The sequence below is a fragment of the Cuculus canorus genome, chromosome 1 (genome assembly GCF_017976375.1).
Source record: "Cuculus canorus isolate bCucCan1 chromosome 1, bCucCan1.pri, whole genome shotgun sequence".
In the NCBI taxonomy this organism is placed as follows: Eukaryota; Metazoa; Chordata; class Aves; order Cuculiformes; family Cuculidae; genus Cuculus; species Cuculus canorus.
Genome location: NC_071401.1, coordinates 27,707,966 through 27,829,861, shown reverse-complemented (window position 1 = coordinate 27,829,861; position 121,896 = coordinate 27,707,966). Strand labels below are relative to the sequence as shown.

The 121,896-nt window shown below is 41.9% G+C and overlaps 1 protein-coding gene across 1 annotated transcript; it reads left to right on the top strand.

Moving 5' to 3' along the window:
• The first annotated feature begins 604 nt into the window (after window positions 1-604).
• On the top strand, window positions 605-62,898 carry FOXO1 (forkhead box O1). Its single transcript, XM_009568739.2, has 3 exons — window positions 605-1,308; window positions 56,761-58,117; window positions 58,494-62,898. The coding sequence occupies exons 1-2, from the start codon at window positions 739-741 to the stop codon at window positions 58,102-58,104; spliced, it is 1,914 nt and encodes a 637-aa protein (XP_009567034.2). The 5' UTR covers window positions 605-738; the 3' UTR covers window positions 58,105-58,117; window positions 58,494-62,898.
• Window positions 62,899-121,896: the final 58,998 nt, after the last annotated feature.

The following is a 121,896-nucleotide window of genomic DNA, read 5'->3' as shown; positions in this document are numbered from 1 at the left end:
ATGCTCCGAGGCTCCCGTTTGTCCCGCGGGGTGGCAGGCGGGAGGCAGCAGCGCCCCGCACAGAGCCAGCCCCGCACGGGCTGCGGGTGGAGGCGGAGAGCTTCCCGCATCCCACTGCAGCGGAGGATGTTCCGAGGCTCCCGCTTGTCCCCGGGGCGGTGCGGGAGGCAGCAGCGCCCCGCACGGAGCCAGACCCGCACGGGCTGCGGGTGGGAGCGAGGAGCCTCCCGCACCGCTGCTGCCGGGGAGGCTCCGGGGCTCCCGCTTGTCCCCGGGGGCTGCGGCAGCGACCGAGGCAGAACCGCCCACGGGGCGATGTCCCCGCGTCTCGCAGAGCCGTTCTTCCCTCCACACCCCGGGGCGAAGGGCGCTCGCTCCGCGGCGGGGCAAGGGAGCTCCGGCACCGCCCAGCGCCGGGCTCGCGGGGGGCTCCGCCGCAGGAAACAACACCCAGCGCTGCCCAGCACGGGGGCACCGGCACCCTCCTGCCGAAGCGGCCCCGCGGCGGGAGGCGGGCGGCGCTGCCATTGGCCGCCGGGAGGAGGAGGAGGAGGAGGAAGGCTGGAGGCGGGTCCGCGCGGGGCGGTCGCTGCAGTCGCTGCGCGCCGGGCGGCCGGGTCGCTGCTGTCGCTGCAGCCGAGAGGGGAGCGGGCGGCCGCGCCGTCGGGGCCGCGGCCGGAGCGCTGCATGGGGCGGCGGCGCTGAGCCCAGCCTCCGCGCTCCCGCACCCACCCCGCCATGGCCGAGGCGCCGCAGCTAGTGGACATCGACCCCGACTTCGAGCCGCTGCCGCGGCCCCGGTCGTGCACCTGGCCCCTGCCGCGCCCGGAGTTCAACCCCCCCAGCTCGGCCACCTCCAGCCCGGCGCCGTCCTGCGGGGGGCAGCCCGAGGGGGCGGCCGGCGCCGCCGCTTCGGGAGGGCTCGGCGCCGACTTCATCAGCAACCTCAGCCTCCTCGAGGAGAGCGAGGACTTCGCGGCGCTGCCCCCCGCCGCCCCCGAGCCGCCCGCCTGCCGCTGCGGGGACTTCGCGGCGCCCGAGCCCGGCTGCCGCCTGCACCCGCCGGGGCCGCCAGTGCCGCCGCCCGTGGCCGGGCTGTCGCCGGGGCCCGCGGCCGGGCAGCCCCGCAAGAGCAGCTCGTCCCGCCGCAACGCTTGGGGCAACCTGTCCTACGCCGACCTCATCACCAAAGCCATCGAGAGTTCCCCCGAGAAGCGGCTCACCCTCTCCCAGATCTACGAGTGGATGGTCAAGAGCGTCCCCTACTTCAAGGATAAAGGCGACAGCAACAGCTCTGCCGGATGGAAGGTGAGGGGCGGGGACGGAGCCCCCCGTCGGGGCAGGAGGCGCTGGAGTTCGCAGCGCTCCCCGCTCCGCTTTTTTATTTTTTTCCCTTAACATTTTTTTACTTTTTTCATCCTTTCTAAAGATAAAAAAAAAAAAAAAAAGCAGCGGTTTTCGCCCCCGGAGAGGCGCGGGAGGGGCCCCGCTCGCCTCTCCCCGCCTCCCCCTCTCGTCCTGCCCCGCCGAAAGCAAAAGTTCAGGCGGTGTCACGGCGCCGTCCCCGGGCAAACCCTGAGGGGCCGGGGGGGGTTCGTGCCCGCAGCCGCCCCGGGGCTTGCCGAGGGGGCAAGGAGCAAACAGCGATGGGGAAAGAGCGGGGGCAGGACAAGGGTTGCAAAAAATAACCGCGTGTTTAATGAGTAAGCTGCTGGGTTTGCCTCGATGGCTTCGTTAAAGGCGGCTCGCTGCTGTGGAAGGAGCGGGACGGCTTCCTGCTGCGGCGCAATCTCTGCCCGGAGCAGGAACCTGTCGGCGGGGCTTTGCGCTCAGCCCTGGAGCCGGCGATGCTGGAAGCGCTGCCTCCCGCCCAGCTCCCGGGGGGACCCGCGGTGGCACGTCCCGACCAGGCGTCGCTTCGCCTGTGGCCACACGGGTCCTCCGAGGCTCACCGCGGGACCTGCGGCCGGGCATCCCGTCCGTGACGGGCGCTTCACCCTCCTGTCAACAAATCCCCCTCCTCCGAGGCCCCTCTTGAGAAAGTGTCACCCCCGTATGCTCCTGCTCGCGTCCCTCCTTGGCGCGGTCGCGGGTCAGGATAAGCTTCGTCCCTCTGCGCGAAGGCAGAGCCTCCTGCGCCCTGCGAGGGAGTAAGTGATGGCAATAAGTGTGTGAGGTACCTGCTGGTGGCTTCGATCCAGTCGGCGCCAGCCAAACTCTTCCTTTCACTTTCCAGTATCTGCATTTTTTGCCTTTTTTTTTTTAAAAAAAAAAAAAAAAAGTGTCAACTCTAACCCTTTATTGATGTATTTTTAATTGCATGCTAGGAATGCTTGCTACATTTTTGTAACGTTTGCTAGAATTTTGTATATTTACTTTTTTTTCAAGAGGTAAGCGGCATCCTGATAGGGAAATACAGATTACTCTTAAACTCATTTTTAGCTGAAAGCTTTTAAGGCTTTTAAAAGTAATGTATTAGTTTCTACTGATGTGTTTGACTAAAAAATTTAAAGGATAATTGTCTGAAGATATCTTTCATGAAAACCTTCAATAGGAGTGAAATGACTGATAGCTGACAACCTTTAAATAAAATATCCATACTCTTGAAAATGTTAAATTTTTTTCCAGTGGTATTTTGGTCTCCGGGAAAAAAGCAAGATACATCAAGTGCTTTTTCAGAATGAGCAGATGAGAACTAAAAATGAAATAATCCAAAATAAAATAAAATCAAAGCAAAGAACTCCTGAATTCAAGAAAGCAAATAAGAAGCTCTGCTAGCTGTGGAACTTATTAGATGTTTCCTTATTTTATTGCTGCTCTTCCTGTGGTCTGTCAGCAAATAAGTCTTGCACTCCTCTTTCTGACAGATCAAGCTCCTCCCGTGGCTCTATACCTCTGCTATGCCACGGAGAGCTGTTACCAGTGTAGTTTTATGGCTGTGGTACCATCTGGTAGGGTGCAGTAGGTACCCTGCCACTGCTGGCGTGTAAATGCATCTGTACTCTCCTACCATAATTAATTACTGTGTTCTGCACTGAATGCATGTTGCCCTAATCTCTTCCGCGGTGTCACTGCCAGACTGCTCAGAAAGTTACGTGCTTGCAGGTTTTAGCACTTCAGCCAGATAAGTGCGATGTTTCTTAAACACCTTTCCAAGTTACTGGCAGCCACTGGGTGTCAATGCTATGACTGATCTGATTGAGGCGTGCAGCCCGTTTGCCTCCTTTATCGCCATTTATCCACGGTGCCCGTCCATGGAGGATTTTTTTTGTCCAGTTTGGGAGCTCTTCGTTTGCTCCTGCTCTGGGGGCCAGGATCCTGCTGTAGGTGCAGGGCTGGGAGCGACGTCCGAGTCAGCCGAGGGCCAGGCAGAGGAGCAGCATCGCTCCAGCAGTGAGCACGGATTAGTGGCAGACTTCTCTGGTGACAAAGGGAGCACGGGTTCGCGTTAGAGCCTGGCACTGACTTGGGGCAAGGAGTACATTGTGCGCGGGTGTTTTGTAGTCTGAGAAAGAGGGTGGTTTTTTTTTTCCTTTTTTTTTCCTTTTCCCCGTAAATAAAGCTGCGAGATGCTTCACCTTGTTGGTGTTAGCATATTTGTGTGTGCAACAAGGCACCTTTCAAATTATACATGAAATCTACAAAATACACCAGAAATTAAAAAGAACATTCACTTTCTGCATGGTGGCAAGGTGGTATTTCTCACCCAGAAGACAAAGCCTCGCTGCTGTAATGGTTGTGAATGTGTACTGCCCTGATTTAATGTCTGATGCCAAGCTGCTTTTTCATTTTTCACTGAAAAAAAAGTTCAGTGGTGTCAACATTATCTATTAGGAGCTCAAAATAGCATCCAAGTTCTTCTGAATAAAAACATTCAAATAAATAATGGTTTTAAAATGAGAGCAGAAGCTAAAGTTAAATAATTAATAAAAATATTAATGGTAGCTTATTAAAGTAGGTAAAGTTGTTCTCAGTTGTACATACAAAGTACTTTATTCCAGATTTTCTTAGCACGAACTCTGCTTTATAAACAAAATAACCCCTTGAAGTCTTAGGGGAGAAAGTCCGCACGACCCTGCTGTGCAGTGGCTGCCTTGGATGAAGCACTTGAGGTGGGCTCTGCCAGAGCTGCTGTATTGCTGAATGTGAATGAGTGCCAGCAGCAACCGACATTGCTCAGAGAGAGCTGAAGCAAGAGCAAGATCTGTTTCAGAGATAAGAAAGAAATTGTTGTGAAAGTTGCATGGAAGAATGAAACTTTTCTCCTAGGAGCAGTCAAGTGAAAGCAACGTTCGATTTTACCTGTACTAGTGGGAGACACAGGGCTTAAGACGGTTTGTAGTTCTCCAAGAGCTGTGAACTCTCTTTACACAAATAGGATATCTTTTTTTTGGAAATCATCATATATAAAATATGAAACATCTCTGTGATATGCTTATTTCCTGATGTCTGTGCTTTATGGCAAGATTGTTGAGATTTATTGTAAAGGAGCTTTCACAGTTAAGCTTCCTTGAATGGTCCCATCCTTTTAGCCTGCTTTTGAAAATGGGTTCAAATAAAAAACTGTGATTTTTGTTAAACAGAAACCAGAGTTTTGGTGGCTAATCTTGAAGTGGCAGGATTATGTATTTTTCACAGTGGCATGGGTATTTACACCTCCTCCGCTTATAGTCCTAAGGAAACCTGATCACCTAAATTTATTTGTTGCTGCTGCTGAAGGAATGAGAATAGATGATATCTAGCTGTAGAAGGCTGAATGGATGTAAGCCTGAAAGCCTGAGGACAAAACAGGCATGGGACAGGTGCTTTGGGTGGCCTTACTGTAGGAATATACTCTGTGGTCATGACTCTATTCTATAGCACATCAGTCTCCATGCAACATAAATTCTAGATTGTGGCATGTTTGATTCAAAAGCCACATGTAGTATGAAGTGTTTGAAAGACCTTCAGAAATCAAGAATAATCTATGTTTTGAAGAATTAGTGAGTATTCCCTCAATGTTGGTTACATACCTGTATGCATTTACCTCTGTCCTTTTAGACGCTTCCCTAGGGGATTTGTGGACCCTCAAGCATCATGCATTGTTTTATAAATTCATACATACAGTACACACATGTGCATATGCATATGCATATGTAAGTATTTATGTTTGTTTTTCTGTTTCTGGATTCTGCCGTGTTAAATGTGATTGCAGTCATACCTTTTCACATATGGCACTAGTAATAATATCAACAGCTGGAAGCTCTGCTGTGACATCTGATCTCAGCACAGGTACACTTGTAGGGCATACCAGTTCCAGCCTCTGCCCACTCTGTTGTGAGTTTTGCTATTTAGCGGCTTGTGTACCTGCTCACTGCCCCTAAAAAGTCCTCCGTAGCAGCCTTCCTTGTCTGTCTGTGAGTCACCAGCTTGCATTTCGCTTAGTAAGTGAGAAGCTTTCAGGTATGAAAGTTCAGCTTAATCTTTGCAGGTGCGTAAATAACTCATGGCAAAGCTGTATCACAATGCTGGCCCTTAACTGTTTGTTCCTTTTAAACTTAATTTTGTTCCTCCTTTTATGTTTGTCCTTTTGACCTCAGGCCTTACTTGACCTCAAATCTCTATGCTGCTGCCCTATTTTTTGGGCAATGTGTGGGCTTCCCTGGCCCCATCCTGCCAGCAGATTGCGGTCAGGAGGGATTGAGTCGCCTCTCAGCCCCGTGGATGCTCTAGATGTGCCTGCTGTCAGCAGCTTGTGCTGTCTGGTGCGAGATGTCCCAGTACTCATCAGTGGTTTTGAGCTTCCATCAGGGCCTTGAATTATGTGCTTGGGAAAACCTTTCGTTTTCTTTGTCCATTTTCTGTTTGCTGTGCTGTCTGTTCAGTTACTTTTATGATTTATAGGTAAGATTAAACAGAAAACCAGACCTCCCGAGTGGCTTTGTATAGTCACATAATGAACTAAATTTTCCTGAAGTGCCTGACTTTAAAGAACTTTGATGCAAAAGTGAGGTAACTGCTCTCTTTGCCACCATATTCCTTAAGACATGCTCAGCTGCTTCCTTAGTATCATCATTTTTGTATCACTCACGGTTTCACAAGTTGTCAGTGAAATTGGTGGCTTAGGGAACTGGGGCTTTTGCTGCCTGGGATGGAAAGGGGAAGCAGTGTGGTGCAAGGGGATAAAGATATTTAAGTAAGGTATGTAAGGTTTTTTTTTTTTAAATAAAAATCAACAATAAAATAGGCAATATTTTTGATGTTTTAGTTTTTTTTTTTAAGAGTCCAGAAATGATGTACTTTTGAGATATCTGTTCAGATTTTTCAGTTTCCAAAGCATAATACTACCTAAATATATACTTCTCTGTTTACACAACTGGTGAATATTTTGTAAAATGAATGCTTGGCTTTTGGAACAAAAATGCTGATACATTTTGCTGCCACAGATTTGTGAAATATGTTGGGCTGTGGCTACACAGATTCAACCTTCAGCCCTTTCTGTCCTGAGAGAAAGTTTTATACAAAACAAGGATTTCTAATGGAAATGATTTTATAACCTTGAGTGGCGAATGGTGAAGCAAGACATAGTGAAGATACCTGGTAAATAGTTTATTGCTTTCCTCTTTCAGAAATATGTAAAAGATGGAGATATTTATTTACAACTCCTATGAAGAAGGAACTAGGAACTTCAGATTCGTCGATGCTGGCTGCAGCTAGTCACAGTTAAGCATCTGGTAGTGCATACTAATACTTCAATGAATTTCTTAGACTTTTGTTTTTAGATCTTGTTGCCAAAATGGGTTTTAAATATTGGGGGGACGTGGCTCTTCATGGCGATAGGCTGCACTTGAAGTACACTGGGAAGAGTCACGTTTTGAAGAATAACATCTCTGCTGCTCCATAGAGAGCTTCAGCATGAATTACATTGATATCTAAGGACAAGTGTTATTCATATAAAGTATTATTTCTAAATATACTTACTGTTATGTATGTCTGTTCATTAATCAAAGCTGTTTCATTCCTGTACTGTAGTTTGTGATATGCAGATGTCTTAAGTTAGCTGTGCAGCAGCTGTATCATGAAGTTTCTTGGTAGGTGTCCATTCCTAACAGAGGATGCAGAGGAATAAAAAGAGTCAGCTGCTTTTACTGGATTGATGATTGTCTGCCGAAAACACCGTTAGGCCTCATGCTTATACTATCTTTCGATAGTGGCTACTGATCTTTACCAGATCACTTAAAATAATACCTGAATAGGCAAATGTATTTAGTTTTGAAGTACTTCTGCAGTTAATATTAAAGGTTTAGCAATGCTTTGCTTTGTGGTACATGGGACCAGAAGTGGCTGGGTTTAAAAAAAACAGTAGTCACTGAAAACCTCCTGGGACTCTGACAGCTGCTGCTTCAGACAGCGATTAGAAATTTGCTGGAGGAACAGAGGGTAGCACTCAATTTGCTTGGACAACTTACTGTTGTTAAAGTCATTTTGCATCACTGCACAGTATCAATGATGTTATAGTTCTGTTTGAAAATACGTCTTATTCTAGAGTTAATTAAACTTAAAGGTACAAGTCTTCTCTTGTTCTAGCCTTAGAAACCTAATTTTTGGGAATGCTAGGAATCCATGCAGCTGGAAGTGCTTTCAATCCCACTGCTGCTTCAAGCCAGCGTGCCAGGGATGGCTGTGGCAGCATTTCTAAGCAGCCCGTGTTTCCCTGAGTGCTTTGCTGGTGTGTTAACTGCAGCCCTGGCTCACATTGGTGTGAGCATGTGGGACTCCTTTTTAATTTTTTCAAGGCTGTATTTGTTGCCTGGATCTGGAGTGTAAATTCTGGAGCCTGGCATGTGCGTACTTGAGAGAACGTACTGTGTATGTGTGTGCGACATAGTCTCTGAAATAGTACATATTCAGATTTAAATTTGGATTGATTGCCAAAAAAGTGTTTTCAAACAGAGGTACACTTAACCCATAGTATTTGCCAGCTAAATTATGTCTCCTAGCTATGCTTTGTAATATGTAAGAACTCTTAGTTAATTAGCATCTTCTATTTTTTTTTTTTGAATATCTATCATTCAGAGGCCACTACGTGCCAGGTTTTTGTGCTTCTCTTGCTTCAGGATGTGAAAGGGTCAAGTGGGCTGCTCTCTGCTTCTTGGGTGTTGGTGTCTCCCTTGAAAAATGTTAAAGACACGCCTCCCCTTTTAATTTAGTTAGTACCGGGATGAAATTTCCATCGTGCGCAGAAATCAGGAGTTTAAAAACTTTTTAAAGTGAAGTGAGCAGTGTGCGTGCATGGAGACATGTAAGCAGCCTTTGTGCTCTCCATGGAAACTGTAGTTTTGGGGAAAGTTGAAGGTTCATAAAGGCAGGAGGTGCAGAGGGCAGCCTGTTGCTGGGGAGGCTGATCTACAGCTCAGTGGCTGAGCAGCCGGGGCACTGCTCTGCTGTTGATGTTGCAGAGGAGGAGGGTAGCAATGGGCAAAAGTGCGCGACCCAATGCTGCTACTGTTCACCTGGAGCTGGTCTTAAATCTCCGTGCTGGAGCTGTCTGTGGGTAGATGGGCAGCAGCCGCTGTGTGCAGACTGTGTCCCTGGCTGCCCTGCTGCCCTTTTTGCTGGCAGATCCAGCTTCTGGGGAATTCCTGCTCTCGCTGATGGTCTCTGCTTTAATGCTGCAGTGATGTGTGCCTCCTGGCATAGGCAGAACTTGTGACTGTTTTGTTTATATGTTGACCTATTTAAATGTACACAATTTCATTTATATTTTTTTCTTTTTGCCAGTTACTGCAAGCAGGCAGCAGAGGGTCTTTGATTTTTTTTTTTTTTTTTTTAGGAAGAGGAGCTCTGGAGCATTGGGATACAATATGGATGTTCATTTTGTGGCAGCAAATAGAAGTGCAAAGTGCATGTTTTTTTTCCCCTTCCTGAATAAGGGTTATACATGTAGTTCAGAATATGGACTCTTTAAGTGTCCAAATACTGTTGGCAGTCTCACTTGCAACGAGAAGGTAGCAACTTTTTCAGTTTTCTTATGCTTAGTGCCAGAAACTGTGACGTGGGTGGAGTTTCACTTACCCGTCACTGACTTTTCAAACTATGAAGCTAGATAAGACTGAAGCAACTTGCTATAAATGTGGTGACTTGTTAGACCGCATTTATTGTGCAAATGAGCTTACATCCTGCAAGATCAGCAGAAACACTTAATGTTTGCCTGGATGGAAATTAATTAAATTTTGGCGACTGAAATTAAAGTAATGGATTTGTTGCCTGTTGTGTTATATGAAGCTGCCTCTCAGTTCCCACAGTGGGAATTAGTGCAATTGCAAATATTTTTCTGGCATGTGTGAGTTTCAGGTCCAAGTTGGTGCTAAATTCTGGCATCTGTAGCCTTCATCAGGTTTGACAAAACTTGTTTCACTGTCTGCTGTGCTTTAATGTGTGTGAAATGTATCGGAAGCTGCTAACAGTAGTAAGGATACTAACGATTTAAAAATATATTGTTGTGGTGTTGGTGAAGGATGATTTACTTGTAGCTCATATTTGCTTAAAAATGATTAGAGTTAATCTCCTAATTTGAATGTAATTGTTAGAATAAAAAAAAAGTACCTGTTCCATACATGCCTTGGATATATATTCAGATTTAAATTTTGATTGCCAAAAGCATACTTATAAACTGAGAAAACTTCAGTGTTTGCCAACTAAGTTATATCTTACAGCGATGCTTTGCAATATATAGAAATTCCTAATTAGATATTAAAAAAAATGAAGATGCTATTATTCAGACATTCTTCATAGCAGGCCTCCGCAGTTCTCTGCTGTCAGGATGTAAATGGATCATGTGCTTTCTGCTCCTGCTCGCTGTTAACAGGTTGATTTCTCTTTCCAAAAATATTCCCTCCAAATGTGAATCTTCAAATTGAATGTAATTTTTTTCAAACCCCACCACTCCTTCTCCCAGAAAACCTGACTCTGAAGACATCCTGGTTGCATGTTGATGGAAGAGGAATTATTCCTGCTGTTCTCTCCCCTTTGGAAATGCATAATTAGCAAGTGCAGTTAGTAACGGGTTGGTTAGTCCCTCTCTTCTGTCCTTTCCCTCTTTGCCTCCTTTCTCTGCAACATCACACTGTGAGGTTCCAGCATCAGAGTGCTGCTGGGCTGGGTCCAAGGTCTTGCTTGTCCTCTCCGATGCAAGCATCCATTGTAAGGTGTGAAGAGGTGAAGAGGTGTGAGCAAAAGGCTTTGTTGAAAGCCTGGACCCTGGCTGATGCCCTGGTACTGGCAGGGTGCTGCTGTGCAGGTTTCTCTGGGTGCTGGAGCCATGACCTACCTGGTGGCTGTTCCATGCTGGGTCTTGAGCTCGCGAACGGAGTCCTGTAGCACTGCTGGCTGTAAAACTGCTGTCTGTTGGCTGTCGGTGAGTACTTCTCTCTTTGCTGCTTAGGTGTGAGGGGGAGATCAGGGAAAGGAATCACATTTCCTCTTAGCAGTTACAGGCAGAAGTTTGCAGTGATTCTCCACGTAGGTTCCTCACTACTTAAAGCAGTGAAGGTACATCCCTTGGTCTCTCTGGAGATATTGGGCCACTGATTTTATTCCTCCTTAAGGTCTTTACGTATCTCTGGAAGTTTGAGTGTGGAAAGCAATGCTTGTGGTAAAGTGAGAGATTCATGATGGAAGTGTTGTTCCAAGCTAAATGTTTAATGATTAAATTCATTTGTATTACTGCTAACTTTTTTTAATTAGCTTTGTGGTGATCTTAAGGCAGGTTAAGATCTGGTTTAGATGTTTACCATCGCTGTTTGCCTGTCACTGCTGCTGTGCTTGTCCTACTTCAGCCCTGCCTCTGAGCTGAGCTCTGCTCAGCTGATGGATCTGCAGCTCAAACCAGAAGCTATTTGAAATTCAGGGTGAGGATACAGCCTCACATGTGATCTGATCAAATCGTGTTATATAATTCAAACATAAATAAGTATGCACCACATATTTTTATCTAGCTAGGTATATTTAGATCTTGATTAATATCTAGAAATCTTTAGTGAAGGAAGCCACACCAAAAAAGTGTAGGTCTTTTTTTTTCAGATTTGAAAACCCATAGTGTGACTGCATATTTAACTCAGAGCAGCTTCTCTTCTTCATAGTTGTTACAGTATCTTGGCCCTTGCATCCTCAGGATGGCATTAAGGCAGTGCTGGAAGGCACTTCTGCATTCTAAACATAGGTGGGCACGATGCTCGGAAACCTTGGAGAATGATGGAGAGGGCTGAAACAGAAGTTTTCTCTTTCAGCTCAAGCTGGGTAGCCTGATCTAGTGGGACATGTCCTTGCCCATGGTAGGGGGATTGGAACTAGATGATCTTTAAGGTCCTTTCCAACCCAAACTATTCTATGATTCTATGATTAATTCTTTTATGTCTTATTTCTCATTCTTCATTGATGAATACACACAGCATCTTAGTAAAAATATGGTGTCAGACTTTTTTGGCTGAGGGTTTGCTTTTGCTGCAAGAGCTGAGCATCTCTCCTAATATTATGTGAGTGTATATTGTAGCCAGTGGAGTATTAATGCTGGTCTAGGTCTGGTCCCTGGTACTGTTGGTGCGTTATGTCCTTATCCACAAATGTAGTAAATCCAGTAAGTGCCATACTGAAATAAAAAAGAGGATATGAGTTTAAAGTAATATTTTAAAATGCAGACAGTTGCAACTGATTTTAGGAAAATAAAGAGATACTATCTTAATGAAGACTTTTCCATGCTTGTTAGGAAACTTGAGTTGCTCTTGAATAATCCAGTTTGTTCAGTCTATGGAAATCTGATACTGCACGCTTGCCTATTTCTTCTTTACAGTTCTGTGGCAATGACATAGTAATAAGACTTAAAAGGAGAAACCATAATCTTCTCTGCTTGCAATCCAAACCAACGCTAGTTGTTCTCTGATGCTATGAAGTCATCCTTTGCTTTGAGGTTTCTAAGTAAGACTTTGCTCCAAATGTCTGCTCAGGGTGAGCAGTAGTGACATTAATAGAGACTTGGCACCCTCCCACTGCCTCTGACCCCTCTTCAGACCATCCTCCTGTGGCCGAGGGACCAGTTCTGCAAAGTCCACTCCGTCCTTTGACAGTGATCCCTCCTTCCCTGTTCTGGAGCACTGGAAAAAAAATGAAGATGTAAATGAATTTGCAATGATTGCACAACCTGGTTATGCAACAAGGCTGACGTGGTAGTGTATACAGATGTAGAAAACGCCTTTTTGAAGAGATGACATTAAGCACAGTTTCACCACCTTCTCCCCAAAGATGAGGGCAACTGCATTAGTGACTTCACCCTCTGGTTGGTTAATCTGGGTATTAAAGCGCACCGAATATTCAGCTTCTGTTGACTGAGGATTATTGTTGACAGGAAAAAAAACCCAAAAATTTGGTTCTTGTGAACTGTTTATTTGGGAAGGAGTTTTTTAGCTTGGGGCCTAAAGTCCGGGCAATTAATGTTACAGTAGTCAGCCCTGAGGAAATGTCCTGTGCTGTAGCGAATTTTTGTACTGTCAAAATAATCTAAAATGTGGGTTATTTTTTCTTTTTTTTCCTTCACATGAGTGATAGAGTTTCAGTTGGAGGCATCATGTGCTAGTCCAGCAGGTCTGAGAGGGAGTGCTCAGTGTTCCTTTTAGCTGGGAAACTGATTTGTTACTTCCTATGGATTTTTTATTTCTTGCATGGCACTGCTGACTACTGTCTTTTATGTGAAGGTGGGGGATTGATGGCACTTGAACCGCATTTTTGGGGCAGGCTGATTGGTGAGGCTGCCTTGACAATGAATGTGATGAAGGCATTTTTTGTCACTGGTCTGGTAGCCCGTCATGGGACTGCAGCTGAGCAGAGGTGTGGTGCCCCTCCTCCCTGCTTTCACTCACCCCCATGGGGTGGCTGGTGGCTACCCGTGTTCTCCACGGACCTGTGAGTGAGCTTGGAAGGCCGGGCGTAGCTCTCTAGGTGAATGGTTTTAGTAGGCAGCTTCTTGCAGATGTGTTGGACATAACTGCTGATGCCTTGGGGCAAGGGATAGACTCCATGAGGCCTCTACCAACTGTATGTAAATCAACTGAAAAGATTTACATTCACCTGCTGGGCCTTTGGAAAATTGTTGTCCCAGCTAAGATGTGCATTCTCTAGAAACTGAATCTATCCCACCTTGCCTGAAATGGCGGGTGCCGTCATTAACGTAATCTGCTGTGGCTCTTGGCCTGACTTTTGCTGGTACTTTTTTACTGATGTGTGGGAAAATAAGTCCTTTTGTTCCCGAGTTGCTTCCCTTCTTGTCTCTATATTAATTTCTGGTAGGTAGAATGAATAAATGATGATATCTTCATTCACAATGCTTATTGCTGATTGAAAGAAAAATTCTGCAAACTAAGCAAGTAGACTGACCTGAAGACTCCTCGTGACAACTGTCTAGTTTAAGTTAGCAGTCAGAATATTTTTATCCTAGTTTACTCCTTGGAGGCTAATAGAGAGAGTGCTGCTAGAGTAATTTTCAGATGAATCATGCCATCTGCCATGCCTGCTTTGCTGTTTCAGCAGTAGGGGAGGCGAGGGAATATATATGTACAGTGGTCTGAAGCAGTATGCTTGCATTCACTGTAGAATTAATTTAAGTTTCAGAGGCTTTTTTTGTTTGTTTGTTCGTTTTCCATTTCTTGCTTTGGTTATCAGTTTAACACAGAGCTTCAGCACTGATACTGCTCTGTTGGGTGGTCAGTGACGAGCTTTGCAGAGACTCAAAAGTCCCAGAATGTGCTTGATCTGGCCCGCTATTGAGTCAAAGTGAAACGCTGGAAAGTCATTTTTTGAAAACACAGTTCAAATGTTGACTCTTGGGACTGCCAAACTGAGCCAACTGTAATTTGCACTCCCCTAAAAATAAAAATTAATAATAAAGAAGTTACAGACAAATTAAATGGGAGTAGAGAGCCTGCCTGTGTAGAGTGAAAGATCACTTGTGGAGTGAGTTCTGTAGGGCTGATGTTTAAGACTTGTTCTTCCAGGAGCTCTCCTGGGCTGGGGGAGAAGCATCCCCGGCATGCAACCATTTTACCTGTGGGAAAGAGCAAGCTGGCATTTGAAATCAAAAACTCATAACCACGGTGGAGCATCGAATCTATTTTGTCCAGAAGCAATTATTTGGGAAAGTAGCCAATCTATTAGTAAGGTTCACGGGTTTGGATTTGGAGAGGGCTGAAATCATAATCTTGAGGAGTTCATACTTCAACCCTATGCCAGCTTTGAGAACAGGCTATGATGTTAGATAATGCTTTAATTATTACCAGGCAGTAAATTCTTCTGTTCCAATATGTTAAAAATCCTCCCTTGCTGCCTGTCCCAAAGATCTAATTTTCTCATAAACTGATTTCTTACAAACTGTTGCACCAAAAGGTACTAATAGATTTTGTGCTTTGTTCATGTCTTTAAACTTTTTACAAGAATTTTATCTCATCTGCTTGGTTTTAGTGCCCTGACAAACCATATTTGAAGAAACTGAGAGCAGCATATTGAAGTGCAGAGCATTTAAATTTTTTTCCTCCCTTTCATGCATTTTACCCCATTCCCTTAAGGGAGTTATATATCTGGTAAACTCCAGAATTAATTATGTGAGGTCAATTGAAGGCCTAAACAATAGCATGCTCTCTTTTTCAGGCAAAAAAGACAGTTCTTAAATGCCAGGAATTAAAAGCAAAGATTGCTTGCCGATGGAGAGGAGTTGTTGCACCAGATATTGAGCTGACATGCAGGCAGATCTCTGCTACCCTTAGATGAGGATTAGTTTATGCCCTGAAGCAAATGGGTTATTAACTCTTGTAATTTTATTTTAACATGTTCAACAACAGATACTGTTGTTTATGAAACCCATTTAATCCCTTTTTAATCACTGCAAGTTATTTTCCAATAGTTATCCTGCAGCCATGGGTTCCAATGGTTAGTTCTTTACTGACCAAAACCCAGTGTTTGCCCGTGTATTTTTAAGTCATTTTTTAATGCCTTGAATTAGAGTTAAAAGTAATAATAATAATAAAAAAAAAAGTTGGGCCTCTACTTATGTTTCTTTATCCCTCTTCGTTCCCCAACATTTCAAATATCTGTAGCAGCCCTTTCATTTTGCTCTTTACTCTTTGGACTCTTTCAGCTGCATCCTCATTTCCCTTCACTTTTCCATGGCCATTGTGGTTGCTGATGTGAAACACCAACAGATAATCCTTACAGATTTTATGAGCTTGGGCTTTGCACCTCAAGGCATTTATTGATAAATAGGGGCCTTGTATTATGGGATGTATAAACAGGAGCATGTGACTGCCCTCTGCATTGGATTTGAGAGTGTAGAAAATCATGGTGGCAGTGGTGTCGTCATGATGCTCTTAAAGGAGGCAGTGCCTTTTCTTAGAGCCAAGGGTACCAAGTAGGGTAAAGGACTGGCAGGAGGTTCTTTGTGTGTCAGGTGAAAACTGTTGACTTCAAAACTGTATACAACTGAGAAGAAACATTTTTATTTTCAAAGATGATCACAGCAAGAGCATCGTTGGTAGGTGTAGAAGTAGGGCAGCAGGGGAGGTGGAGGGCTGAGCAGCTTTCCCAAGGAAGAGCGAGATGGAAGCTGTTGGAGCTTGAAGAGATTGATGGGAGGGCAGGAAAAGAATAACCCAGCGTAGTTATCGGCCTCATTGCTTGATATTTTCCCTATGTTTCCCACCGACTCCTGGGGCAAGAGCTGGTATTTGCTATGTTTTTTTCACTGCCAACGAGCTTGCCATACCATGCAGTGCAAGTACCCAGCAGTGGAACTGATGCGGCTGCCTGTCCTTTGGAAATCAGGCTAAAGTGAAAGTGCACCAAACAAGTTAGTTTTCAAGTTATAATGCAAGTTGAGACAGAGGTAAGAAATATTTACACCAAAAATAATTTACCAGGTTAGATGTCTTTAGATAGGCAGGTTGTGTAAAAGTAGCAGCAAATGATGTTTAAAATATGACTTCTGCTAGGGTCCTTGGGCCTTTTGTGTCATCCCGTCTGTGACAGGGCAGTGCCATGGCTGCAGAGATTTCTTCTGAGCCAGAAGCTTCCAAACTGATCCAGTTGTTCTAAACAATAGGGTTCAGTCACACACCAGCTGAATGTGCAGCTGTGTCCCGGGGCAGCATTTCATTTTTGTGAAACAGCTCTTAGGGTGGCATCCCTGTGGCTGATGTCCCTGCCTGATGGCAGTGTGCAAGGCTGGGGACCTGGGCGTGATGGGGGAGTTGGCTGTGCTGTTCTCTGTAAATGTTTTGTGTGGCTGACTTGAGTCCTATCTCCCTTTCTTGCTGGAGGTCAAGGAGAATTTTGCTCTTCTAGGATAAGTATCTTTGGATACACATGGGTGGCCCATCTGCTCATAAAGAGGTGTTTGTGGAGGGCCTCAAGCCTTTTCAGGTTTGCTGGTCACTGTGTCAGAATCTTTCAGCATCTTTCAAAAATCTGCATCCCAGTGGAAGCAGGGAGAGGAAAATGCAGCAATGCTGCCTTGCACGTGGGGATAATATCTGCAAAAAAATTCATATATATATATGTATACGTATATATATGCACCCTATAAGCTACTTGCAAATGCAATATGAAAGATGATGAATGAGAGTTAGAGTGTGATAACATTTATGTCTCTCTGGTTGTAGGAGCCTTGCCTCTTAGCTCTGGTTAAGCCAGTGTTTAGCCTGTTAATATATTTTTTTTCCTTAACATTGGAACATCTGCTAGTACAAGAGATTTTGCCATTGGGGCTGGCTGGCATAAAGTGAGTACCTGACTGACTTGAATTAATTTGATTAGTCTGTCTTTTGCTGGGAGAATCCCTTGCTCAGGCCTATCCCAGGGATAAATGAATCATGCAGAGGAGAAATTGGAATTGCTGACGGAGGCTTTGAGTTTGTTGCTGTTAAGTGACTGTTAAATGAACTTTGCTGTAGGAAATGTGCCTTTTCCTAGAAATGTCTTTAACGTGGTCTGAATTATACTGAAACGTGAAACTTCCTTCCAAATTTAAGAAAAAAAAATCAGAGGGCAAAATATGCTTTTATTGTCAGAAACTTCTGACCAGGTTCATTGCTTGTGCAGCTGATTTGCTTAAGTACCTCTTACACTGAATCTTATTACATGAGGAATAGGAATAGGAATAGGAATAGAGGAGCAAAATGTATCTGTACTGACCTGAATACTCTCCCCAACAACGTCTTTTTTCCCTGCCATGTAAATCTTGCATTAATGCTGACATAGGTAGCATCAATAAGAAAAGTAGATCTTGTTTACCATGTAAAATTTGACTTTTCATCTTGAACTGGCAACCTAAGGATTGTGTGTGGGAACTGTTTATGTGAGAGTCCAGTGAGGTTCTGAGGTTCCTCTGCAGCACTGAAGCTTCAGAGTAGGAAAGAGAGGTTTCTTCTTTGTCCCTGACTGGTTAGCTGATGCGTAGACCACAGTTGTCTTCCGAACTCAATGTGAGGTTGCCTGAGGTTAGAAAGCCTAATAGTTGCCTTTAGTTAAACCTAGTGGTTCCTTTCCATGTGTTGACTTCTGTGATTCAAAGTAGCTCTTGGTGTTGCAAGGAAAACCCTTGGCTAACTGGAGAAGGGAAAGAAGACAGATAGATATGAAGAGGGTTATATAGTCTTCTAGCTTAGTAGGCTGGTCTGTTTGGGATTGGTAGTTGGTAAACGAGAATAGGTTCCTGCTGTAACTGCTCACAGAGAAATTCCATCAGGCATGGTGAATAACTCCCTAGAAACAAGGCAGCCCTTGTCAACATTCCCAGAGATCCTTTTAGGCTCCAATTATGAGACACCATCAGTTTAGGGAAAAGACCAAGGGACAGTTTCAGATGTTGACAAAACAACTTCATCAAATTCAAGCCAGTAGTCTAGAGTGCATGGGACTGAGATGGTGTCTCAAACCATGTTCTTTCCAGTTCATGTGAGGACTTTGTATTTTGGCTACTTGAGGAATTGGCCCAGTTCGCTCTGTTGTGCAGACAGTTAGAGTTTAGGAACCTCTGGGTTTCTTTCTGTACAAGCTATATTTTGACAAACTGATTTGGAAACCAAGCTCTGGGCATCTTCTTGTCCATACCACAGGGGCCACTAAAGAACTGGGAAGAAGGTTCTCTAGGAAGGATGACAAAAGCAAGAATCTCCTAGTCTGTAGAGAAGTCATGGGTGTCACATGCAGTAGCAATAAACTGCTCCTACAAGGAGGTGGAAAGGTGGCAGTCTTACATGGGGTTTAACCAGCACCTGACTCCTTGCTTAGCAGCGCTGGGAAGTCTTAAATTTGGTCTCTGAAAAACAGAGCACAGCCACACAATTCACACATAGTCTAGGTGTGTTTTTTTCAGATCATTAGCATAACTTCTGTGCATATGCAGTCTCTTTTCCCGTTTGAAAGCAAAACCAGAGATACAGAGCAGTACGCTGTGCCTCCCAGTTGCATATAGAGAAATACACTTTTTGAGCCAGAGATGGCCATGATGTCTGTCAGTCTCAGGCTTGCCTGCTCCCAGGACAGACATATAGAAATATCTGAACTGTAGGTTGTTTTGTAAAATACTTTCTAGAAAGTCTGCAAACGCTGAATGATTTCAATAGGAGGACAAAGGCTGTAACGTGCCGGTAACGTCAGTGTCGTACAGAGAAATTTCCTCATATTTGGGAGTAGTAAAGTTTTGAAAATCAAAGCAAACAAATGTGTTTTGGTTGTGATGTTTATAAAAAAGGCAAGAGAGGAAATGAGAAGACTTTGAAATGTGAGTTAAATTGTGAGTGCCATAAGCGGTTGTCCTTTTCTTGTTTTTTGCTTTGTAAAATCCTGCTTTCTTTTGCTGAGGTTTAGTAAGGAAAGTTTTACTTTCTAAAGAGAAGACGATGTGTGTCACAAAGAAAAGGAATATCTTAAAAGATATGTAATTGGCTACGTAACGGAAGGATTTGTTATGGAGAAAAACTTCAACAGTAAGACCTTATAGGATTTCCTGTTAGTTCAAAAAACCAGTCTTTACCTGGAAGCATGAACTCTCCAATAACACCATAAGCACAGATAAAAATAAAAGAAAAAGACACAGAACTGAATGAGTGTTATAAACAAGCTGCAATTCATAAGGAAGGTAACTTCCTATGAACTGTGTTTAAGAAAATGGCTATTCCCATGCAGAAAAATTAAATAATACAAAGAGTCAAAGGAAGAGTTTGTGTAATTCAGAGCTTCTCTGCTTTTTCCAACTATGTTTTCCAGTACAAGGTATGTCTGTCTGCAGGTCTCGCCTTTAGACATATGTATTCATTTCCACGATCTTTGTGTCAGAAGGAATTTTTTTGCTCTTACTGGTGTAGGATATAAAAAAGCAAACTTTTGCTTTTAGAAGCAGTGCTGTATAATGTCATTGAAGGAATCTGTTCACATCAAAATCCAAGATGGAAATAAATTAAAAAAAATGATCCAGAATCTTAAAATCAACCATTCTTCCTGTATTTTTAAAGGTTGAAATGCAAGTGTGAAAGGGATTAAAAAAATTATAAATCTATCTGTAAGTGATGTAGAAAAACCTACGTTCTTGCCATTCCAAATGGTGGGTGCTTGTGCTTCCCTGTAGTGTGGTCATTGAGATTGTTTTGGTTTGTAAAGGTTTTTGAAGTGTAGCTCTGATGTGAAATGTGGCCCCAAAATTATGGAAACTTTACTCAGTTTAGAAAAAACCTCTAATGAGTCACAAGGCAGTAATGAATCCAGCTTCTGTGCTCATCCCTGTAATATTCATTATTCTGGCTAACTATCATTAAAAGAAAAACCAAAACGAAGGTTCTGTTCAATAGCGAAACAGCCTTGCTTGGGATCTCCTATTTCACTCCTGGTGGGCAGCAACTTGCTGGTCAGTCCAAGCTTTGTTGTGGACCTGGCAGGCCCCCCAGGGGACATTGTTTAGGATGGGCCAAAGGGTGCTGTGGAGATTAGGGGCTTTGTACTGTGGGCTTGCAGTATTTGTGGGCTGCAAAAGATAAAGGAGTGAAAGTAGCTAAGTTGGAAAGGTTGTGTAGATCATGGGACTGAGGTTACGCCCATGGGAAGCTGTGTGGTACATGGTGCAGGGAGGGGGAACAGATCTATAGGAAACCATGGCATGGCTCATGCTTGCATAGCTTTAGCGTATCAACCTTTCACATGCCGACATTTTCACTTATTTTGACATGTATTTGTATTGAGGGCAGCTAAGAGGAGCAGTTGCAAGCAAAGGCAACCCTGAACGCATCAGAAAAATCCACAAAATAGACTAAAGCACAGGGAGACCTAAGAGGAAGAGGGATTTCGGTGTCCTTGCTGGCAGTGGTGGGGCAGCTGAGGAGGAACACAGCTGAGGGGCAAGGGAGAGCGCTGGAGCTGTGTGGGGGCTGGTGGTGGAACCTGGAGCTGAATCTGGGACGGTGAGTCAAAGTCCCATGACTCCATTGCAAGACCATTAGTCCTTTTAAGTAGCTGCCTTAAGGGCTGCCAAGAACTAGGGCTGATGGGTTCATCAGCCTGTTCTGTTCTGAGAACAGAACTCAAATTATTTGGGGTTTTCAGCTAGAAAGCGGCATGGGGTGAAAACCAGCACCATAGCACGTCTCACGGAAACTCTGGCACAGTAAAACTTGCATGGGAAGACAAATCCTGACCTGCTGCAACTGTAGCTTTGAGTCCTGACTGCTATTACCCAAAGGATCTTGATGCTTAAAAGGTCACGATAAATTTGAGTTACCGAAGCATGCATAACAAGCTGCAGAAAGGATATAGAAGAAGTGGAAATTGTTCATTTATGCATCTAAACTGCACATTTAAAAAAATTGCAGTCAAGAGACACCACTTTAAGAGAAACCTTGTACTTCTACCTACATTTTTTGGTATATTATTAGAGTTTTGGTCATAAATGACTTAGTAGTTATTGATTAACAGTTCATTAGTGGTAGTACTTTAGGAATTAACATTTGATTTTCGTACTCCAATCTAACGCATTAGTTTACAATTTGTTATTCAACACCTAACATGGAAGAATATCCGATTTTTTTACCTTAAAATGTAGTATCAGAGTAATGTTACGTTCGCAGTACCTGTTATTTTAATTCAAATAATTTTGCATTCTTTGTATGTCTACTGAAAATGACTGTATATTTCAAATATATAGAGTCATCAAGCTTGCGATTCTTTGAGACAGACGTTTTCCCTGGAAACTATCAGGGCTGTCTTTGTGCTACTCATCCCATTTATTTTCCTTCTACTGTTTGTGAAAATGCTGGTCTATTTATATTTTCTACTATTTTAGGTATTTCTTTTCTAAAATTGGATGTTACCTAAGACTTCTATATATAATTTGCTTATAGATTTTTCTAGATTGTTCTACTCTATTATTTTCTATATTATTTTGTGGTTTTATGTGCCCTATGAATATAGGCCACTCTGTGTGTGTGTGTATAAATATACATGGGCTCCAAATTTGAGCTTGATACAACCATGTTAATATGGCTGTGCTTAAGTCCATAAAATAATCATGCTTATTTTCTTCTACTGGTTATAGTCCTTTTTGTTTGCAAATGGTGCTAAGGACTGATTGTACCTTGCTTGCAGTAGTCCTGCTATTATATATTTCTGTGCTAGTTAAAGGATGAGTATTTGTGGGATGCTGATGTTTCAACTGTCAATACTTTTCAACGGGACAATTTGTCTGGTTTCTAAGTAGTGCTTGGGGAGCTCTGTCATAAGTAGGCCACTATTTGCTTGCTGGCAATGCATGAAGCAAAAGATAGCACATTTCTTCTGAGGCTTACATCCAGAGGTCCTGAGTGTGCAAACGCATGACTGGGCAGTTGTGAGCATATTGTGAACACTGGAATCTGACGAAAGACAGCTTCTTGGGAGCAAAAGTGCAGGAGAAGTTAGAGCCTAGACCCCTACCTCAGCTCAGGCACTCTGTTATATACAGGAGCAAAGTGTCGAATCACATTGGCAAAAAGACTATTTGTCGTAAGTTTCACATTCTTTAGCTGTTTTTGTAGTGTTTTTTCTTCTGTATTTTTCCTAAGGTATTGTTTTTGTGGACCATATTGAAAACGTTCTTCTGTTTCTTTCCTAATTTGATTGTAATAAGGGCTTTGTTAATCAAAAATAAGTGCAATAAGGCAGAATGACTTGGTTATTTTTACATTTTCCTGTTTAAAAAAAAAAAGCCTCAGTAAGTGAGCCACAATGAGCTGTGATGTATTTCCTCCATCAGAATGGAAAATAAGCCATTTATTATTTCAGTTCTGACTCACAGTGAACCTGCTGACACTGAGACATTTTATAATCATAAGGAACAGGTTAGGGCAGTAACTTGGACGCCAGGCTGGGAATTACCTACTTATTACAGTGTTTTACAACCTGGGTGCTTTAGGTTTTCTGGCAGAATGTCCTAAACCTCACAGTAAACACCACGTTGTTATTGTACAATTACTGCTTGCAGGTCTTGCTGTAGGTGGTGCCAGCTAGACAGATGCCTTCATTATAATTTTCCTTTTTACTATATATAACGATTTCATCCCTTTAATCCGTGTAAATTTTACTGCTCTTGAAAGTGACACTAATAGTTATACTTCTTGCCCTTCCTCCTTGTCCTGTGTTGTTCCCAAATTGACTGGGGCTGGGCTTGCTCAATCTAGAATTGGTGATTTCCAAGGAGAACCCGAGTTCTGCAGGAAGCGGCGCTGGTGACTCAATAGACAGCACTAGTGGTCATTGCATAGTCCCCCGACACAGTCTGCAAGAACAGCAGCACTAACTCCAGTGTCCTGGCCGAACTCCAGCTGAATAATTACTTTCTGCCTGCCTCGAATTGCTCTGCAGCTTCAGCTGGAGAAGTTGAGCTTCATTTCCCTTTTTATAAACAATCACGTAGTGTTCAAGTGGAGTGGCTGCTTCATGGCACCTTGAGGGTAACAGTATTTTGATGTTGTGTCAGTGACTTTATCCTTGCATTTCGGTATAGCCTGAGAAGTGTTCTGGTTCATTTTTGGATGTTAAGTCCTGGGTTTCATTCTTTGCATTCATGAAAGCATCTGTTCCGTCATGTTTGGCGCTTGTACAAATAACTTGAAAATATATGGCCTGGGAATAAAAATAACCCAGGTTTGAGTGTTTGACTGGCCAAGCCAACTCCTAAAATGCTCTTTCTACTATCAAATGTATGACAGATCATCTTGTACTTCACTTTTTCAGTAACAGCCTTTGAATACTACTGCATTTACTGATAAATGAGGGCATCTATGAAATTCATGGCCTTTTGATAGCTAAATGTTGAAAGATGAGAGGGAAAGGGATATTGAGATCCTTGTTAGAAGATAGCTTGCTAAGAACACTCTTCTCTCATAACTATTTAAACATAGTAGGTGGTCTCTTCCTCTTTGATAAGCATTGCAGTGGGCAAGCTGGGACTGGTTGTCTCTAGTCTACTCAGACCCACAGCTCCAGGTATATAGTGAATCAGAGAAGTAGGAAGGTAGCTGAGAAAGTCATGTCTACTTTGAGAGTGTCTTCCAAAATAAGAGCATAGCCAGTGCTCTGCTCTGGGCCTCGGTGTTCAGCCAACTTCATTCAAGCACACTGGTAGGAAGGTCTGCTTGCTCAGGTCAGTGCTGTGCCCCCTTCCATATATAAGGGCTTTGCCAGTATTTCATTGCTCTTCCCTTTAACAGCATTGACTTGAGGTCGGGTGCTTATTGGGGATGAGGTGGCCGGCGATACAATAGATTGGGTTTTGACGGTTAGTTTGTTTAATCTGGTACCTGGCTAGTCTGTTTACTGGGTTGTGCAGCTGAAAGATTCTCACATTGACTTGATTTTTGTCAGTAGGTGACAAAAAGACTGTGATTCGGATGTGTCCATACCGGTAATCCATATGTGTCCATACAAGAAAGTTAGCCTGCAGGAAACAAACTGTAGGTAGAACTAGTTGACAGGGTTGAAGACTTTGGCTCCTTGAGTTTGTGTTGGAGCTTATGTGCACGGAAGCTTGAATGGGTTTCTTATGAGGAAGAAGGTGAAGTTAACCTCAAAGTTAATCTTATGCTGACATTTGCTGTTGATCTTACCTGACAAACATGTACTCAATACCTGGCAAGCAAAAGATTATACAGTTTGAGTAGAAATACAAAATGAGGATTCTGTGGGACTTACTATGCATATAAGAGCTACCTTTTTGCCATTAGTTCTCCCGAAGTAGTTAGACTTCACATGATCCACTCTTGAACTGCCCTTTAATTCCTTCATGCTATCTGTTCTCACTCATGTCCTCTTGAAGCCTGCTACTTAACAACATTCTGTAGTTAACCATTAAATCCTCTATTCAAGACACATTTTAAAATTTTATCTCTTCCCTCCCTGGGTGCTCACGGATTACACCAGTGTTGCAGCTTTTATGTCTTGCAATATTGGGTATATGCGATATCAGATGTTTGATGGGAGTCAAAATAATTGGTTGGTTAACCAGTGCAGGTTGTCCACTTCGTTGTGCAGTGCAATTTGAGTGAGGCATCATAAAGACTGTTTGGTAGGCTTCCAAAACAAATTCTGCGTGGCAGTGTGTTTTGAAATCATCTTTATGGAGTATGTGGTACTTAATGTGTTGCCAAAATCAGAGCAGAAGAAGGCATACGTATTAGAACTTAGCAGAGAGTCTGATACCTTCAGGCTCCTTAGAAATGGCAAAAGGGAAGGTACAAGCAGTTCATAGTGGCCTGGGAACTTTAACTAGCTGTGTTGAAGCTCTGCTGCATGTAAGAAAGTATAACAGCTGAAGGGATATATTTCCTGAGAAAAAAAATCTGCTGGTGAACATGCAGTTTTCTTAACAAGTGAATGTTAATGCCAGAGTTCATAGCTTACTGTATGAGAGAGAAGGCAAATAGTTATTGATCTCTTTGCTTGCTTTCTGTACCTCTTTTATGGAGGCAAGGCAGCTCTAGGAATGAAGTCTGCTTTTAAGCTCCTTCTTCATAAATGCACACTAAAGTATGCAACCAACGTATTTGTCCTTAAATTGTCCAAGAATCCAGAATTTTACCTGGTTTTCTGTAGGCTTGTCCGTTCCCAGTGCCATGGGCCTGTGTGGGTCTTTCAAGATAAAGAGGAAATACTAGATTCTTGGCTAAAATACTAGCACATCTAATCTGAAAAATCACTGTATAGGAAGAGGCTATACAAAATAGGCAGGTTGAAAGGTGATGTGGGCTCAAAGGGAGACTTTATATGATAACCTTTTTACTTATCACATGAAGGTCTTGGTAACCTGCAAGTTACTTTAATGATATTATTACTGTTACTGTTACTGTTACTGTTACTACTACTATTACTATTGCCTGGGCTTGTATTCAAGGGAAACCGGAAGGCACAGGTTTTCAGTGAAGGTTTGCGGAACGAGAGACCTTATCCCAGAATGGGATTAACATGCAAATGTCACTGGAGTTCCTGTGTAAGAGACAGGTAGCAGGTTTGGCCATCGAGTTGCAGTCAGTAGGTGCTTTCTTTGGGGTTGTGTGGATGTGTAAGTAGGAAAAGCCGTCTGATTTAATGAGATATCTAGAGTAAGAAATAACTCTTGTATGTGTATCAACAAAGGATGTATAAGTTGGTGTTCTTTGGCAGTTAGAAGGTGGTTTGTTTTAGGAAGATTGTTGTGTTGTCAAAATACTTTGTATTTTCTCTCCTGTTGTTACTTAGTCTGTCTGTAGCACCACAGTGCATGTTTGTTAGGAGTCCTTTTCCAGGCAAGTCAAATGTCCAGCTAGGGTGGAAAGGGAAGGTAGTAGAGGAAAAAATATAGGAAGTGTTCTTCTAGAAATGTGAATTAAAGACTGGAATAAATAAAGGTCTTTAACTTTGTCAGGGGTAAAAATGTCTGTAGAAGTAATTAAGAGAGTTTTCTGCTTGATAGTTCCCTTTAAACTTTGAAAGACAGATGCAAATAATTATTTATGAAATTGAAAGGATGTTATGGCACATATTTTGGGACAACTTAGAGTTGCAGGCCTAAATTCTAGGTACTTATATCCAAGTTAGTAAAGAAATGCACAGGGGTCATATCTTCCATTAGATGCACAGTGTTGGATGATTAGCAACTTCATAATCATAAATCAGCAGTGTACTGACGATTAACTCTACACCTGCCAAACATCTTTCTACTATAGTTTTTGATATGCTTAACTTAACAATTATTATGAAAGACTGATTTAAGGCTAAGAATGAATTAAATCCTACCAGCCCCATCTTCACGTCAATATACAAAGATAGATTTGTATTAAGCTCAAGTATGTGGATCTCTCTCAAGCCATTTCCTTTATTATAAGAGTTTTTGTTGAAAAAATGTAGCTGAATATATATATAGATTTTATTGTGTATTTCTGGGGAAAACTTGGGAGCACTCATTAATGAAAATTTTATTTTTTTCTGTAACACCAATCTCTAACACCTCTCCTGGATTTGTCCCACATAGAGACTGAAAAAAAATCTGTGAGCAGTGCTTTGCTAGAGCCTCTTTGTGGTAGTGAACCCAAATACGTAATAGGAAGGGTCTTTCTAGGGAGAATGTTATTTTGTTAAAAAGACTGCAGTGAGAGCACTGAACTCACAGTGCAGAAAAAAACCAGACTACAATGTGTCAGAAACCAAGGTGTGATCCTTATTGCCCTGGTCTCCACTCATCTGATTGATTTCTCTGTGCACCTACTGTGGTGCTTCCTTTCCTGCCATAGCACCCTGGAAGTTGCCTGGCTATGATTAGGGATTGCAGCGGGGCAAGGTGGAAGGTTTGATAGCCTTTTTTTAGAAGGAATGAGGCCTTTTTTAGAAGGTATGAGGCTTGGACAGATGTGGTTAGTTGAGTCTGGGTTTGAGAAGACAGAAGGTGGGCATGCTGTAGTGGGAATGTGTATGAGGTAGATGGAGGGTATCACGCTGCAGTGAATGGAAAACACTTTTGGCTGTTCTCAGCTTCCCACTTGCCAACATTGTAATGCCACCAGATTAGATTTTGCCTAAGTTATTGAGAAACCTTGAGCTGGTCCTAAGCAAGCATCAGTCACATGTATTTTGTCTGGGTGAGGGTTTGACGGCAGAATTGCTGATCAGCTGAGGAAGTCTGGGTATGCTTTTTTCTCCAGCACCGTGTGGGCAAAATGCTGTGCCTTCTGCTCCTGCAGGTGATTGAACTTGCTTGGTTTTATACCTTTGAGACTTTGGTCTCTGTCACATGTATCAGCGTGAAAGTGGTGCCAGGCTAGAGCTTCTCAAAGAGGAGTTTATGTCGTGAGTCCAAGTTCAAAACTGCCCTTGGAGTCACTGGCTGCAGTAACATGCTAGAGGGGCTGTAAAATACAAAGGAAGCTGTTACCAGAAGTGTGAGAATATGCACAGCCAAAGCCCAGCATTTCTGCATGTGAATGATCTCAGAAAACAGGAGTTTTGACTGAAATGGGATAGAAAAACACAAGTGAAAGCTGTATTTTTATTCCAGTATATATAGGTAAACAGATCAGAAATTCTGCTCTTGTCAGAATGGGCAGCTTTTAGAGGATTTAAAATTTATGTTTACATTGGAATTTCAAAACCTATAAATAAATGGCATGAAGTTAGAAATGTGCAAAACAGGATAGACACATGACCCAGTGTTTATGAACATCTATCCTGTCCCAGACCTGCAGCGCAGCATGTGATGTTGTTGTTTCTCCTCCAGCAGAAGGTGAGGAGAGAGAGCATGGTCACCAGAAAGGAGCAAACTTAACTTGGTTTAACTTAATCTGAATTTATTTTTGGGGATTTTTTTTTTTAATTTAGAGCACAGAGTACTCTGAATCGTCTAAATTAAATGTATGTATTTCTCAAAGTTCATACCTTATTGCACGATTTTTGTGGTAGCCAACATTTAATGGTGATGGAGACTGCAAGAACTCTCAGATTACCTCTAGTCCCTTGGAAGCTGCAAGTCTGTGTTTTCGTTTGGCAAGTGTTTTTCTTTAAAGGTCTAACTTGTTGCCGCAGTTGGAAGTTGTCTGGGGAGACAGAGAAGTCCTTCCTCCTACATCTCTTCATGCTGTACTTCTTTTTAACGAGTGAGAGAGATGCCGAAATTCCTCATGTGGAACTAAACCAACATGGAGCAGAACCTGCTGTGAGCTTTGCAGGAGCACAGAGCCAAGCAAAGTGGACTTTTCTAAGTATAGATCCTTGAGATCTTTCGTAAATGCAAATGTCGTGCAGCCTATGCTGTATGCCTATGCTCTTCACGCCGCTGTGTACTTTAATACCTTTAAAATGGTAAAGATTAAAATACGTTTTCTCCTCCTCTCCTTCCCCCTCGAACTTGTAGCCTGAGAGGCTGGTTGCTGGCCAGGGCAGGGACCTGGTCTCAGCATCGTTTCCTGCATGAACCTCTGCCCTCCCATCTCAGGGCACCATAACTCTGTGGCCAGGCTGTCACAAGCTCTCTTCCTGCCATTGTTATCCCGACATCTCCCCTCCAGTTTATTTTACAGCACAATGATAGCAAACGCAGGGAGGAAGGAGCAGGGAGGAACTCCAAAATGATTTCTCCTCCCTCGAGGAGTTCTAAAAGGATTTCTCCTCCCTCGTATTGCTGTGGAGTGATGTATGGGGAGGAGGGAAGCAGGCAGAATCCCATCGTCTGGCGGGGCCATGAGATGCTGCTAGTGAGAAATGAGATGGATTTGGTGGGAACTGGAGATGTTTGACCCATCAGACCTAATGTCAGGATTAAAAACAGTTAATCTGAGTGCATATAGCACTGTCTGCCTGCAGGCTGTTTGCTACCTGACAGCAGCCAAATGATGTTTTAAAAGTGAGTTTCAGAATACAAAAATGGCCTTCAGTGAACTACGTCTAAGATCCTTCTCCTCCAGTGTTTTCTCTACCTGGGATTTACTGTATTTAGAGTTCAAGATCAAAGCATGCATCTACCTAGTGAAACATCTTCACATTCAGGCAAGAGCTTTGAATTTATTTTGTGGAAAGCATGTAATTATAACTTGAAGTAGATAGCTGGAACACACTGATTTTTCAAGTTACACACGTATCTTCATAGAATCATAGAATAGTTTGGTTTGGAAGGAATTTAAAATTTAGATCATCCAGTTCCAACCCCTCTGCCATGGGCAGGGACATCTCCCACCAGACCAGGCTGCCCAAGGCCTCATCCAACCTGGCCTTGAACACCTCCAGGGATGGGGCATCAACAGCTTCCTTGGGAAACCTGTACCAGTGCCTCACCACCCTCATAAATATTATATTTTCGATTTAATTTGTCATGTTAGATTAAATGAGTAGCAAATAATGCTAATGGTGTCACATTGGGCTCCTAAAATACGATGCAGCATTACTGTCATTGGTGTGCATAAAATGCTTGTAAATTTTACAAGCTGAGAATCTTCATCAAGAAGATGTTTGCTGCTATTGGAGCTTTCAGTCATGTCTTAAGGGGAATAAATTACAAAAATATTATATAAAGTGAATCCCATTAGCTATCTTAAAAAAGTGCAGTAAGGGTTTCTGGTCTTTTGGAATAACTTTTACTAAAGCAATTATAACTTTCTTAGGGTTGATGTCTTGTGTATACTACCTCAAATACTAGAAGCAGGAAGACAGAATAAAGCTGACATGTGCAGACATGTCTGCAAATAGCAGTAACCGTTGAGTTCACTTGTCAGCTGTGAACGGGACTTGCGAAGGCAAATTAAAATACTATGGATTACTTAATATAAGCCTTTGGTTAAATATGAAGTTGGAGCAAATGTGATACATAAAAAGCATTCAAAAACACATGTCGGGCAAAAATAGTCTAGAATTTGTGTGTTGGTATGAACCTTAGATGAAAGTAAGTATCTGAGCCAGCCCTTGTGTTTTCCTTTGAGGGTTGAGAGGGGGAAAAGGTGGTGTTACCAGCTGTTGTGCAACGTAAGGCTGCAAGATGCCTCACCTAAGCATCTAAGGATATATACACACACACGTCTGGAGGTATATGTGTATAAATGTGTGTGTGTATAAAAATATTACTGTTTTGTTGCTAATTAGTGTATGATATTGTCTGTATTTAAAAAAAACTCCAAACCGTGTAGTATGGCCAGTACACAAATAATGGTGCTACTTCAAAGGTAGATGCATTAATTTCATGCAGCATTTAGAAGACGTAACATCTGTGTGCTAAAATCCTGTTTCTGCAGCAGTTATTCTCATATTGTGTGTGTAAAAGTGGAGCAAATGTGTTGTGTCATTGTCTAAAGATTAAGGTGAATCAGACTTGAGACGTTTCTACTGGTAATGAAGTATTTAATTTCTGTAGTCTTGCTGCTAAGTTTCCGTGTATATAGTTTCTTTTTTAATAGAAATTTATGTTGTTGTAATCTTTTTTCTGTACCATGGATCATCATTATTTTCAATTATCTGGCACATGGTTTAATAAAGCCCATTTTCATAGGAAATCACTGAGTAGGAAATACTGTTTGAAGGCTAAGACTTAAAACAGCTGTGTTATACAGGGAGTTGTTTTCTGTTCTTGCAGAGTTGCCATTGGATTTAACGCGCAGCCTAGGAAAACTATTTTCATCTCTATCTACATAAATAACTTGGCTTTAGCAGTGTGAATGGAACAAAGCTATCCCAAGACCCAATTTCATGCCTAATCCTTTTACTCTATTCACTTTTCACTTGGTCATTAAGGATAGAAGATATCCTAGGAACAAAAATTCATATTCATGGAATCGTAGGAAGCAAGACTATGCTATAAATTTTGCAGGTAGAATGATCTGCAGTGCCAGAGCACTGCTTACATGCAGTGTTTTAGAGGAAATTTTGTGGAAAACAAAGCTTCAGTGTGTAGTGCTGTTATGAAGCCACTAGCTGATATGTCCAAAAGATAGATGTCCACTTCGATTTTTGCCTTTGAAGTGTAATTTTCTGGTGCGTGAAGAAGAAAATGTCTTGAAGATGAACCAGTGCTCTCCCCCATTAATGTCATTGTAGTTTCTCAACACGGTGGGTGTTGATGCAGAGCGGATCCTTCCAATTTTTGTCTCCAGATCTTTGCCATTTGTAGAAGAAGCCTTAACGAGTAAGTGTAGGTGTATTTGGGAGGAAGACTTGTTTCCAGAGTAGTACATGTAGTACATACCCTTCTCAGTCTCTTTTTGTAGCCTGGTTATCCTGAGCTGTCAGCTTTTTGGGTCACTGACTCTGTAAGCCTCTGTGCCTGGCACAATGAAGCCCCTTTCTGCTCAGAGTCTCTGGGTGCTACTGCAGTACAAATATTTAATGATAAAACATGCTTATCTCCCGCCAAAAATCTGGCAACATCCTTATCAAGATATTATTAAATTGTCAGTTCAACCATATGCCGAGCATTTTAGGGAACAAATGTTCATGCTGGCTCTCGTGCAATACGTGAAGACTTGAGAGAGGGACAGGTGGCTGTGTTTACACCATTGACGACTGCCTGGTTCCTTACAAACAAAAAGTTGCATTAAGTGACTCTTGCATTATAGCAGCTTAAAAATTTATGGACTTGATGTGCTTGAGACAATGTTAATTTGATTACATTTAAAACATTATGTATAGGTTGGTGGAACCTACTTAGTTTGTCTTTTAAAGATGTCGCTGTATTGACCATGAGAAAAGAAACAGTAAAAGTAAAATTTTTTGACCCGACAAAAAATCCCACTGTTGGCAATGCAAGTATGATTTAGAGTTTAGTAGTATTTTTTTCAGAGTAATTAATAGAAAAATGCCTTCATCCATAAATTTCATTACTTTTTTTGCCATTAATAAATGCTCAGAAAAATCCTGGTGTTTTATAAGATACTCTGTTATGCCTTTTCATTTGCTTTCTCCGGATAACATCACTTACCACACCTTGGTTCTTGGAATACATGAGCTTTAAGATCCACCAAGTAATTGTCAGTTCTTTCATTTTATCTTCAGTTTGTCTCTTTTTTAGGAGTGAGAAGTGGGGATGTTGTTCTGTCACTGTATGAGCATTTTTTCCCACACTTTTATTCTTGGAAGGTAGCCTGTCTGGCAAAAAATCAAGATAGTCTCATTTTTGTGAACATGCTTGGAATTTTATTCAGAAGTCTCTAGTAATACTGCACAGTCTTAGCTGTGGTTAATCAAAATGATATTTTGATTCATTTCAGTGTTGAAGATTTTTTTTCTTTCCTGTAGTCTTGCTTTAAAAATAAATTAATAAATTAGTCCATTGTGAAAGCTATCTACTATGACAGCTATTTGCATTCCTTTCATTAAGAATTGTATTCTGTTTTTTTTTTTTTTCTTAAGGACAGACTTTGTACTAAACATCCCCAATAATAAATGAGAGAACAGGGAAATGTTATTTCTTCTTTCTTGTTGTTATTTGTTGATGGCATTTGAATGCATTGGGAGGTAATGAGCTGAAAATGAATTAGAATTTATACTGAACATTTCTTTCAGAAAAAGAAATACTTTCAGAATGCTGAATGCAAATGAATTTGAAAGCAGTTGTTGATCTGTCTTTATTGATGGGTACTACTTTGTGATATTTCTGCTTTTTCTGCCTGTGTAATTCCTCCAGGAGCGAGAAGTTTGCATGCCAAAAAAAAAAAAAATTCTTAAATATGAACATGGAGAACATTAATACTTGCAGTCTTTGATGCTGTTTTAGTTAAACTTTCTTTAGTCAAAGCACTGGTTGCATTGTCAGTGTCCTCATTATCTTTTTTGACCTGTGCGTTTCTTTCTCTGCAGTCTTTCTTGTACTGGAATGAGAGCCTGTGATTATAAAGTTGTCCTGTGGCTCCAAAGTACCAGGAACAATGTCACCCAGCCCCCAAATGCCTCCTAACACCTTCCCTGCAGGTTGAAGCTAGAAGAGTTCAACACCTCCATTGACAATGCATTCTCCCAGAGGAGCTTTGTGGCTGATGGTTGTCCCAGGGGGTGTAGAGAGAGTGAAAAGAGGCTTACTGCTTTTCTGAGCAGAGCTCTTCAGATGCATACTTGTAGCTGTCTGGGCCTATTAAGGGTGATGTAAACTTTATCCATGCAGTAATTGAAATACAGCTTGCAGTGACAGCATCTGAATGCGTTTTTTCCTAAGCAGGGAAATGATAACATTTCCTCAACTCATCTGCTCTTCAACCCATCCTGTGCTCTATGGAGAAGTCATTGTTTAGTGGCTATATTCTGTAGGGAAAGTCCATTGTCTCACCAAAACCTGCTCCAGAACAGCATAAACTAAAGCTATGCTGGGCCAGCTCTCTTTCAAGGTGTGGATAAAGCCACATTGAAGCCACAGTGACCTGGTTTTGGAAGGCTTGGACAATGATGAGTCAGTGGCCAAGGTGGTTTCGCAATGTGAGGCCCCTTATAATTTTCCGTTTAAGTGTTTAAAAGTCTTTAATGCTTTTTATAAAATACAGAGAGTGCAATTGCTTTGGAATTGCCATGGGCCAGTGTATTGAAAGAGCACAGAATTAGTGTGGATCAAAGTGCTGTTTAGGACCGAGTACAAGGCCATCCCTTCCAGGGGCGTGCTGGAGTCTCCAGGGTATGTAGGATGACCATCAGTGGAGGTAGGCTAAGGGAGACATTACGGAATCACAGGGTAGCTGAGGCAGGAAGGTACCTCTGGGAGTTGATCTAGTCCAGCCCCTTGCTCACAGCTAAATCTGCTAGGGTTGTGCTCAAGGTGAGGTCCAGCTGAGATTTGAGTGTATCCGAAGGTAGTGACTCCTCAGCCTCTTTAGGCAACTTTTGCTACTGTTGGACCACTGTCACAGTAAAGGTGTTTTTTCTTAAAACAGGGAAGTAGGTATCCCCTGTGGAAAAGGGCAGATAGTGTTGGGGACCTGATGAGGTGGTGTTATGGAACCAGATGACCACTTTTAATTTTGCTAAAGGATCTAAAGCACTTTTCAAACAAATTGGAGATCACTGCGGAGAAGCCAGAAGCTGCTGTCTGTTTGCACTATGTCTCTAACCATGGTGAAAGCACCTTTTCCATGCTTGTGTCCAATCCGAGTGTGGTTGTGAAGACAGCACCCCATATACCTTACTGGGCCATGCGGCATCCTGCCTAACCACCTCCTCTTCCCTCCTTTGTCTGTCGGATCAGATCTGGGTGTCTCATCTTTGCTTTCAGGGTCTCATTTAACCTACTGTTGTTTTCCCTTCCACTTCTACTCACTGCTGTGATGTTCACACCAGCCTCTACTTTTCCTGCAGTATTTGTCTCTATTGCCTACTTGATACATCTGTGGAAAACCTGTTTTGGTGGTCTCTTGTTGGAGAGAAACCTTCCACAAAATTGCTTTATAACCCTCATTCAAAAGCCCATTTCAAGTATTTGTTCTGTTTTAAAGACCTTGGTAACAAGCTGGATTGCTGGTGTGTTTCTACTATTCCCTTGCAGATGCGCAGTCCCTTGTTGATTCGATGTTATGCTGTTCCCATATCACTGGTTGTCTCTTGCTATATTCTCCTGTTTCAGATTGGAACACCCTGCCTGAGAGGCCACTGTTGTCTCCCTCTGCAGAAGGCCTACTAGAATGTGCTACAGTCCCTATGTTGAAGGGATAATCTATAACACAAGAAAATGATGGTAAATCTATGATGTAGAGACCCGATTAGTTATCTTGGTGAACTTGAATGAACAGCTCCCTTGTGGAGAGAGCCCTGTGGTCCAAAGGCTACAGCCAGGTTTAAAAATTAAAGTGAGAACATATAAAAGGGGGCAACAGAAAAATCAAGTAGTCCTGTAAGGTAACCTCTGTTAGATGAATGGGTCTGGACTTTTGAAAACGCTGCAGCCTGACTTTGGTTTGGGTGAGAGGGGAACAGTTGTGGGGTGATTTGACTTCTGCAAAGATGCTCTGCATCAGTTTGGGCAAGATTATTGAGGAAGATCAGCCAGATGAGGCCCTCAGAAAATAAAACAGAGCAAGGTTGTTTGCTGGAAATCTTGTCGTAACTCTGTGTGTCTGTGAACAAGTGTACTCCATCCCTGGTTTTTGGGGAATACACTGCCCAAATCATCCTTGTGCTGGCAAGAAGCTGCTTGTGGTTGGGATGGAGGCAGGAAAAGGTGGTGAAGTTGCTTATGGTGTCCCATTGACCTCGGCTTCATTACCAGCTGAATTTGGGGACCATTGGTATTACCGTGTCTTGTCTGTGGTTGTGTGTAATGCAAAGCCCTGACCAGTTGGCAAGATTATGTGGCTGTGAGTTCAGTGGCTGCTGTAAGTTTCTATGAGTTTCTTTTGGGAGGTATAATATAGCTAATATCACTACACAGAGAAAGTGAGTGGTCTTGTTGCATCAATATAAAAATGAATTTTTCTTTATTCCTTCTTATAGTGTGTTGTCTATTGGTGGCCTATAGCAGAAGGGTGTTTTTGCTGTGATTGAGTGGCTACAGAAGTAAATGACACTGAAATTAAATAATTCCATTAAAAAGTAAAGTTACCTTTATCATTGGATGCTGAAAGATATCCCATCACAGCTGTGTGTAATAGTTTTACTAGCAGTAAATCCAGCTTTGGGATATGTTAGTAGTCATACAGACGCAGTGACAGTTAAATATTGGCTTTGAATATTTAAGCTCTGTTTTAAGGATTACTCTCCATTATGAAATAACTTCTGACTGAACTGAGGGTGAGTAGTGCTTTATTATTTATTACTTTTATTATTTCCTTTTACATGGGGTCCAGTAGGAGTGCAGACTTGTCTTTTGACTTTGGTTTGTCACTCAGTGGCCCTTCCCATGCTTGTCTTCTAAAGAAAAAAAATGGCAGGTGGAGTTAGAGCTGTTTGTTTATCACTGGCTTTTGAATCCCTGCAGGTTGTTTTGTGCTCATTTAGGTAATTGCCTTATTCTTTATTTGAACTGTGCAAAGCTGCATGTTTTTTTTTTTCTCATTTGCCTAATATTTTACAGAGAGAAAAGAGAAGATGTTAGAAGAAAAAAGATTTTTTTTAACGTGTTAGTAAGTTTTGACTAGTTTCACTTGACAAAACTTTGAATTGGTGTGTAATATTTCTTGTCCTGAGTAAGCAAGTTGCTTAACAGATAGAATCATAGAATCATAGAATAGTTAGGGTTGGAAGGGATCTTAAAGATCATCTAGTTCCAACTCCACTGCCATGGGCAGGGACGTATTTTGGACAGAGATCCTTACTTGTGAATTTAGGCATATCTCTCAGCAGCAGGAATCTGTATGGTCATCTGCAGATTCCATGCAGTGATTTGACATGCTTAGAACAAATTTATAATGGATGACCATTAATTCAAGCCTTCTTATATGTGCATGTGTCTTTTTTTAAGAGAAATTTGCAATGCAGGTTAAATGTGTTGAAGTGACAGAAATTGCACATGACTTCAGCGTGAATAAATGTATTTGGTCGAAGTAAGATTAATATAATGGAGAGCCAGTAAAATGCTCAAAAGTGGTTGAGTTTCTAAACTCATCAGGTTGATACATTATTGTTGAATTTTTGGGAGGCAGAAGCTATGTTTTGGTCTAATTGTCATTTGAACTAATTATCCATTGAGAACGGTGTTTACGCTAGACTTCTGCTGTGGAAACACTAACAGCTTTCTTTTTCTTGAAAACTCAGGATCGTAAGTTGGAAGCTTATGCTATGTCAGATAATGAATGAACTTCAGTGTGTGGCTTTATAATTTTTATAACAAAAAAATGTAGGTGTGTATTGTATTTGCTGATGTTATGAGGTGCTGAGTTTGTTGTCAGTTCCTCTTATCACATTCTTTTGGGCTCTCCTGAGTGTGACCAAAGTTTTAGTTTAAGCCCTGATTATTATGCCAACTTTTATGCATAAAAAAAGTAAAAGTTTCATTAACTTAATACACACAGGGAAATGTGGAGGGGAAGAAAGGAAGGGGAGGGCACTGTTTGCTTATGTGCACCAGACTGTAATGCTCTCCCTTATCATGAAATGTCATTATCCCATTCTTGTTTCACTTCTCCTTCCCCAATATCCATATTTCATTTTTAAGTCTTTTATGCAAAATACGTCAAGCCTATTATTTAATCATCTTAACGGAAAAGTTTGGTCTCGGTTGAGTGCCAAATTTCAAAAATATTGTATTAGCTTTTTCATTTCAGGCTAGAACTGTTAATGGGTGCTTGTCTCCTACCAAATATCACTAGCTTTGCATAGCCTTTATGAACGTTATTGATATATATGATGTTGGCCGTTGCCGAGGAAGACAAATTACTGGTGAAAAGTTTGTTGAAGGCTTTACATTCTGGGGATTGGGAACGTGTTGACTATATGACAACATTGTTTTAAAACAAGGATCCATTTTCTTACTCTTGTTTCAAAATATCGTGCAATTCCGTATCAGGTCAGTAGCTATTGACGGTAAAACAAACAAAAAAATACAGTTTTCTGGCTGAGTAATGTTCTCACAACCTAACAGAGGCTTGAAGGCAGTGTGTCCCAAACCCCAGGAATCATTTAAAAAGAGTCGGTACCATCCAATGAACTTTGCTTCTGATTCCCTGTAAAAGAGGGGTGGAGGAGGAATAACCTGCAGTTTTACATTTCTCCATCTGTGTTTATAAGAGTAGTCTCAGACATCTGTTTCTGCCATGGTGCAGTCATGCTCTGGTGCTTCTCCCACTGAAGCATGACATGCCTCTCTGCCTCAGTTCACACGTTGCCTGCCCCAGTGCTCTGGAGAGGGCAAGCATTTTGGAGGTGGTCCCAGCTGTGTCTTGGTATGCTGTGAGACCCAAGCAGTATCTCTTTATCCATGACTGTAAGCAGGGATGTTTTTTGGCCCTGCTTGAAGAGGTGGTCCCTCTCCTGCTACAGTTCAGAGTCCCTGTAGATGGTGGCCATGCGATTGTGTGGCCGCCCTGATTCTCAGCTTCAAGATCATCAGCAGTAGAATGGCTGGCCACACCATAGCGTGCCATTTTCTGGGTTGCGTGTCCAGGAAGTTGGACTTGGTTGCATTTGCCCAGTCTTGTGTGTTTAGCTGAAGCTCAAACTTCAGAGGCTGTGATTAGCAAGTGTGTTGTGTTTGTGGTGAGGGTGGGACCCTGGGGAGGGACTGCAGTGCCCCGCTAAGTGAACATCCAGTTTTTGTTTGAATTTAACTCTTATTTTTGGAACCATGGGTGACTTATTCTTGGAACCCCGTTTTTCAGAAACCCATATGCATGCGATGTTGCCAGGATTTTTGGTACAAATATTTTGTCATTTGCTCTTGAGACAATCTGTTGTTTCAGTCCTGGATGAAGTTTTATAATATGTTGCTTGAGTTATCATGGAAAACTATGTAAATGGTGGTGTAATTTTCTAGGTGAAAACACCAGGTTATGAAGTTTTTTAGTGGAAAATTGATTATTTGGTTTTATCAATTAGCAAAACCTTTAAAATATGCAACCCACTCCCCTGGGTACTCTAGTCTATCTATTCTTTCCATATCTAGTTGCAGCAGTTGAGTTAGAAGTGATCCACCTTTTCTTTTCCAAGGAATATTTGGAGTTCTCACATTTGGTGCTCATTTTGCTCCATCCTTTCTCACTGATTTCACATGCTCAGAGCGTTTTGCCTGGAAGTCTGCTTGTTTGCATTTGTTTTTTTTCTTCTAGACAGAGAGCTCATTCCCTCCACTATTACCTCCCTTAGTGTATGTACAAAGTCCTGTCTTTACTGCCAAAGACATAGCAGAAGATTTGGTGAGAACTTTTAGAAGTTGTAAAGTCTCAAACCAAGGCTCAATCTTGATTTTTGAATCACTACTCTTATTCTTTAATGGACTTCTGCAATGCTGGACAAATCTATTTCCCCTGTATGTTTGTGCACAGAGATAGTACTTCAGGTGCTGTTTTAATAACAAGTCACAGTATTCTATGAATAAATTTCTAGTCTGAGTATTCTGAACCTCACAACCAACAGCATTGGGTTGTCCGTGTTGACAACAATGTGATCTCCTCTTGGGTGATCATGTAGAGGACGGAGGAGGATATTGTGGGCTCATTTTTCACAATAACACCATGAATAGCCACATTGAGGGTAACTTGTGAAATTCTGTTCACTGGGATTATTATTGTCTTTTTTACTCTTCTGTCTTCAGATATTTGTATTATCCTTCTCTTTTTTATCCAGCCCCAAAGAATGAAATGGAGAAGTCCCCTTGTAAGAAGGGTATCAGAAGAACTGTTTTTTTGTCACTGAGTGGGAAAGGGGAATAAATGCATTTGCCAAGGTTGATACTGGAGTGTATAGGTTTACCTGTCCTCATGGCTCTCTTATTGAAGTGACAGTTTCTGGAAAGTTAAATCCTCCACCTAGCAAATGGTTATAAATTTCAAATGAATGGAGAAAAAAAAAATCCTGGTCTTCCAAAATAGCCTTCTGGAGGTGAAGAAGAACCTGCATGGAACCTGCAGACATGCAGGTCCAAAACCTTGGGAAGCAGCTCCAAGATGCTATGAGAGAAAACTCTAATTAAGAGTTAGTGCAGCTTTGTGTGTCTGGGAAAGCTGTTGCAGTTGAGGTTGCTAACTGTAAAGAAAGAATGATCTCCTTCCACTGTAAAACTGCAGCAAGAGTTGAGTGGCTACCAGGTTTATTTTGGCAGAAGAAGCATTGGAGGTGGTAGCTGATGCCAAAGGTGTGCTGAGAAAGCTCCTTTCCACAATGAGCAGCTTTAAATTTGAAAAACCTTTGCATACTTACAAAATTAATGGAGAGTTCTTACAAGTGCTGTATCTCTCAGCACTCACCTCTCTTTTGCTTGTAGCTGGGCTCAGGAGCAGGCAGGCGGTGCCTTGACCATTGCCAAGCAATTAATTCTTCTGGTGCTTTGCTTGCTCTTGTTTTGCTCTCAGGATACCACGCACCTGGCAAGCTTTCAAGCATTGGTAGCTCCTCCGTGCAGGAGAGGTGGGCAGGTCTGACAGCACGTAGCTTTACTAGTGTACTTAACTTTCACTTGTCTTCTCCTTGCAAAATAAATAAATATTTGACACATGAAGGGGAAAAGCGTGGGAGGAAAAATGTCAGGAAATTCAAAGGTGAAGCTATTTCCTCCCTCAGTAATATTTTTCTTCTGTGTGTTGTTTCTTTTCCTCAAACAATGGGGTGAGTTTGAATCCATTCTTAAGTATCAGCCTTGCCATTGTTTATTCATAAATCCTTTCATGTGTGTGACGGACCTCAGGAAAAACCCACGCTTCCATTCTGAGTCCTCTGTGCAGGCTCTCTGTAGTGCAGTGCCAGTACAGCGGGGCTCCAAGTCCCCCTTTGGTGTCTCCATGTGCCAATGAGTCAATATTAATGGTGAAGTATACAATGTGTGTGATTTAAAGGTGTAGGGTGTGAAATTTGATGACTCCGTCAAAGCTTAGCTTTTTTAAAAGGCAAATAAATAGCTCATATAGTCAGAGCAAGGATTTCTGATGTCAAATACTAAAGAGTAACGATGTTTGCTAACGTTTTGTGTATGTTTTGTGTGTGTTTTGTGTGTGTTTTGTGTGTATGCACACACTTGCATTTGGGGTGTTTTGCTGAAACAGGTGAAAGTTACTTCTGTAGTATAAAACAGGAAGCAGATGGATACTAATTAAAGCCCTGTTGATGATAAAAGAGTGACTGAGCTTTCAAAGCAGCTGCTTTCCTAATTTTACACATAGCTGGTACGTACTTTATATAAGAGCCAGACTCCCCACACTTCATTGTTTTCTTGAAGCCAGAGGAAATGCGTGTGCATGTGCGTGCGTGCTGCCATGGCTGAGAGATGGAGCTTGCAGTGCTTTCTGTTTGCTTCCTTCTGTGTGCTGGAGCAAATGGTGTTTTCTGAATGTCTGACAAAGGTGCCAGGCACCTTTTTGTCTCCTTCCACATCTTCATATACAAGTAGGCACTGGGCTGGCAGGAGTGCCTGTTAGTAGTGGTGCTATAGAAAAGAGAGGGCAGTTTACTGCATGCTGCACGTTTTTGTGTCTCAACTCATCTGGGAAAACTGCATCTGAGAGAATAAGTTATTTTTCACAGCTGTTTGTTGTTGCTGGGTTAGACTTTTGCAAAGGGGTTGAGAGAGTCAAACAAAATGCCAGTCAGTGAGGGTGTCAGCCCCCTCTGTGTGTGACTTGTGATTGTCATTATGGTCTTTAATCTTCACAGTACTCTTTATACTGCCTTTATTGCCTTTACTGCTTTATCTTGGGGCTCATAGGATTGGTTAGAAACTAAACTTCCAAATAAAAGGGAAACAAAAAGATTCAAGCATGTTGTATCAAAATCTAGGCAGAGGAAAAATAGCACCAAAGCAGAGCAGATCTTCATTCAGTAGCACTAGCAATGTTAATTGTAGTGTTTTAATGCACTTACAGAAAATGAGTGTCAGACATAGAGAAATAAGTAGTGAAGTTTCTGTTGACTTGAGTAGCATAAGTTTTGTCCATAATGAATTTATTGAATTGTTGAAACCTGTTTACTGACAGCTTTGCCACTGGGAATTGGTGTGGGGGAGTTGGTTTCTTCGTTGGGGAAGGCATGAGTGTTCAGTCCTAGTGTTGGAGACGTCATCATTCTAGTAGAAATAAAGTAAACATGGTGTGGGTGGGAGGAGAAAGAGGAGGAGGAAAATCTTGGTTAGTGATGGGCTTGAGTCTGGTAACATATAGATTCAGGGAATGGCAACTGAGGTGTGGAGGAGTGTCTTCTTCATGGTGAAACTCAGGTTGCATTAGCCATGTTGCTTAGTGAGCAGGGAATCAAGATTGTGTTTGGCTGAAGCTCTTGTAGAGAAGGTTCTTTGGGTGTCTATTGGAATAAGCAGCCTTTTTGTTTTGAAGCTCCTGCTGAGGCTGCAGGTTCCTGATTTAATTTGAAGCAGAAACAGCTTCAGAACAACTTGAATGGTAGCCTCTGGTCCTACTACCCTATAAGACTGCACCTATCTTGGAGGAGCGGGATAACCCAAAGTGTTCAGAAAATCATTGCCTGGTTCAGCATCCATTATTCCTTCCCTTGGTGTTGTGGAGTGACCGGTATTTCATGTGCTCATTGAGCAGCTATAACGAAACTGCTGTGTGATGAAGAGTCACAGCCCTTAAATCCTTTTCTGTTAATGCTGTTACTGGGGGTTAATCCTACCATGTCTTTTTACTGTTACGTAAGATGACCACAAACTGGCAGAGCTTTGTAACCTGGGACCTGTTCTCATTTGTTCTCTGCGCATGAGGGCCCAACAGGTTTTTCTGTAGAAATGAACCCAAAGGCTTCTTGTCCCTCGTAGCAGGAATGAGAGGAGTCAGCTGACTAGTGTACCTCTTTCCCTATCCCCTTTGAACATTGCTGATGGGTTTGTGGATGTCCCCCTCTAAACCGTACATTCCTCTGCTACTGCATCTATTCCCATTCCTGGCAGCTGAAAGGAGAACCACCAGGTCCCAAAGTGAATGGAAGAATGGCAGTGTCACCTTCTCTGTAAGACAACATGTCTCCTGGAGGATTCCCTTACTCTGAACTCATCTGGGCTGGCTGCATTTCTGGTTTTGGGCTCAGTGACTTGTGCTGCATCACTACAATAAAAAATATTTGCTGGAGTTTACCAGGTGCCAGAACCTGGTCTGGGAGAGCTTTCCTTCATGCACAGACTGCAGGGTTATGAGTTCTCCTCAGTTTCTTAAATATTCTGGGTTTTATGACCCCTCCGTGTTTGTCAAGAAGCTGTTGCTGTTTGAGTGTACTTTGACATCGTACTTGTATTAATCTCCTTTGGGTTTATCCTTTAAATTGGCCTTTTGACAAAGTCTGGGGGCTAGGATTAATCTTAGATGATTCTGGCTGTTTTTCTAGAGTCAGCAACTTAAAATTGTCTGTTTTCTTCCTGTGGTACAGCTGTAAGCCAGGGTTATAGGAAAGCCGGTGCAGTCAGAGAGAGGACATTTGACTGCCACTACCTCCCCTAGTTGCTTTCTGAAGGATTTTAAAAGTTGGAGTTCTTGGGCTTCAAGCTGAGAACAGCTACAGTAGAAAGGTTGTGGGTCTGCTAAGAGACTTAATTAAGAAAAATAAAAATCTATATGGTAAGGCCATTTGAGAAGTGGGGCAGCCTCTTGTGGCAATGCAGAGGAGTCATGCAAGCTGATGCAAAGGTTGCAGTGTACACTTAGCTGTGCCAAGAAGCAAGAGCCTTATGCTATCTGCTATCTGGGAAGTTCTTTCTTAGGGTAAAAGGCCTTTAAGCCTGCATTATTTTTGGTTTGTTTTTTTTTTTTTTTGGTGTTTCTGTGGCTTTTATTAGCCAGCCATACTGTGTAGAAATCACTGCAGCTGGGGGATTTGTATAAGCCAGACTTGTCTATGACTCTCCTTAGGGTCTTAGTGCTTTGGTTGTTCATGCTCAATCTTGAATGTTTTCACGTTTGAATACGTAACACAAAAATAGGTGGAAATAGGTGACAATTGCTAAAAAAACCCACCTTTTCTTTTTAAAATATCACTTATTTTTTTAAAGAGCTGTAGAGCATGGAGATTTGTATTTTTGTTGTCAAAATTACTTGGCTACTACTCTCTTTGGAAAATCAGTCAAATGTGTTGGATATATATGTGTGTGGGATGGCTGCTGTTAAGCAAACTTGGAGCAAGGTAACTCTGAGCTTCTTTATCAGATGCCCAGATGTGCCTCGTGCTGAAGGAAGTAGGCAGCAGTGAAGGAGTGAGGGTTCCTTGAGTAATTGATGGAGGAGGAAAAGGAAAGATTGAGCGCACATCCTTTCTTGTAGCCTTGTCAAGCTGATAAATTTAATTTAAAATAGAAGTGGAGAAAGATGATTCCTGGTGACAACCTTGATGTATGTACAGCTAGTGGTGGGAGAGAAAAGGGATCGATGCACATGGTCTTAGCTTTAGGAAAACTATCTTTGCCTCAGTTGTTATTGCCCAGTTTGGCTCAGCTCGATCCCCAGTTATGTTTCAAGGGCTGACATAGCACCTTCAGAAGTTTAGAAAAGGTCCGTGAACTCTTCTGATTTACAGATCTACTCTTTCTTGCACATCTCTTGTGCTTTTCTTTAGTTACACACTTGAAATTCGGGCATGGGAGAAGAAGTTCTTCTGTTGTTGCTGGTTTGCCAGAAATGTTTTGCAGGTAGGTTGGTAAATGTGTTACTGCTCCAAAAGAAAGGTATTTTTGGATGGTTGTAGTGCACTGAGATTTGCTTGGGTAGATTGTAGATGTTTGTAGGGAGAGGGAGTTATCATTCCAAGTACCTTTATTTTTAACAGTCGGAAGTCAGGGGATCTAAAATAACATGGTTTTAGGTAGGGTCATTTGCTCTGCCTATGCAGAACAGAAAGAGTTGCTTTTTTGAGCCTGTGTCTTTAGAGGACATGAGGCATGAATATGATATATCAAAACTTAAGCTTTTAAATTTTGAGGATGCATTTCTCCCAAAGATGGCCAAAAGAAAACATGTAGTGAAATGGTCACATTTTTTCTCTCTTACTCATTCAGAATCGTAAGACTTATCTAGTGGGAGAGAGGTAGAAACCCTGCTGCATGAATATTGAATGCTTGAAAGATATTGTCCAATTTAACCTTGTAGAAAAAATCCTTAAGAAATTCACGAAGTGTAGTTTCGCAATTTTACTTTGGTGCAGAGATTGTTTTGTATGAATTGTGTGACTTCTGGAATGATGTCTCTCTTTTTGCTAATCCAGAGAACGTATGCTTAGGAGTCATGATGGGTTAGTAGTTATGTTCACAGCAGACTGCAGTCCTGATGAGTAGCAGGGATGGCATATAGTTCAAAGTCTCTCTTCTAACTCCTTGCCGTAGTGTCAGGGTAAATGTAGGCAAACAGTGCCTTGCTGGGGCTCTGCCTTTTCCACCTGTGTTACCTGCAATGCCTGGGTGTGGGTGAGCCGACTCCGAAAGAGCTTCTTTGGTTTTCCTGTGGTTTCAAAACCAGCCTTCAGCAAATGCAGTTACTTTATATTCTGCTCCTTTTTATTTACGTCCTCTTCCTTGCTCCTTTTTGTATTTTGTTCTGACCATGCCTGTGAACCAAATCATAGCTGCGTTTACAGGTTGGAAAGCTGTGTAAAATTATTAATTATCTTCTTGCTGTTGTAAGTCAGCAGTGGACAGGAAGAAAGCTGAAAATACTGAATAGGCAGCATATTGCTGCATAAGCACTTAAAGCCGTTACAGTGTGATACAAGTTAAAATATTGCTTATTTCCTCTTTGCTGCTCTAAGCAACCTGAAGCATGTTAAGACCAGGATCTAAACAATAACTGAAAAAGTAAAAACAAATGTTTTAACAGAGAAAAGCATGGCTTGCCAAATATCGTGTATAATTTATGACTACATGAATAATCAACAAACAAAATGCTTGAGAACACCTGACTTTCTGGGGGAATACTTCAATTTCTTTTTAAAATAAAATGAAAACATGGAAAAATTCCCTGTAAAAACTGAAAACAATCCAAAAATTAAACTAGAGCTGCAAGGGTTGCAGTGTCTGCTGGAGTTTGCCAGCAGTTTAACAAATATGCGGACACAAACCCATAGATGTATCTCTGACAAATTATTGTAAAACTCCGTAAACAAACTTAGCTACATAAATAATATTTGACAAAAAGCCTCAGTAAACATGCTTGCTTTTTTTCTGTTTCATCATTGTTTTTAGAGAGGCCCTTATGTGATCCACAGAATAAATAACTTCCTGTGTCTTGATAGCTATTGCAAATGACAGATCCTACTGCTGACATTCCTGCTATTTTTAATCTGATGTAAGTTTGTGTACTGTTGTATTTTTTTATTATGATTATTTTTGAAATGAGTGCCCTATTCTGACCTAGGAAGCCAATTCTCTCAAGAAAAGAGCATGCACATCTTTAGAGCTGTGCACCGGGCTGTGTTGTCTGAACATCAGTGAGAGGGAAAAACTAAACTGTGGTACTTAAGAAGAAGCGGGCAGAAGGAGGCAAACACTGAACAAGTTCCTGCAGAGTATCTTAAGGCTTTATTGTTGTGACCCTTTGAATTGATTGGGGCATTTTAGCTCCCTTTCTTTGCTGTGGTTTTCCCATATTGCTTTGATACACGTCTGAGCAAAGCTAAAGTAGAGCTCTTCTGTCTTCCCCATCTTTGGGCAAAGGGATGGGAGACCCTTGGCAGCCTTTGTGATTGAGGAGTTGGATATTGCTGTCCTTAAATATGAATAATTAACCAGGCAGGCTTAGGCTGACCAGTTACACAAGGTCTTTTAATTTGAGGAGATTGGGAGCAATGATGATGAAGTTTGCACCAAGTGAAGACGTGACCTTCAGGAGGAGGGCACCTAATCAGAAGGTTGAGAGCTTTTCAAGTTTGCGGGATTAGTGAAGGCAGGTGGAAAGCTTTTAAAATCCAGTAGTTTCTTCTCAGAACTGATGAGGGTGATGACAACATCATTCCTGGGATACGTCCTGTTGCATCTGGCAGTCCCCACTGTGCCCAAAGGCTCTTTATGTCAGGCTCTGTCGAGGGAAATGGGAGAATGAGTGAGGTCTGCTCTAAGCACCCGCGGTGAGGCTAGTCTCTTGTGTATATCAAATGGAGAGAAATAGTGATGAGGAGAGATTAATTAGACCTTGTTTGACCCTAAAAGCCTAACAAAGTGCGTTTTTGCTTAACACTATCCCACAGTGGGGTGTTTGTGTCCAGTGTGGTTCTGTACCTGTCTAGCAGCAGGTGTGTATGTAAAAGGTGTGGCTACAATGGTGTGGCTTACCTTCCTTTTTATTGTCCTTATAGTAATATTTTACTGTTTCACAAAAAGTGGATGTTTGGGTATTATGATGAATTCTGGTATACCAGAGCTCTTGGGCTTTATCTGTTAATTCCATTCTTGTTAATAAACCCATGGTTTTGTTGTTTTCTTTTCTACTTTTCTTGTTTGGGATGGAGGAAAGCAAGTAAATAGAGAGCTGATGGTTTAAGCCACTGTTGCCAGATGACATTCTATGGGAATGTGGACTTGCCAGTATGTAGATTGTAAATAGTCCTTTGATTTAATAAGAGTCTGTTAAGTACAGAGCACAGCCTACAGTAGTGAGAGAATAGGAATACTTCCAAAACTGGTGTGAGGGAAAAAAATTCCCTTTACATTTCCCTCTTCTGTGTGCCCAGCTTGCCCTGGGAAATAGACTCTGCCTCCTGTAGCCTACTGAACATCATGGGTGTGTCTGGGAGTAACTTAGTTCACAGTTCGTGCTCCACGTTTTGCAAGATCATGTGACTGTGGCTTTATAATACTGAACAGATGTCATAAAACCCAGTGATGAGTGCCAGCATTTCTTGAAACTTCAGCGTGGAGAACGTCACGGAAGGCAACATTCAAGAGGGACACGCTGGCATGAACAGTGCAACCACCCGTCAGGAGTCCTCTGGCTCATGAGACCGTCTTGTGAGAAAATAACTAAAAGCCTTTTGAGTACAAACCACACGTTATGTGAAAGAGAGGTGACTGCAACTGGCTAGACAGTAGAGAGGGGCAGTGCACACTGGAATATAGCTCAAGGCTATAATGAAATTTGGATGAAGGGTTTTTTGTGGGCATTGTAGTAGTAGATCATGTTATATAAAATCTACTAGGCTATGGGAGTAAGCGTGAACTGGAAAGAGCTCTCCCAAAGAGTGTGCTGGTGGTCTGGCATGCTTCTGTGGTAGGGGAAAAACGTACCAAGGCAAACTGTGTTAAAAGCAGCTGAGTAGAAACACAGTGCCTAGTGTATGTGCTTGCACAAAAAAGGGTAACTTGAAATTAGTGCTTGCTTCTTGTAGTTTTGGAAAAAAAAAACAAGCATGAAAAACAGAACACAAAGAAAATGAAGCAATAATGACTGCATAAGACAATATCCTTTATGTATGTATTTGTGGATGATGCAGTTGTTCAAAGAACTTAAATCTGAAGAAAAACTTCATAAATCTTTGTTTTCTGCTAGTATTTTTTTAACAAGAAAATATTTTTTTTATTTTTATATGAGAGGCAGATACAGGGAGAATTTGCCATAGGAAAATAAATAGTAAAAACAATGGCTTCATACACTGGACTGTACTGATATGCACAAGAAATTTAAGGAAGGAGAAATGTCCCTGTCTTCTTTCCTTGATTTCTCTTGGGTACTACAGCAATATCAGGTATTTATAACATTAGGTTATAAATAAAGGGTGGTTGTGATGCTGGCACTGTTGCCTTACAAATGTGAAACCTGCAGCATCTTTACCACTAGATGCAGTAAAGCAACTCTAAAGTTGCACTGAAACAAACATCTCCATCCTCCAAACTCTATTTTATTTTCCTTTTCATAGTTTTCAAATCTGCAGTAAAATTTTGCTAGCCTATCCTTGCACTAGTCAAAAGAAAGATTGAGTGCATAGTGTGATGTAGCATAAGATACCTTTCAGCCTGTAAATGGAAGGCTTTGCCCTTCTTTTTACAAGACTTGCAGTTTCCTTCAGCGAGGGATTTCCTGTGGGGCACAGCTAACCCTGCTGTAAAGGAAGCTTGCTTCTTTCATTGACTCTTTGTTTCTGAAAAAAACTGGTATTCAGTGACACCCATGTCTGGAGAATTTGGCTTTTTTGCTTTGCTGAAGGAAAAGACTCCCTCTGCTATGCTGCTACAAGTGTAATAAGTAGATATATATTTTTTTTTTAAATCTGCACAAAGACTCCGTTAACTCAACTTTTTACTTTATTGTATCTGTTACATCCCCTTCATATGTCACTTCTCAAGGTAAGAAATACAGACAAGCTGGTGGCTCTTTTTCAAACGTCTCTGCTGCCCTTGTCAGATGAGTTTGTGTGTTGTAGGAGTTGTTGGCACAGTTCTGCAGGTGAGCTTGGCTCCATCCATGGATCCGTGGCTGTAAGCTGGCAGCTACTCCTTCTCTGTGTCCTTTAGGAGAGGTCTATCATCTGGCATTGGACAGATGAAATAAGTTCTTGACCCTCTTCTGCAATCGCTAGCGCATGGGCAGCACAACCATTGGGGCAAGTGTCATGGACTTGACCCATGTCTCTGTGCATCGAGGTCCATCTCTGTGCCTGTAGGTCCATCAGATTGTGACAATCTTTCCAACTCTTTAGATTATCAGTGACTTTGTGAAAATAAATAGTCGTGATTCATGAAGATGAAGTGATGTGTGGTGTCCTGGTAAAATACCCAACTGGACCCAAATGCTTAGGGTTAGGTCTGCTTCTGCCTTTACATAGGCAAGCGGCAAATGATTGCTTTTAATGTTATGCAGGTCTTTTAATATGTAAAGCTTATATGAATCATTAGACAGGGACTTGGATCTTGATTTATTTATCCTGTTAAAGTTTCTTGAGTAATCATACCTATTTTCCATTTTTTCTTTTCCTAATCCCTGGAAGTTCTCTGCATGTTGACAAAGGAAAATATGCAGAAAATTCCTGGTTTTGGACTAGATGTTTCTCACTTCTGTGGTTTATGCTGGGACTTTGGCGTATTTCTCACCTTATTGCTTCTTGTTGGCGAGAACGTGTTTCTAGTGGTCCTTTTAAGATTATCTGCTGGTTTAATTACTATTGATATATTTAGCATATACACATCTCTACCTCTTCATTGGAGCTAACGAATGTCAATAAAAGTCAGCTTAGTTTTAGAAAGAAAAAAAGGGGGAAGCCTTCTATAAACAGTGCAGTAGTCTTTGTGATGAATTGGGTGTGACTGTGGAGAGTGGCAGAGGTGAAACAGGCTGTCTGTTAAACAGGAAACGAGTGATTAACATTTTTTGTTCTACTGATCATAATTATTCCCACTGGCTGAAAAGAAATAAACACCCTTTAGTATCTCTTTACTACAGTCACAGAAAAAAAAAATTAAGCTATTAGTCATTCTGGCATTGTATAGATGAACTGCTACTCTATTACTCCAAATATTTATTTATTTAGTTAAATACATTTTGGTTATAGTTGTGATTCATGTTTTCCTAGCAATAACTTACTTGAGCTTTATGTTCAAGGACAGCTTTGCTTCAAACCATTGCCACAGCTGTGGTGCCTGCATCCCTTATACAGTTGCATTCATGGTTGCTGCTTTAAAGCCTGCAGTGCATAATTGTAAGAGGGCTACCTGCTTGTCACAAGTCACAGCAGCCTTCTTCATGATTTACTACACTACAGATAATCCTAATTATTTTAATCCCTTTGATGAGCACACATCAGTGGTGGAGCGTGGTGCTTATCTTGGCTGCGCTGTCATTCACTGTGGCACTGGTGTATCTGCAGGTGTTCTCTATCTTACCTTTCATGAACAAAAGATATGTTTTCCGTTTATGTGTGATAGCCTATATTCTGTGGGACTGTTTTGAAGGACATTAATTATATCCCTGACCTTGATGGTTTATTAGTTGAATTCTTTATCAGCTTTTCTGTGATATAATTTGGGACTGATGTCGGAGCACCCAGGTTATGCCCGCATCCTACTGCTTTGCTGTTTTTGCATTACTGACATTAAAAATTGCAGCACAGGCTGCTTGCAAAGGCCAGAGATCTGAAAGCACTTAAAGAGGGAGGAGAAGAGGCACCATTTATAAGGGCATCCTGTCTTTGAAATCATGTTCTTCAGTGAGGCCTCAGTGTTGGCCTCCTGTGTCACTGGTGAACTTGGGAGATGCTTCTTCATTGCAAGTTATGTATGTACATGTGCCTATATATCTGTATCTATGTGTTCCACATATATGTGGAAACCAGAAATGATTATTTACAAGTACAGAACCCTTATGTTTGTCAAAAACTTATTATCTGTCTGTTGAAATAGAAAGCGTACAGCATGAGTTTTGTAAAGGCAGTACTAGGATTTCTCTGGATCACCAAATACATAGCGGATCCTTTTTTTTGTTGTTGTTTTTTTAACGCTGTTCTGCCTCCTTATTGTTGACTTTCTTTCACCCTTGAAAACTGATAGCTTTTAGTCAAGCCTGTTGGCTGTCTCTGCTTCCCAGATGATTTTACCAGAGAGGGAAGAAGTTCCATTTGACAAATCTCTTTTAAAAATCTCACAATTTTCATATGCATCTTTATCTGTTGATTTTCCTAATCGGTGTCGTGTAGTTTCCTCAGCTTTGAAATGCTAGCAAATGTTTATGTATTTGTATATGCTCTGTTAATATTATATCATGCTTGTATTGTGGTTATAGGAAGAAATGTATTCATAAAATGGAGTATTGACACTGATGTAGGTGATAGTTAACCTGGCTGGGGCTCTGTCTCTCTTGTAGAGGCACGGAATACGTAAGGGTGGTTATAAGACGTTTCCATTGGGGTCATTGCGTGTGGAACACTATCCAGGTGTGTGCTTGACCTGTGTGTATTTCTCATACTATACTTTACCTTGTTTGTGTTTTTTACGCTCATTCTTTCTAAATGCCTGTGTAGGGGAAGTAGGTGGGTGTTGCCATCTCACCAGAGATGTCCAAACTGCCATTAAGGAAAAGTGCTTCAAAGGAGTTTGCCTGCAATGAAGAGGAGGGTATTTGCAGATAGCGATTGGGAATTACTCAAACACATGCCAGTAGAGTTGCCAGTTATGACATGTGAGAATGCATAGCCAAATCCCTTCAACATCAATACTGGGAGCTGTGCATGTATTTTCTGTTAGTACATACCATGTTCAGAGGAGAATGCTTCCGTGGTTGTGGAATCTCATCCAGTCCCTGGTGCCGTGTGTGGCAGCAGGGTGCAACCTGGAGGATGGCCAAGCCCCTTTGGTTTCCAAAGTTTTGTAGTCTTCTACAGCTATGAGAAGGAAGTGTAGCAGAGTTTAAATCTATGGACTTAACTGCAAAATGTGCAGGACATACCTTAATGCCACTGACAAGTGGACATAGGAGGCCCTCCTCTGCGCGGGACAAACATATATAGCGACTGTATGGTGATAACATGCTGTCTGTCCCATTCTTGTATGTTTATGCATGGAACAAGTGATGCATTGCTGAAATCTTGTCAAATGAAAGTCTGTTAAAGTGTCTGTGTTTGGAGATGGTGTTTCATGGGTGATGGTCTGAGGAAGGCTCTTGCTATGCCACCATCTGTAATTAAAAGCACAGAGAAACATTGTGGGGTCCCTCTGGTAAGACTGAAGTATTTCTGCCCTTTTTGTAGCTGACACTTCTTAACTGTATAACAGCATAGGACAAAAATTGAGCCTAACTAAAGCACACACCGCTCCCCCTCAAGAACAAAGGACCCAAAAAAGCATGACCTGTTTGGGAGGAAATCCTGCCCTTCCAACTTCATGCAGCTGCAGATGGCAAATTGCCAGCGTCTTCTAAATATGACTCTGACCTGAGGCGGAGTGACATGCTTTCTGCCCATGCTTTTATCTGACAACAGAGAGGGTTTCTGAGCTGTAATCAAGAATGCTACAGTTGGGTGGTGAAGATAGCTGTTTCATCAGCATTTGAAGCTTCTGACACTGTAGTCAGACGTGCGGTTGTCTTAGTGAACATTGTAGTATTGGGAACCCTTTTGAGAGAGAAATGTGGTTAAGGCTGTTTATGAACAAGTGTGCTATCTGTTGACCAAACATTTCTGGGTGTCCCACACTAGCTCTGATGTAACCCCAAGCTCTATGTGCAGCATCTGCATCTGAACTCTCACAGCCATTAGATAAGACAAACCGGATTGCCTTACACCAGACTGCTGTACCAATTCTGGTTATTCTGGTACATCTGGAGCTTTTTTTGCCAGGCATGGTCTAGCTCAGCCTTGGACTGATGTTGCGTGGTGCCACTTGCCATGGTTAGCCTCTGCTGCTCTCTGGCTGTTAATGTTGAAGGAACCCTGAGCAAGTGTTCTTCTTCTGTGCTTTGTGTACTTTCCTAGGAGGTTTTTTTTATGACTTCTTTTTAGAGTGGTGCTTGCCACTGGGATTCCAAGGGAAGGGTGGTTTGGGCATCTGGACCTGCTGTAGAGTCCCCATACACAGACCTTGAGAGTCAAGTCTGATGTCCTCTTTAATAGCATGTGGAAATCCTGGGGTTTTCTGTTCTCTCTCTCCATAGAGGGACTATACTGGTTCTGTATATTCCTGTAAGCTATCAGTAACATGACACGATAACATGACTGGCTCGTGTGCTACCAGTGATCATGGCAGACACGTCTCAACAGTGATGATATTAGCCAATGAGTCTCAACTTATCTTCTACAAGTCCTTGACACTGACTTTCTTGCCTGGCGTGTTCCTATTGTGGTCATCTTAGAGTGTCATAGCAAAAGTAGTCTTGAGCATCGTGGTTGCTGAAAGTTTCTCTCCAGCTTCCCAATCCATTTCAGACTTGTTTTTTTTGGAGACATCTGAGAACAACAGTCTAGTACCACTCCCCACTCTGTATTTGCAACTGTTTCAGGAGGTGGTAGTGCAAGCTGACAAGCAGCATGTGTAAACTGCCCCCTTGGATGAGGTGTAGGAAGCCATGGACTGCCAAGATGTCCTCTGAAAGAAAGAACAGTAGGCACTCCTCAGACCATTAACTTCAATAAAAATTTGGACCTGTGTATTGTGGAAGCAGCCTTGCTTTTATGGCATCCCACTTCCGTGTGGCTATATTGGCCTCCAGAGGCCAGTCCTTCTTCCTTAGTTGCTAGTTACTGGTGAATCTTTTCCAAGATGCCATGACATGCTTTATTGCAATACTATGGACCTACATAGCAAACCCACTTGTTTTTGTAATATGTGTGAACTGTTGTGTCCATTCAGTGTTCTCCCTTTTCATTGCTATCACAGCACTGTGGTGGAGTGGGGGTGTGAGCGTGAACGGTGAGGTCGAATGGGGTGGGAGAGACCATGGGCACTCACAGGTGCTTTTACAAGGTTTGGGTCTTGCAGCTCCCCAGATTCTGACATATCCACAGTTAGATCCTAATTGGAGAGGTTTGCAGTGGGAATAAGCAGGAGGTCTGCAGCAGCTTCCCTCTCTTGCATGCTTGAAGGGCTGAGGTGGAGGAAAGATGGCCAGCGTAACTGTACTGTCTCTATCCAGTAAATACAGGCCTACAGTGTTGTCAGGATTAACAAAGCAACAATATTTCAGTGCGTTTCTCTCTGTTAGTAATACTCCAAAACAGTTTACTAAAAAAATAATTAAATACCTCAACTTTAGCTTTAGTAGGAGTGTGACTTTTTTCAACAATTAGTCAGGTTAAAATTAAGTTGCATGTTTTCATATGAATATCCCTTAGGTTTAAATGCAATTAGATATCAGAAGAGCTACTTGCACCCAGGGATTAAATGACTGAGACTTTTATTTTTTTTAATTGTTTAAAAATGTAAAGCAGTTTGAAGTTTTTTGTTACTTAGAAGAGCAGCAAGCCGGGCGTTCTTGCGGGAGTGCAGTTCAGCTGTAGGAAATGTTGGAAAAGCAGCAGAATGATATAGATTTGGGGACTTGAATTGTTTTCTTGGCTTCACCAGTTGTATTAGGTGGTATGTGCTCTTCAGGTTGCATTTAGAACACACTGTTTGTGCATATTTTTGCTCTTAAATCAGCGAATAGTGATAAGCAGATCCGTAGTTCCCAGTCGTATGCCGAAGTATGGCATGAAGCTGGTTTGCAGGAGGCTCTTTGTGCTTTATCTTGAAGGCAGAAACTCAATCCCAGGAAACACCACAGGCGGCAGCAGCCCTGCTGCCATCCTGACCAGGGTTTGATAAAATTCCAGTGTGGATGCTCTTGGAGCAATCTGGCATGCACTATTCCTGCATGGAAACCTGCCTCAAAACGCAGCCGCTTACTTTGCATGTCATTCAGGCCAGGTTTTGGAGGCTTTGCTTCAAAGTCCTGCTGAAAGCTGTGGCTGGAGGTGTCTCATAGCATGCTGGGGGTGGTGCCGCCGCCGAGTGCCCTGGCCGCTGACAGCCGCGCCGCTTCTCCGCTTGCCAAGATCCACTGCTGAAACTATACTTTTTTATCAGGTCATGTTTGTGTCTGGCAAAGATTTGTAGACACAACATCATTAACAGCAGTGCATATTTTCACAAGATTTACCTCTTCAACACTTTTTCCAAGTTAGTAAATCATAGCTTCTTTAATGTCCTGCTGGCTGCGTGAAAAACAGGAATTTATGTAACAAGCTCTGGGCCGCAAACCTTTTCCTGTTAGGAAAATTTTTTTTTCATTGCTGGCAGAGTTAGGAGACAGCTCTGTTACTCAAAGAGCGACCTCAGATGTCCTCAGTACAATAATACCAGATTATAACATTTTTGATGACTAAGGAATAGCAGTGATTTCTTAAATATTTAACTCTTCTGCTGCAGAGAAGAGGGAACTGAACCTTAGCAGGATATTTTCTCTGCCTGATGTTTGGTGTGTTTAATATGCCTATTTCGATAGTAAACACTAAGCCTGAGCCAACTGGGTATGTTTACAAAATACAATAAGAAAAGGAACCAGCGCAGGAGGTTTTTTAATCAACAGACATGCAGAACAACTTTCTTGCAACATTCCTAGTCCTGGACTTGGTGTCAGCTGGGGATTCAGCTGTGGCCCTCAAATGAAATCAATGGCATGTGCTGGATCAGCCTCAGAGGCACTCTCTGAATCTGTGGCCTTTTGTTAGAAATTACGTTAAAATATAGGACAGCTTTTCTGTTGGTATAAAGTTCTTTACGTGTGCTCAGCAGAAAATTACGTGAGGAGAAAAATGTTTATCTACAGCTTGGTGATGCAAAGGGCTAGTCTCTTGTTAACAGGTCAACCTGTGGGCTTGGATTTTGGATTTTTGGATTTTTTTCTTTTTTTTAAATTTTATTTAACAATAAAATATGAAACACTTTGCGTGGCTGAGGAGATAATAAAAAGCTTCAGTACCTCTGGTCGGTCTTGGCACAAGACATCTTGTGCCCTCAGGTATGAGAAGAGTCAATTTTGCATTATAAAATGTTGATATTGAATGTGAAAGGTGACTTTAAGACTGAGGTTTTAAATACAGTTTTGCCCTGTGCTGTTTGCATTCCTTTCTTCTGTATGATTACTTTTGCAATTTGTGATGTTTATTTATAAAAATTACAACTTAATCCTCAACTGATTTTCTATATTTGTTTTCTCACATAACACAAGTAACTTAAACCTCACTACTGTTCAGTGGCAATGCCTACAAGCTGGCATGTTTGCAGGGATTAGGGATGTACACGTGTGCATGGTGAGATGCCATAATAAGAACAGTAGAACAGATTCTAGCATTCCTGAACTTTGTGTAAAATAATAACAAAAATAAATCTTGAAATGCAATCAGGTTCAACTCATTAGAATGAAGTTGATAATGTGATCTTCAGTCATCATCTTGGTCTTTGGGTATTTTTTGTATCCTTTACGAGAAATTTGTATTTCAGAAGAGCTCCTTCAGTTTTTTATTTAGCTTTTTATAATGTTAGATGTGATAGGGCCACATGCCAGACAAATTGACATGGCAACTCTCTGCGAGCTTGTTTCAGCCAGTTCTGAGTGGTGATCTGATAAAAGATGTTTCCAGACTGGCATGTTTTTGTGTTTCATGATTACCCTGTTTTCTAACAAAATGAGAGTATGTTTGCAAAGACGGATATTAGTACACCATAAAAGAAGGATGTTTTCTTAATTTCTTACACCTTCTTTTATTTTTCAGAATTCAATCCGTCACAACCTGTCTCTGCACAGCAAGTTCATCAGAGTGCAGAATGAGGGAACAGGGAAGAGTTCCTGGTGGATGCTCAATCCTGAAGGAGGAAAGAGTGGCAAATCTCCTAGGAGGCGAGCAGCATCCATGGATAACAACAGCAAGTTTGCCAAAAGCAGAGGCAGAGCTGCCAAGAAAAAAGCATCCCTTCAGTCTGGTCAAGAGGGAAATGGTGACAGCCCTGGGTCACAGTTCTCAAAGTGGCCTGCAAGCCCCAGCTCTCACAGTAATGATGACTTTGATAACTGGAGTACTTTTCGACCTAGAACTAGCTCTAATGCTAGTACAATAAGTGGAAGACTTTCTCCTATTTTGACAGAGCAAGATGATCTTGGAGATGGGGATGTGCACTCCATGGTATACCCATCATCAGCCACCAAAATGACTTCTACTTTACCCAGCCTTTCAGAGATGAGCAATTCTGAGAACATGGAAAATCTTTTGGATAACCTTAATCTCTTGTCACCTAATGCGTCAATGACTGTGTCAACTCAGTCTTCATCAGCTACCCTGATGCAGCAAACACCAGGTTACTCGTTTGCATCCTCGACCACAAGTATAGGTTCACCAAATCCAGACTACAGAAAATTTACATATGCTCAAGCTAGCATGAACTCTTTGCCCCAGATTCCTATGCAGACTCTTCAAGACAGTAAATCAAGCTATGGATCGATGAGCCAATATAACTGTCCTGCAGGACTTCTGAAGGAGTTACTGACTTCCGATTCTCCACCGCACAATGATATCTTGGCATCAGTAGACACTGGTGTTTCCCAGGCTGGTGGCAGGGCACTGGGCCAAAGTGTGCTGATGGTCACTAACTCAGTGATGCCAGCTTATGGCAGTCAACCACCCCACAACAAAATGATGAACCCCAACGCTCGTTCTCACCAAGGACATAACCAGCCAACACCTGCAGTTAATGGTCGTGCCTTGTCACACACAGTGAACGCCATGTCACATACTTCAGGTCTAAATCGTTTGTCAACAGTGAAGACTTCATTACAAGTGCCTATGAGTCACCCAATGCAGATGAATGCTATGAATCCGTATGCCCCTGTTAACAGTTGCAATGGCTATGGAAGGGTGGGAATTGTTTCCCTGCACCAGGAGAAGCTTCCCAGTGACTTAGATGACATGTTAATTGAACGGTTGGACTGTGACATGGAGTCGATTATCCGTAATGACCTTATGGATGGAGAAACGTTAGATTTTAACTTTGACAGTGTATTACCTAACCAAAGTTTTCAGCACAGCGTAAAGACAACCACACATAGTTGGGTGTCAGGCTAGGATGTAGTAGGAGGTAAGCTGTGCTTTTTATAATAAATCTGAAAAATTACTAAAGGGAAAAGAAATCTCAAAATGCTTAAAATCTGGGTGGTCTTCTGTGTTGGCATGTGAGCTTCCTCTGTTACAGTCAGTCGCTTTCCAGTCCTTTATTAGTTTATAGTGCATTAGGATTGCTATGTACCAGCTTCTGTTACTTCATGTCGAACACTAATGTTTTGCTATTGATATTTAAAGAAAAAAAACAACTTACTGGTGACTAGCAATTAATTGTTACATTTTCCCCCACATTTAAGTTATCTTAAAGCTAATTTGAGCGTATTTTAGTAGATTTAATCTTCTGGTGTGAATGTTAATTTGTTCTTTTTGTTGTGTTTTTTTTTCCTCTCTAGGCTACGATTAAATTCTCCAGACTTGTCTGCCAGCAGGAACTGAGAAAAGCAGTAGAAAGATGTCCTTCACCTTCTTTTTCATTTTCTTGACAAAGCTGTGCGCATGCACTAGCTTTTTTGGGGTCTTTGTTTTTTTTCCTTTTTTTCTTCCTCTCGCCAGAATTGGCAGCAGACAGAATATTTTCCTGTACAGGATGTTTGCCCGAGGTTTGCAGGTTATGTGCTGCTGTAGATAAGAACTGTGCCATTGGAAATTTCATTACTCTGAAGTGCCAAATTCACTACACCATATAATCACAGCGGAGACTCTTACTTACATCATGTTGTGCTTTTGGTTTTGTACCATATGATCTGTAGAAGAAGAGTTGTTTTTTAAGACTATCGGTTTTGGTCCAAGAAAAGTTTATAAACTTTTGTAAGAATACTGTGATGATCTCATGCCCTAAGTAAGTTTAACCTTCGTACATGTTACCTGTGATCTGATGAACTGAGATAACTGTGGACTTGCCTTGCAGCAGTATGAACTGTTTTATTTTACTCAAAATTTCAACACATTTCATATGGGAACAGCCTGTTAAACATGATCCTACTAAACTCACTGACTATTCAAAGCAAACAGTAGGTTAAATGCCATTTGATAAGTTACCTGTATTCATTTAAATTTATGCAAGAATATATCTGGATTTCATGGTCAGACTAATGACTTTATTGTTGGACTTGAGATAATTTTTGGAAATACTTTCCAAGATATTTTTCTTATAATTAAAATCTACTTTTGTTACATAGACAACTTAAAAAAAAATCTGAGATCTGGCAGCATTCATAACCTCTTCATTTTGTACAGTATTTTAACTGGATTAAGTACATGTTTTTATAAAATTCCCTAGCACTTGGGTGTGCTAATAAAGGAAAAGCTTAATAAGTATCTTGAATACAAAACATTTCTGTCCCTTTTTTTTGTTGTGTGATGTATAAATATAGATAACTTTATGTTTAGGAAATATTTAATCAGTTTTATATATGCATTTTTAGAAATGTCATCTGCTTCTACTATCATTTTAACTCTGACTACCACAAAGTGTTAAGTATTCAATCTTAGACGCTTGTACAATGCTTCACATTTATATTTATTTCATGGAGGTCTCATAATGTTTGTGCACTCAAGAGCAGGAGCGTTTGGAGAAAATCCATAACTTTAGAAAAATCAATGACAAAATTGTCACTTGTCTTAATTAGGACTAATTTTAGGGTCTGTCAGTGTTTCTGTTGCAATGCAGTGTGTTTGAAGAGGCAGAATTGCTACTTTTCAGTAGAAGGCTAAAACTTTTGTGATGCCCTGTTACAGGACAAAACATTACTTTTGTTTTTTATAAGAAACATAAAGTAAGTGGCAAAGTTATACAAATCCACGAGCTTTAGGGTAAAGGAGAGCTTTAGTGACAGAGGCTAGTTCCTGGGGTAAAACCTGCTCTTGGTGCTGTGGGCACACTGACAGCTCCCTGAGCATTTTCAGGATTCGTTCTTGGATAATTTTTCATTTTTTTGTAGTTGTGTGATGCAGTTTCATAGGTATGTGGATAACGGGTCTCACCTGTCTTTTCACTGGTTGCTAGACATCATTTCTTAGAAATATTTGGAGCCTTTTTATGCACTGGCAGATTAACCAGTTATGCTAGGGCTGAGTGTTATCAAGAAGGGGATAAATAAATATTTTTCTACTGATCTATGTAGCCCACAACTGGAAGATGTTCTAGTTGAAACGTATCTTCCCTATAGTGATGGCGTGTGGTAGAGAAAGAAATGGGATGTGCCAATAAAATGAAGTTTAGTAACAAGCCATATATTTAATGATCCCGTTATGAATTTCCTAAGGCTCTGCAATGTATTTATTGATGTGCTAGCATTTAGCTCCCCGTTGGGCTTAAATCACTACTAATTACAGCTGGTCCTAGTTTTTTAGATATCCTGTTACTCTTGTCAGCAGTTTCAGAGGCTGATGTTAAGCTGTCCTGTGATACAGGATCTGCCCCAGCGTGAAATCAGTCTGAGTTTCCGTTGAGCAAAATGAAACATTCTTAGTGCTGAACCCTCAATGAAGCCGCCTGCATTTACAGGCAAATATTTCTAGTAGCATTTTCACAATCACATTTGGTTTCTGAAATGTGATAGTAAATCCTGGCAGCGGAGCAAGTGGAAGGCTCTTTATTTTTGCTGTATGTGCAAAAATGTTTGCTCTCAAAGGGGCACTGATATACATAGGCCAAAGTAGTTGTAAAATTCAACTCTGTGTGCAAAGAAAGCAGTACTTAATGCTATACTCCCTGGGGCTGCAGCTGAACATGCTACATTTAACAATATACCTCCTGTTTATTATTTACTGCTACTGTATAGCTTCCTCTACACAGATATTTTCTTTTTCTTTTTTCATTAGGAATAACATAAATGTAGCCATTCCTTAACTACAGCAGTCTGTAGGAAGCCCCTACCAACTATCGTGAGAAAGCACAATAGTCATAGATAGTCAGAGGTTTGTGCTGTGTGGTCAAATTTATTTTCCTTTTACTTTTTTCTTGTGTGATGCCATTCTAATATTTTGCATTTGTAATTCTGGAATACTGTGAAGTCTGGTGAAGGGGCATGTTGTCTGCCTTGAAAACAAACATTATGTGATCTCTAGTGATAAACCCTTTTTCAGTAAAAGTACGAGGTTTCTGGAGTAACTTAGTTTGTCAGAATTGTTGTAAATGATTGGTTTGTGAATTGTGCAGATGATCTTACCTATGCAGCCTTGTTTTTGACTTTTCTCTGGTTTGTACTGTTATTAAAAAATTATTGTATTATAGAGCTGTTCAGATATTTTAAATATAAAGATGTATTGTTTCCATAATATAGCTATATGATATATGTTTAGGTAGTAGATGCATTAATTGGAAAGCTCTGCTTTGATAAACTGAAAATTTGCCTACACTTATAAGCAGAAGTCACATTGCTTAATATTGGCTTAAATCAACAGAGCATCCCTAAGAAGAGAATTTAAAATCGGACCAATTATAAACCAGTATAAAATTTGCACTTGTTAAACCACTGGATGTATGTTAGTACTTTTTTTTATTTTTTTACTGATTTGAAATTCCTATTTACATTATAAAATTGCTAGGATCCTTAATTTATGACTGATTTTAAATAAGGTATTCTCATTATTATTATTATTTTGGTAATCATATTGTAAAATGCAGCATGGTTTATGCAAGCAAAAAGCAAATTAGTCGGCATTAAAACTAGTCTCCTTTTTGAGGGTGTTCCACAAACCAGCAATATTGTGAGAGATTGGCATGTACATACTGCTAGTTCTACTTGCAAGTGGTGTGACAGCTCTTCAACGCTTCATTGCTCTGACTTACTCACATTGCAGAATTAAAATTCATATGTGGATATTTTCAGAAAAAGTGCCTGATGTACTTCTACAGACACACAAGAACAATCCCTGACAGTTTGTTGTATAAAGCCATAAATGTATATAAATTGTGTTTTAAAGGTTTTGTGTCCTTTCTTGTATACAGAGAATGAGATTTGTACCAGGATTCTACTTGTGATTAGTAATCCTTCTACTCAGATGTTGTCGTAATGACTTTCCTTACTGCGTAATCTTTTTAATGATGATGATGATCTCATTTGGACAATCTTGATGGCATTACAAATTTTATATGGAAAAATAGCTCATGGTACCAAGTCTTGCCTGGCAAAATGATACCATATTAATGAGCAAACACTAACTGCAGAATAGTTAACAAATTTTCCATTATTTGGTATAAAGGAATTTCTCGGCATTGCTTCTGGAATTGGAACTGTAGCAGGTACAGGAACCTAATAGGGCTGTATTACCAGTGTTTTATCATGACATAGTGTGCTAAAAGTAACTTGTTTACAGGTCTTTGAGACTAAACGCAAGGAGAATCCATGCCTGACTCTTAGTGCTCCCAAGAGAGCTTTGTGCAGAGATGCTTTGTTACTGGAATCTGCATTAGGCAGCATCAGACCATGTTGCCAGTGCTTCAACTAGCCTAGTTCAGAGAAAATTATAGAAAAGTCCTGAAATCCTTTCACAATGGGTATTTGTAAGTATAAGCTGTTAATAAAATTGCTATGACATGAGATGGTAATCAGTGTATCAGAATGTTATGTAATACATTGTTAAAGGAGGAAAAAAAAGGGCCACTAACATCCATCAAACCGCAGGAAAGAATTAGTCTTTTAGTCCAAATTACACGTTAGATCCTAATGCTATTAACTGTGGGAGGGAACCAGCTCTGGAGACACATTTTTTGTTCTCTCTCTTCCCCCTATTAAAGCAAGATGATTCACAAAGTTCCTCTTGGCCCTCTTTTCCCTCGTTTTCTCCTCTTGCCTTCCTCTGCCCTGACTGCCATCCTGAAGTATCTACCTTTTCTCAGAGTAAGAGTTTTTTCTTTGAGTAGCATTTAGGCTATAGAGGCCGATTTGCGTGGTGCTGCTCCTTTTGCAGCCACGCTTTATGCTGCAGAGGCAAGAGTGGTGATGTGAGTAGAGAGAGCAGGAATGTCTAATTTTTATTTTTATTTTTTTAAATTTAGATTGTGTTTCTAAACAGAGCTGGAAGAAAGGAGGAGAGGCTGCCAAAACAGACAGCCAATAACACCCACGCCACAGTAGTCTTGTGAGGCCCAGATCCCTGTTTGCCTGCAGGTGGGGAGGGAGCGGGGTGGCAGAGAGCAGGCTCTTAATGAATTGCTGGCAAAAATGCCGGTTTGATCTTAAAGTGAGCAGAGGTAGACCTAAAGAGTGTGAAAAAATGAAAGACTATTGTTGAACATAAAAATAGGAATATTTAAAGACATTTAAAATATAATTTTCCCTTGTACTTGGCCGTTCCATCTTTATTTAGCTTTGCCCCTTTTTTGTCAGTGTACACATTGAAGGTTTTTTTGCATGTTAGCCGAAGCTAAGTATGTCTTCGTGGATGTTTTGAAAAGCCTGACTTCTGGAATGGGAAGGCTGTATCTTTGGATACTCTCTTTGGGTGTTTGTGAAGCTGGAAAGGGTGCGCAGCTAATTGGTACATGACTAGTTACTGCTTTTGGGAGAGATAGTCAAGGCTTGTCTCTTGGGAAGGGACCGGCTTGCAATTTATGCCAATCTGGCAACAAGGGGCTTGAATCTGCTGATCAAGCACATAAAGCATCCTTCTGCTCTGAGTCAAGTTCTGCATCAATGTAATAAACATGTTGTGCAGAAACTTCAGCTATTATATCATGTCAATTGATAATCCAATTAAAAATACAAATACTATTAGACGTTGTGACCATTTATTGTGCAGCTGGTGCGCAGAGATGAGTTTTGTGAACACCCTGAGAAGGAAGAACATGGACAGATCAGTGCCTGTGGTTATGCCCACTGCTGGAATTGCATGCAAATCCATGTTCATTACCTGGTGGTGCTTTGCCTGGGGTAATGTTCCCGCATGTGCCAAAAAGATAGGTAAAATGAGGAGGCAGGGACAGCGCCCCATCTTATTTTATGTTTTTCTACTTGCTGTTGGACCCTGGGGCATTCGGAAATTTTGCATATATTTTTCGTGAATAAACTTCTTGCGTGGGTGTTTATCACTGAGAAGATGAAAAAAGGGAATGAGGGCTTTGTGCAGTACAACTGCAAGAGCACAGCAGGAAGCTTCTGATGGGTAGGACAGGGCTGTGGAGTGAAAGATCTGTCAAGGAGCTTTTTCATAACTTGGAACCTCAGTATTTTATATCCTTGCTGCGTGCTTATCTATAGTTACTCATGTCATCCTCAAGGAGGCATTTCCAAGTGGCTGCATTTCCTTCTTAGTGCCCTGGAGTAACACTATTTGAGCAGGCAACTGCCCAGACCTTGCACAAGAGCTTTGCTGTTTTTTCCAGAGAACTGTGGAGTTTGGCAGGAATGTCTAAATTGTTTCTGAAATATTCAATCACCTTCAGTTTTGCTGAAGTCAGAGGAGTTCATAGAAAAGCCCATTATAGAAGTGCATGCTTGGAAGGGGAAGGGGGAATGAGGAATTCTGCGGGTATAATAAACTGTTTCTGGGATGATAAAGCAGCGCAAGCGAATGCTTCCAAGGGCAAAGAAGTCTGGATTTCACTGGGGTAAGGGCTCAATGTAGCAAGACAAAGGCTTTCTTTCTGTTGGTCTTTGAAGTTGCATCCAGCAGCAGCCACAGACAGCACAACGTCTTGGGCTGATGTGTTGCTTGGAAGTTTTTGACCAGGTAAAAACAAGTGATGAGATGTGAAACCATGTGAGAGCAAAGTCTCATTTCATGAGTCCAAATAAGTTACTACTTCCTGCTCCTCCCTTTCTTCCTTCTTCACCCCATCAATTTACAGCATTTTAAAGAAGTGTTGCTGTTCGATTTGCCTTTTTTTAAACCTCTTTCCATCCTGCTCAGAGGACTTGTGCTAGTCAAAGCCCTGTGTCCTTCTTTCAGCCCCAACGGTGAAGTCTGAACTATGATAAGGAAGTCCTTTGCCGTCTCCTTCTCCTCAGCCCATACAACAGAGGTCTCAAATTAACATCCAGATGAGCCCCAAAGCCAAAGTTGATTCACTCCATGGATAAACTCCAGGAGCCCTTTGAGGTGGGAAGTCTCATCTGCCTTTGGCTTTCCTGCTGGTGGCTTCTAAATTACAAATAGCCTGAGGTGGCAAGCCAAGTCCTGGGGAAGGGGCTTGTCTTGGGGCCAGCCAGCTACTCCACCACTGTCCCTCTCCCATCCTGCCGTGGTGTCCTTTGACCATTGTGCTGGGCCTTGCTGGTCTGCTAAACAAGGCTTTAACAGAGGGGCTATTGTGCAGGTTTTCCACAGCCCAGGTGTCTCGTTCTGCTGTAGGCAAACTGCTTGTGTAAGCCCATGTGTCTGGAAGTTTATTTTCAGCATAAAATAAGGAGTGCAGCCCTCGTGTTTACAGACTCCTTGAGCAGCTGGTTGTCTTCATTTCAGTGGTCCTGATGTAGTAGATACAGAGAGCCAAATGCCTCCCGGTGACAAAGTAGTATGCCAGGCGGATGGGGCTAGTATTGACTCCAAAAAATAGCATTGAATAATAATGTTCAATGTGATTACATTGAATAGGCTGGACTCCAACATAACTGCTAGGGGACCCATTGTGTAAACAGGACTTCTTGCCAGATAAATCAAGTTGAAAAAATGGTAATGGTGGTCTTTGCAAGAGGTCTTAGGATGATCAGAGAGCTGGATTTGGTTTCCACATGGGGTAACTTAACAGAAAGTGTAACACAGACACAGTAAGAGCATGGAATAATGGGGAAAACAGTGGCTGTCGCCCTGATCAGAAAAGCTGTACTTAACTAACGTGGCTAAGTCAGCAAACGTGGGGTTTGGATTTTCAGTGGCTTCAGAAATTTTCCTTATTGAAAAAGACAACTGGGATGTAATGGTGGTCCTCTCAGCACCTATACAGCTTAAAGGACTGGCCACCTGAGAGTGAGTAGTACTTGACTTTTCCAAACTAGGGAAGATGCCATTACCTTCCCTCAAAGACCTGGGCTGTTCAGTGAGTTTGAACAATGATTGGCACAAGCGGTTGATGGCCTAAATTGCTGAGCACACTACTATTCAGGATAGTGAAAATTCAGGCTGTGCCAAGATCTGTGGAAAGGTTTCAGGATATTTTGTGATTAGCTGATAAATCAGCAGGCGTGATTCAGTGCTGATAAATGTGAAATAATGCACAGGGGAGAAGGGAAAAGTAAGTTTAGTGCATAAGGATACATGAACCCTGAATGCTGCCACCATAAAAAGATCTTGGAATCATCAGAAAGGCTTCTTATAACTCTCAGCTCACAATCAACTGTTTGGTGTCCAGAAAGGGTATTGCAGGGCTACAAAGACAGGAGCAGAAACTAAATAGAAAAAAAGTTGCGTGGGGATGGATATAGGTGAGTGAGGTGGTAGAGGTTTGTAAATTTGTAGATACTGTGGAGGAAGTGGGTAGTAAATGATTAATCAGTATTTCTTGTGAAACAATTGAGGGCACCCAATGAAATGATCAGGCAGCAGATTTAAAACAAACAAGAGGAAGTACTTTTTCACACAGTACATAATTACATTTTGGAACTCATTGCCACAGGATGTTGTGGAGGCCAAAAGTATAAATGGATTAAAAAAAATATTATACAAATTAATAGAAGATGGGTCCATCAGTAGCCATTAAATACAATGGTCCGGATGTGGCCTCTAGCTCAGGAAGACTCTAAATGGCCAGTTGCTGTGAGCTTGGACCATATACCGGGGAAAGGATTACTCAGTCTGTGTCCCGTTATGCTCTTTTCTCCTACACATCCACCGCTGGTCACTATCAGGGACTGGACATCGGCATAACTGGACATTTGAGGAGACCTCACAAGATTGTCTTTAAATACTGCATTGTGCTGTGAATAGGTACAGCCAGAAACAGCTACCCAACACCCTTCTGTGAGGAAGTTTCAAACATCCACTTGTCCCTTTTCAGGGCTTTGGCAGTGGTCATGGACTGGCTCTCTCTGTGTTAGGTAGTCTTACTTGGTACCTTTCACTGAGAAGTGTCACCTGAGATTATATTCTCACCATGATAAACTGCAATGTAACACATGAAAAATATGTGATTCAATTTGTAAACTTTTAGGGCAGAAAAAAGTGCAGAGAGCAAGGAGAAAAAATCTCTGTTCTTCCCAAGCAGCTCTTCCCTCGCAGCTCTATGGAGGCTGTGCTCAGGGCAGGGATAAGTGCGTTACAAATCCTATCCTCTGTTCCACACCCATGAGTAAAGCACTACTCTTTTTGCTTTTGTTGGCAGGTAAGGAATTAAAGTCATTCACATGACCATGTGAAAGCCTTTCAAAGATAATCAACAGTGATACTAGACAGTGAGCTTAGCAGAACCGGTCTAGAAGTAATGGTGTGTCAGTGGTAGCTGTTTCTCCAGTGCTGACAGCTGAGGTCAGCCAGAAGAGAAATGTGTGTGAAATACATGGGTATTACATACTCTTTCAAAATATCTTAATGACATAGAATGGGGTTCTAGTGAAGGACAGAACAGCATTTTCTTGCTGGATCCATAGTTTGAGTTCCTACCATTGTATATTAACAGAATGACACCAGGCTTGTTAACTCACTGTAACTGATTAAGAAATGCTGACCTAAAGATGCAAGAAAGGGTAAAGCTTTTTATACTGCCAGTAGCTGAGACAGCCCATAATAAGACTTCATGTGAAGAGACACTGAGAAGACATTGCAATGGAGTCTTGAATACCAGCAGCTATATATACTGGGTGAGAGTGACTTGATGCTGTATCTTACCAGTCAACATGCAGGAAATCACAGATTTCTCTCAGGTGTTGAAAATATAATGCTAATGGACTGCCATATGCATTGCATCTTTCCTTAGATCTGTGTCCAAATCCTTTTCCTCTGTGAAGCTTTGAAAGTCTAATCAATGCTGACTCTTCTCAAAACATTCAAAAAGAATTTTTAAGAAAGCTGTCACCTCTGTATGTTCCCCTTCAAGAGTGAATGGTTATTTTCTTTAAATTTCCACCACTAAAAGAAAATGGAGATATCTAACCCTCCATAAACACAACCTGTAGTTTACCACGCATTTTATAAAGCCCTTGTTAGGCTTTTTTATCAAGCAGATTAATTTCTTCTTTGTCTTTTCTCACCCACCTTCTCCTTTCTGATAGGTTTGGCAGTGGCTTAGCGACACCCAAATCATGGATGCAGTGTCAGAAACTGGGTATCCAGAGCTTCTCCTGTTTATTTTGGCATCTGTTATTATTTAGCTGCTTCTCTTTTACTTGCTTTTATTAATAGTGTTTGCAAGGTGTGAAGCACTTTCCAAACTTGATGAAAATACTCCTGTTCTGAGAAAGCTTGCAACCGACAATTTGTAGTAAGCAATGCTTTTTGTATAACTGGTTTAGAAGGCTGCTACGTCTCTCCTCTAAGTTTCCTGGTTTGTTCTGAATCCTGTTTTGGTTCCATTAGCCTTTAGCAATGTTGAGATGCGTTGAGGTTACTATGGGAGCCTCAGTAAGTTCTGTGCCACCCCTCCAGAAGCTGAGCAGATACTCTGAGGCTATTGCAAGTGCCAAGTGAAACATGTGAGCCTACTCCCTCTGAATGAACTTAATTTGGAGGTGGTTTGCATCAAATGTTTGTCTTTTTTTTCTTTCCTCTCTTGTGCAATTGTCTGGTGGTATTTACGCAGTCAGTTACTGTGGCTCTGTGGAGAAGTGGTAACTTCTATCAAGCAGAAGTTATGACTTCTTGCACCTTTGGCGATGTGAAGGGAACCCACAACCCAGCTGACCAGGACAGCTCCAATATTCACCGTGTTTCTGTGCATCCTCATAATTTGACTGGATGATACAATGCTGTTTCTGGCAGCCAAGGGGATGAAATCCAGCTGGCAAATCTGCCAGCATGGGGTCTCAAGTCACGCAGCCCTGCTTACTCTGCGTTTATGGTGCTGCCGTGCTAATTGCTGAAATGCGACTCCTACTCACAGCGGGAGAGGAGAGCATGAACCCTGGCAAATGAATCCTTGCCTAGCCCACTGCCAAACCCTTGGCCACCCTCAGCTCTGAAGGCTGCTCTGCTTAGGTATACTGCTCTTCCCATGCAAGCACTTGAGAGCTGCCCACCAAGACCCCTGAGCCTTTCGTACCAATGGCTGCGTGAAGGGAGCAGTCCTTGCAGGGAACACGATGCAAAACGCTCATCAAAGGCAGTAGCCAGGATGGTTTCTGATTCTGTGTGTTCAGGTTCTTGGGGACTCTGGTGATGCAGATATAATATATAGAGCTCAGCATCTGTGAGAGCAGCCTCTAACTTGAGTGGCACTGGAAACCATGCGAAAGCAGCAGCCCTGTTTACTCAGGGTGCTCTTTATCTGTTGAAGAAATGACCCACTTCTCCAAGGAACTCTCCTTTTTAGAGGAGTGCTGTTTTAAAACTTTAAAAATTGGATTGTGGAGCACAGATATAAAGAGTCCCTGACAGAGGATGGAAATAAAAGGGTGCCAGGCTTATGAGTATCTGTTTTTTTATCATGTCCTTACGGTCCTTCCCTCTTTGAAGAGATCTATATTGCTACTTATCAGCACTGTGTATGGCAGAATGGGCCTCCACTGGGCTGGGTGTTGCAAAAAGCCACTCCAGGAAATCATCTTCGATTTGCAGGCTTCATGATCTTCGTTGTGAAAGGGGAAGCAGGGTGAGAAAAGAGAAACCAAAGAAAGATTGAGTGGCAGAGTAGCAACCACTGTTATGATCCAAGTATTTCGTATTTGATTTTGGTGTGTTTAGCAAGAGAGAACCTAAGGGGAAAGAAAACTAAAAGGACATGAATTGCAGAAAGTAATGGAGGTAAACAAAATGGAATTGAGGAGAAGAGGTATGGGCCAGGCAGAAAAGGAATGGGAAAGAGCAGACAGTTGCTGGTCAGCACAGAAGAGAGATTGCTGGGGAGAGTTACCAGGCATTCAAATCAATGGCTTGGTAAGATACACCTAGTTTGAATCATAGAATCATAAGGTTGGAGAAGACCTCTTGGATCTAACCATTCCTATCTGCCACTAAACCATGTCCCTGAGCACCTCATCTACCCGTCTTTTAAATACCTCCAGGGATGGTGATTCAACCACCTCCCTGGTCAGCCTGTGCCAGTGCCCAATGACCCTTTCTGTGAAATTTTTTTTTTCTGATATCCAGTCTGAAACTCACCTGGTGCAGCTTGAGGCCATTCCCCCTTGTCCTGTCCCCTGTCACCTGGGAGAAGAGGCCAGCTCCCTCCTCTCTACAACCTCCGTTCAGGTAGTTGTAGAGAGTGATAAGGTCTCCCCTTCGCCTCCTCAAGGCTTAACAGCCCCAGTTTCCTTAGTTCCGCTCTTTGTAAGACTCGTTCTCCAGCCCCCTCACCAGCTTTGTTGCTCTTCTCTGGAAACGCTCCAGAGCCTCAACATCCTTCTTGTAGTGAGGGGCCCAGAACTGAACACAGTATTCGAGGTGTGGTCTCACCAGTGCCGAGTACAGGGGCAGAATAACCTCCCTGGACCTGCTGACCACACTGGTTCTGATACAAGCCAAATGCCATTGAATTACTGTGCCTCAGAGAGCCAGCAAAGTAATATTTAAAGTACAGGCCAAGACCTACACCAGTGACTGTGCTTGTCAACACAAGCAAGAGAGAACACTGGCCAAACAAGGAAGCTTTTGCTTTTGTGAAAGCCCTGAAGGACTGTACTTTAAATATTACTTTGCTGATGCCCACTACGTGTTTTTCCTCTGCAAAGCCAGATCCATTTGATTGAGAGCTCCAAACAGTGCTCCTGTTCTAGAAGCTTTGGAGTAATTTCTTCTTTTTTACCAATGTATTTCCTTTGAGAGTGAGCTGACTGAAAGCTGAATGAATGCTGAAAATGAACCCTTAAAACTTGAACAAAGCTGTGGATTTAGCAGCTTAAATTTTCCAAGGAAAAGCCCTGCCCGGCTTGGGGTCTAAAATTACTTATGGCATGGTAAGTCCCTAGTGCTTGTTCTTCCAATGCTGATCTGAGAAGTCTGACCCCATTTATGGTGCCACAACATTCTCACTAGTTTGAGAGAATGCATGACAATTGATGTGCCATCTCTGCCGACTCTGCCCACCCTCTGATGGCTCTGGTCTACAGTTTAATCTCCTGGAGAAACGAGTAGAACCCAAAATGTGCATCTTCACAGCATACAAGGGTTTCTAAGAGGCCGTTGACTTTTAGACATGGATGAATCTGTGCAAATTAAGACTATCTGTACATAGTCCAGTGCTCAAGTTTACTTCCAGCTACTCATAATTCTTTTAGAGAAAAAATTCTGTTTGGAGGAGAAGACTGAGGCTTTGTCTGCCTCCTAGTCCTTCTGTGTCCTGTCTTTAGACTGTGCAGTGTTGTTACATTTTTTGGAGCCTTTGGATTGTGTGCAGCAGATTTCACTTTCATAGAATTCAGCTTCTCCTTGCGATGGTCAAGCACACCATAACCAGATATAGCAAGTTTCTGTTACCCGTCTAAGGACCTCTTCAAACATGACTTTGTGATAAGGCATGAGTATGCCCTTAACACATGGTACCTGGAATAGGTCACCATTGAGATATTTTTCTGTGCTTTTATTAAACTGGCTGATGTCCTCAGTTTGAACTGTCTGGTTCTAGCAATAAAACTCAGCAGCTGTGAAGTCTATCAGATGCTGAGGGACCTTTAAGCATAGGTTAAGCCCAATGTCTTTACGTCTGAGATGTTCAGCTTCGGAGACATAATGCTATAAAACTGCATTTGTTGGAAAACTTAAGCTGCTAAATCCACAAATGTGTTCCGGTTTTAAGAACTCAGCTTCAGCATTTCTTTAGCTTCCAACCATCTCACTCTCAACTAAAATGGGCTGGTAAAAGTTTTTTTAAAAAGGAGCAAATTACTCCAGAGTCTCTACACCATGTTCTCAAAGCCATGGGGCTACCTACCTATTTCACAGGAGATTTTAGGATCTTAGTTAATGACAGTTTCTAAATATTTTGAGTTCTTCAGATGAAAATACATATGCATGCCTAGAAATTGTTCCTACAAAGACCGCTTACTTAGGCTAGGGATTCCTTATCCCCTGAAAATATTCCTCAACTTGCAATAAACTATTTTTTGGTCACCTGGTACTACAGAAAGCTATCAGACCTCCTCTGTTCTGAGCAACTTTCCTTAGTAACACTATCCTCTCTCCCTGTGGTGCCTTGACCATTTGTCAGTGGATTGAATTCTTGTTAGGCAGCTGTTCCTGTATGGTATAGCAGTGACCCAACAAATCTGAGCTATGTACTGTACTGAAGAACAGATTTTGCTTCATAGTTTGAAAATGGCCATGCCACTTTCTTTTTCTTTTCCCATTGCTTTATTGTCTTTTTTCCTAGGGACTGCCCTGAGAGTCCCAGACCCAAGCTAACATGGACAGGTTAAGCTGATTGCTTTCTTCCCGGTCACACATGGAATTGTAATAACCCTTGCCTGGGTTTCATAAAGCAAAGGTGCACAATTCTGTGGCAGCTCCACTCCAGCCAGAGATGAGGGTATTTTTATCCCTAATTTAACAATAGCAAGAACAAGCATTATCTCCCAGAAAGTTGCAACACAAGGCATGAACTGGCCTAGCTAACTACTGCTTTTCATTTGACCTCTGGTTCATGCCAAGGCAGAACCTGAAGAGTAGAAAACCAAGCATGAATGTTGTTATTAGAGTTTCTAAGGTGGCCTTTCTGGTTATCTTCTTTTAAAATCTCAGTGTTTACCAGGAGCATGGACAAACCAAGAAGAAATGCTGGCAAGATCATATGTTTAGTTACTGAGCCTAAACCGACAGTGCTTGCAAAACTATTTAAATGGTCTTTTTTTAGTATGTTTCTGCTGTTGCTTCTGCCTTTCTGGATTGAGGAAAATGTTCACTGCTTCAGAGGCGAGTCAATAAACAGCATCAACAAACCTCACCTTTTTTTTTGTACTTTATGTTGGCAAACTGGTGTCTCTTCACCACTGCAAGTGTCTAGGTGGAAACTCTTCTAAAGCAAGGGACTGTTTGGTGAAGAAAGGTACCAACAGCCTAGATCCAAGCATACTGGGGTGAGCAGGTATCTCTAGCCTGCTTGTTGCTGATCAAGTTCTAGGCATAAATGTAAAAACTCTGTGTGTGTCTGTGTGTACACACGCATGCAGACGTGTATTATACACATATATTTACATAAGTGTACACAAGCCCACATGCAATGTTTATTTAAGCCTACATAGCATAGCCATTGTTGCATGACAATAGGCAGTGAACAAAGACTGATGGTGTAAATAAATGGAATTGCTCATGTGAAGAATTTGGGCTGCCTTGCAAGAAATTTAGCCAAGCATAGACTGATGGAAGGCTAGAATGAAGCATCACAACAGTGCTGCCTGACCACCTGCATCATGCAGGCCATGGGACTTATCACAGCAGCAATGTGCATTCTGACTCTGATTTAGATGCCATTGCCAAAGGAAAATCCTCTCTGCCTTTAGGTACTTTGTCCCAGTACTATCAAAAGTGAATCTTACTCCCAGGTAGTTGAGATGGGTTCTCTTCCCTCCCTGATCTTTACAAAAGATGGGCTCCTCTCTGCAAGAACGATTTTGAGGCTCTGGAACATGGCCAGAGAAGAGCAACAAAGCTGATGAAGGGGCTGGAGAACAAGTCTTATGAGGAAATTGGGGTTGTTTAGCCTTGAGAAGAGGAGGCTGAAGGGAGACGTTATTGCTCTCTACAATTACCTGAATGGAAGTTGCAGGGAGGAGGGTGCTGACCTCTTCTCCCAAGTGACCGGGGACAGGACAAGGGGGAATGGCCTCAAACTGTGCCAGGGGAGGTTCAGACTGGACATCAGAAAAAAATTTTTCACAGAAGGGGTCATTGGGTACTGGCAGAGGCTGCCCAGAGAGGTGGTTGAGTCACCATCCCTGGAGGTATTTAAAAGACAGGTAGACTAGGTGCTCAGGGACATGGTTTAGTGGCAGATAGGAATGGTTTCACTCGATGATCCAAGAGGTCATCCAACCTGGTGAATCTATGATTCTATGAAAAGGAGTATTGAGATTCAGGCTTGGAATCAGGCTTGTTTCCCTCCACCCTAGACTCTCCTTCTGGTCAGTGAAGGGAAACAGGCACTTTTGAGGTATGATGTAACTCATCCAAAGTTAGACATTTAAAATGAGTGCAGATGAACTGCTTCCTGTTAAGACCCTATTTTTATCTGTGGACTATAAAGGGAATCTGAAGTGACCAATCCTACTGCTGCACCAGTTGCCTAACCTCTGCCTTCAGCCTTTGATTCTTGTCCTTGTATTTTCTGATAGAGTGGATGAATTTCTGTTCCCCAGTAAACTGCTGTGTTTTTCTCTCTTAATCTTCTCTAAGGACTAAATTGGAATGGTTGTCTGGAATCTTCATAGGGCACACCTTTAAAACCCTTTAGTCATTATTTGAGTTCCTCTCTGATTTCCAGTGACCCTTGACATCAGTGCTAGCTACACTGAACCAGCACTGTTTCCCATCATGGATTTAGTACAGGTCTGCTCACATGTCCAAAGATTTCATTTGTGTTTTGGTCAAAGTGCAGCACTGCAAGTTTTCTATCAAATCATAATTCATGATCTGTCAGAGTCATGGATGCCTGAGGGGATTCTCTGCCTATGGAGCACCCCTTAAGAAAGTTAACTGATGATTATTGTCATTGACATTTTGACAATATCAGTTTTGAATGATCTTATCATGAATTTTATTGATTTCTTCATCTTATGTTTTCCTGGTCCAGTTGTTAGTGCCCATCAAAATACTTTATATATAGTTGAGGAGTTCTACAACCTCCATTCCTGTTATGAAAAACTGTCATGTTAGGACATGAATTTAATTTGATGGGATTTATTTTCCATAAATCCATGTTGATTATCATTAACTATAAATAATTCTACATTGTTCTCAATCCTTTTGTCAATCAATTAGTTTACTAGTGTCAGTATTGAACTGACGGAATGGAGTTGACCTATTTATTTGCCCTTTAACCTGGGGTACAAATATGGCATTACAATTTGTCCATGCTCTTCCTCTTTTTCCAGTTTTCTTCTGCTCTTGAGTGCATATCACTTTCTTCACTGACATACCTCTCAGACCACCAGATATGACAGGCTCTGCTATGACACTCCTCATGGCTCTGAAATAGTCCACGGGAAAAAATCCCAGGGAACTAAGTGTGTGAAAGAGCTGCTTGGTTGCTGTCCTAGGATCTGAGGATGAGGTCATGAGAAGAACGAGTTGAGTGCCCTTAGCTCTTTGCAGCCCAGAGAATTCTGCAAAACAGGCTTAATCATCATGGAACAGTCACTTAGAGGCACTGAAAGGCATTGCAAAGGATATGTACAAAGACTGGCAGCCTGTTTTAGTGGGATGTCCCTGCCCGTGGCGGGGGGTGTGTGTGTTGAAACTAGATGATCTTTAAGGTCCCTTCCAACCTTAACTATTTTATGATTCTGTGATTCTATGGTTCTATGATTGTAAGACACATAGATTTCTTGAGACATAGTTAAGGGGTCATAAAGAGTTTAAACAGTCCCAATAAAGTTGGCAAAGTTACTACCAGAAGCTAGATAGTGAAAGCCAACCTAGCTTATGCTAGCCTACTTATTAACATTAGTTTATTGTCTTGAAGTTAAATCCTTTGCAAAGGATTTAATGATGTTTTGGATATTGGCTTTTTCAGTTGTGCCTTTGGGTTTTAAAGCTGTATGAGACTAAAAACATTTTGGAGACAAAGGAATAAGGCTATAGACCTGTCTGACTGGTTGATCTTGGAGGCAGCACAACTATTTAAATGAAAAGTACCCTTCTAAGGATATTTTATGGTAGAAATGGAATTGTATAGTGAGAGAAAATGGTTGTCATCCAGTAGAAGTGATTGACAAGGTCGTTCCATTATTCAGAGAATCGACATATTCCTAGCTCTAGAGAGAGGTACCACAACAATCAGAGTTATGATCCAGGAGTTATTGCTCCAGGAAGAACAGGAAATTCTGAAATGTTGAGAAACCTGTAGAGGGAACAGAATATTTGCTCTTCAGGGTAGTTGTTTGTGAACAGCTCCATGGGAGGCTTCAGGCATGTCTCTGCTGGCAGGATCCAAAGCTCATGTCAGCTTGCACACCTGTGCAGCAGGATGTTCTTGCCAGCTAGGGAAGCCACTGAAGTTGAACCTATGTTGTGTATTTGAATCATGTGGACCATTCCCTCAGGTCAGCAGAAAGATTGAGGGCTGACAGAGAGAGCCTACTCATCGGTGTTAAGGACTCAAACCACCCGTGTCACTTCTATCTCAGAGTATACAGTCCTGATTGATTGCCACATTGACATCTCAAGGTAGCAGATTTTAGCTCTGATGGAGAGATGATGGAAAAAGCAAACCAGACAATGGAAAGGGTCATTCAGGGGCTCCAAGAATCTACTTTGAAAAGTGTGTTGGTGTCTGACACCTAATACTTGAAAGCCTTTCTTCACTCAAAGAGGCAATTGAGTTCACCTTGGTGCTGATTTTCAAGCAGAGAAGCAGCTAATAGTGCATGTTGGGAGAGACAAAATGGAAAAAACCACTAAAAAACACAAACCCTTTAGAAACTGAGGGCTTGCTGGTGCACATGCCTCTCTGCTGTGAATTTTATGCCTGTCTGTAGATCAGAACAGGAAGCAAGGCTTTCAGAGCTTGTCAGAAAACCTCAAAGCTTTTGATGGTATTACAAATGTCAAGTGTATTTTAAAAAGGAGGAAAGTACCAGACACTGTTCTGTACAAGACAATAGGGACTTTATAATATTACAGGAAGTTGCATGTGAGAATTACAGAGAAGTTAAGGTCTGTGTTATCAATGTGCAGTAATAAGTGAGCTCTCAGGACATTCAATTTATCCCTCTTTCAGTGTGTTCCCAGGCACATGCAGTATCACACTGGCTGAACTGTGTAGACTTGTCATGTGAAAAGCAATTAAAGAGAATTCTCCCCCAAGTTTCAGTCCTCCTAAGTGAAAAGTTAAAATAAAGCAATCAAACCCAGCTCTTGTGCTTGATTGTACATCAGACAAGTTGGTCAGTAGAAAGCATTGTCTTTAGCTGCGAGTCTTGGAAAAATGAGAGAAAAAACAATGCTAGGAGAACAGAGAACGGGAAGGTAGACTATTTCTGAACCCTACACAAGAGGTGAGCTGCTAATTACTCATATCTCAAAGACATTTGAAACAAGCAGAGAAGCAAAAACTTCTACCTCAGACCTGGATATCTGCTGAACATAAAAAGATAACATTACAATATGCTTGGACACACTATAGGAAGCTCAGAATAAGAAGTGACCCTGAAAATGCTTCAGCAATCTGCCACTCCTTTGCTGCTGACCTTGTACCAACTATCTATGATTCTGTCTTGGCTGAACTGAAGCAGAACCTATTATAAACCACCCCAGACTAAATTGTCTGTACATAATTGGACAGCAGAGAAACTGAATTATAAAGTACAAAAGTATCCATGGGAAAATACAAAAAACACATTAAGGAGTCCTGAATGAGTGTTCTATGTACCTTATTCAGCAGCCATTTAAGAGTGGGTTTTTTTGTTCTTCATTTCTTACCACAGATTGCTGTGGGCAACATTTCTGAGGTGATAATATACATGGCCTGAAAGCTGTATGATAAACCTTCTAATTTTTTTTTTTCTATTTTATAACCACAGGTCAATATTGACTTCATATAAAGATGGATACGTGGAATTTAAACAAAAAATCAAGCTGTCTTTGTAAGATGGGAGAGAGAATAACAAGTGGTATGGACTACCAAAGCCCACTGAGGCTATTTCTAGGCTTTATTTTGTTGCTGTGATATGTTTATGCAGTCTAATAAGTAGTAGGGCAAGCAGGTATCCTGTAAACTTAAGGAACACCTTGCCATTCTAAACCCAATCATTTATGAGTTCAAGAAGGAAATTCTGTCACTTATTTCAAGTATTATCCTTTCCCACTAGCCTTGTAGAACATGCCAAATCTCCCAGACCATTTAATAAGAAAGCAGTAGATGTGGTAAGGATAAATTTTCCTGAATTACTGGTGAGCACGAGACTGAGCTGTTTCTTACAGCTTCCTTGTGTTCTCACCACAGGAATACATGCCAGTCTGCACGACAGGCTGTAGCATGGCTGAGCACCCCCAGCGCTCCTTTCCCTTGTATAAAGATTGTTTCTGACCATTGACTTTTTTTGATCGCAACCTCTTTTGGAAAAGAGTCATGGAGGGTATCTCCTTGGTGGACTCACTCACCTACTCTATCCTACCCCCTGGGCACTCGTCTCTCCCTCTTGCTATTCCCCTGATGACAAAGTGCCCCCCAGAAGGGGACTTGCCAGCCTTTTCCAACAACGCTTTCAAAGCTTGTTTGTCTCTGCTTGTATTTGTAGTAATTTATAGTAACAATCTTCCCAGATCTAACCCAAGGCCTGCTGTGGCCAGTAGCAAGCTGGTGAGCCATGGGTCTATTCCTGCAGCTAAAATGAAGTACGTGTGCGACAGGTTGGGGCCCAGACACCCAATAGCTCTTCAAGGAGTTAGTCAGCAGAACTCCCTGGGATATGGTTCTCAGGGACAAGGAACTGAGCTGTCAAATATTTAAGGACCCTTTCCATAAAGTGCAAGAGTGCTCAGTCTCCAGATGTAGGAAATAGGGCAGGGAAGAGACCAATGTGGCTGAGCCGAGACCTGCTGGTCAAACTGACGAGCAAGAGGGAACTGAACAGGCAGTGCAAACAGGGAGAGGGAACCTGGGATGTGTATAGGGACACTGCCTGGTTGTGTAGGGATGGGGTCAGAAAGGCCAAGGTGCAGCTGGAGCTAAACTTGGCAAGGGAAGCAAAGACTAACAGGAAGGGCTTCTACAGGTATATCAATCAAAAAAGGAAGGTTAGAGAAAATGTACCCCAAATGATGAATGAAAATAGTGACCTCCTACCAACAGAGGAGGAGAAGGCTGAGGTATTCAACAACTTTTTTGGCCTCTGTCTTTACCTCTTCACCAACAACTACTCTCCTCACCCCTCCTGGGTCAATTGTCAGCAAGAAGGGGATGAGGAGGTATAGCCGTTCCCCTCGGTAGAGCCGCATCGTGTTTGTGACCACCTGAGGAACCTGAACAAAGAAAAGTCTGTGGGACCTGATGAGTTGCATCCCAGATTCCCGAGGGAACTGGCTGATGTGGTGGCCAAGCAACTCTCTATTATATCTGAAAAGTCGTGACAGTCAGGAGAAGTCCCTGGTGACTGGAAGAAGGGTAACATTGTCCCCATTTTAAAAAAGGGTAGAAAGGATAACCCTGGGAACTACCAAACTGTCAGGTTCACCTCTGTGCCTGGGAAGATCATGACACAGATACTCCCAGAAGCTATGCTAAAGCACATGGAGGACAGGGAGGTGATTAATGGCAGCCAACATGGCTTCACCAGGGGCAAGTCCTGTCTGATCAGGCTAGTGGCTTTCTGTGATGGGGTGACCACATCAGTGGACAAGGGAAAGGCAATGGATGTGATCTACCTGGATTTCTGTAAAGCCTTTGACACGGTCCCCTCAGCATCTTTCTCTCTACATTGGAGAGATACAGATTTGATGGGTGGACTATTTAGTGGATAAGGAATTGGTTGGATGTTCGCATTCAGAGAGTAGTGGTCAACAGCTCAGTGTCCAGTTGGAGATCCATGACAAGTGGTGTCCCTCATGAGTCCGTACTGGGACCAGTGCTGTTTAATATCTTTATCAACGATATAGACAACAAGATTGAGTGCACTCTCGGGAAGTTTGCAGATGACACCAAGCTGAGTGGTGCCACCCCAGGAGGATGGGATGTCATCCAGCAGGACCTGGACAAGCTGGAGAAGTGGGCTTGTGTGAATCTCATGAGGTTCAACGAGGCCAAGTGCAAGGTCCTACATGCGGGTCAGGGCGATCTGCAGTTTCAGTACAGGCTGGGGGTTGACACGATTGAGAACAGCCCTGGGGAGAAGGACTTGGGGGTGCTTATTGATGAGAAGCTTGACATGAGCTGGCAATGCATGCTCAAAGACCAGAAAACCAACCATATCCCAGGCTGCATCAAAAAAAGTGTGGCCAGCAGGTCGAGGGAGGTGATTTTGCCCCTCTACTCTGCTCTTGTGAGACCCCACATGGAGTAATGTGTCCAGTTCCGGTATCCTCAAAGTGAGAAGGATATGGAACTGTTGGAAGATGTGCAAGAGATTGTGCAAGAGAAGCAAATCAAAGCGACAGTTTAGATTGGTGCAAGTTCGAATTCACATCCCAGCTGTGATACCAGTGGGAACTGATGCTGTTCTCGTTGTACATACATGTGTAGGTGCTTCTCTGAACACTCTTCTATAGGTACAGGAGGAAAAGAAGACTGTAGAGAAAAGAGCATAATTTTCAGAAACTATTTTGAAGCATTATGAAGCTAGCCTCCTTCTAAGTCCAAGAAGTTAAAACTCAAAGAGATATTTTGATGATTTACACTTGTGGATTGAGATTCATCACATCAGTGACTTGCACTTGCTTGATATTACTTTCCTAACAGTGCTGGATCTTTATATATTTAGGTTTTACTAGTCAGAACAAATTCCTGGAGTAGGATTTGTGTACACAAAGAATGAGGAAGATTGAAGTCTGAATAATCATTATTATTTCAGCTCTGCTTTCATGCCTTCAGAGGTCATAAAAATCATCCGTTGCTGCAGATATTATTTTTCACACACTAAAAGGAGAGATTAAAGTAGGTTTTCCTTTTTCATCCTGAACTGAGCAATAGACTTTCAGGAAGTATATTTCCCTTTCTCAAAACAAAAACATGGGGTGACTGGAATGCAGGGCATCATTTTCATACTGTTCATTTCCCACTGCAGCTTGAACAGATTGCACTTTGGACCTCTCCAGATCATAGAGGGTTTGATAATGTGAAAGATATGCTCAAGATCCAGTCATCCTTGAATTAAAAGGATGCAAACTGTGTCTAGCAAACATGGCATTTCCATAGGAGATTTGAATTGGTCTGCTTTTGTAGTGCTGTTGCAAAACAGGCACGCAGAACCACCTCACAAGCAAAACAGAGGCATCAAAAAAGACAATATACCTTCCTTCCTGAAGCAGATATTTCAGGATTTGGGGAAACACGGCTTCCTGTGTTCTCACATGGATCTAGATAATGAAACTCTTGACTAATTCAGAAAGAATAGAGCATTATACAGTTGCTTGAAAATATTGCTATGTTATTGTACAATGTGCCACTGCATTAAACTGCCAGCTGTAGTGAAATTTTCTGTGTACATGTCCTAGAAAAAAATCATAAGCCCAAAAATCATAAGCCCCAGGCTGCAACTGTTTTTTCCACAAGGTACCCAGGCTGGGATGGGTGGAGCTGGAGAAGAGTGGCAGAATGAGGAAAAAAATAAGGTGTAGAAATAATGAACATAAAGAGGTTAAAAATGGCTGCTTCGTTTATATTCTTTCAAAGATGTGATTATAAGTGGGGCTGGTAGCTTTGATTATCGTTAAAGTCATGTGATACCTGGCAACTCAGTATTCTGTTTTTTATTATCACTCACACACTCAAGGCTCAACTATGTAGGCTGAAATTTACAATGTATTGTGTTGCCATAAGGTAAGTATAACAGGCAAAAGAGATCGGAATGGCTTTTTAAAATTTTCTTCCAAAAGACACTACAAGATAAAGTAAAAATTTTAAAAAAAATTAGTATAGTTTTTGTAATCTCTCTTTTCTTCTTCTTATTTCCATGCTTCCCTCTGCTTTGTAGCAGAGATTCAAAATACAAGAGGAAATGGTTGCTTTTCTGTCACAGAAGGATATTTTCCATCCTTGTGAAAATCTCTCCAAGCTTGATTGATATAAGCCATGTGAAATCCGAATTTTTGCACAAATTTGAGGTATGAATTTTTAGATCTTTTTAGACCCAATCTCCTGAAGTTATCTCCCTCATTAGCCATCTTCCAGCCCTGGCAATGTTCTCATGTTCGTGCTCCATCAATGCAGAGCATCTTGTGGTTTGTTGGAAACCTGTGGCTGTGTTTTGAACCACTGTGGGCTGAGCTGGGAGCAGATGCCGGAAGTGAGAACAGGGTGGAGAACAGCTCTCTCGTTCATTACCTTTTCATGGTGCACCTGTAGTAAGGAGGAGAAAGCTGTCCTATCAAAATATAGGGGGGTAAAATATGGACCTCGGCAGGTAAAGATGACAAGAGGGAAGAGAAACAGTTTTGGGGGGCTGAATGGGTGGAAACTGAGCTCAGGTGGATGAGGGAACTAGCAAAGGCAGAGATGCATAGGAAGGCAGCTAGGGTCAGATGTGTGACTGAAAAAAAGGGGAAGCTGGAACTGACAGAACAAGAAAAACTGGAAACAGTGAAGGGAGGGAGGTGGTCTGGAATATAGACTACAACCGGTGGGATGCAGAGGCATGGGCTGGCTAGATGAGCATGATGTAATTTGAGCCAGGTGTAAGGAAGACAGACAGAGACAGAGGCATTTTTGTAGAATCATAGAATCGCTTGGTTGGAAAAGGCCTTTGAGATCATTGAGTCCAACCGTACCTGTCCACTACTAAACCATATCCCTATTGTTGGTCAATATATCACACTGCAAATCCAGTGTGATGTATTCCAGTATGTGTATTCCTGAATTTTATCAGTTCTCTTGGTACTGGCAGGTCAGCTCTGCAGTAGTCAGTCTGCATCATTTCCACATTGCCACAGTTCTTTGAAACCAGGCTTATACTGTTCAAAAGGAAAAAAGTTTCTACAAGATTTCAGACTTCTCTGTCTTGAATTCTAAGTGATAATGATGTTATCTGAGAGCTCATGGTGAGTGATTCTCTGCTCAGTGCGTACTGTAGCGTACAGATAGATGTGTCTGTCTCCAAATTTCTTTCAGTCCAAAAGGAAGATGAAGTGAGAGGGTGATGCAATATAAAGGGTCAGGACACGGCAGCAGTGGCTGCACACATGGTGATGGCAGAGGCGGCACAGGTCAAGTCTGTTTTCTACACATGAAAAGATAAGCAAGTGTCTTCTTATTTTTCTCCCTTCTGAGTTTCTGCAAACATGTTTATCCCCATGATGCAAAGATGGAGCAGCAAAGAGTATCTACAGGATGGCCACAAGTCTTTGAGCAAAAGCAGAACTTAAAACTTGATGTTTAATGTCCATTTGTCCCTGGTGCAATAGAAATTTTCAGTGTTAAATGTTGGATGTGTTCTTCTTCACATGAATGAGAAGGGCAAGAGCCTTTTCTCTTCAGATAGGAGCTAGACCCAGGAAATTTTAGCTCCTTCTCAGGATCCTGATGAGAGATCCACTAAGCAGGCGTGCTGTGCTGCTTCTACTTCAAAACATCCACTTTTTTCCCCCCCCAAGCATGTAAGAATATGGCAAACTGTAACCATTCATGCTGATGTGGTTTTGGCAGTATGATTTTTGAATGCCTGGGGTTTCTTAGTGCAAGGTGGCAAGTAGTACATTGGGAAAAGAGCTGAAAAGACAGGCTCTAACCAGCAATGAATTCCTAGAACTCTTGAAATATTTTCACTTCTGCTGATACATCTATGTAAAAGAAATGGGAATTTTTGTCTTTCACTTGATTCACGTCGAAGACTTGCTGGAAAGCAGAACACAACACAGCTGTTGTCAAGAGTCTTGAATAAATATTCAGTTGAAACTGTTGATGTACATGGCATGCTGAGCAAGCATTACATCAGTGGCATCACTTTTCGAACCTGCTCATTGCCTCTCAGCATCAGGGCTGAGACAGCTTTTGGATAAACACTTTGTCCTGTCTTTGTTTCTGCCTAAACAGAAACAAAACCTTGTTGAAAAACAGCTATTGAGTTTGGGTTAATGGCAAAACCATGAAACTTTAAAGCAATCACAGTCAAAAGATCACCCCTGAACAAGGCATCCAAGGTAAGGTAAGGCTGCAGTAGTGATTAGCTGTTGGGAAAGCAGGACTATGGAGGATTGGGTTCCTCCGGTTTTAATGAGAGTTTCTTCTAGTTAATTTTGCTGTAGAATGAAAGTCCCTATTTAAAAAATTCTTCTCCCATTTCCTTTTTCTCAGTTCAACAGAATTAGAACTTATGTGTAAAGTGCTTATATTACTAGGAACAACAGTAGGAAACCCTTTGTTAACCTTAATTTCCTATCTAATATTTCTCTGCAGCGTCAGCCAGTCTCCAAGGAGATAGGGTTGTTGACAATAACTCCAAATTGCTATGTAACTGTCAGATTGTTCAGCTTCTAAAGAGCAATTTGTTAATTTTGCCCCTGCTCATTTGTTGGTGGTTGATTTTTCTTTTTACCAGAGATCGTGCAACATCCACAACTTCTCACATCTTTCAAATATTAAGTAAATGACAGATCTGAGCTTCCGACCTAAGCAACTATATTTCTATCAATGGATAAATCCAGCAGGTTGCTGAGATCTTGCTGTAAAGCACTGACAATCTTGCACTTTTTAGGAAGCTAAGAGAAGGTCAGAGTACTCATTATCACAGGAGTTACATGCTTTGTTGTGGAATATAGAACTTGTCTTTCAAGATAAAGTCCTAAGATATGCAGAAAACTTACCTGCCAGAACAAAAACCTGAAGGTGTCTAGCATGACACATGGTACCATTTCTGGATGGCATTGAGGTGGTTTCAAGAGTCCACATTGCTCTGTGGAACATATCCAGAAGAAGTGTAGGTATTCTGTGACTGTGAAGCTCTCTTGGCAATTACAACACCCCAAAGGTTTTGTTCAGATTTTCTGTTTTACACAGTCCCATTGATAAAAGAACCTCGATAGTTCATGAAGAAAATGTTCAACTCAGTGAAAGGTTGACTTTTAAAAATGTATCTGGTTGAACATATATAATCTTACAACAGCGCCTGTGTTTTTTCCTCACCACCCTTCTCTCCTACCTGTAGTGCCTACTCTCCAGGGCTGCTGGAGTGACTTTCATTTGCCTGGCAGGAGGGACCGTCAAAGCTTTGAAACTATCATATTCACTCTTCACTCAGGAATGGTAAGAAGGTGGTCTGCTCAAAATGTTTCACCAATTGCTGAGATACGAAAGCAAAGCAGAGAATAAGAACGGGTTTTCCTTCAGTGGCAAAAAAAAAGCTTTTTCACTCCCTTGAAAGGTGACAGGTGAAAGAGGAGTAAAGCATGGGTCTATATTGTCATGCAAACTCCATCTAACTCCATGAAAAGAGTGTAACACCGCAGGAGCTACATTTTATGTGAATGGAAACACAGTGAGGTTTAACATTTTGGTATTTTAGCTCCTTTTAGACATTAAATAGATTCATGAAGGCTGGAAAATTCAAATTTATGTTTTGGAGCATCAACATACTCTTGACAAGGAGAAAGAATATATACAAGAACAAAAAAGAAAAAAGATATGAAGTAAGGAACAAAATAAAGTTGAAATATTCCTTTGCTTCATTCCTGAAGAAAAAAAAAAAGTGAGGCAATTCATAGAAACGGTGACTCAGAGCAATAGTGATTGGAGAAAGAAATAATTAGTTTATGATTAGCCTTTTTTTCCTGTGTGTTCTCATGTTTGGGTAAAGCATATTGTTCTTACAAATGTTGAGCGGACATTTATCACATCCTCTGTCATAATTATTAGTGACAAGTCAAGTCTGAATGAAAACAAATGGAAGAAGTAAGTGTTTATCTCACTGTGAATTCTTTCTGATAATGTCTCGTGAAATTCTTTCCATCTTGTACTTTGCGGAAACTGAAGGTGCATTTTGGCCCTGGAAAATACTGAGTATAGTAACACTGTTAATTGGAAAGAACGTCCCCTTTAACTCTAACAGTAGAAGAAGGTCAATTTAATTCCTGGAAGTTTTGCAGTTCTATTGTTTTCACATATTTTTAAAATGTGAATTGCACTTAGTTGAGTTGTACAAGGTACTCATTTAATCCCTCAGAACAGCTGAATGTTTCTGAGTTTTTTTACTGAGAGAGTCAAGCCTGGATAAATTTCCTCCCAGTATGAACTGGCTTTCCGGAGGAGGGAAAATAAGAGAGGATTTAGGATTTCCTCTGACGAGTATTCAACCTAGGATGTGTGAGACCACGTTTTGAGGAGCACCCCAGTACTCTAAAAGGCAAGAAGAGATGAAAACGCTGGCACTACTTATTCACAACCTTTCCTACTAGTGGTGCATTGGTGTTGGGAGTCATACTGGGTATCAGAAAGAGACCTTAAAAGGGGGACACCTTCACAAGAGCCTTGTAATGGTCACTCCTTTTGATCCCTGAGATGAAATGCCTGTGGATTTCAGAGACAGCTTTCTCTTAAGGATTCTGAACTGATCCTTCATTTCTGAAGCCACGGAAGTGCTCCAAAATTGCCTGAAAGATAACTGCTTGTATTTCTTAATGTTTAGATCACATGCTCCAGGATTTTATTTAAATTTTGGTGGTTTTTGGCATTGTAAGAAGTTTTACATTATTTACAGGTTGAACCTAAGTTTCCCATGGGTTTAAGAAATGCAGTACTTGAGCACAAGATAGTGTGTCTGATAACAAGGCGTGGACGTGGTTGCCGACAATAACTCCAACACTGTAGGTATTTGACTGTGGGGAGATTAGGTGAGTTCAAGCTGATCAGGAGAGTCCTCCTGGGCTTTCATTACCTCTTTGTTGTGGGACTGCCTTCCAGTACATCCCTGTTGGACTAGGGGAATACAGATACAGGGGGAGAAGAAGTGATTTCAGAGGATCAGCTCATGAATTTCCAACGAACCCCAGCAACTGGTTGTTAAAGTCAGTCTGCTTTGAAGAGGGAAGGGACAATTTCACAGGCAGGCCCAAGAAAGATGTTTTTCAACTACAAAATGTGCGAAAATGGAGAATTATATTTATCTGCTTTGAAACATACCGATCAACATGACACAAACCCCTAAATCAATAGATTTCTAAGATGACTGCTTTAAAGCCAAGTGCCTTAAATTCTCTGGAGTTCTAAAAGTCTCAGGAGCTTGGTATGGACTCCTAAAACTCGAATGCACCAGTGGTAAAGAAAAGTCCCTTCTCTTCTTAGCATGTTGGGAAATGTCCTTGTTTTCCTTTTAGATTCTAGCAAAGCTGACTTCTAGATGCATTCTTAAGGGATGAGGTTGTTGAGATGTGGAGATGCCCATGTTGGGAGCTTGAGTGTAAAATTTGTAACTTTGGGGATATCAAGTCTATGCTGCAACCCTGTGATTTAGGTGGAAGTTTGAGCAGATTAGGTAGAGATTATATACCCAGAACATGAACATAAGATCTAAGTCCTGTCTAGCACAGTGGGTTGTTGTGTTGCAGCAGGATCTGATAAGTCAGACAATCTGCAGATCATTGTGGTTGGACCCTATAACATGGCTGTAGTGACAAGAACCTCTTCTGGGACTCAGTTGCTTGTTTTGTTGCCTTGGGACCTCTGTATATGTAACCCTACCTATGACATTGTCCTCTGGTTTGAAGGGGTCACTGATTTGCAAAAATTTGGTGTCAGGAGGTACTGGGGATATTAGTCAAGCTTGTTTCAATCTCTTTCCTTGAAAGTTTTGTTGTTGTTTTTTTTTTTTTTCTGGCACTTCTTGTGACCTTGCTTGAAAGGAGCTCAGAGATTACCCCCCTGCATTCACTTGTTCCTGTATTCAGTATCTTGAAGGTGCATTTATGTAACTGGTCATGCAGCTTTGCCAAGCGAATGCCAGGACCTGTCTCTGGACCATACGGAATCTCAGGACGAAGTTCATGGATGCATCCCTGGATGGTGGCATGGAAAGGGGCCTTCAAAGCTGTCAACCAGCAGTTAGAGATGCCAACCAAATTTCCAAGCAGTCATGTGTATGTGGGGATGAACAGAGGTTGACCATGAACCCTTTGTCTTTAAAAGCCAGCTATTTAGTTTGCTTGCTTTTAGAAAGCTTTCCTCAGTAGATGAATTTGGAAAAGAAAGTAAAGTTTTCTGGCTTTAGGCCATAGTCACTGTAGAAAAAATAGGAGAGAGAGAACTATTTGGTGGTGAACAATTTGAGTCTGAAATCTAAGGAAATGGGGGAGCAACAAATTTGGCCATACCAGCAGGTGATCCTTGGTGAGTCCGTGGCATTGCATCAGTTTAAAATGGACAGATCCATATTTCAGATAATATATAGCATAACGGTCTTTCATCAGACAACTTTCCTGAGGTGAATGATCTGAAATTACTTTCAGGTCACACTGCTTTCCTTTTAATTTTCCAGTCCTTGCTCAGCTGAAAATACAGTAAAAAATACTTCTTTCACACAGTATTGCTCCCTCCTGGATTGAGCAGAGGAAGCAGAGGAGAATGGGAAAATAAATAAAATCAAGTAAGTTTTTCTGGAGGATCAAAAGAGTTTAATTCAAGTTTGCAGGCAGACATTTGAATTGCTTTTTTATTTTCTATGGGTTTATTTTCTTTCCACCTTGGCTCTGAACACTGTGTACTTTCAAGATAACATTGTTCAAAATCCTATGAAATTTACACATAACTGTCTTAAATAAAAGGGAATATTGAAGTTTGGTGATAGTAGTTGTAGAGTGTGATGATTTAATTACAATAGCATTTTTGAAGGATAACAAGCGTCAAAAGAAATAAACTGGGTGTTATGGAAAATAAAAGTAGGGCCAAGAATGTAAGGCCGGCCAGAGAAATTAAACATTGAGGCTTTTCCTTTGGAAGGTTTTAAATCAATTTAGTGTTGGTGAAAATTGCCAGATTCATAGCAGAGGAAAATGATGCCTTTTATTTATTTACAGGCGAGGCTGGCATGCGCCAGTGGCAGCATGTCTTCTTCAGACTATCACTGTACTTTGACACTCGGCTGAACTGACCACCAGGAAAAGCAGTTGAAAAGTCCTTCTGTCTCTCTTCCCTCCTGTCCTCTGAGCTTGCCAGCAGTGTGACTACACTCTGCTTTTGAAAGTGGTTTTGATCATGTGGCTTTATCCATCAAGAGCTACACTGAGACAAGTGACTCCTTGCGTTTGAGTCCAGAAGCAGCTGTCAGATGGTTAAAAAAAATTACAGCTTTTAAAAAATTTTCTATTTGCATGCAAATTTGAATGCCTTTTGATCAAGAGATGGACTGAGGACACCATTCCTTCTTTTGGAGCACACAGTTCTTGGCTAGGTTTAATTGTGATGTAGTTCCACCATGCTTTGGGCAGGCAAGGAGACCCTCCACAAATACCCTCACCCTCTAGTGAGGCAACATGGCTAGAGAAGTATAAAGTGGCAATTTTCAAACCTCTTGTGATGAGCACAGATTTTGATGGCAATAAATGCATCTTTTCTCAGATCATCAGAGCATGTTTCTTTCAGGTCTGAGCTTTCAACATTGGCTGATGCTGTAGTATCTGCCGACTTTGTACGGTCCCTGTGGGACTCCCTGTGTGAGTCCTCAGACCTGAAGTTGGAAGATCAGGAACTCTTCCGTAAAATACAATTTTTTCATGAGCGTTTACCTCCTACTGAGGGCTGGGGCTGAGCAAGGGAACTAATTTTTTGCTGGGTATTCAATGAGTAGCCCCTGGTCTTGGTTGTATGGTGAAGAACGCCTGGCTACCTGAAAGCCTCTTTAAAGCCTCTCTGAAACACAAAGTTCAAAGCATCCTATGGTTCATGCAGAAGGTGTTGAGGTTTCAAGCACACCCCATTTTGAAGGAGATTCTCAAGCCTTTTGGGCTTAGGCTCCTCATTGCTTGCTGCTAAGAAGTCAGGCCAGTGATGGTTAATAACTTCACACCATTCAGAGCGTTGCACGCAACAGAGGGGAAAAAGGCAGTGTCCGTCTGCAGCTGCAGATGACAAAACTTTGAATCACCAGGGCTGATGGGATCCACTGAATAACTGAGTGTTTCCAGGAGGCAGCCACTTGCCAAGTTGGTGAGGGAAGGGAAGCTGTCTGTTAGGAACTTGTCTCTCTCTCTCTGGCATGTGGTACCACAGATGCTATGAAATTTGGCCTGAGATAAGGCAGGACAGTTGCACAGAGCCTATCTCATGTCTGGGAGTCCAGGGTCTGGGTATTAAAACAAAGGGTGAGAAGGAAATGGTGATCCGGTTTGAAAATGAAACGTGATAAGGCATTGTAAGGAAAGGCTAGAGGGGAAACTAGCATGCAGAAGGCTGTTCTCAGACATCTGAAATACAATTCCTAGGGAAGGAACAAAAATAAAGAGCAGGGAGACAGAGCTCCAGGAGTTGTTGAGGTGCTGGTGAGGACGAGGGAAGGAGTCTTGACTTTGGAGCCAAGTTTCGCACTGCCTGCTACAAACGGTGGTGGTGGGAGTCCCATTCCCCACATGAGCAGCCATTCTGGGTTGCAGCCCCTTCCTGGAGAATTTATGCACTGCAGCAGCTCTTGCAAATGCCTTGTGACTTGCAGCTTCAGGGAAATACTTTGCTCTCTTGATCAGAGACAAAGATTCGCTGCAAGCAGCCCTGAATTCCCATGGGCACCATTGTGGCTTGGGATGCTGTCCCAGGGTGGCTGGTCAGTAAGGGCTGGTGCTGGGAGCAGGAAGGCATGGCCAACAGCCTCCCACAAGGGAAGAGTTTTCACACAGAAATGTCACTTTAGGATCTTTCAGGAGAGCGAGATGGCTCCCTGCAGAATTCAAGAGGAAAATGTGAAAGTATTCTCCCTGCCTTCAATAATAACCTTGAAATGGCCAAAGGAAGAAGTACTTAGTGCTCACAAAAATGTTTGGCTTATTGAAAAACCCCAGAGACAACAGCACTTCAGTGGTTTGTATAAAGGATCTGCATTGGTAAAGGACTTGCCAGCTTTTATGCTCTGCCCCACCAATCTAAATTAATTTGAGATCTTTAGGACTGACTCCAAAGGTGATAAAGTCAGTCAGCTTTCATTTCCTCTCATTCTTTGATCTCTCTCCTGAGGCTGCCTTTAATGGAACATAATGAATTGATTTTATTGTTATTTTTGATTATGAGATGACAGAGCCCCAGTAGGAATACAACAGAAATCGTGGGGGACTGTTGGCTCTTTTTTTTTCTTTTTTTCTTTTTTTTTCCAGACAGGCTTTCAAGAATTTTAATTTACTGAGACTGTGTTCTAGGGAGGCTGCATTGCGCTCTGGTGATCTCTCTTCATTCACATGGAAGCTGGGGCTTCTTTGTCAGGTGTCTATAGCTGAGAAGAGTGAAGCTGGACCTCTGAAACTCTACAGCTGCTGTTATTATTCATCCCTCCTCTGCTCTTGAAAGAAAAGTACAGCAAGTGGTTATCGAACCCACAGTTGCCTCTTTCTGTGGTGGGCAAAATACATATTTGTTGAGAAAAAACTTCTTGAGCACTGCCTATGCACAGCAAGTAATCAAATAATTTTAAACAATCTTTACATACATTTATTTTATGTATCTTATAGGAAACACATTACTTTTTCTTATTTCCTCTTTATATGTTTTGAGATAAATTAACAAGCTGTAGTCAGCTCTAAATCTTTGCCCCTTTGGACCCTGGATTTTGACTGGATGACTTTGGCAGTGAAGCACAGCATTATAATCAGGGTCACTAGGCTGAATCTTCTGAAATCATTAGTGACATTAAAGATACTTGCAGCTGTTTCGTAGCTGAGGTGCAGAGAGATCTATAGGACTGGTCCCCCTCTTTTGTATCAGAGATGCCCTCTCTATTGACAATTTAGTAACAAAGAGCTTTACTGTTCCTGCCTGTGAGACAGGATCATTTCAAGCACGCAGAAATGTCTCCTCCCAGTTTTCTGACCTCCAAGAGAAAAGAAATGTCTTAAAGTTGTCTTACACTTCTCTGAAATGTGCCTGTGTTATGCTACTGTATACAATAATACCTTTGACTAGTTAACTGTCCAGCTCCTACCATGAATCTCCTTATAACAAACCAAGACGGATTATTTGTTCATCCAGTGCCTAGTTCCATGCTTTTGTTATCTGAGATATTATAAGGCTGAATATGTGCAGTAATGATTGCTCCAAGTTTGTCTATACAAGGAGCAATAAATGAAGAGATTAGTCAATCCATAAAGAATTGCTTAAACAATTTAAGTATTTAATAAGTATTGAATTATTTAAATGGTTGGTCATTATGTAATCTACTCCTCCCACCACTTTGCTCTGAGGTAGAAGGATTAATGTAGGTTTCCTATTCTCGTTTACCTGCCCAAGATAATTTCATCTGGTAATCGCTCATAACCTTAACCATCAACAAAGTTTACAGCCTGCCTTGCTTCCTTTGCCTTTGCTTCTTTGCAGATATTTTTAGCAGGTCTCTGGTTGTCTGTGTACAAAGAAACCACTGCATCCTAAAAGGAAAGCAGGCTGCATCACTCTTGGGAAGGCCTAAATGGAGCCGCAGAAGGAGCTGCTGTGAAGAACCTCACATGTTATTAATTGCATACCTAGGTGGGGCTTTCCTGTGTGATGAATCTCCCTGTACTGCAGACAGCCATCATTTCACAAACTGACAGTGCCCTGTCTTGGAACCAATTTAATTTTTTACCCCCTATCTGTTAAAAGGCTGTTCCAGAGTCTCTCAGTCTCTGGTTTTCTTCTAGTCACAAGTCTGAAGATATCAAGCCTGATTTGCATCCAGACCCAATATACATCCTCATCCTAACACTGGCTTTCATCCTCAGTTACTCTGCTCCTTGCCTGGTACTGCCAGTAATGTGAACTGAGAGGAATAATAACTTTTCTTTTAAACTCGACTCATATGACCAACTCTTCCTGTCTTTCATTACCTTAGCTTGAGTTTGTACTTTAGTACGTCTTCGAGGTGAAGCTAACGTCTCTTGGGCACAGATGACTGAATTAGATGTACAATCATTAGTTCTATACTCATCAGAAAGCAAAAAAATCCCCCTTCACACCAAAGGTAGGAACTATCAGGGACAGAAGAGAAAACAGAATGTCTTTATGTCACTGTTTAAACCTGTGACTTGACCATGCCTTGAATTCTTAGTGCAGTCCTGCTCTCCTTAGCTTGTAAACGTTGCATTGAAACTGAATAAAATTCAGAGTAGAGAAGTAGGCACGATGAGGGATGTGGAATGACTGAATACATGCAGCCGGCTCAGCCTGGAAGAGAGGCTGCTTAGGAAGATATGATAAAGTTACAAAATCTGTGAAGAAGCTCATGTGGAATGACTGTTCTGTTTCAACCCACACAAGAATTAGGGGCCACCCATTGAAATGATTGGAAGCTAGGCTTAAAATGAAAAAGGAGGTGATTCTTGGTGCAATCAACAGTAAATGTGAGGATGTCCTTCGAATTACAGGATCACAGAATAGTTTATGTTGGAAAAGATCTCTAAGGTCATTGAGTACAATCAAAAACCTAACACTGTGAAGTCCACCACTAAACCATATCCCTAAGCCTGAAGAGCACACATGTTTTATATACCTCCAGGGACTGTGACCCAAACACTTCTCTAGGGTGCCTGTTCCAGTGCTTGACAACCCTTTGGGTGAAGATGTTTTTTCTAATATTTAAAACAAACTTCCTCTGGTACAGCTGAAGACCATTTCTTGTTGTCCACTTGTTACTTGGGAAAAGAGACCAACATCCACCTCACTATAACCTCCTTTCAGGTAGCTGTTGAGAGCAACAAGGTCTCTCCTCAGCTTCCTTTTCTGCAGACTAAACAATCCCAATTCCCTCAGTGGCTCCTCAAAGGACTTGTTCACTTGCTGAAGGACACAATGGATTCAAGGAATTTACACTGGTTGAAGGGTATATTGAGAATCATTTGGAAAAAAATCCATTTTGCGTTGCTTAATAGTCAGACCACAGCTTGCAAAGGAAATCACCTGAGCTGAAAATGTTTTGAGGCTGTGAAAGTATCAGAGGCAAGTCTTACATGTGCCTGTCCTATTCTAATTTTTCCTGTTCTTACTCTGGCCACTGTTAAAGAAAGAGCAATGGGCTGTGAGGACCCTTGGTCTGAACTAGTACAACCATTTGTATGTTATTACCATTCCACGTTGCACCACAGCTTTATGCCATTACAACAATTACCTGTTTCCTCTGAAAATACCTTGACTGACGTATCCTAGTATCACATTTTCTTTTTCTTGTGGTTGCACCACCTGGTAGCTTAAGGCATCCTACAATTAACTAATGATCCTTACTCCTTCTCCTCAGTCATCTCCAGTTACTGAGCTCTCAGGTTATGGTAGTAGCTCTCACTATTACTTCATTAATGCATGGTCTTGAGTAGCTTTGAATTTTATCCGGTTTTTGTGTCTACAGTAGCCTTACTTCTAGAGTTCTTGGTTTTGCAAGCCTTCCATAGAAAAATGGGACCTGTCTCCTTTATACTACCAGCAAATATCAGCAACACACCCACTTTGTATATCAAGGTCACTTGCAAAATCATTAAACAAAATGGAGCCAAGGCTGTGATCTGAGTAACTCTGTCAGTAACTTCTCTGTGGACTGATACTTCCCCATTTGTCAAAACTCAGTGCTGTCTGTTCTTCACCTACTTCCTTCCCACTTCAAAGTTCTGCTATTTGGGCCCTGATTTTTCATGACCTGTGCATGTGGAGGACCTTCTTCAAAGGCAGGTAGCATTGGGTTAATCCCCTCTACTGAAATCAGCTGCAATCTCCCCATACATTTGACTTCAGTGACATTAATATTGCAAAAAAATGCCACTTGGGTCTTTTTTGAAAGAGCAGATATCTACTTTCGTAGCCAAATATTTCATTTCTTTCATGAAAAACCTGAAAAATTACATTGGATTAAAATTACAGTGTTTGCTTCTCTTTCATTTAGAAAAATGACACGGTGGCACTTCTAACCTTTGGTTAAAACTTCATTTGCTCCTGAACTACACTTGCCTAAGCAACATTAATTGACGGGCTGTGGTTAAAGCCAGAAGGCTTTGCTATCTCATTGCTACTGTTGCACATAATGTGAGGTAAATTACAGGGATGCTGCTATATTCCTGCAAGTTACAGACATTTTTAAGGAGAACACGTGACTCTTAAAAAAGGGTGAGGAGAACCTGATTATTTTGCAGATGAAGATGAGGATACCATTTGTGAAGTTGTCATCCCCATGGACTGAAGTTCAGTTTGGATAGGAGTTGCAGAAGTATCTAGCACCTGAAGGTGCACTCGGATGTTGGAAATTATGAGTCCAGGGACTTCATTTCACTAAGAAGGCAACTCCTCCTATACTTGGATACCCAGTTCCTTCTATCCAGCCTTTTGAGTACATCTCTGTGTTGTAAGAGATGTTTGAAGTTGTCTAATAGGTCTGTGAGTACATGCTGTGCAGTTATTTCTAGGCACGGAGTAGTGCTACTGGGACACTGGAAATTTAGGTGTTTGTGTCAGAGGAACGTGCCAGCGTAGGTACTTCTGGTTGCTAATCCAGGTTTTTCCGGATGCCGTTTCCATGTATCTCTCCTGTGGGGTTGCTCCTAGCTAAAGTGCAATCCATCTTTAAGACTTAGTTTCCTAATCTGTGAAACAGGACCAACAAGTAATTTCAATATAAAGAACTTAGTCAGTGTTGCTCTTCCTCTCAGCAGAGTGTTCCCTGTTTCTTGATAAGTAGCATTTTAAAAGAAGAAAGTTTGGCAGACCTGGGGCTGCAGCCTGCTGCTCACTCCCCAAATCATTATTTACAGGACCTGGCCAAAGAAAAAATGGCTTTTTAGGGAGATGGCAAGAGAAGTAACATGAGGCAGGACAAGTGCTGTAGTCAGAAGGCAAAGAGAACTCTTTAAAATTTCATCATGTGTCAGCTGCTTTTTTGGCAGGACTGTGTAACAGAACTGTAGCATTAAAAAGTGAGCTCAGTGGAAGTGTGGTTAAGGAGGTGAATGTTCCAGAAACTCTGTTTGCATGCCAGAGCAGAGCTGCAGGATGGCTGCCCTCCCAGCCAGCCCCTCGCTGTCTTGCCAGCACTGCTCACTCTATGGACTCAACGGTGTGGCCCCAGGGAAAAGTAAATTACTTGGAACTTATCAAGAGGTTGCTCGGTTACTTAATCATTATAATGTCTCACTTGTGATTTCTTCCAACCTCTAGTATTTGTGTTTGCATTTTACAGAGACTCAAACAATAATATTCACATTGATTATAAATGGATAGACTTTCATTGACATAAATGCACTGAACATCAGTCTTAGGATGTGCACCTTTAAGTAGCGGTGCAGGATCTATAGTTTAAAACAACTGCCTGCCGAAAAAGGGAATTTTTCTACTGTGCAGGCTCAGTAATTAATTGCCCAGTAGCTGTTCATTGATTGACTGAAACTCTATCCCTTTGAGAACACTTGCATTTAACTTGCAGGAGTTTGACATAAGCTGTTTAGTTACATTATCTGTCATTGCTGATGTGAATGGCAAGGCCTGTAACTTTACTGTCCCCAGTTTAAAAACACCCGTTTGGAGCATTTAGTGCTAGTGACACTCATTTCTAAACTACCTTAGAAACAGCATTTCTTTCTCTCATGTCATCTGGTCAAGGGTGATTTACAATTATACTTTGACTGGGTGAATGAGAATGAATTGTTTTCCTCCTCTAGTCGTGGCAATGTCTTTTTCTCATTGCTAAAGGAAGTCCCAGCATATTGGTGATGACCCTTTGAAGTGTTACAATCCCTCAACAAATACTTAGCACTTATCTTATGCCTTTATGTTTGTGGATTTCCAAATGGGGTAAATATTTTGATTTCTGTAGATGAGGCTGATGGAGACCTAGTCAAGTGAAGTGATTTGTGTTGGAAAGAATACACACTCTTTTTGACATAGATGCACTTGCTGTCACCTCCAGCTTGCTGTGAATCACAGCTCAACTGCTTCTAAGTGAGTTAAAGTGGATGGAGTTCACTGTCTTCCTTATGAGGCCCTTTATTCTTAGCTATGGTGAAGCAATATCTAATGAAAACAAGTTTTGCAAGCAGGTGCAAAAATAAATTTTAAATGTAAAGGTAATACATCAGGTTTACTCATTGAGACAATTAGGAAATAAACAGGGAACTTTAGGAACAGATGCAGTCTGTCAACATACTTGAGTTTTAATCAGTGAAACAATGGCCACACATGTCCTGCCCAGCCAAAAGTCTTTCCAAGGGACGGCCCAATGCCTTGCCTCACCTCTCGTCTCCTTGCCTTGCCTCTCCCTCCTGGAGTGGATGGCTCTAAGACTCTAAGAGAGACCTTCTGAGTCACTGTGGTGATGTCTGCTGATCTATCGGAAGGCCTGGGAGGATCTGGGATCACGCTACTTGTGAAAGGCATTTCCTGCTATTTATTGCCTGATGCAGCTGAGGGGCCGGGATGGCTTGTTAGTCTGCAACGTGGATTTTATACTGTCGTAAATGTTCCTCAACACTGAGGATTCCTCAGATTGAGTGCACCCTCAGCAAGTTCGCAGATGACACCAAGCTGAGTGGTGTAGTTGCCACACCGGAAGTATGGGATGTCAAAGAACAAGTGATAAAATTGGAGAGGTATGGATCGGAGGAAGGGAGAGTTAGACTATATATTAAGAAGAAAGTCTTCACAATGAGAGTGGTGAGGCACTGGCACAGGTTGCTCAGGGAAGTTGTGGGTGCCCCCTTCCTGGAAGTGTTCAAGACCTGATTGGATGGAGCCTTGGGCAGCCTGGTCTACTGGAAGCTGTCCCTGCCCATGGCAAGTGTGTGGGAACTGGATGATCTTTAGGGTCCCTTCCAATCCAAACCATCCTATGATTCTGTGATTCTATGATTGATGTGTCCTGCTATAGAACAACTTCCTCATTCTCAGCTAGTTAGAAGGGCATGCTAGGTTTGCTTTTCTTTTGAAAAAGGCAGGATAAGAGGAAGAAAATATCTCATACCCATGCCCAATGCTGCCAGCTCACCTGGCTAGCTTAGATTTCACTTATTAAAATAGACATTACTGTGATCTGCATCACTGGCCTTGGAGATGGGGACCTGACCCACTATACCTTGATCCCATTAAGGTATCATTTTCATAAATATTGGTAGTAATAACACAAATGAGGCACATAATCTTTTCTGCAAAGCATAGTACTAGCTGGTAAAAAAAGATTAATAATGGAAAGAAAAGAATGATCTCTGCTTAAACAGTGGACATTATTCAAGGATATTGTAAGAATTACTGTTCAAGATTAGGTCTATGGCAAATAATTGTCAAAACTATCATCATTACATACCTATGCAGCAAGAAGCCTGTGTATGCAGAATATGGCCTTCAAATGTCCTAGATATGCAAAGAGAGTATTTTATGGAAAGCTTTGTTTAATCAAGATTTTATTTGATTGAATATGTCAGATCACTTAGCAGACCCCATTTGGTAGAAAATCTGCAGTTTCAGATACCGAAAAATGTATGTCTATACACCTTCATCAGGGAATAGCTCCTGACTGACACTACTAAAATTGATTCCGCTGGTGTATTCCCTTGAGGAGAAAGTCTGGATCACAGAAGCAGATAGTGCAAGCTCTTGGCCAATTCAGATGGGAGCTAGGTCTGACTCTAAGTCAGGTGGATCACAGCTCTTTCCTGTTTCTTTCTTTCTTAATCTGTAAAATGGGACAAATCTATTTCTGTGCAGAAGAGACTTAGTGCTGTTGTTCATACCAGCAGGAAATGACTTCTTTCTTGACAGTTAAATCCACCCAGATGAGGCTGTTCTTGGGTGACTCTCTCAACTATGGTGAACAGCTGGCTGAGGTGGAAAGCTTCCCTCAACCCTGGGATGCCAGTTTTCCACACGCCTGAAGCATGCAAAGGTCAGTAGTGGTGGGGCAGTCCTGGAAACAGTCCCATCCATTCCTCTATCACTGCAAGGAGCAGGGTTTTTTTGCATGTGTGGCTTCACTTGCACTCTGCCTGCCCAAAATAACACGATACTCTTTTTCCTACTATCACATATGTTTTCTAGACATACATGTTTACATATAAATACAACATGACTTCTCTCACTAACACAAACCTTGAAAATCAAAGAGGTAAATAGGAATAAGTCACTGGGAGCTGCACTTTATTTTTCACCTCAGATGACACCTGCAGACCGTGCCCTTCCTGGGTATGAGGCAGGAAGTCTTCATAACCCAGCACACCAGCTACAGGCTTATCCGTTCTGCACATTATTAGTGTCATTTACCTAAAAACATACTGTGCAGTTGTTTTGTACAGATGTGGTGGGCAGGATTTGGTTGTAGGCTGAAAACAGCAGCCGTGAGATGGTTTGTCCACAGAGTTGAGGTTTGTACCAGTGAGGTTAACAGTCTTGCAACCTCACTTCTAAATTACAAAAAAATCTGTACAGTAGCTTGTCATATGAGTTTGCATTGGAACTGATATTCTCACAGATAATGTACCACATGTAGAAACAGGTCCTTCAGCAAACATACTTCACTTTTGTAACAGACTCATCTCTATTGCTTTTCCCAAATATGGGATTGGCCTCTCAAAGCAGTTTCGTTTCAGCATCAAGCCTTTCTCTGACTTGACCTATTAATTTGGCAGCATCAAACAGCCTAGTCCTTAATAGGGCCATTTTCTAATTTTCTCTGATTGCTGCATCTCTTTTTGCTTCTGACATCAGCAAAGGTGCTTCTGTCACGTGTTTCCCCTGGTAGAAGTGTCTTATTTGTGTTCTCAAGAGATACAGACCCTCAATAACTCATGGAAACATATAAGCACCTCATATGATGGTTCTCACTACGCCCAGTTGCAGGACTTTCTGTATCTACCAGATAACCAGGGTAGCTAGATTTGCAACTGCAGGCTGTGGTCATGCTCCTATTGCCTAAACCCCTGAGGGAGCTGCTGGAAATCTGATGGGCTGTAGAGCACAGAACTGGGAACTTGGATCTAGGCTTCCTCTCTTTTGTTATTTCACAGGGATACAAAAGAGCAATATTTTCTCAGAGGGGCAAGCCCAGTGCAGTCAAAGCTGCAAGAGCACAGATTGTTCTGATGGAAACTTTTTGGCCAGAACAATCTTTCTCAGGAGGATCTTGCATCAGGCGCAGATGCTGGACCACTCTGTTGTGAAGAGGTTGCTCCCACAACCCCTCCCAGCCCGGTGGTTTGTGGTTTTTCAGGTCTGCTGGCAACGAGGGGAGGAAATGCTCTTGCTGCTCAGCCTGCCTCCACAGAGCTTGCAGACCTGGTCCTCAGATGGGGAAAAAGTGTGCGTGCTCCAGATAGCGCTTCAGGGTATGAGTCCTCCAAAACTGGCCAAAGGACCTCCCCAGGCCCTCACAGGCTGCTTCTTCTCAAGTAGTGGCTGTATTTCAGCTCCTTTAAGAGCTCTGTGAGCAACATTGCTGTTTTTCAGAGACATGTCAATGGGAGTCCATGGTGGCAAGCGGAGAGCTTGCCTTTCCAAGTAGCTGCCCTTTGTGGGACAAAGCTGGGTTTGTCGTGCAGGGAGGGCTGACAAGGTGTGGCACAGACCATCCTGGCAACTGGCAATGTTTGCTCCTGAGCTCCTCGGATGTACTGCCCAGGTGCTGGGCGATCTGTTTTTACAATACATTTATCCTCTCTTTCCAGCTCCCTGAAGTCTCCTGGAAAGTTTAGTGCACCTGGGATCCTTTTGCTTTACCTCTGGGGTCTCTGTGAGTTGGGGAGCAGCAGCAGATGAGGGGTCCTGGACATCACAGGGATACAGGGAGGTGCATTGAGCACTGTTGGGACACGGGGCTTCTTGGAGGTAAGGGCTTTTCTTTATGTGACCATGCCCTCTCACAGGACCACCAGCACCACATTTGGGCTCAGGCTCTTAGGTTTACAAGTGAATAGGGGTTCTCTTCCTTTTAACTGTCCCTAGCAGAAAGAACCCTTCCACAAGGAAAAATCTATGACGTACATAGTAAATTTCATTATACATGGTAGAGTGCAGATATAGTTTCACCGACAATCATTTGGTACCAAAACGATTTGTTCACATATTATTTAATTTTCACGTGACATCAGTGTCCAGAATCAGACCAGGAAGATCAAAGAAGGGAAGGAAAAGTACTGGACAGGACTGGCGGTGTATTCTGTTGCCTGTCCCAATCACACTGAGGAAATCTGGCCCTTTTGTAACAAGTGGTGCCTTTAATCTGCCCTGGCAGAAGAATCTGTTCATTAATTTTCTTCTAACAGTGTGAGAAATTTGGCTTCTGAGACAAAATGGATCTTCAAATGGGCTTGCCTTACGGCAGCAAAGAGAGAAAGTGTCACAAATCAGAGGCAGTGAAGGATGCTTTCTTAAAAACTGTTGATGTGAGGGGTGGGCTTCCCTCTGAGCTGCAAACAAACACCTGCAGCTGATGGTATGGAAGAGAGGGAGGAGGTAGGTCATTTGACTAGCACAGTATTTTGCACTGAGCACATTGCTTCCTTGGGGGTACTATTTGCCATGATCACTAGGTTTTATCATACTCTTGCTGTAGGAATGAATGGGTATGTTTATGCTAAGATGCTTAGCATATTCTAGCAGCTCTTTATAAAGATGATTATCTATAATTAGGTAAGTATGCGTAACTGTTACTGCTCTTATGCTAAAAAGTGCTGCAAATGGAGCTGAGGAGGGAGAGGATTATAATTTAGACATCAGATAATTGAACTTAATTTTCTTAAGAGAACTACCAGTTGTGGCCACTTCAAACAGTAGGTCTTGAGCTCAGGAATAAAATGCTTTTCTACAAGTACTTAGTGTTACTGTTCATACCTGTGTCAATATTTCCACTAGAGGTAAGTGGTTTTGTGACTGAAACTTAGCATATGAAAATGTCAGTCAGGGCACAGCTGAATATAATAATCCTGATTTTGTCTTTTCTCACAGACATCTGAAATTAGAAACAAGCTGCTGTTTCCTGAACTGTAGTCAGTTCTGCTGAACTATGGGGAAGTTCATTGGTCCCTTTCACACTGATCAAATTTCTAGGCAGGGTTTGGAGGTGTATTTTCTGCTCATATGGTCATAAATGGTATAGTAGTGGATTCAGATGTGGCTAATAAAGGTACTTATGAACTTAGTGCCTGTTTGCTAAAGGCTGAACTTCACCTCTCTCCATGACTGTTTTGTGAAAGGCTGTGCTGCTTTTACTCGCTTTTGGGAAGGAATTGCTAAGTGAATATAAGCATCCACAGAATCGTCTGCTGGTACCCAGCGGCACTTACATTTCCTGCACTTGCTCTGGGACCAGCAGTGCTCCTGCATGGGCTGCTACAGCAATGAAGAGTGCTACTGTTAGAACATGTGTAATGGACAGTATTTAGGACTACATGGACTGTGGGCTTCAGTGCAGACCGAACTTGCCCTAGGCACCTGCATGAGGATGAATTTTGCCCTTGCTTTCTGTTATCCGAGGTCTGTAGCCTGTTCAAATACCTTTTTGAGGATCCTGATATGCTTCTCACTTTAATAAAGAATGGACCCAGCTCCCGTGCTTTCAAAGCAATTAGCTTTAAATACCAAATAACTGTACTGCATTCTCAGTTTTGTCACTGAAAATTTAGTTGGTTCTTTACTGCTTTCTGCTTTATTCTGGCAGATCTGGAGTTGTAAATCGACTGTTTGTCTTAGTTGATATCTGAAATAAATAAAAATTAAGCTATGCTGCTCATACAGATTTGACAGTGTGTAACATTTGGGGCTTAGCATTATCCTCTGGGTATGAGTCAGTGCTGATTAAATAGTTAATTTTCTTGAGTTCCTGTGCTGGAGCCTAACTTCTGGAGCATGTGGGCAGCATGGGCTGATGGGTTCCATGGACAGGCCAGCAGTGCATACCAGTGATCCCCAGGGATGCTGGCTTGCTGCAGGCTGAATCCTCTGCAAGCTTTGTGGAAAACACACACTTCTAATGCCCCAATGAGTGAGAAATCCTTTGAACATGAACCCATTGAGAGAGATTATTGCAAGGAATGGGCCTATATGGGCCAAAGTCTGTCACCGGATAAGCAGTCAAGGAGTAGCATGGAAGCGATAGAGACAGGAAAACAGTACTTGCCATGGTGCCTTACCCACCATTAACACAATTGTGCACGAGGCCTTCAATCTAAAGGTGTTTCAAACAAGTTCTCTTGGTGTCCTGAAAATGATGGCTACTGAATCCAGAAAACCAAATCCTAAGCGTGCACACAGAATGGATGCTGAGCTGGCTGCAGTCATGGGGTAGATGCTCTCTGGTCAAACCTTAAGAGTACTCAGAGCATGTCCTGGTGAAGGCTACTCATCCAGCAGGCAGAAGCATGGAACTCTGGCAGTCAAAACATCCTCCCTCATGTCCAAATCCTCCTCTTCAATTTAACAAGGTGAACTATTGTCTGTGGAGAATTATGGAGCAAATATTTCGTAATCTTGCCTGTTGAATATTGTACAAATGGATTATGAGGATGATCTGATACTCAATCTCTTGTATCTCAGATGAAAGCCCCGTTGGGCAGATTATAGCACCGATCACCAGCTGACGTGGAATAAGGGAAGAAGTGAAATAGCTCTAGCTAGAAACCCACCTCAGAACGACTGAAAGCTTAAGAGGAGATGTGTTTAGTTTAGGAGATGTGCTGCAGCTCAGGTAGAAGCTCCTACAGATTGCCAATCAAGTAACCAAGGAGATTCATGTGCAAAGATAGTTTTTAAAATACTGCATTCTAAGATAATTAGAAATCTTCTGAGACTTCTGTGTGTATGTCCTTGCTAGCTCTCCAGCCCACGGTAAGTTTTAAATCCATTATTGAATTTCTGTCAAATTCAGCAAATGGAAAGAAGTCTCAAAGATACCAGATTTCTTCAAAAGCCCTTCATGCTGCATAACCTGGAGAACATGTGTAGCTCCCAGAATAATTTTCTCCTTAAAACAGGCTCATAGGCTTAGGTGAAAGACACAAGAAAGCAATTGGACAGTTAGTGAGTATGTGAATGCTAATGCACTGCTGATCCACTTAGCCTCTTAGGCTATGTTGGTCCTGCTATTACTGTGTTCATGTTTTATCCTGCTGACTTCTGTGAAAAAGATCCTGGGTCTGAAGTAATATATATGCAGCACGGGTGGCAAGCGGACCAAGTTGCAGGAGTAAACATGGGAGCTAAGCTATTGGTTAATATTCCTTATACACCGTAAAAAACATATTTTCCTTTGTGCCTTTGCTAGCCTAGGTGAACCCAACTTCACTGGTTTCCAGGACATCTTTCCTTAGACAATCCATGCTCCTTGGGCATCGCATGTGCTTGGAGATGAGGATTCCACTAGAGAGTGGAGCTCTGTGGGTTGAGAGATTACAAATATAAGCTCTGAGTACCTTTGAGGACATAGTCTGAAGTGAATGGTGGGATGAAGGATATGCAGAGAAACAGTCAATCTAGAGAAGATGTTGCATGCTCTTTTTTGCAGCAATGTTTGTAATGAGTTTTAATGCCCTGATTAGGTGTGACTGTAGAAAGGAATGCTTCCTCAGCCAGCCTGCATTAGTGCAGCCTAGCAGAGAAATGACCTAAGACATAGATAACTGTCTACTTCAGAACCACTGTGTATTACCATCACCTGGGGAGAAGGGAGATACCACCGAGTATCCTTCCGCAATAGTCATTGTTGGCTTATTGGCTTGATTATTCTCCTGGTTATGTATTCACTCAACAGATGACAGCAACCTCAAAGAGATTAGTTACATGTATTTTTAAATTCCCTAAGTGCACATTTGCATAACTAGCATTTTTAAATATTCATAAATACATATTTGCTTGATAGATTGTAGCGGCATAATTTGCAGCTTCAAAAGGGACCGTCACTTAATCAAACCAGAAATGTTAATCATTTCTTGAGGCTTAGACATCCGATCAGCATATTGTAGCACAATACATATATTGAGCATCAGCTGGGGCACAGTAATTGAGTGTATACTCCTACCCTGTGGCACATGGAAGTAAATCTGACCCAGCTTAACCCCCTATCACTGTGGTTTAGCCAAGATCTCTTTGCATTTACTACAGACAGAAAATAGACTCCTACATAACTGCCATGGATCAGCATATTTGAGTTAAAGGGAACTTACATCCTTGCTAGCTCCACCTTCCCAGTGACAGAAGCCTTGCGGACATGGCATTGTGGGCATTCTCTAAGAGGGTGTGTGTCTGCATGGCACTCCGTACCCTCCTAGGGTACATCCACAATATTGAATAGAAAAGACCATAAAAGAATCCTGAGCAACGAAGCCATGATTGACTCTACGGCTTCACTCATTCTTTGGCTTTCTTTTGAACTCTTTCAATGAACTGTCTCCAAGACTCAGACCTGGCAGTGTCTGAGTCTTGTCCCACCTGGCAGTGGGAATAGTTCATATTGCTCACCAGGGGGACACCAGGTATGTGTGCCTTCACCCTACACAGTCATCCAGTGCTCTCTCAGGGGGCTATGTATCCTCAGTAGCCCCCTGACCACATACCTTCTTGACACCCCAGGAGTGTGCATCATGGACTGATGGTGCCATAACATGATGCACCTGAGGTGGAGCCAGGTCATCACCACTCCAGACATTTTTAGTTAAGAAAAGCATAAAATGTAATAATACCTGCTCACTGGTACAAGTTCCACAGGGAAATGGTCATAGCACCAAGCCTGGAGATCAAGAAGTGTCTGAATGATGCTTTTCATCATATGGTTTAGTTTTAGGTAGTCTATGAGGACCAGAGAACTGGATTTGACAATCCTTATGGGTCCCTTCCAACTTGAGATATTCTATGATTCTGTGAGCCTATGGTACTCTTTTAGGGGATGACAGTGACAGAGATCCCGGCTGTGTAGTACCAATATAGCCTGCCTGTCATCAAGGAGCTAGTCCCAAAGCATCATGAGTGTGGGCTGGTCTGTACATCCCCCCACTGCAGCAGGATAGACAGAGCTGCTGAAGCCAACAGCAGCTGAGAGGGCTTGTATCTCAGGCACTGACTGATGTGCAGTTCCCCATTCCCCTCTCAGCCTGGCTATATGCTTATTTAATTCTGGTTATGGGGAAGTAGTCCTGGTTGTCTTCAATTTAAGAGAAGGGGGAGTGTAATTTTTATTCACACGAGCAGATTATGACCATGTGTTACAAGCAGAAGGGCTTCCCCCCTCCTTTTCCTTTGTTTTGCTATATGAAAAGTCTTTGCAGTATCAAAGCAGGAAACCTCAAAGCAGGGTGACAAGGAAGTTAACTCCTTCTGGGCCTGCCTATGAGGTAGTGAGTCAGGCATAAAGGATGGTCCCTTGGCAAGAAATCAAAACAAGAAGAAGAAGATGACAGCTATCCCCTTCAGCTGAGTTTTGAGCTCAAGTTCAGGGACAGAGAAGCACGAATTCATCACACACGAGAAACGCCAAAGTTTGCATTTGGTAGATTGCTCCAAAGCCAACCTTATGTCACTTATTTTTAAATACTTCATAGCATCACATCTTAGCAGAAGTGATCTCTTGACTTCAACCCTTCAGGGCAAATTCATTTTGCAGTCCAAGTTAGTTTGGGGCTCAGTAGTTAATAGTTGATTTTTTTTTGTTGACAAATTATTGCTGCTCAGCCCATTGCAAAGAAAAGTAAAAATGCAACTGCAAGCATAATTTTATTTAAAAATGCATAGTCTCTTATGTCTGGATACCAACCCCTCATCCATTAGAGCATCCCCTGTAGCCAGTCATTTATTTTGGAAGCCTGCAAATTCCAGCCGCAACAACAGTTTGATCCTGGAGAAATAAACTTTTTATAGTAGCTGAAAGCCGATCTTGAATATGTTTTTGCCAGGAACCTGCTGGCCTTTTGAACCTCAGAGCAGAGAATGATGGAAGATCCAAGGCATCAAAGTTTCTGTCATTCATATTTCATTGCTGACAGTTCCTTTTTAGAAGGATAAAGCCACCTCTGTTTCTAATTGGAGCTGTAAAGAAAACCTACCCCTGCAGTTTTGGATGAGTCAAGATTGTGGTGGCAATGAATGATTAATATTAATTCCTGCTTCAGCAGTATTGAAATAAACACCTTACATCAAACAGAGAAAGCAGCTCACGTGGTACAAGTTAATCTGACCTGCCTTCTGTGAGGAGCAAAGGGAGAAGGGAATACTGAAGTGGAGTTTTGCTCTGTACAAGTTTGGTGTCTGCAGGAGAGGAGTCTGGAGGCTGAGAGTTACCAGACCTGTTAATTAATCTTTGAGTTCATATTTGACCAGCTTCCCTTTGGGTGTACCTTTTATAATTTCAGTCTGGGTGAACTCACAAAGGCCTACAGAACTCTGTAAGTGTCAGGCCTTAGCCTGGTAGCCAGGCTAAGCTAAGCCAGGTAGGTTTTTACCAAGGTTTTAGGAAAATAATGCTGATTGTTCAGCATACTCCTTTGGGAAACTGTGACTCTTTTGGCCACTCTAAGCCCTCCTACATTCCTGCCAGCAAAAACCTGTTTTCATCATCAGCAAGTAATCAGGGTGCAAGACGAAAGTGTGCATATTATTCTTTCTAAAATGAATTATTGACTAGCCCTTATTATGATAAGGGACTGGCTCTGATGATTTCATGGTGGGAAGGAAAAATAGAGACAGCTTTAGTAGTGTCTTTTTCTTCTTTTCCGAATTATTAGCACCAATGAAATTTTTGCTATTCAATGCATGGAAGACAGACCAATTAGCAGATCTAGGCTTACAGTCTTGAGCTATATTTTAAACAATAATATTTAATAACCCTGTCTAACCATAATCTCTAGGTCTGTTCATCATTAAGAAATAAGGTCTCATGACAATGTATGGATTGATAATGCAAAACTTTTCTTAATTACACGCCATGCCCAAACTAAGATTAAATATTCTTTTTTTTCTATTTTTTTTCCTTCTTATAGACTCAATGGCTTGGGCAAAATAACATCTGTGGAGATGTGAATACCCTCTGCTTTCCTGACATCTAGTTGCTATTCCTTTCTGTGCTTAAAAGCAGTGGCTGGTGTGGGATGAAGGACGGAGGTGATGGCTAAGGTGCTCTAGACCTACGGGGCCAGGGCCATTCCATTGCCTGAGGGGGAAAGCACTTCTGCTGGGCTGGATGCTCACTCCCTATCCTGGCAGAGACTGCTTCAAGGCCAGGCTGCTTGGCTGCTGCTGTGGCTCTCCTGCATCCAGGGCTGTGCTTCCTCCCAGGCCACACTTCCCAGGGGAATGCCGGCAGCTGCTCTCTTGGCAGCTGTGTGAGAGGTAAACACCAGAGCCACTGCAGCTTGAAATACCAGCCTTGGGGTGGGGACAGTGAAAAAGAGGTAGTGTAACACACAACTGAAAAACCACAGGCTGAACCATACCAATCCTGCGACTGCTTGTCCTCGGTAGCCTGGAAAAGTTGAGTTTAAAGGATTAGGGTAGGGTATGCTGTCAGAGCCTCCCCAGGACACCGCCTCAGCACTGCAAAATGAAGGGGTCTAACCAGGGAGTCTTGGCTACAGCCTACCATAAGCCTTTTTTAATGATCATGTCTGCAATGTGTGAACACTACCAAAATGCTGAGTAAGATCCTGCTTCCAGAAAATGAGAGGTTCTATCTAAAACCTGTGATGCATTATGTGGAGACAGTCTTAACATGCATTTTTTCAGGTCCTTGTTGAGGAATCTACAGAAATCTGTGGATGCAGACATGGAGAGCGAGAAAGTAGACCCTTAGCTAGATATTAGCTCAGTTTTGCTCTGGGACCTACCCTACTGACATAATCTAATCACATCCACAAAAATTAGCTGATCTCTGAACGTGCCACGATGGTGACTATATGGCCAAAACCAGACACAGCTCTACTGAATGCCCCATGCTTTTGTGGTTACAGCTGTCTTGTAGGAAAAGTGTTCTGAAATGCCCTCAGGCAGGAGGAGGGCACGCCCAGGAGTTCTTGTGTCCACACGGATAACTCTGGTCAGGGAGCTTTTTCTTTGCCTTTCTCCAGCTGAGCCTTGAGGAGACAGAATGGCCATGTTGTCCAAGTCTTGAAGAATTTCAAAGGGGTAAAAAGCCTTTTCTATACTCCAGAGTTAAGCTCTAAACTTTCTTAGACTTAGACTTTCTTAGAACTGCTTGTAGGCTTCCCTACTTTCTCGTAGGTTCTTCTGTCCCCCGATTGTCATTGTACTTTGCACAAGGCATTAAACTGCCTAGCTAAGATGTCCTGTTTTCATCCCACTGTGCAGTAAGCCCTGATTGTGTTCAATCTGATTTTGAACGCTTAAAGAAAACATCTGATTTGGGAACTCGGATGCTCCAAACTTCCCCTGTCAGCAGTAGTGGAAGAGTGAGATCTCTGAGAGTAATGCAGGTCCTGGGTGGGCTGGAAATATCTGTCTTCCTCTACTAACTGATGCGGTAACCAAGGGTGTGGAGTCACGTCAGTTGTGTGCCTCAATTCTTGGGGGCGAATTCAGGCACAAGAGACCTCGAAGCCCAGTGTGAGATCACTGAAAACCACTGCAGTGTTCATCTGCTCTCACATCTGGCTTGCTTCGTGTGCCACCCCATTCTTACTTGAGGTTGTAGGGTTTTCCTGTATGTTGTAGTCTCCCTGCATGTGTTTGAGCCTTCACACAAGCACAGAGCTTGCTGATTTTCTTGACAGATAATGGAAGCAAAAAATGTAGGTGGCTCAGCAGGACCTCTCTGCTGTCATTTGGATGAGGACAAAGTGAGTGCTAGGATCTCAACAAAATAAAATTTTACTGGATGGCTTGTGATTGAGAATTAGAGTTTCTGCTTGATACTCTTTTTTTTCAGTCCTTTTCTTTTTTTCTCTCATTATCTGGTTTCCAGGGAAAGCTTTTTCAGTAGAGGAGGAAAACAGCTCCAATATTTTTCTTAGAAGCATTAATGAAAATATAATATGCATCTCTGTCTCTTTCTTTACAAAGTCAGGAATCTCAGGCATCAAAAATTAAATTAGCCAAAGTAGATTGAGTGATAAGGTTCTCCTGGCCTCCATTTTTTCTTCATTAAATGTGCAAACACAAGAGCTGCAGGTCAGATCATTGGAAATGCCAGTTCTTGCGTGTCATTATAAAACTGCTCTACTTTTTTTACATTAGAATGTCCGTTCATGAAATAAGCATGCATTTATGAGGCTGCCCATCACTAAAGAGACTTGATTATGTTGCAGGGAGTGCCAGTTTAAACTACAAACTCAGTAGGCCTTCCTGGAAGCTTCTTCTTTTTGCTCTTTGGCAAAAGAACTTGGAATATATATTTGGCTTAATCCAGTCTAATCTGATCTGTTTCACAATGCTGTCTGGATCTCATCAGGGCCTGGATGCTTTCAATATTTGATCCAGATGCTTTTTTTGTTTTTTTTTCAACTTAATGGCTTTTCTTTAAGAATTAAGTGTTTTGGAGAAGTGTTGGTCCCAGTTAATTCCTATTCACTGTGTGGAATATACCCAGGAGCAATCACTGAGATGTTTATTGCCTCTAAGGAGCCAATAGCTAATTGAATCTGAATCAGTTGCTATTGGTTGTTGCCCTGGGAGTGGCTCAAAAACATTTCTGTGTGTTTCAAGGATGGCGTATTCCTGACAAAATGTTGGGCCTAGGTAACAACTCGGTGGGTTTGGATGGCAGCGCACCATTATCTTAAAGGATTTCTCAGTAACTGATATGTCTTCCAGTAGATCATCCTACATACTGTGAAGCAAAACTTTCTAATGATAAGGATAGTTATGCTCTGGCACAGGTTGCCTAGGGAGATGATGAAATCTCTACCACTGGAGGTTTTTACTAACAGGTTAGACAAGTAGCTGCCAAGAATTTCTGATATATAGTCAATTCTGCCTTTGGGCACCACTAGATGACCTTGTGAAAGCCCTTTGAAAATTTTGATCACTGAACTTAGAGCCAAATAATGAACCAATCAACAAGAAATCACAATTACAGAATCGGAACAAGTTTGTTGTTTGCCTGAGAGTTAAAAGCATAAATAGAATAAAAAGCACACTTTATATATGACATTTCATTTAAAAAAAAATATATATCTGGATCACCAAAGAAAGACGCATCTAGAAAGACACATACTGAAGAAGTTAGTTGCAGATGTGGGGAATCCTCATTCCATAAAACCAAATTAGGGAAAGCCTAATTACTGTCTAGAGATTTCATTTATAAGGCAAAGGGAGAGATATGAAGTCAGAGAATGTATTTAGAGATAGCCTGTTCTAATATATTTAAGTTACACAGCAATACCTGTGCTTCACCTCTTACCTAGACCTTGCAGATATGGGGGCTACATGTTCCAGAGTTTTAGATCCATCATTTGAGACACAGCATGATGGAGACAGCTATTTCGCAGTCTCCTATACTGAAGCCTCTCATTTAAAATATATGAAAGAAACAGAACATTCTATTGCATCCCAAAAGGCTCTGACAACTTTAGGGCACCAAAGTATGATACTGAAATACAGAACTGAGACCGTTTATGTGGCAGTTCAGAAAAAAATCACCTTGCACAGAAAACCAGGGTGTTTCTTGTGCTTGAATACGTTGATGACTCTCACCTTTATCCCACAGCAGAAAAGATCTGAGTGCAGTCTTACTGTACGTGTTCAGGGTGGTAGTGGGCTTGAAGTCTCGTTCAGGAATATGTTGAACATGTTTCCAGGGTGTTGTATGCATAAAGTGGTTTTACTAATAAACATTGACTGCTGGACTAATCCTACAGCCAGAACTGATGTTAATTGCTTAATTGGTGAAGAACTTAAGAGACTACTGCATTTATACTACAAAAAAAAAATACGCTTTACTTCGCAACATACAAATCCACTTAAATTAAAATGAAGACAGTACATTTCAAACCATATATCACGACAATCATATATAAAGAAAATCTTTAGGATGAACTAGATTTCTTCTCTTATCTGAAGAGTAGACCTCCAAATGAACTTAAGCACCATTCCTCAGTTTCCTCAACAGGCTCTGCTCTACTCCTTGTCCTCCCCTGACCTGACCTGGCTTCAGCTGTGGGACCCTCCCTGCACTGGTGCAGAGTATTTGGGAATAACAGTCCTCACTTGCTGTTTTCCTTGATTTTGTTTTTCTTTTTTTTTTCTTCTTATTTTATTTATTTTTCTCTTTTCTCTTTGTTGCTCTTTTTCTTTTTACATATTCTTTTATCTCCCTTTACCCCCTTCTCTTTCCCTTCCCCCTTCTGCTTTCCCTTTTCTTCCTTTCCTTTCTCTCTTTCCTTTCCTCTTTTTTTTCCTTTTTAATCTTTGTTTCTCCTCACCTAAGTCTATTTTAACCGTCAATAATTTAAATTAATTTTTCCTCAAGTCAAGTCTTTATTGCTTCAAGTCTATATTAACTGGTGAGTGATCTCCCTGTCTTAATTTTGACCCATGAGCTTTTTAATCCTATTTTCTCCCTTTGATCCTGTTGAGGAAGAGGAATGACAGAGTGGCTGGAAGCATCTAGCAGCCAGTCACGATCAACCCACCACGCTCCTGTGGGACACCAAAGTAGAGGGCTGTGGAGCACTTGGGGCATTTTGTCCCATGCATAGCCACCTGCCTGTGAGATTCCTCCTTTTAACCAGTGCTGGGTGGAAATCGCAGCACCTGAATGGAAGGGAGCCCTAAGCAACCCAAGAAGTGACCCAGCACAGAGGAGAGCCATAGAGACTTCTACCAGTGGGGCAGGACTATTGTGCGTGCTTAGGAGTGAGTGTATGGGAGTACCGAGGTGAAGGCAGAAGTACATGGCCATTCCCTTTACTTTTCCTCCTGTGGAACAGATTGCACCTCTATAATGGATTGAGGCAGTTTGGAGGTGCAGATATCTTCCGTCATGGGCAAGCCAGAAGCACTCCCTGGCTTAGGGATTTTTCTCTTTCGAGACATTCTGTTATCTGTACATTTATTTATTTATTTATTTTATTATCACTAAACAAAGCGTTTCCAAACTTAACTATCCTGTTAAAAACGGTTACATTGCTTGCCTGACTAAAATAGTTAGCTGTGACCAGAAAGCTTTTGTCCTGCTTCTTCTCACTTATCCTTCCTTTCTCCTGATTCACCCTCAGCAGGAACTCTATGCCATGAAAAGCACAAATCCACATGTTACCACGATGCAAGGAATAGGTCACATGCTCTCAGGACAACTTTCCCATTCCTGACCGAGGGCCAGTTATTGTCATTAGGGGTCCCCACTTATGTACATCTTCCCAGGCTGATCTGGCAGAAGGGTCAGGACATATGGGTGTAAATGATGCAAAGGGAAGACAAAGTGAAGGACAGTCATGTGCTAACTACCACAATGTAAGAATGGTGTGTGTAATATATGTGTCTTCATAATTGAGGAGATTTTGTTCATATTTTATTTTAGGTAGCTGCTGTTGCTTGTTTTGTGTCAAGGCCACACTGCTTTCTTTTTCTGTTACAAATTCCAGAGATTTTTAAATTGAAAAAGGCCCACTTCGAGAGGCCAGATTCATATAAATATTTGTTTGTGATTTAAAAGTGAAATAAGAATTCAGAAGCAAAAAGAAAAGAAGTTATGATCTTTATAACTGGTCGTATCTGGGCAGAACATCTATTTCCCTTAGCAGGGGCATCTCTTGCACAAGATGATGGTCCTATCCCTTTGTTTTTACTTAACAGGTGTACTGTAAAAGTAGGCATCTGTAAAGCAGAACAACAATTCTCAGTCAGGTTTTCCTTTTTCCTCTCCTCAGCACAGTTTTCAATAATTTTTAAAAATAATTGTTGAATTTATTTCAATTCAGTAATAACTCGGTTGGATAATAAATTCAATTTCAACAGTTTGTCCTCCTTCTTCCTATTCCCCCTTCCAGTCCCCATCTTCCAGGATACGTAACCCATACTCTGCCTTGTTAAACTCCCCTCCAAACTTTCTACATTTCCTCGAGTGTAGCAGTCTGTGATATCTACTCACACTGCCTCCTCTCCCTACAATGATCCTTGAATCCCTGTTCCAGGAAATCCCTATGGGGGCCTGGCCCAAGATCTGACCGGAAGGTGTGAGATGTGACTGGTCCATGGGCTGGCTGCAGCATCCACACCATTGCCTGCCTCTGGCTCCGCATGGCTCTCCTAACCGTTAGGATCCTCCAGGGGTTACCAGAGAGGGAAAGGGGGTGAGGAGGGTGAAGTCTGGGTAGTCTGATCTTTCCCCTCCTTCTCCATTGTGAGGGCTACTGAACTAGAGAATCCTTCTCTGTGGTTATTGTGCTTTGACATCTAAGATCCTTGGCTTTCTGTACAGAATGTATAATCTCTTTTTATTTGTTACTTCTGTTTAAGTTGGAAGCAGTTAAAATATTTCTCCCAGTGAGCTGGCGACCCCCTTTTTTATTTTGTTGGAAAAGCATTTCTATAGACTGGCAACGTATTGCACTGATTTTCAAGTTTCCTCAGCTCTAACCCAGTCTTTATTCAGGCCTCCCATTGACTCACTGAAATTAATGTCAGGTAACACTCCGGTTTTTCTTTCTTGTCCTTTTATGTACTTTTATACTGTTGAGGGCTGATGGTACAATGAAACCACTCTGATTTAACTGACTACGCAAATCGCAAAACTGTGTAGCAGCAGATCTGATGGGAATTCAGCTGTCTAGTGAGTAAAAAGATGTCAGGGTTTAGCATGAAGTGGATAACCCATCTTAATAAATGGAAGTGAAGTGTAATGTGGAAGAAGCATTGTTGTAACACTGAAAAAAAATATTTTATGTGCTTCCCTCATATTTGAGGAGTGTCAAGAGGTAAGACAAGGGGCAAACATGTATTCAGTGGCTCATGGGCAGGGTGCTCTGATCCTGGCTTCACACCAGACCAGTGACTCCTAACTATAGGCTGCAGTTTGTCTTGTGAATATTTATAATTAGTCCATTTGTGTGCCAGCATTTTCACGTCATGTATTTGGTACAGATAAAATTATCAATAGTGTAATATTTAGGCCAAAAGCATCTTGGGTATTAAAGAGGAAATTGATCTTTTCATCTGATGGAAATTTGAAGTTCAACATTATCAAAGATATGCACGTGGTTTCTCTCAGTTTTATGTCCTGCACAGCTCATTATAACCAATGTGATATCGGGGGCAAGACAGGATAGATTTGCGTTAACAATTTGTAAACAAATGATCCAATAATGCAATTTGCAAAGGCCATTAAAATAAAATCATATACTTTTATATGTTATGCATAATTATTGCTTTTAATTAGAAGGCAGAGCTGGGACATATTTAAGACTTAGATCAATTGGATTACTTCTTCCAGCTTATCTTCCATATTAAATCCCAGCACCTAAGAATAAGTTGTAGCTTAAACCCATCCCTATGGTGTGAAATAAATCTACCAGTCTGTTAGTTTTCTTACTGCTTTTTGTACCTTTTACATATGAGGCTTTCCAGGGGAGTGCAAATTCATGAGATGAAGGAACTCAACCAAACTCTGCTAAGGGGATGTTTTGTAAAGACCTATGGGAGTGGGGACTGTAGCAAAAGATCAAGAAGAAGATAAGAACAGTAAGAAGCAGAGGGAAAACGAAATTGAAGATTTAGATAAAACATGGATGATAAAACCCTTGCTAACTCACCAGGATATTTTGTGACTCACTTGCGCTATTTAGAAATAGGGAGTGGAAGAAAGGGCACCAGTGTGGCAGGAAGAAGGGAAGAAAAAAACAAGGCTAAACAGAGAGAAAAAAGAGAGGATGAAGCTTCTGGAACACTGAATTAAGCCAGGCTAGGGAAAATCTGTCTGGTTTGGCACCCTCATTATGGATTTTTCTTCCAAAGATATTCCACATGCTCCATGTGTCTGCCTGCAGTGACAGCTGCTTTGGGGGAGATGGAGGGTGGGAAAGTCAGGACACTCGGCAGTTCAGCTTTTGCTTTACAATACACTGAAGTCTTGTTGAAAGCAGCGATACTTCAGAGAGTCTCAAGGCTGTGGCTCTCCCTCAAGGATCTTATGGATTTAAGTATTTGCAGCAGTAAACCCTTGTTTCTTTTCACCCACAGCAACCAATGCAAGTTACAGTTGTTGTTTCACTCTTTCAACTCCACTGGCTTCCCTTACAGCTGACACCGAAGATTAGCTTCAAGCTCTAAGCTTGTAAAGTCTTTGAGGAAAAGCCTTAATGAGGATCTGATCCTTTTAAACTCTGATCTAATTACTGTTAAAGCAATGTTTCTATTTTGGATACTGCAAACAGATCAAGTTTGCATGTTTGAAGGCGGCACTATTCAGTGGACAAGAAGCAAACCCCACCCTGTAGGTAAAATGAATTTTCATATACAAATAAAAACATGAGTAGCACCTATGTAAAACAGCTGGCATTATTTCAGAGGAAGTTTAGGAGCTGAGCCTGGGGAACTACAGGAATACAGAAAGATTCTTTCCCATTTGCTGTATGTTTACTGGTCAAATTGTAGCAGGCGGGATTTGAGGCCACAAGTGGTGTAATCTGTTGAGTGTGTCAGTAGGAAAGAAGGGCAAAGAGGACTGAAAACTACAGACCCAGCCAAGAACAGTGCTCTGGAGTGCACAGAAGTATTACCCAGAGGATGACCGAAACCTCATAGGGTCTAACTCAGTGACAGCAAAGAAAGGTGAGGGATAGCCCTACAAGCCAACGCTTTCACTTGATCTGTTGCCACAGCTTCAGTGTTTTGTGTGCTTTTGTAATGTATTTTTGCTACTGTTCGGTTCTGAATCTATGCGCTGATCTTCAGACAGTATATGAAGATTGGCTTCCCACTCTTCCTATCGCATGCACTGAGCAGCTTTGCCCATCGTGGAGCATATGCGTGCATGTACCTGTGTACAATGAGCACTGGCAGAGAAGACCTGTCCAAGCTGCAGATATGGACGTGGTTGATTCACACTCTATGCATGAATCCTTCCATGCTTTCTTCAAGAGATGGAAGAATGTTTCTTGCTTTCCTGGCTGTAAAACTGCCAGTCATTCCATGGATATCTGTGCTGCTGTTTGGGTTGGCTGGCAGACTTCAGAGTGTGAAATGCTCCCACTGGCAAGCCAGGTGTGAAGTGAATTTGCCATGTTCTGCTTAATGGGGTGTTACTGTAACTTCAAACCCTTGTGGTGACCACTTCTACGTTAGCACCCTTCAGTAACTAACCAAAACACAAACATTAAGCAGGAGAAATGTTAAATGTTATTATGAACCATAGTTTTGTCCAATTAGCAGACTCTGCTTTGGGCTTGACTCAAGTGGCTTTTCTATATAAGGATACATTAGTCATTTTCTTTTTAAATTTTTTTTTTTTTGACCATAAAAACAACAGATGTGATGCTCTGTGGTCAGCATAGTCAAGAATGATTCACGGTTAGGCATATTTAAACCACCATTAGAAAACTATCCATATGAGACCCTTTCCACCTCTTCTCCCTCGCTGCAGACAACCAGAGCCAAAAGCACCTGTCACATGATACATCTCAAAATTCATCAGCGATTGTCTCCATATGTCTTAGCTTTGAGATGGCCAGGAGATATCAGCTGCTCCTGCCTACTCTCTTGGGACTGCTTGGACTTCAGCAACACTAAGGTAGCGATAGAGAAGAAATTCTTATGTAGTAATAATGCGAGTGAACAAAGGAGCCGTTGTGGCTGAGCAAGGACCAACTCACACATGGTAACACGGTCTTGTGTAAAGTGGTAGGTTGGCTCTGACATCTGCTCTGTAGCCATCTCTTTGGCCCTTTAGGGAGGAAGGCAGCTAATGCTGCACTCAATGCTTTCAGCTAGGATGTGGAAGAGGGAAGAGGTCGGAAGGCAAGGAAAAGTGGCTGTAGACATGGAGCATGAAAGAAATCTGGCAATCAGTGCTCCTTCCATCAAGTAATTGTAGGAGGAACTGGAAAAAAATAATTGAGGGAGTGGGCTGTGTGCAGAGCAGTAGAGGTTTGGGAAATGAGAGAATCAGAAGTACTGTTATGCATGGACTGGGGATCCTGGCTTGGGGAGCTGGCGTTTTAAGTGGGGTAAGAAATGTCCTTCCACAGGAATAGGCAGAAGATGGGAAAAGGCTGTTATCACATGAGCATTTTGATGGCAGCTGTGAGGCCGCTTAGCTACTCCTAATCCATAGCTAGATCTGTGTGGAATTGCCTGGACCCCTAAGGAAAGTGCTCTACCCTGGCTGGGATGTGTCTGCACACCACTGGGTGCTGTACAAGGAGTTCAGTCTTGCTTGTGAAGCAGGACTGGAAATCTGGGGTTGTATGTACTGTTGCCCTCTTCTTACTACCGCTATCAGGGCTGTTCTTCTGCCACTTCAGTAGTACCTGGCTATCTGATGGACTCCAAGACCTGCATCCCCAGGGAGAGGCCTGCTAAGTACTTTATTGAATGGTGGCTTGTGGCTGAAGGTGACATCTCCAGAGCAAACAAAATTGATGATCTGGGCCTCACCAAGAAAAAGAAAACAATAAGTAAGAGATGGATCAATGTTTAAAATATATGGAAAACATAGTATAATGAAATTCATGTAGGTAAAAATAAGCCATTCCTCTAGAGGTGATGCAAGGTCTCCTCCCACAGAAAATAAAAAACTGGTAGAGCAGTAAGCTTGAAAAACTAGGATGAGGGACAGGTAATGGAGATGAAACAGTTCTGATGAGCCTTGTCTGACAACTGATCAGACATGAGATTAGGTGCTGTAATGTGGAGCACAAACAAGACAGGCCAATTAAAATTTCCAGCTGAAGAATCAGAAGCAGTAAATCACAAAGAAGAAAAGTCCTGGTTTCACACTCTTTGCTTCTGGCATAGGGTAGACTAAACTCATCCTGTGCTATAAAGTACAAATGTATACATGCACAAAATAGGTTGCAAGAACTCCAAAGTTGCAAAATTCATCTCTTCCAAGTTAAAACAAGAGTGAAGGCTTTTTCTGGATTTTCAATTTAATCTTCACTTTCTATGTCTGCCTCCTGGCACAGTCTTTAACTTCCTGGTGGAGGGCCTAGAAGCACTGCTTAGTTCTGTGTACAGGATCGACACACCTTTCTGCCTTGTCCTGTGCCAAATCTGGCTATTTATTCCAATTCTTTTCTCCGTGTCCACACAGCTTTACTATTGCATCTTTAGCTCTTCTATCTCAACTTCCGGTTTCCTCATTCAGTAAGACCTCAAATGACTTGTGTAAATATCATGAGGTTCAACAAGGCCAAGTGCAAGCTCCTGCACCCTGGTCAGGGCAATCTATGGTTTCAGTACAGGATGGGGGATGATGTGATTGAGACCAGCCCTATAGAGAAGGACATGTGGGTGTTCACTGATGAGGAGCTTGACATGTGCTAGCAATGCGTGCTTGCAGCCCGAAGGACAACTGTATCCGGGGCTGCATCAAAAGAATTGTGGCCAGCGGGTCAAGGGAAATGATCCTGCCCCTCTATTCCACTCTTGTGAGACTCGATGTGGAGTATTGTGTCCAGTTCTGGAATCTTCCACATAAGAAGGATATGAGACTGTTGGAATGGGTCCAGAGGAGGGGTTCAATCATGATAAGAGGGCTGGAGCACCTCTGCTATGAGGACAGGAAGAGAGAGTTGGGGTTGTTCAGCCTGGAGAAGAGAAGGCTCTGGGGAGACCTTATAGTGACATTCCAGTACCTGAAGGGGCTACAAGAAAGCTGGGGAGGGACTTTTTACAAAGGCATGCAGTGATAGGATGAGGAGAAATGGCTTTAAATTGGGAGGGGGAAGAGTTAGACTAGGCATAAAGAGGAAATTCTTCATGACGAGGGTGGTCAGGAACTGGCACAGGTTGCCCAGGGAAGTTGTGGATGCCCCATCCCTGGAGGTGTTCAAGCCAGGCTGGATTGGGGCCTTGGGCAGTCTGACCTAGGAGGAGGTGTCCCTGCCCATGTCAGGGGGGTTGGAAGTAGGTGATCTTTAAGGTCCCTTACAACTCAACCCATTCTATGATTCTTTGATCCTATGATTCGATGACTTCCCACAGCAAATTCACCCCTAGTAGGTTTTGACCACAACAAACCATTCCTGCTTGCCACTAACACTTTCGTTTTGCCACCAACTTCTCTTTCCTGATGAGCTCTTCCCTTTCACCACTCCTTGTTTTCCCCTGTGCTCCTTGGTCAACTCTCCAGATTATCTCCATGGGCCGATTTTCCTGTGGGGCTGCTTGTCTAATATTAGTGTTCTGCCCAGTGTCAACCTGCCTAGTCAGTCCCTGCTCTCAAGGGTGACACAGCTCCTTGTCAGGTTATCCATTGCCTTTCCTTCAGCCATTGATTACAAAATCACGGGAAGCGAGGGGGTCTCCCCATCTCCTTCTCCAGTCTCCGACTTTTTTTCATTCTCTGGCAACCAGTTGTCCTTCCTATTTTTTTACACACTTTCAATTTCTGTCTCTCAATCTTACTCGTTCCAGTCATCAAGACATGGGAACATTTGACGAATCCTTGCAAAGGAATGGCAGGGCTTTTTAAAGTGGAGAAAAAGAAGAGGTGAAGGAAAAAACCCATCTTCCCCACACCCCTGTCTACTCTATTCCTGCCTACGCTGTGGCTCTGTTGCTTTTGGACTGGTACAACTCATTATCAGATTAACACCTGAAAATATCAGCTTTCTCCTCTCTCTCTTTGGATGTTTCGGTTGTGATCGTGTTATACCTTGTGGCAATTCTGAGGGAGGAATTGAGAAAACGAATGATCTCTGGACAAAGCCTGTGGCATTGCATTTATTTTGGAGTCTGAGACCCAGTCCCAAGTGAAACCCAACACTGAAGATCTTCTCTATTTTTGCACGTGCTTTTCCAGTTGTTACTAAAGTAGTTTGGGTATAAAACAATTTCAAATACTGATATTTCAGTTGCTGTTTTTTCTTTCTTTTCAAAAGAAAATTCATTAAATCTTGGTGAAATGATGAATAACCACAATTTTGTCTTTGTTAGTTGCAGAAGATGAAAACTGGGACCTGAGGTATGTTTAATTTATTTTTAGATGTACAAGACATAGTTTAATTGATCAGAAATGGTCATGATCATGTGAGAACTGTTTACCTTCTGAATCTATGCCAATAATATAGCAAGATGGCACTCAGTGCCTCGAGTAAGCTCTTGAAATTGCTCTGAAAAGGTTTTGTAAGTGCCTGTCAGTCTTTATTGATTCTAGATACAAGCTTAGCTAAAACTCCACTTTATCTGAATGTGGCCCTTCAAGCAGTATCATGTCTGCCTTTTAGAGAGCCTCACGTGAACTTAGCCTACCTGCCAGTTACAGTCTGTAAGTTCAAGAGACCTGAGAGTTGAATAAGCTGCCATCTCCAGGGTTGCAGAGCTGGCTTTTTATTGAGGCAACAGAGATGTAGGGGCTGTGTTTTATAACCAGTACTTATAAAATACTTAATGTGTACACTGTAACTATTTATCTCTGAAGGTTCTGTGGGGACTCAACAAAACCTGCTCTTGCTACCATGAGCTTTGGCTCCAAAGCTGGAGTGTTAGGTGCTATTTTAGATAGTCTGAATGTAGCCCTAATCAAGTGTTCATTATATTAGCAGGTAGCAGAAGGCTGGAATTAATAATGGTACTAACTATGAGTTGCAGTTTTTATAAGCTTTCAAAAGTCCACTATTAGCCTCGTACTGCCGGAGTTCAAAAACGTACTTAAAAATATGCAAATATAATCACGCTTTTCAATCGGGCCTTTT

What these genes read in the sequence shown, in the direction of transcription:
- FOXO1 (XM_009568739.2), top strand. Translation starts at nt 739, where the DNA reads ATGGCCGAGGCGCCGCAGCTAGTGGACATCGACCCCGACTTCGAGCCG. An exon ending in ACAGCTCTGCCGGATGGAAG is followed by an intron (nt 1,309 to 56,760) that starts GTGAGGGGCGGG and finishes TTTATTTTTCAG; the next exon opens with AATTCAATCCGTCACAACCT.